This window comes from Equus asinus, chromosome 11, assembly GCF_041296235.1.
Source record: "Equus asinus isolate D_3611 breed Donkey chromosome 11, EquAss-T2T_v2, whole genome shotgun sequence".
Taxonomy (NCBI): domain Eukaryota; kingdom Metazoa; phylum Chordata; class Mammalia; order Perissodactyla; family Equidae; genus Equus; species Equus asinus.
In genome coordinates, this window is record NC_091800.1 from 33,332,499 (window position 1) to 33,466,988 (window position 134,490).

The 134,490-nt window shown below is 43.9% G+C and overlaps 1 long non-coding RNA gene across 1 annotated transcript; it reads left to right on the forward strand.

Annotated features, from left to right (window-relative positions):
• The first annotated feature begins 30,980 nt into the window (after positions 1 to 30,980).
• On the forward strand, positions 30,981 to 86,708 carry LOC123289764 (uncharacterized). The gene is made up of 4 exons (XR_006533906.2): positions 30,981 to 31,792; positions 55,007 to 55,197; positions 56,455 to 56,522; positions 85,527 to 86,708. It is a non-coding gene; the product is annotated as an uncharacterized lncRNA (long non-coding RNA).
• The last annotated feature ends 47,782 nt before the right edge of the window (positions 86,709 to 134,490 follow it).

The window sequence follows — 134,490 nt, forward strand, 5'->3', positions numbered from 1 at the left end:
TACTTCCCGCCCTCTCCCCACCCCAGCCTTTCTTGGTGCTGGGAATGAGGAGCAGAGGCCAGGAGAGAAAGCAGTGAAAAACAGGGCGCAGAGGCAGGCAGAGTTGACCAATTCCCCAGACACTGCGGGACGAGGAGCAAAAGCCGTTGTTAGATGTCACAACACTGATCTCATGCCTTCTAGCGAAAGAAAATCTGGTCAAGCAATATTAACAGAAGAAGGCTTTAAAAATGTGAGAATAGTAAACCGCCTCTCTGCTGACTGATTTGCAAAGGTCCGGGCTCAGAGCCTGAAGTGATAACAGGTTCAGGCCATCAGAAATTATTTTAACTGGTGTCCTGACATCTGGGGAATTCAGGGGCCAGCCAAATGAAGCGGGCTATTTATAAAATGTTTGTAGCTCTCTAGTCCGTCAGAACAACAAACACAAGAAGGCATCGAAATACCGATATTAGAATTCACCTGTCCCAAATTACAAAGTAGTCAGGAGCAGAGAATAAAATGCCAGGATTAAAACCTACATCTTTATTTCGTGATGGCAGATTTATATTTGTGGGAGGGGATGGTCTCTACGGAAGAGATCACATTATAAACTTGGGCCTGACAGCCTCTAAGAAATGATGCCTGGCCCCAGAGAAGGACAGAGTTGAAGTTTATAGGGAACTTAGAGAAATGATTTAGGAGACCCATGAGAATGTCAAGAAAGAGATTGGTGAAGCAGGTGAGGAACCGAGTGAGAAAGGGAGTGGGAATATGTGAGTGAGATGATGGGGGGAGCAAGGCAAGAGGATGAAGGAGACAAATCTGACTAATAGGTGCATAGCCATTGCAAATCCTTATTTATTTATTATTTTTTTTCAATTCTCTGTCTTTTTACTCCTACTATTAGTTTTTTTTTTTTAAAACCTCTTTTTTGGGGTAGATTGACATACAAAAAGCTGTAGATGGTTAATGTATACAACTTGATGTGTTTGGAGATATGTATATACCTGTGAAACCATCAACACAATCTATACCATAAATATCCTTTACCTCCAAAAGTTTCCTCTCTTCCTTTTTTGTTGTTGGTTTTTTTTTTTTTTAAAGATTGGCACTTGAGCTAACATCTATTGCCAATCTTCATCTTTTTTTCCTTCTTCTTCCTCTCCCCAAAGCCCCCCAGTACATAGTTGTATATTCTAGTTGTAGGTCCTTCTGGTTGTGCTATGTGGGATGCCGCCTCAGCATGGCCTGATGATCTGTGCTAGGTCAGTGCTCAGCATCTGAACCAGTGAAACCCTGGGCTGCTGAAGCAGAGCGCATGAACCTAACCACTTAGCCACGGGGCCGACCCTTTTGTTGTTTTGTTTTATTGTTTTCCTTTTGCGGTAAGAGTACTTAACATAAGTTATGCTCCCTTAGCCAATTTTTAAGTATACAGTACAGCCTTGTTAATCATAGGCCCTATGTCATCCAGTAGATCTCCAGGAAGCATTCATCTTGCATAACGGAAACTTTGAACCCCTTGATCAACACTTCTTCATTGCCTGCTCCCTCCATCCCCTGGAAACCACTGTTCTACTCTCTGCTTCTACGTGTTTGATGAGCAAATTCTTTTATTTTTAATTCAAGGTTTGAATTAATGTTTACTAACCATGATAACGTTATTCCTTTTAGCTTACATGGCCCAGCTAAATGGCTTAGCTTCTAAGAATTGATTAAGATCCTCTTTGTCCCTTTTCATCGTGCTGACTCTTGGCACTGCTGCATTCTCTGCTCATTTTCTGTTGCAGGCCTGTTTTCCCCACACCTGTGATAGAAAATGCTATGATTTACAGCAGTTAATAGAGTAATAATATACAATAGATTAAAAGATAACATACCATACCTTATGCATAGTTTTAACTCATTGTAATAAAACATAATCCAAGATACAAATAATACGTGATAGAATGCATGACAATATGCAACAGAGTATTAAGAAAAAGTACATTCTTGCTTACCTCAGCTGGTGAAAAGGAGGTTCTGGTAAATTGAAGATTGTGGTGAACCGAAAGTTGGAATCAGGCCTGAACACCTGCTTCAGCTGAGCCAACCGTCATCTGGATGTGTGACTTGAACAGGAGTGGTAGAGATTTCCGCTGGAAAGTTCAGACTCCATGGAATCTAGCCATGAGATGTCTGTTTGGGCCTCCAGTCTTCTTAGGAATCATTAGGAAAATCCAGATGTGTTGGAGAGGAGTCACAGCTTCCGTGTTTATTAGGTGACCCTGTAGCTCCCAGGGGTTGGAGTCAACATTCTACTGCTTCTCATGTCCCACTTTCTTTTACACACTTGCCACTTTCTAGTTCAAACCTGACGCTTCCTACTCCTCACATCACAATGGTGTAACCCCACTTACCTCTCTCCCAAGCTTTCCTCTGTTTTGTCATCTCCTTTACTTCTACATAAATTGTAAATCTCACCTTACAGTATTACTATGCATTAGTTTGCTTTGAAGGAAATTAGGAGAGGAAAAATAAGAGTGTTTTATGTTTACCCACTGATTTAATAATTCTGGTGTTCCTCCTTGCTTCCTAGAGACCCGAGTTTCCACCTGGTATCATTTCCCAAGCCTGAGGAACATCTTCTGGCATGTCTTTTAGTGCAAGTCTGCTGGCCACAAATTCTCTCAGCTTTCTTTTCTCTGAAGATATCTTTCCTCACTCTGCTTTTGAAGAATATTTTTGCTGGCTACAAAATTTTGGGTTGACAGTTTTCAGTATTTTAAGGATGCGATTGCATCGTCTTCTGCCTCCATTCTTCTTTTCCTTCCTCTCCTCCTCCTTTTCCTCCTTTTTCCTTTTTTTCTGATGATAACTCAGCCATCATTTATATTATTGATCCCTGGTCTGTGAAGTCTTTTTTTCTCTATTTTCAAAATCTTCTCTTTACCATTGGTTTTCAACTGTTTGACTGTGAAGTACCTAGGTGTGGTGTTCTTTGTATTTATCTTGCTTGTAGTTCACTGAACTTCTTGGATCTATAAGCTGAAAGTTTTCATCAAATGTTGGAAATTTTCAGCTATTATTTTTGAGGAGTTCAGCTTCTGGTTAAAAACCTATGTGTGGTTTTTCAGGCCTGGCCATAGGCAATTACAAAGGTGTTACCTGGCAGGCCTCACATGGAAAGCTGCCATCCCCACACCAGACTTGGTGCACAGCCAGTGCATTACAGTGTCTGGAAGGAGTTGCAATCAAGAACTCAGGCTCCACTGGCCAGTATGCTCTTGGCATATTTGCATTCCCAGCTCCAGCACCTGCATTCCTAGGTCTCTTTATGTGAGGCCTTGAGCAGAGGCCTTCTTCAGGTGCCTCTGCTGAGGCCTCCTTCTAGGGGAGAGGAGGGAGAAACCATGAGGACACTTTCCCCTACTCTGACTCAGTGCGCAGTACTTTTTCACTCCTAGCCCTCCATACCACCCTTTCCCTGACCCCAAGGTCCATAAAACTGCCAGAGTCTTTTGTTAGGGGCTCTCTCAACAGTGAGACAATCCCCATGTTTGCTCTGATTCACCTGCCTTGATTGGTGTGTCATTTCATGGGGAAAAATAAAACAAAGGAGGGTAAATGCTTTCTCCAGTTTCAGCCTCTTGCTTATACCATCTCAACAAAGGCTTAACTCTTTCATTTTTGTCTTGTTGCTTTAAAGCCACCACTCAGGTTTCTCTCTCTCTCAGCTTAGTAGAGCTTCTGACATTTCCTCAAATAATTTTCCTGTCCCATTATCACCTTCTCCTCCTTAGGGGACTCCTATTACACATACGTTAGACTGTTTAACATTGTCCTTAGATCTTTGAGGCCCTGTTCATTTTTATTCAATCTTTTTTGTCTTTCTTCTTCAGATGGGATAAACTCTATTGATTTATCTTCAAGTTCACTGAATTTTCCTTCTGCCGCTCTCCATTTGCTGAAAGCTCATGCAGTGAATTTTTCATTTCTGTTATTGTCCTTTTCAGTTATCATTTCCATTTTTTAATGGCTTCCATTTCCTCTCTGAGATTCTATATCTTTTCATTCATTAAAACCTTGTTTTCCTTCAATGATTTGGACATATCTTCCTTTCATTCTTTGAATATATTTATAAAAGCTTCAAATATATTTACAAAAGCTTCTTTGTCTCATAGATTACGCATATGGAACACCTCCAGGCTGCTTTCTACCACCTGCTTTTTTCCTTGACTATGCATTACTTTTTACTTTGTATGTGTGTATGTGGGTCTAATAATTTTGATGGTATACTGGATGTTGCGGGCAAATCAGTGTGGAGACTAGATTTTGTGACATTCTCCTGTTGGTTTTTGTTTTAGTAGGTAGTGGGAGACTGGCAGACCACCTTGAACATGTGTAGGCTTGGTTTATGCTTTCTTAGGGAGTATCTGTGAAAATCCCAACACGTTTTTAAAGCCCCTTTAACTTGTTGGACTTAATCTCCAACCTCTGTTTCCTCCAGCATGGTAATCTTATAAAGGTTTGCTTTTAGACTTTGCTTGGATAGGTCTATTGTAAGCCTTTCACTGGGGCATGATTTTTACTCCTGAGGAGTGGTATTTCTGGGGTCTCAGCTGGATGCTGGGGCTGTAAATAGGTGTTATTAAGGTCCCTCCACTGTCTTGACAACATCCCCCAACCCTGCTTGATCTCTGATTTTTCTGATCTTCTCTTAACCCCAGAATAGCCGAATTCTGGTATGCCTTATCTAAACTCTCCCCACACATGTATAGTTTAGTCCTTGGCTAAGCACTTGCCAAGATTCCCATATGGACTTCTGAGGACCCCTCTGTATAGTTCCTTCAATTTTTTTAACACTAGATTTCTTTCTTTCTTTCTTTCTTTCTTTCTTTTTTTGAGGAAGATTGGTGCTGAGCTAACATCTGTTGCCAATCTTCCTCTTTTTCTTTTCTCCCCAAAGCCCCAGCACATAGTTGCATATCCTAGTTGTAAGTCCTTCTAGTTCTTCTATGTGGGATGCCGCCACAGCATGGCTTGATGAGCATTCTGTAGGTCTACACCCAGGATCCAAACTGGCAAACCCCAGCCCGCTGAAGTGGAGTGAGTGAACTTAACCACGACACCACAGGGCTGGCCCCAGTTCCTTCAACTTTTGTGCCCTGCCTCACTGAATCCACTCACTTTAGTTGCCACAAACTCTGATCTCTGCCTACTCAGCTCACCAAAACTTCTCGGTTCCACTTGGACTCCAGCTTCCTGCCGTCTAGTTGGGGAATTGTTCTCTGGTGTAGAGATGGGCTCTCAACTTATGAATTTCCCTTCTCTCAAGAAAGCAGTTTTGTGATTTTATAGGGAACTTGTGAAAATAGTTGCATCATAGGTTTTGTCCAGTTTTAAGTTGTTTTGGTGGAAGGACTAGTGCAGTATAACAGGAATCAGAAATACTCACTATGGATTCTTGAACAAGGGAAATGAGAGGGTGTTGATGGACAATGACAATGGCTGCCTAACACAAGGTGGCTTGTAGTGGGGACAGCTTAGGGTCAAGATACGGGCTAGGAGGCATTTTCAGTCTTAAAAGCTGAGAGCTAAGATCAGGATAAGGTTTGCAGAAATGCAAACAACCAAAAGGGAAATAGCATGATGGAAAAAGAATTATTGTGAGTTATTGATAAATTGGATGTGAAGAATGAAGAAGAAGGTTACAAATGGTGCCAGAAATGTGTTAAAAAAGGGCACCTCTCTTTGGAGATATGTACTGATATATTTATGGATGAAATGATATAATGTCTGGGATTTGATTCAAAATAATCAAACATAAGGATGAGGGTGGGGGGCGGGTGAGGATTTAGGTGAGTCGAAACTGGCCATGAAATGATAATTGTCGAAGCCAGGTTGTGAGTACCATGAGGGTGTATTATATGAGCTTTTCTATTTTTGTATATATTTGACATCTTCAAATTAAAAAATTAAAAACGAACAAACAAAATGACTAGGGTTAGAAGGCTGGGAGATGGAGCGTTGGTGAAGTTGGGAAGAGTGCCCAGTTTTGAGGTAGGGGAAAAAGGGATAAGCCAGTGGCAGTTTGTTAATGTCTAAAAATGGGTTTTCATGCAAAAATGTTTTTAAAAGTGGCATGCTCAAGCTGGCTCCATTCTGCTTCTTTAAGTGTCATGAAGTGCAGGGTGTATTGGATTATCTGCTTGAAGATGTGAGTCATGCGGCACATGAGGAACTGAGGCTGTGGCATCTACGCCTTTTACTTATCCGACTCTGGATTCAGTGCCGGCTGCTTACATTAGCTGATAAAGCCCTGTGTGGTCCAGGTCCACACTACAATAGACAGCCGGGGTCAGACTCTGGCCCACATCTCTCTGAGTGGTTCCTGGAATAATTTCTGGAGGCATTTTGCTTCGCTACTCCTTTCTGCACTGCCTCCCTGGCCAGCTGTACATGCCTGGGGCCTCCCTGAATCTTGCCTGCTCTCATTGGCTCCTTCCACCTGACCATGGACTGCGTAACTGAGCCCAAGAGAGGGGCCTGTTGCCACAGCCTCAGGAGTTTCAGGAGAAGTAGAGAGACTTTTCCACAAGTTAAGACAAAGAAAGAAAGAAAGAAAGAAGAAAAACACTCATTTTTCTCTCCTACTTTCCATTTTCTTTTCTCTCCTACTTTCCATTTTTCTTTTCTCATTCATTCAACAAGACCTTTTAGGTGCCTGCTATGTGCCCAGTTTTGTATTAAGGGTTGACTAGGGGTTCAAAGGTGATGGAGACACAGGTCCTTCCTCAAGGATCTACAGCCTGGCCGGGAAGAAAGACATGCAAGCAGGTTATAGAGGAAGTCACAAGTGCTGGATGTATGTGCAGGGACCAGTGGGACACAAGCAATGAGTGGACAACCATTACTATTTTTTCTCTCCTTGGGTTTGGGTTTTAATACTGTCCTTGCTACCTATGCATAATCTAGAGTCTCTTTGAATCTCAATCTTCTCTCTCTCTCTCTTTTTGGTGAGGAAGATTCGCCTTGAGCTAACATCAGTGCCAATCTTCCTCTCTTTTGTATGTGGGATGCCACCACAGCATGGCTTGATGAGCGGTGTGTAGGTCTGTGTCCAGGATCTGAACCCGTGAACCCCAGGCTGCTGAAGTGGAGCATGTGAACTTAATCACTGCACCACTGGGCCTGCCTCAGTCTTCTCATTTTTAAATAAGGCTAAGCATACCTACTTACAGCTTTTTTTATGAGTGTCAAGTTTAAAAAAAAGTCTAAAAGGAGTTTTGCAAACTAGAGAGGTTGATAATGATTATTGCTATCTTCCCTTCTTGCCAGGCACACCAGTGATAGCTATGGGCTTGGCTTTTCTCAGGTGACAGTCAAGTGATCATTGTCACCTGCACACTCAGCCATATTAAGATAAGCTGCGGGTTGCAGCCATTTCCAGGGAAGATCCATAAGTAAGAGGAAGCTTCTTTCTCCATGTAGGTAATAAATCTTCTGCCTAATGACTTTTAAAAGTGTACAGCCAAATGCCCCTTTCCTGTTTAATACCAGCCTCCACCTTAACATTTGGTTTGCTGTACAGTTTACAAATTACTTCTAAAGTCGTAAATCACTGGTGTCTCATAATAGCCCTTTAACGTAGTAGAATAGATTTCATTTTGGCCCTTGTATACAGTTGTGGAAAATATGGCCCAGGGAAGTTAAACGATTTGCCCAAGATTCATAGCTGGTAGTGGCCAAGCCCAAGACTGAATTCTGATCTCTTTCCTGATCTTTGAAATCATCAGCTCCTTCCCGTAAGTATCTATCTCGTGCAAGGCTCCCCTTTGATGTCTTTCAAAGATTTCAAAATATTTTTTAAAATGTTTAAGAAATTATTTGTATTTTAACCTAACACGGCCATCTGAAACTCCCCAGCCCGCAGTGCAGTCACAATCAATCAAACAAACAAATAACCATCGCCATTGTTTTGTGGATTATTTCCCCATGAGGCAGCTGTTTACTTTTTACAAATGAAAGCTCATTGTTGTCAGGAACATTTAAGAGGCTTAACCTGTCTCCTCTGGCATATGGCGCTGGCTTTTCATGATAAAACCGGTTGTGTGCAGCGGCTGACGAAATGGCAAGCCTCTCTCTGGAACTTCATCAGGACATTGCCACTGCAGAACGTCACTGCTTTCCCATGCAGGGGCTCGTCTGGGCCTCTTCCACCGTGAAAGGAAAAAAAAAGAATGTTTCCTTTGGTAGAAAATACTCATATTTTAATGGGTGTGATGTCATGAATTATTAAACTAGCTTAACTTTAAAGCTGAGCCGAAAGAACACATAGTGAAGAATGACCTTGAGACTCTTGAAAAATGGGAATGTTGACTGTGCCCGCAGACTCAAAGATGGATTTCTACTTTAGTTTATATTTATGCAACTGTGAAACTTGGTCCCTTGTTCCCAGAGAAATCCTTTGTGCAGCCGTGTGGAGAAAGTTATTACATTTTAGTGCAGAAGAGCTGTAAAGTTTCTTTCCTTACGTCTCATGAAAATGAGAGAGCCGGCAATCTTTGTGCTGAGGGAATGGCCCTGAGGAAGGAGATGTGGAGTCTCTCAGAAGACAAAAGGAAACAGACAGGCATTGTTCTTAAAGAAAGAGCCTAACATTAGGTTCTTATAAAGGGTTTGTGCATAACCCAGTCCGTTACAGTGCTCTCTTGTTTCTGATTCAGGGTGAATCAAAGGAAAATAACGTCCAGAAGGGCGAAGATGATCTGCTGGCCCCACTGTGGCCTGACCACGTGACATGCCCTTCAGCAGCTCCAGTGTAACTAGCGCGGCTGCCCAGCGAGAGTGCTGGAGAGCACAGGAGGCAGGAGAGGATCTTTCAAAGCTTTGGGGTTGGCCACTCCAGGCTCATTCTCTGGCCACAGGTTGCTGAGCAAAACCACAGACACTAATAGTGGGATGAGGTGTCCTTATTCCCTCAGTGGGTGCTGTGAAGCTGTGTCTAGATCCACAAAGATGTGTGACTCACGTCTCTTCCTCTTTCTTCTTTGTAACATGGTTCAATGAACAGTCTCTGTAGTGGGGAAGGAGTACGAGTGGGGAGGGTGGAGGAACCAGTGTTTATGGAGAGCCCATTAAACGCTTGCCTCTGTCTTAGGTATGATTCATCACATAGGTGTGTGGTATTATCCCCATTTTACAGGGGAAGAAGCTGAGGCTCAATGTGTAAGATTTTCAACATCACACAGTTATTGACAGAGCTGGGCTTTATTTGATTCTATATCTGTGTGACATCAGAGGTTTATGTGAATTTACCATTCTAACTATGAGGTTCTGGTTTGACGGAGTTTTTATTTTCTTCTCATTTGTTTGTTTGAACTCGTTGGCCATTGTATGCTGATGTCTTCTGTTTGTCCCTCCAGATCCACTCTCCACCCTTCTGCACTCTTCTTTGCCACCTGGCTGACTGATCCATCTTGACTGCTTCAGTGGGTGACCTTGTCTTTGGTTTATAGTTGAGTTTGGCCAATGTGAGACATGAACAGGGCATTGGAGGGCAGGTGGGTGGGAAATGAGATTGGGGTGTTTATTTCCCCATTTTTTTTTTGTTGGGTTCTCTCTTGAGGGCCACAGCTCCTGCCAGGTGGCCCTGTCCCTGTAGCTCCCCTCTCTGGGTTTTAGTAACTGCTCCCTCCCCCTGCCCCTTCAGGCTTAGGGAGTGGCAACGTCAGGTAACAGCTCCCTGCTGTTGCCAGCCTCTGGGTACTGCACTGTCCTTGTGCTTTCCTGGCCCACACTTTCCTAAACTAGCCCCTGGATTAAGACAGTCGGGTTGCCCAATTTGAGTGTGCCATTTGCTTCCTTCTGGGACTGTGACTGACACCTGTATACATCACTTTAGTGATGTCACAGTTAGTGGTTTGGAGTTGCACCCATTAATGACCATTTTTACCAGGAGGGAGATGATTTTTATCTCTTCTTTTTTCTAAGGATTTCCTATTTATAACTTCCAGAAGGGTTCTTTTTTTCACCTTTCGTCTTCCTTTTGCCTTGCTACTTCTTCTCCAAATTTCCTCTTTTCCCTTCAAATTGAGTCTGCAAGACCAGTGAAAGCCAGTTTCCATTATTATTTCCCAAGATTGAGTTTCTTTGGTCTCCAGAGTCTCTACTCTTGTATTAGCATTTCTTTGCAACACAGTCTGTTGGATTGTCCTGAGAAAACAATGTCCATTTTCTAACTTTCTAGGGAAAATTATTATTTCTCCAAAAAGAAAGAGAAATAATGAAAGTACGTTCAGCAAGTAACAGTAAGGATAATAAAGAGGGGAAAAGGCAGGAGATTCAGAATCAAGGTCAGTTTCCTCCATTGTGGGGTTGCAGCAAGCATTTAACCGTGATAAAATCTTTTTCCTGTATAACATTTTGTATTAAAACTGCAGCCATATAAATGAGGGATTTTATGTCTGCACAGTCTTTATTGAGCATGAAGAATTAAAAAAACTCTTCTGGGTTTTTTTTTTCCTTAAAAAATTTTTGAGGTTTGAAAAGCCACTCCATGCCTGCCAGGCCCGCAAAAGAGAAGGCACAGAAGTGGGGAGCGGCCACAGCGGCTCACGGGTTCCTCGTCTGTGCTATTTAACCTCAGACCTCTGTTATTTTGGGCCTCCATGTCTCCTGAATAAACAGTAAATCTTTCCTGATGGCGTGGCAGCTTTACGATGTGGATTCATGTCTATTTTTCAGATGAGCACAAGAGAGCCTTTAACGAATTTTTCCTCCTTTTACTGGTAATTTAGCCAGAGTCTGAGTCTGTCAGCGGGGAGGCTGGTGGTTCAGCCCGTCTCTGGTCAAGGGCAGACCCTGAGCTGCCGTGGTCAGCGCTCGGGTGTTCCGTCTTCTGGTTCCAGAGTAAGGGAGGGTCGACTGTGGTGTTATTTCACTGGTTGACTTGAAATCGATTAATTCTTCTGTTGAAGGTTTGTTGACAAGTTTTCCTGAGGGCCTTGTCCTTTAATATTGAGAAATTTGTGATCTATTCCTGATCCTAAGATATCAAGATAAGATATTAAGACTGTGAGGGGTCCTCCTGCTACCACAGGATCATGCAGGGGGAAAGTTTGCTAGAGTAGTGTGAAGGCTGTTCTTTTTGGGCATGTTGGAAGTGGTCTCAGAAGGTTCAACGGCATGTTGACATTAGACTTACAAGAAGGAAAAACTCAACTCACAGAGCAACTACGTTTTTTTCTTGGTCATTGCTGATGTTCACGGGGTAAACTGTTGGATTTGGACTATTCTTGGTCGTGAGTATGGTACAGAGGAAATAAAAATACTAGGCTGATAGCTTAGGAGTATTTGAAATGTGCATTTGTATAGGAAATCATCTGCCCGGGGAAGTAGACTGTTGTTGGTGGGGATCTGACCTATCCAGGAGATGCCTCATGATCTATAAATATCTGCTCTTTGAGTTAGAATGAATTACCTGAAGACGGCAGGCCCCACATTTTACGTCTTAGATTGCAGAGCTGCATTTCCCATTGGCTTGTTAACAGCACCTTTTAAAATCTGAATTTCCCCAGCATGTTGACCTGACCTGGCTGTTCTTAGCCACCACGTTAACTATGCTTTAAAAATAGCCCCAAAGCCAGCATAGTGGAGAGAGAGCATTTACTTAAACAATTATTTTTTTTCCTACAATGTCATGGAGATCTGAGCCTTTTCTGTATCTTTCCACTACAATGGCGGCATATGGTCCATTGTTACAATCAGGTATTCTTGCGGGAAGTCAGAGGTGCGAGGGAGAATGGAGAGGATATTTGTGTTCAGTTTAAAGCCACTGTTCTGAGCCCTGAACTCAAGTTTTCTGTAGTTTCCTTTTTAAAATACTCAAACCTTTCGGGAAGCCATGGCTGATATGCTCTGATTTTTATTTTTGATAGTGTCGACTCATGTTTACTCTGCGCTCCTGAAAATTGGTTAGGAGGGCTTTCCACGGAGGAGAAAATGTGGACAAACACTATTAGTTTACTTAGTGCTGAAGGCACTGGCTGGTAAAGAAAGGAGACGACAGAGTTCTTTAAGCCAAAAAGTCAGGATCCTTTTGCTCTTGAAGTATATATTGTTGAAACCCTTAGGAAAGGCCTGTAAAAAAGAAGAAAGCAGATGAAATGAGAGCAAGAAGGCTGAAGGTAAGAGAGAAAACGAAACTGCTGGACTGAAGAGGCAGTCACCTCAATAGAAGAAAACATTGTATTAAAATCATGAATTTTATTACGTGGGACAGAATAAAGTATATGGCTTCACCGAGTAGACACACACACACTCACTTGCACAAACACACGCACAGAAGAAAGAGGAATGCTAGAGCAGAAGCATGGCGGTGTGCTTTATAATTCTGGATTTGTTTTTCGAGTTTTGAATTAATTAGATACCATGTTGAATTCCAAATGTGATAATTAGGCAAATTAATGCTGCAGTGAAGTTATTAATGAGGCAAAATATGCTAATATGCTTTTGATAAAGAGCTCTTCTTCTGCCTTACCAAGAAATTGGCAAACATCTTTTATTTGGGGCCAGACAGCTTATCTCCAGTGAGTTACTGAAAAGGTTCTCGGCCGTATGCTGTGAACAAATGTTGTAAATAGGGGTTAATGTCTAAATTTTTGATATGTGTAAGCCTTGACGCAGCACAGCAAGCGCCAGGATGCTCCTAACCGGCCTCTGAGCAGCCGCAGTGCCCAGAAAGGCCAGGGGCTCTTCAACGCCCTTCAGTGCCAGGATGAACATGGCCAAGCCCACCGCCTGCTGGTGTCTTTCCTTTGAACATCATCACCGACATTCAACGTGAGGTGAACAGCGGCTGCCAGCCTGCCAACCTGCCTGCCTGCTGGTTTCTTTCCGGCAGACTTGGTGTCTCCTCTGGTTGTCAGATGTTTACAACTCCTAGCCCAGAATCATTCAGGAACCCACTTAGTGGTTTGAAAGTGACACAGCGGAATTTCTCTTTCCGAGCTTCACTCTGCTACTCAGAGCTCACTGTGCCTCAGGAGCCCTCTGAGACCACGGAGAGACACCATCTACCCTGGGGGAGCCGGCCACTAAAAACAAAATTGATGGAAATATGAGAAGAACTGTCCCCATGAGCATATCATTATTTTAATCCTTTTAATCACACATTCCACGAGGGCACAGCCTGTGTAACTGTGATTCATTCAGATGTGATATTTGCTACGTGAGTTTCCCTCTGCATCTAGGCTAGGACAGTTTTGACTGTTGTCGATTTGAGGAGGGAAGACCCCGACACATGTTTGAATTGGGCAGCCCTGTGGTCAGTCCTTGGCTGGGGAGTGCTGTTACAGCATGTTCCATGGCAGGAAAGAGACCTTTTATTAGCTGTAAAGCGTGCACAGAAAGTGATAGGATCAGCTAGGAATGTGTTTGACTGCACGTCACAGAAAGCCTTCTAACAGTGGCTTTAGCAAATAAGGAGTTTATTTTTCTCCCACAAAAGCAGACCAGGGCAGCTATGTGTGGCTGAAATGGGTCTCAACTGCACTGTAAGGGTTCTTTCCATGGTTCCACTGTATCATCTTAGTGGGTGACTTTTGTCCCTATGGGCACAAGATGGCTGCTGCATCTGTGAAGACATCTGTGTTTCAGGCAGGAAGAAGAGGGAAGGGTCATCAGTCTGTTGCTTTTGAAAAGGTTTCTTGGAAGCCCCAACCAACGACCTCTATTTATATCTCATTGGTCAGAATTGTGTCATGTGGCCACCCCCAACCAGAAGGTCGGTAGATGAGGTTGGATTAGCTGGCCCGAGGTCTTTGTTACAGTTCTTTTCCTGGTCGTCATTGTCCTGGGGATGAGGTTGTATCCTCAGTTGATTGCCACTCCACGGGGCTTATCCGAAAATTTGGCTGCCTGGACAAATCTGGTATGAAACAGAATTTTAGCTAAAAAGGCGGTGTAGTGTTGTGAATAAACCCACAGACTTCAGGTTGAGCTGTGTGACTTTGGACATGTGACTTTCACCTCTCTGACCCTTAGTCCATATCTTTGTGAATTGGAGAGCGTTTCCAGGGTTATTGTTAGGAAGTAATTGGGATAACAAACATAAAGTATCTAGCATATTTAGCTCGTAATAAGTGGTAGCTGTTAAGGTGGTGAATTAAATCCAGGTTGTATGCATAATGAACTAAGGTGTAGCAGATGTGTAATAGGGGGAAATGGTTACACATAATCCTTTACCTTTTAAGAGAGTGGATTCTGGTAGGTGGAGGGTCCTTTTGGCTAAAAGGATTGATGATCAGGAGGATGTAAGCTGGAATTGATAAAGTCTGTGTACAAAAAAACGAAGAGGTTGAAAAACATGGGAAGGGACAGAGCAGGGACGAGGCAGGGAGCCAGGAAGGCTGAATGCTGGATGGAGGATGGTGGTGAGAGAAATGAGACCCAGCAGCTGTGAGATGGGGAGGGAGGCTCCCGAGAAGGGTGTCTAATGGAGACTTCTGGCATGAAGATGAGCCCTGTGTGATGCAAACCCTTCCTCTGACTCCCCTGCAAAACCTTCTGGAAAACATGTCTGATGAATGCTTTGGAGTGAGAGGGTCTTTGGTGAATGTGGAGGAAAACTAAGTCTTGTCTAAATGTTGGTGTGAAGTTACAGCTGACAGAGTTTCCAGAATGTTCCTTTCACACAGGTGCCACCACTAAAGCTGACACTAAACACATATGGAGAGGACTCATGTGAATTCAGTGTTAGGTTTTCTGAGAAGCAGAAAATGACAATTTAAAAGTTGTGGGTGAGATTCTCCTTCCATTCCACTCGTTAGTGTGAGTCCTGAAGTAAGCTGGGAAGATGTGGGTCCGTGTTTTCCTTACTAGGTCTTGGTTCCCCTGTGATCGAATCATAACAGGAGTGTGATTTTAGCATTTGAAAATAAAATACTTAATTTTAATTTTTTTTTGCACAACATACTTCTAAACAAAAGCCAATTACTATATTTGGTGCTTGATTGGAAAACACAAATCAGCAATCTGTTTCAAAGCTGGAGGAAAAGCTGGACGCTTTAAATATATTGAATAATGCCACAGTGCTGTATTTTTATGAGGAAATCAAGTGATTTTCAAGGGTACTGTGAATATACTTGGTTTCCACTTCATGGACCAACTTTAGAACTTCACCCTTCAGTAAAATGTGATCCACTGGATATTAACTAACAAGCAACAAACACACTAATATGTAGCAGGTACAAATCACAGACCCAAACTCACCTTTTTAAGAAACGTGGCTTACTTTGTTTCCTCTATCACTGCAGAATTTTGAATTTGAATTTCTACAGCACCAAAAGGTGAAAACTTAACCCCAGTCCGTTCCGAGTCTCCTCTCTCTTTCCTGGAACAGGGACTAGGTTTGGGCTGGTGGGTGGAGGGGCTTTGTGTCATGTCACGGGAATGGGAGGGGGCATCTGGTTCTCGGTTGTCATGTGCCCACATATTTGCTAGGATGTCCTCACTCTACCTTGGTGACCAGTCATTTGTCCAACTGGATCGTCCCTGGGGACTCTGTTCTGACCGTATCCTTTCCCAGGCTGCTTTTCCCTTGGCTGATTTCAGGTCCTCCCTGGCACACGGCTGTGCCTGTTGCTCCCCTGTCACTCTGGGGCCACAGGAAACTCACAAAGGTGACCACGACCTTCTACCTTTTCCTCCCACACGCCATGTCTCCTCTACTGCTCCTGTCCTCTGCAGGCTGTGGGGACTCAGTGGTCTTGCCAGATCTTTGGGCTCTCCCAGCACAAGGCAGGGCCCTGGGGCTCTCTTGGGATAGCAGGTGTGGGTTGAATTGGGAAGCGGCAGGGGGCATGGCCCTTCTCAGAGGCTCAGAATTTCTCTGACTCTTCGTTTCCCTTTCCCCAGCGGGGGCAAACATTATCCAGCTCTCAGGAACAGGAAAACTGGCCCTGACTGATCACATTTTATTCCAAATCTTTTGTTTATGCCCCAAGTCTTAGGCTTTTGAAACTCAAAACCATTTTCTCTCAAACTATTGTTTCATTTTCTTCTGTGTCAGGCCTTCCCCGAGGAAAGAAAAACAGAATTCTCATCTGCCTGAGTGGCAGAAAGTATGGCCACTGGAAATACTGGTGAGCATCAGTTAACCTTTCAAACGATTACCTGGGACTGACTAATATTCAGTATAAAGAACTAGAGGTTCCGGGCCAAGGTCCCCAGGGTATCTCTCTTTGCCCCCCTGCCCACCCCTGCCACCATCTTAGCTCATGCTCCCATGAACCTCTCAGAGAGCACTGGGCAGACACAGCACTTCTTGAGGGCAAGAGGCCCACATTTCTTCCTCTCACAAATTTGTAGAAGGCGTCCCTCAAAATATTCACAACAGCCCCGTGCCCACCTACAGGCAGGCAAATCACACTTCTTATTTAAGGGCTGCTGACAGTTCTTTTTGTGTATTCAAAACACCACGGGCTGAAGATTTAGCATCTTAGGTGGATGCAAGAATTTAGTTAAAAACTTTAGTGGGAACCAGGTCAACCTAACTGTAAGAGGTGCCGGGTTTTCTTCTCAGAGCCCGATGAACTCTGGGGAAGACTTTCAGGGCTGGGAAACGACTGAAATGTGTCACGGAAAGAGACACATTCATTAAGAGTTTGAAAGAGGTGAAGGGGTTTAGTGGACCACAGAGGGAGTATCTGAGACAGCATGTACCGGTGCTATAATTGAGAGAGAAATGAGGGAATTTGGCAGCCATAGAATGCTCCTCAGCCCCTCAAATTTGCTGTGTTAAAGCAAACTGAGCCTTCAGGAATTTTTTAAAAAATTTTTCCTGTGGAAGATTTGCTCTGAGCTAACACCTGTTGCCAATCTTCCTCTATTTTCTATGTAAGCCACCATCACAGCATGGCCACTGACAGACGAGTGGTGTAGGCATCCAGGAACCAAACTCAGTCTGCCAAAGGGGAGCTTGCCAAACTTAACCACTAGGTTACTGGGGCTGGACCACGAGGTTTTTAATTTTAATTTCTTTTGTTGTGGTAAAATATACATAACATACAATTTATCATTTTAAGTGTGTATTTCAGTGACGTTAAGTATATTCACATTGTGCAACCACCACCACTATCCATCTCTGGAACTTTTTCACCAAGCTGTATTGAAAGTGTGTACCCATTAAAAGCAGCTCTCCATTACCTCTTCCCCCCAGCCCCAATAGCCTCTATTCTAGATTCTGCTCCTATAGATTTGACCATTCTAGGTAACTCCTATAAGTGGAATCATACGATATTTGTCCTTTTGTGTCTGACTCATTTCACTTAGCATAATGTTCTCAAGGTTCATCCATGTGTAGCATGTATCAGACTGTCCTTCCTTTTTTAAGGCTGAATAATATTCCACTGTGTATATATACCACATTTTGTTTATCCATTCAACTGTTGATGGACATTTGGGTTGTTTCCACTTTTTGGCTACTGTGAATAATGCTGTTAAGAATATGGGTGTACAAATATCTGTTCATGTCCCTGCTTTCAATTCTTTTAGGTATATATCAGAAGCAGAATTGTTGGATCATATGGTAATTCTATGTTTGCATTTTTAAGGATCCACCATACTGTTTTCCATAGCAGCTGCACCATTTTACAGTTCCGCCAGCAATGCACCAGGGCTCCAATTTCCCTACGTCCTCACCAACACTTGTTATTTTCTATTTTTTTAAAAAAATAATAGCCTCTTAATGGATGTGAAGTGTCATCTCATTGTGGTTTGGATTTGCAGGTCCCTAATGATTAGTGACGTTGAACATCTTTTCACGTGTTTATTGGCCACCTGCATATCTTCTTTGGAGAAATGGCTATTCCCATCCTTTGTCCATTTTTAGAGTTGGGTTGTTTTTTGTTGTTGTCAAGTGGGCCTTGGGAACTTTTATTGCATTCCACCTCTCTTCTCCTTAATGAAATGTGGCCATATGTTGATATGTTTACCAGAGGAGAGGGGTAATTTAAGAGTGTTGGAGGACTCAAGGAAGAAAGAGCACCAAAGTTCTCATTGCACAGGATTATGTCCAACCTCTCAGCATATGAGACCCTTTCCAACTCAGCCCCACCTGCCCGTCCAGTCTGATTTTCTGCTCGGGACCAGCCCAATGCTCCAGCACATTTGTTTACCTGCCATTCCACAAATGCCTGAAGGTCTTTCACAGCTCCAAACCTTTGCAGAGGCTTTACCTTCCCTGTGAAGGCTCTTCTGATCTACCTCATTTGTTCTTATGGCACATCACTTGTTCATTCATTCATTCAAGAAATATTCATTGAGCACTTTCTTGTTGCCAAGTACAAAGCACTGTGCCAGATACTGGAGATTCAAGAGTGAATTAAGCAGTTGCTGCTTCTGAGGAACTCATTGCCTAGTCAGGGAAATGGGCAAGTTATCTGTCAATTGCAATTCGTTGTGAATAAGCGCCAAGATGGAACTAAAGAGGGTGAGGAAGATTGTCTTCCTGGGCTGAGAGCTGGAGTTAGTATTTACGTGCTGTTGTGAACATTCCCATCTTCTACACATTAAATGTGAGCTTGTATTTTATTATTTTTATTTTTATATCCCTTAACGGAATCATTTGTAAACAGCCATCAGCTTCCGTAATGCACATCCTCTCCTTGCAAAGAATAGTAGTCCATTTAGAAGGTGGGTTCTCCGCACACTGGGATGTTTGGGGGCGATCTGAAAGTTGCAATTTAGACGCGTGTATTCAGATGGGCATAAGGAGGGGCACCTGAAGGCTTGTAGGCCTGACCCCCTCCTGATGGGGTTTACTGGGTGCGTATAAGCATTGTGTGTGGATGGACATGAAGAGTTAGGGAAAATCCATTGTGGATCCTGGCATTACACACAGAGTGCGGCACAGAGCAGGAGCTCAGTAAATGCTTCTGGTATTACTAGACTCCAGGTGTCGTGGAGGAAAACTGACCTCATTTACCGACAGTGAATCCATAGTCCGCGGCAGGAGGGAGCAGAGTCGTTCTCAAGGTGAATCATCATATTGAATTTGACTCAGAAGAAGCATATGGGGAAATATTTTTCTCTTTCATTTTTGAGAAGCAGGTTGCTTATCTGGGCTTTCGTAGTCCTAGAGGAAGGTAAGATTGACGCTACTGGAAAAGTTAAAGGGAAACTAATGCAGAAGCAGGAAACCAACGGGGGACATGCCCAAGAGGCCAGATCGATTGTTAGAGGGAGAGATTTACACTTGCATGCAGGGTTTAACTGGAGAGCAGGAAAGGGACACTTTTGGGAATTACTGAGAAGGAAGAATCAACATAATATAGATTTTGAGGGGTAGAGAATAGAAAAAAATGAGAAGGATTTAAGATATTGGTTTTAGGCTTTAGAAGAGCGGATTTAGTTTGGAAGATAAGGGGTTTACTGTTAGATATGGTGACAATTAAGCATTGAATACACGAGGTCTGAATTGCAACCTTCAGATGGTCCTCCAACATCCCAGGGTGAGGAAACCACCTCCTAACTGGACTACGACGCTTTGTGAGAAGAGGATGCGCGTTACGGAAGCCGATGACTGTATCTAAATGACTGGGTTTAGTGCAAAACTCTCCTTTTAGCTCAAATCTGTTCCTTAGAGGATCATTTATTCACAAGTTTGAAACAGCTACCTCCCTCCCTCTGTCAGGGCTCTGCTGCCTTGCCATCATCAGCTCCACCAGCAGGATGAGAGGCCTAAAATCAAAGAGTGCAGGAAGCCATCAGCCCATTGAGCGAATGATAAATCATCCCTAAATGCATATTGAACAGGGATTTGTGATATCTCCTAAAACACAAACCAAGCTCCTGTTGGGTCTGTCCTTCCTGGTGCCAGAGGCAGGGGCACTCCGGGGGGGGTCGTGAGGAAGCTTGAAGGCCTAACTCCTCCAGACCGAGCTTAGCATGTGCTGAGTGTTTAGTGCAGATGGGCATGAGGAGTTATGGAAAACACATCTTGGATCCTGGAAGAGCACGTGTGTCACTCATGCTGTGTCCCTTAGGTGCCAGCCCACGGGGAATTAAGCATGTTGCTAGGAGCAAAGGGTGGAAGCACCGCCTTGCCAGCATGCCACCGTGTGATATTAAATTTCAGCACCTCCTTCTCCCACCTCTGCTGCTTATGGTCGTTCCAGTTCATTATTTGTGCAAAAGCCACTTGGCTGTGCCCCAGAAAGACCTAGGTAAAATCCTGGATGTGCTTCTTAATAGCTATGAGGCTTTGGGCAAGGGACTCACACCTCTGCTTTGGTTTTCTTATTTGTAAAAGTGAGAGCATAATATGCCCTCTCAGAGTGTTATGGGGAGGAATGAGTAGGGCAATTTTTATAAACTACCTGGTACAATGTGCCACCCTTGATGGCTGGCACGTAGTAGGCGATTTACAAAGAAAAGAGTAGCTGTAACATTCATTAATAATGACAGTGATGCCACACAGCTAGGTGCGCAAAAATGTAAAACGAATTTTTTTTGTTTTTTATACCTGGACTTAATTTCTTTCTTTCTTTTTTTAAGCCTTCATTCAAATTGCCAGGTAGTGGAAATTTAATCTCAATCAATTCAGGGTCTCAGACCACTTCTGTCCTTGGGGAGGAGAGTGGTCGCTGGTTGCTGTCATTTCTTGCCGCTCCCCCTTCCACATTCCCATCAGCCCTCTGGGCTTCTGTCAGCAAAAATGGTGGCTGTATTTTCTCCTCCCACCTGCAAGGCACCTCCAGATCTGTCTTTTACTCGGTTATTTCTGCTCTTTCCTTGGACACATGGAAGACCTGGCTGTACCCCATGTCATGCTGGGAGTGCTGAAGGGCTCTTTGAGGTCTGGCTGTCCGCAGTCCTCACCCAGCCATCCCACGCCACTGCCTCACCACCATGCTGGCCTCCCCTGGAAAGCTACTAAATTCAGAGAATCCTTGCTGGGTCTTTACTGTGCCCTTTCCACCAGCGCTCGCCTGGGGGTGTGGTGGGGATACGCAATAATGTCTAGCGACCTTCACTTCTCCTTTGCTTGCACCCATTTCTGGATGAGCCCCCTAGGACAATAGCTTTCTTCTAAGCTTTTGGAATGCCAAAGTGTTTGCTTTAAACTCAGCTGTGAGTTTCAAATTTGAAACTACCACATCAAGAATTGACTTTTTCTCTCTCTCAACATTTCTGCTGTGCCATCCTTTTCCTGAGGCACTAAGTGTTGGATGCTGAAGTGTCTGCCTGGGGAGAGAGGGTTGGGTAGCTGGAACAAGGATATTGCAGGGCCTGAGAACCTTGGTGTAAATCTCAAAATGTTTTTCTACTACATTGCTATTATATCCATCCTCCATATAGTTTCAGCCCCATGTGGCTGGGTTGCAGATTGATTTGCTTCTATGTCAGAGCATTTGAGGATGATTCTGTTTTGACCCGTTGTTGGCAAAGCTGAAAAAAAAAATTAAAAAAGCAATAGTGAAGCCAAGAAGAAAGTCAGATGCAACTCCTGGTCTATGAAGTGTCGGTTTAGTTTGGAGCTAAATGCAGCTCTGGCCTCATTCTGCTTTTCAGTCTCCCAAAGGTCACACCACTTTTCTTGATCTTTTTTCTGTTTTCTTGTTTCACAATCCATCGTTGGATGCTCTGCCACCTGGGCAACCGCATTTGGGCTGCTCTCAGCAATGTGTTGCCGGGGAATGTTTTAAGCTCCGTGCATAGAGCATTTTGTGCAATCTGGGATGTGTTCTTAGTCTTCTTATTGTCGGTATAAAGCCTTGTGCTGGTTCAGCAAAGCTGTTCGGACCCATTTGGGTTATCTTCTTGGGAATGGGATCTGAGAGGAAAGAGTTATCTATATTTCAAAGATGTCATCATCACCGTCATGTCCAGGTGACCATACTGATGCTGGTGGCATCTCACTGCATTCCCTGGCCTGTAAGTGTCTGAGCAATGTTCTTTTGAACTGTGCTACTTTGTCAGCTGGGCACTTGGGACAACAGCATTGACTTTTGCCTGCGTAACAACCATCAGAAAAGTACAGGGAACAACATTTGTACGTCTGCACAGGATTCACCGGCTATGCTAAAACAGGATTTGTAGACTTGAATTACGGAAGCAATACCAAAAAGTTCACCACTGCCACCACCACCGGTGATAACGATAGGTGCCATTTACGGACAACTCCTTTGTGTCTGGGACTGTGCTAGACTCTTTACATACAATACCCAATTTAACTTTCCCAGCAAACCTGGAAGGCAGGCACTGTTCTCCCACTTTATAAATAGGAGAATGAGCTTAGAGAGATTAAATGACTTGTCCTTGGTCACATGGAGAGCAAGTGGAGCCAAAATTTGAACCCAGGTCATTCTGATCTCAGAGCTGTTGCCCATTAGGTAGGGATGGCGCCATGTTGGCATGTTACAGAGCATCTTATTGGCACTGCTGAATCCCTAACATTGGTCCATGCCTAACACATAGTAGGTGCACAATCACACTTGAAACAAAATGATTAATTGCTCATGTTAGAAAGTAATGCTCTGTGTTCTGAAGCATTTCTTTTCATCAGGGTAGTGAAGCAAAGCTACATAATAGTTGTAGGTCCTCCCCGTTCTGTGTTCCAGAACCATCAGTTCTCCCTGGAGCCCACCCCTGTGTCTCCATGCCACCCCCACTTCCTGGTCGGCTCACCATCATCTCATATCAGGATACTGAGATAGTTTCCCAACATCTCTTCCTAATGCTCATCTTGTTTTCTTTTAATCTAGGCTCTACACAGCAGCCAACATAATCTTTCTAATCTAGAAATCTGCTCACAACCCTTCAGAGATTCCCCAAGTGCTTAGAACAAAGTTTGACTCCTTCAAATGGCCTTTGAGGCCCCTTAGGCTCTGGTGCTGACTGCTTTTAGGACTTCATTTCTTACCACTTCTCGGCTGCCGGCTCTGCACCTTGAGCATACCATCTTTTGCCTACCTCTGGGCCTTAGCACATGCTGTTCCCTCTCCCTAGAACACTGCTCTCCTTTGTCACTTACCTGGCCAGCTTCTGCTCCTCCTCCACATCTCAGTTTGTATGTGACTCCCTCTGGGCAGCCTTTCCTGACCCCCTAAGCCCGGTGAGAAGCCCCTTCTGTGTACTCCCACAGTGCCCTGCTCTTCCCGCATGAGAGCACTCACCACCCAGAATAATACTGCATTTATATCACCCTCCTTCTCCACCAGACAGGAGGTTCCATCATTAGCCAGTATCCAGCTCCATGCCCGGCATCTAGTCACACCTAGTAAACATTTGGTGAGTAAATGGAGAGTTATATTTAATCTGTTTCTTGTAGCCATTTTTGAATTGGAATAGCTTCCCGAAACCTCGGGCTTGGGAGTGTCATTATACTTGGGGGCGACCCTTTCAAGGCAACAAATCAGAAACAGCATCAAAAGTCCTTGATTCAGACTTTTGAGAACTGTGGCCTTTGTTAGCTTGTGGAAATCTAAACATCTTCAAATTTAAAAAGGCAGGAGAAGCAACATGTCATTTCAAAGCACGGATCCAAGGACTCTTACAAGTTTTCTCTTTTATTAAATTGGGTTATTGCTAACATTAGACATGGAGGAAAACCACATTTTAACCTGATTAATGAATAGTCCCATTATGCCAGTTCACAAAATATGAAAGAACGGAACTACATCTCATTGTCACTTTCTCTCTTGCCTCCCATCCCTCTCAGGACTTAAGCCCCTGACAACGTCTGCTCTGGCTTTTCCTTTTCAGAAGAATCGTCAGGGCCTGGAAAAGGCCCCGCTTTGCACACCCTCTCCTGCAGCGGAAGGACCAGATGGGACTATTGACTACCTCAGGGAGCTCCGAGTTCTAGCCTCTTGGCTCTTATCCTTACTCTCATACAATTCCTCACTGGATTGTCATACAAATTCATGCTCTCCACGCTTTTTTCTCCTGCACATCCCTGGCTCTTGCCCCAGTGATTATATTTAGCAGCTCTCGTTCCCAGGCTTCGATATCTGTGGGGCTCTCACAGCCAAGGAAAAAGTTCTGGGGCTGCTATTTGTTGTAAAGGCCGCGTTTATATCCATCCCCACAGCGCCCGCCAGCCTGCGGCTGACACCGCCCCGCCTTCCCCTCCCTCTCTGAGCGGCTCTTTGAGCCATGGGAACAGCGGTCCACGCCTAAACAGAGGGTGAGCAAACAGACGGGGCTGCATTTATGGGGGTTTCTTTAGCACCATCTGCCGCCTCCACAGAGGTCATTGGGATAAACCGATTTGCTAAACAAAATGGTTAACAACTCATGAATAAAACTTTAAAAAAATTCCGAAAGGGATGTGGGTTCAACTCTTCTGAGGCTGCAGCTTCTCTTTCCCCGTCACCTCCCCTCCTCCCACACACCAAATAGGCCCCATCGCAACCTGCACTTTCCTTGGGTTCCAGTAGGGGGCAGCTGCCATCAGGCCTGAGGAGAGAGCCTTTTTTTCTTTGAACATTTTTTTTGTGTGTGTGTCTGAAGCATAACGTGTCAACAGAAAAATGCACAGAGCATGCAGATACAGACGCAAACACCTGTCTAAATACCTCCCTTGGGTCAAGAAATAGAATATTGCCTGCATCTTATATATGAACCCCCAACCCTTGCCACCTCATCACAATTCCTTCCTTCCCCCAGAATTATCTAAAGAATACTAACTTTTGGTAATAATTTCTTTGCTTTCCATTAATGTTTATCACACCCCGATGCATCTCCAAACAATGCAGTGTAGTGTTGGATGTTTTTGATATTCTGATGATTTTTAACATTGTATAAATGGAATCATACTATGTGTATTGTTTTGTCTTTCATATTTTTTTTTCGCTTAAGATTCCATTTACTCATTTTCATTGCTGTATATTAACAATGGCAATGGTATTGATTGCCTTTACCACAGCTTATGGATGGACATTTGGGTTGTTTGGAGTTTGTGGTAATGATGAATGACACTACTTTCAACATTCTAGTTTGTGTATCCTGGCACATGTGGGCCTGCATTTCTATAGGGCACACACCTCAGAGTGGAACTGTAGTGTTCCAGAAAGTGGGTATCTTCAACCTTACTAGATAATGTTGTACAGGTGTCCCAAGTTGTTGTTGCAATTTACAGTCTCCTCAGCAGAGTGTAGGAGATCCCAATGTGCCACATATTTGCCAATACTTGGTCTTGTCAGACTTTTTAGTTTTTGAGGCTAATGTCTTCTCGTCAGGGTTGGGGCAAAGAGTGGCAGGGGCACTCTTCTTAATGGCTTCCATATGGTTCCTGAGGCAAGAAGGGCCTTCTAGTCCTTTCCCTCAGACACAGATGGCAGAAGTGGCATAGAGGGATGCTCATCTGTATTAAACACAGGCAGTAGGTGGCTCCTCAGAGAGAAGAGAGATTTTCTGTGCTGGCTGGTTTTCTCTCCTCTTTTGGAATGCACTATCCGTGCTAACAATGGTGATTAGACTCCCCGTGCCATCTGGACGGCTGGGGCTGCTGTGGGAAGGACATCTGCTGGCAGCTGCATAAGGAAGAAAGATGAACCAGGACCAGGCACGACCCAGGGGCTGCTCCCTTGTGTGGACCTGCTGCCTAAAGCCAGTCCTATACAAAACAAAATGCTTCCTCACTTATTTTATTTACTCAAGAGGAACCACCCAATGGTCACTGTGGGAGTTCCTAAAGGAAAGAGACGGTAATTATTCCCAGTTAACGGACCCAGCCCAATCAATCCTGCTTTTCATCAGGTTTGATGACCTCCATTTCAGAATTGGTGGCTTTCACTGCTCTTGTCTGAGCCTCGTGTACAAAATGGAGATAGTATAACCTATCTTGTGTGTTGTTGTGAGGGCAAAATGAGATAGGTATGTGAAAGCTCTTTGAAATTGATCAAGGCATTTATTTGCTTGGGTCTAGAGTCATAGATTCCCAGATGAGTGTCTTGCTATAGAGACTTTAAGGTGGAATCGTAATTTTAGGTATAAAGTTTCCTCTTGTAAGACTGGACCCTCTAAGGATGATAATAATGGGAGGAATCTCCATATGGAGCGAAAGGGAAGATTGGGCCTTGCTTCATCCTGTGTCCTCCCTTTTGGCTAGTTCTATCTAACTGTTGTGGGGGGAGGCTGGAAAGGGGGGCGAGGGGTGCATTTAACAAGTCTTCACTGGAGTTTGTGGATAATAAAGAAAAACAGGCAGAAATGGAGGAAATAAACCACACCGCCGCCAATTGGATGATCTGGTTCTGAGGAATGGTTTACTCATTCTCCCTTTCAGCTGTCTTGTCCCCATTTGTCTCTTGTCTGTCCTCAGAGTGGCTAGACCATCCTTAAGCCTTAGTCCCATCACAGAGTCAGCCCCACAATGAGCCTTCCAAGGCTGCTGGTTGGCTGGGGGCCGTTCTGGTTTACACCCATCGTTCCAGCATAGTTACTAATAGTGCCACTTTTTATTCTCAGTAGCATCTCAGTTGGGATGATAAATTTTGTGTTCATCCTAAGACCACCTGACAAGTTCTGATTTCTTCTAGGAGAGTCTGCTTCTATCTCCCTTTGGGGTAGATGCCACTCCTCAGCCACAGGAGTGGCCTTTGCTAACCGGACGCTGTCTTGTGCAGCTCTGTGGCCACCCTGCCTGGACGCAAATCCCAGCTCTGCTCGTTATTAGCTGCATAATTTGAGGGCAAGTTGCTTGGTTTGCCTTTGCCTCAGTTTTCTCAAGTGTAAAATGGGGATAATGATAACAGTGCCTGGCATGAAGTAAGTGGGCAACATATTTTAGCCAATACTATCATGACTTTAGGGCAGGGATCAAAAACTGGCAACCTTGCAGACAGAGCCCAGCCTGCTAACACTTCTGTTTGGCTAGCGCAGTGTTTTCAAAGTTTTGAAGCTGAAAGCCTTTAGAAAGAAATGCACCCTCGAGTTGGTCAAAGGCATCATCACCCAATTCATGCATTGATCACATACTACCCTCCTGACATCAGAGTTTGCAGCCCCTCTTCCGGCCTAGACATGACAAGCACACCAGGCTGCCATAGGTCTGGACTGGGAGACAAGGATACATGTTACTTTATGCGTATGTCCTCTTCCTCCCGCCTTTCTCTCTCCAAGTTTGACTCTAGCCCAGGCTTAAGTCTGCAGGAGAAAGAGATTCACCCTTGAAAAATCTGTCTGCTCTGTGCCAGAGATGTTTCTCCCCATCCCAAGTTCCTTAGGGAAGTGCCTGTCAAACCTTAATATGTATACCAATTGCTGGGATTCTTATTAAAGTGCAGATTCTGGTTCAGGAGATCTGGGTGGGGCCTAAGATTCTGCATTTCTAAGGAGCTCCCAGGCGATCTTGATGCTGTTGGCTCTAGGATTTAGGGAGCAGTGGAACCTTGGGAAAAGTGGTTCTACTTGAGGCTGAGACTGAGGCCTCTTCCCAAAGCAGACTGAAGACTTCCTGCAAGCAGCCAGTCATTGGTTCTCTCCTCCCAGTGCCCCGCAATATCCAGAAGTGAGTGGCCACCAGGAAAACACCCATGTCTCTATGCAGAGGTTGATGCTCAGTTGGGAGATACTGACTCTCAACCTCAGAGAATTTCTGACTGCCTTTCTTTTCGTTATGCAGAGGAGAGCTTTCACCTGATCATATTGTAGAAATCCTTCATCTTGTGAGTTGACTAGCAACTTGCTACTATTTACTCTCACGTAGAGTGGTTCTCAAAGTATGGTTCTGGGACCAGCAGCAACAGCATCACTCGGACTTTGTTAGAACTCCAAGAACTCAAACTTCATCCCAGACCTACTGACTGGGGAACTCTGGGAGTCATGTCCAGCAATCATGTTTAATAAGCCCTCCAGGCAATTGCCATGCACGCTGCAGTTTGAGAACCCACGTTCTAAGAGGGCAAATTCCTTAGGTAGTTTCCAGAGGAGACAGTACTGGGTCCTGGCAGCCTTTGGGGTCTACCCAAGGTCCTGGAGCTTGCTGCTCAGTGGACGATTTCAGTTGTGAGTCAGGCAGACGATTCCGGGAAGGGGGTTTGAAGGATGGTGACTTCAGGTGAGGAAAAGCAGGAGCAAATGATCCACCTCCTGGGGATAATTATTTGACTTTATGCAAATGTTCTAAGCAATAAAACCAGCCAGTGATGTACAGGAAATATATGCTCCTCATGCCGAGTGGTCTAAATAGAGTGTTATCAGTGATTGGGTTTCAGAGACCCTATTACCCAAAGCCTTAATGGCGTGAAATACACCACACCTGCTAAATGAAACACACACGGGGATGTTATGGGATTTTCAAGAGCATTTTATTTTGCATAATATTGTTTTTTTCCAGACCAGAAATGGTATATTAAAAAGTCAGCAGGTATATAGCTTGTTTTAAAATTATTGTTACTTTACTCCGGCTTTGCAGACTTTTATTTTCTTCCTCCTGCTACTATTGCACAGAAACACAGAATATTCTATCCAGAAGGGACCCTAGAGATCAGTGAGTCCACTCCCTGCAATTCACAGGTGAGGAACGGGTGTCCAGAGATGTGAGGGGACTTGCCCTAAGCATGGGCCTGGGACTGAGACCCAGGACTCCTGAATCTCAGACCCTGGGATTCCCACTGATTTCTTTCAGGAATCCCAGGCCAGATAAAGGGACCCGAGAAAGTGGCCTTGTGCATTCTCTTGCTTGTAGACAGCGTTGGAGGACTGGGGGATGCAGTGACATCATTTACATGCATGCACACAAACTGATACAGCAGCCAGAGCATCTGGCTACCTGCAAGCTCACTTCTGAGGCTGTTGTTCCATCAGAGCAGCTTCCATTCATCCAGAGGCTTAGGACTCAGTCTTCAGGAAGCCCAAACCACCCCTCCTGGAGTCCAAGGATGAATCGCGTGTTTGGGGTTACGGGGAACATGCCTTCTTCCAGGGCCGGCTTCAGGGGCTTACGAGCTTCACGGCTGCCAAGCACCCCCTTCTTACAAGGACCCTGCACCTGCTTTAATGCTCTGTTGTCACTGTCTTGAAAGCCTTAATACTTTTTGAAAAAGAGGACCTGCATTTTCATTTTGCAGTGGGCCCCACCAATGATGGAGCTGGTCTTTCTCCTCATCTTTCATACCCTCCCCCACACAACCTCTGAAACTCAGCTTCTCCAAGAAGCCTCCTCTGACTCCCTCAAGAGTGTGTTATATATATCACGTTCATAACGTTAATCCCTATTGTTAATTGCTTTCTTTCTGTAGGTCAACCCTGTGAGGTAGATAGTATTATAGTCATTATGCCCCCGTAACAGTGAGGACACTGAGGCATAGACAGAGGTGAACTGGCTCAAGGTTACACAGCCTGGAATCAGGGTTAGAACCCAGGTTTTTTAACTCCAGAGAACAGAGACTGAACTGCTATGCTGTGCAACCTCACTGTGTTGTCTGTTTAATGCTCAACACTCTGTGATGTTTCCTTGTTTCTCCTATTCGACTGTAGGGGAGAGACTGTCCTTTAATACAGAGACTGTGTCCTTTGTTCAGCTTCACCCAGCACCATGCCTAGTGCAGACAGGGTGCTCAATGAATATTGATGTAATAAAGGACATTTGGCTAAATTTAACGTGCCTTTGGCCATATCAGAACTTACTGTAAACCAAAGAGGCTTCCAGGTTTGTGTTAAATTTCTCCTGCAAGTGAAGCTGTGCAGGATGGCTGGCGGGGGGCTTATATTTGACTTCATGAATTATTTATGGAATTAACACCGGAATCATCGTTAATTTGTGGAAGGAGAGAAGTTGCTACATGGCTTGGTGCCCGTGTTTTTCTGGCAGGGATAAATTACCTGCACCACTGCTGCTGGGTGAAGGCTCAGGCTGCTGGTTTCCAGGGGAGACAGAGCACTTCAGCCTCCTCTCCCCTTCTCTTAACCCCAACTGAAAAATGCACAAGTTATGCCATAGACTAGGGCTGTGAGCCAACTCAGCTTCTGTCAACATTCAGTTAACACAAGTTCGTTAAGCACCTAATGTGTGTGTGGAGCATACGCTAAGTATGGGGATACAAAACCAAGAAGGCATGTGAACAATTACACTATTAGGTGATCAGTGGCAAGAAAGGCATGTTCTTGGTGCTGTGGGCATCGGTGTGGGGAAATTCTGGGGGAGTTCAGGCCTAAAGCAAATCTTTTATTTTGCTAGGAAAGATTTGCCCTGAGGTAACATCTGTTGCCAATCTCCCTCTGTGCACCCCCCCCCTCCCCAAAGCCCCAGTGCATGGTTGTATATCCTAGTTGGAAGTCCTTCTAGTTCTTCTATGTGAGCCACTGCCACAGCATGGCTGCTGACAGACGAGTGGTGTGGTTCCATGCCTGGGAACCAAACCCAGGCCACCAAAGTGGAGTGCACCAAACTTTAACCACTGGGCCATCAGGGCTGACTCCTAAACCAAATCGTATGGGGCAAAAAAGTGAATTAGCCTAGCTAGAGAAGCGGTAGAAGTATCAATGGGCAGGCTCTCCAATTGGGAGTAACCCCACAATAGCCTGGAGAAGGACCTCTAAATAGGAGAAATGGCTGGCGTGGGAAGAGGGGTCTTGAGAGGCGACCTGTAGGGGCTCAAGCAGAAGCTGGGAAGTGGATGTTGGTCATGTCTATGAGCTTGGGTTTTCTCCTGGAGGCTGACGGTGTTGGTGGTGGATGGAGCCAGCGCTGTCAACGGCCAGTTGTGGCTCCTGTGCCATCATTTGGGTGGCTTCTTAGGGAGTGAGGTCTCACCTTCCCCAGGTGGGCAGAGGCCTCTGGGTGAGGAGGGGAGCGGGCAGCATGCTTCCCCAAAGTGGGAGAGCAGAGGAACTGTAGTGGAGTGGTGCCACAGTCCTGCCTGGTCAGCAAGTTTGCTTTCGGAGACCAACATATAATAGCAATCTCTTTCCCATTTTCTTCAAAGCATCTGAGGAAATATAACTGTGGCTGGGTTCAGCAGCCCTCACTTTTGAGCAATAAACTACAAATGATCACGGTTTACTTTGATGCTTTTGGAATTCCCCTTCTAGGTGCTGTGGGTTCCTGCCATTTGCTAGCTGGAAAGTCGCCTGTGTGCACACATTCTGTTTCTGGAATGAGCCCTTGCCTCTCTGAGCTTGTCTTAACGTGTTATTTATTCTGCAATTCTTCTTGGTCTCGGGCAGTGCTCTCGGCTCCCAGGCTGCTGCAACCGTACTTAGGGGTCTAACCCTGCTGCCCCAGCCTTTATGGGAGAAAAGATTGTTCCCGACTCCATTTATTTCCAGGTAGAAAAGAATCAGAGAGCCCTGCAGGGTGAAGGCGAAGACGAGGCGCTCCAGATAAGTGTTTTTTTTTTTTCCTCTGTATTACTTATTTATTAAAGCCAGTGAGGCATAACTAAGAGAAGGGAAAGGAACCGAGGAAATAGAGAATACAATGGCCCTTCAGGTTTTAATGGGAGAGATGGCTGGCAGTGATTCCTAAATTATTAAATAAATTGATTCAATTCTTGAAGCTGGCCTCCAAGGTGTATTTGTCAGTTTCATTATCTTTGTCTTCAAGAGTGGGAAGAGTCACTCATGGAGAAAGTTTTATTATTTTATTTCCCCTCTGTTTTATTTTGAAGGCTGCAATTCATGGCCCCCTCTCTAATTAAACACTCACTTCTTTATGTAACAGGAGCAGTGCTCTTTTCATTTTTATTTCGGCTTCTGTTCTGATCCTATTTGTCTTACAGGCCCGCAGACGTGTAACAAGATCGGGTCAGCTTTAGGGCACACACACTTTGGAGAATCTTGATCCCATTTCAATTATAGGACCGTGTGGTCACAGGTGAGCTCTATGGTAATTTATCCTCACACAAGAGTCCTGTCGTTTAGCTATTTGCCTAACGGAATCCAGTGAGTGTTAGAATAATAAGTTGTGCCATCCCAAATGCCAAAAATAACACCTTAATGTACTTTCGGGAAATAATGGATTTTATTTTGGGGTTTTGGTGGTGACTGAGTAGCGTTTGCTCCTTTCTCTCCTAGTCCCCTCTCCCCCTAAACACTTCTGCTGCCTCCAGCCCAATGGTAAAAAATGCCAGAACATCTAAATTCTTTTTCTTAATTATTCTCCCGAGGAAAGCAGGCCAAGCACCAGGGTGCAAAAAATTTAAACCATAAATAACAAGCTGAAAGGAAATAAAAGAAATGACACCAGAATAAACTAAGCTATTAACTGAAAGCTTTACGTCACCATCCTCCTCAGGCCTGAAAAATCTAAGGTGGTTAAGTATTTATTTTCCAAAGAATGTCGTTACAATTTGCAGCAATTAAAAATGGATGAAGGAAACATTTCCCCATGATTTCCGGTGGTACTTCAGGCACTGAAGCATGAAACATTTTGGGGAACATAGTTCCCACTTCCTCCCTGATGACAAACGGTGCTAAAGGACAGATCTGGGTCCTTTGTGGGTGTCACTGCTGCCTGGGTCCTGGGTGGAGGACAGGGATGGGAGGAGGGAAGTGAGCAAAGTAATGGGTAGCTAGTGAACGCTTCCCGAGATAAATGAGCGCTCCTCCCTGGATCCGGCTGCGTAATTGTTTCTTTCCACTTGGTACACCTGGTGTAAAGAACTCCATTCACAATTATTGGCTTGCGTTTCGATTCCCTGGATGCTCCTCCACTGTTGGGGGCGGGGGGAAGGTGTGTGCCTGTTGGTAACACAGAACACTGGAGGTCAGGGGCACTGAAGCGGAAGGTGTGGTGAGCTAGGGTGCGGGAGGGAGGACTCTCCTTGCCCGCGATTCACCAAGACAACCAGGCGGACCCTTGCAGAATCACTCCCAGCCACGTCGAGGCCTGGGGAGTCCTTGCGGTCTCAACTCTGCTTTGCCGGGTGAGCCAGTCCTACTCTGGCAGCTAGGACTGACCAGAGCGCTGGCGGTTGTGTGTGCATGAGTATATGTGCGTGTGTGCTCATGCACATGTGTGAGCATGTGTGTGTGTGTGTGCATGCATCTGGCTGACAGGCGCACACCTGCCAGTAATCTTGCTCTTTGTCTCCTGCCAGCCCACCGATCTGGGGGCAGAACTGGGCTCAGTGTAGAGTACAGAGAAGGCTTGGCTTTTCCACATGGCTGAGAGGGGGTTAAGGGAGAAAAACAAGGTGCAGGAAAGTGTGTGTTAGAAGATCTCAATTTTGTAAAACAAACCATGACAAGCAGCCCAAACTCTGCACGTCTGTACAGGAAGGGCTGTGCTGGATTACATAAGTACGGAGGAAAATCTAGGACACATGCTGAGTTCTTTAAATGATTTACAGGAGTGGGGCTGAGAAGGGGGTGAGGATGCTGTTGTGAGGTGGGGTAAGGCATCCATGATAACAGCATTTATCATTTGGCCCCATTTATGAAAAACTAATATTTATATATGTATTAAAGTTTAACTGTTTTGCCTACTCTGCTCATCTTTCCTCCAAAAGTACTTCCTCTGAAAAATCTCCCAGTGACAGCTACCAAGTGCTCAGTTTTATGTAGGCTCTTTTGCTGCAGCGTTTAGGGTCACTGCTCTGCAGCTGCATTTTATGGCGTGAGCCGAGAAAGAGCAGAGCCACTTTGCCTCAGGGAGAAGCCGTTATTAACTGCTCTTCTTGTCCACCCTCCCCTCTGTCCTGATCAAGGGGACAGAGGTGGGAAAGATGGCTTTCTCGAAGAGCCTGACTCCTCTTAAATGGACGTGATGCCCTTTGGGTGGACAGATGTGGTCTGTAGGGAGGAGACCTCAGGAACCCACTCTGGGAGTGTCTGGCCTCTGGAGGCAGTGTGGACTTCTCCCATCACCCCTCAGGGAGGGGACAGACTTGGTGGAAAACAGAGCTGGGATCTGAAGATGGAAATGACAAGGCAGCAGTTTTCAGTGCAACATAAGAGAGAATTTTCTAACCACCTGAGCTGACAACTGGCTGGACCACTTTGCGGGAGGAGTGGGGGCCTCATTGCTGGCAGGGTTCAGAGCCTGGTGGCATCTTGGTCAAGATTCCTACACTGTGTGGCCCTGGATTATAAGCTCTCTAAGGCTGTACTATCCAATATGATAGCCTAGTCACATGTGGCCACTGAGTACTAGAAATGTGGCTAGTGCAACTGAGGAACTGAATTTTTAACTTTAATTAAGGGTACATATCTGAAGGAAACAAAATCAGTATCTTGAATAGCTATATTGGCACTCCCATGTTCACTGCAGCATTATTCACAATAGCCAAGATATGGAAACAACCTAAGTGTCTGTGACAGGTGAAAGGATAAAGAAGATGTAATACATATATATATATACATACACAGAATGGAATATTATTCAGCCATAAAAAAGAAGAAAATGTTGCCGTTTGCGACAACTGAACAAACCTGGAGGGCATTATGCTAAGTGAAATAAGCCAGATGGAGTGAGACAAATACTGTATGATCTCTCTTACATGTGGAATCAACAAAAAAAGGTTAAACTTATAGAAATAGGGTAGATGGTGATTGCCAGGGGCTGGGAGGTGTGGCAAGTCAAAAGATGATGGTCAAAGGGTACAAACTTTCAGTTATAAGATGAATAAGTTCTGGGGACCTAATGTATAGCATGATGACATAGTTAATTATACTGTATTGTATACTTGGAATTTGCTAAGAGAGTAGGTCTTAAAGATTCTCACCAAAAAAGAAAAGGTGACTATGTGATGTGATGAATGTGCTAATTAACTTGATTGTGGTAATAATTTCACAATGTATATGTATATCAAATCATCATGTCATACACTTTAAATATATACAATTTTATTTGCCAATTTTACCTCTATAAAGCTGGAGGGAAAAAATTTAAATTTAAAAACCAAAGCAGTATAAAATATCTTTTCTGTTAAACATATTTCATTGTTTTGGTAGGACTATATTTCACCTTAATCACTAAAAATTTAGCAGCCGAATTGAGGTGGTAAGTGTGAAATACTCGTCAGATTTTGAAGACTTAGCATGAAAAAAGAGTGTGAAATATTTCATTCATAATTTTTATATTAATTACACATTGAAATAATATTTTGCAAATATTGGGTTAAATAAAATACATTGTTAAAATTGACTTCATGTTTTTTAAAAAATGTGGCTACTAGAAAATGTAAAATTACATATGGGGCTTGCACTGTATTTCTATTGGATGGTTCTGCCCCAGGTCTCTGCCAACATTGCGAGTTTGTGATTCTATACAATTGTTCTTGTTCTTGATGTGGATTCTTACCCCTCTTTAGATAGAAAGATACTCTGTAAATACCTGTGGCTACCCGAGGGCCACCCAAGACGATTGTTATTGGTGATGATGGTGGGAATCATGTGACAAGTGTCCAGACTTCAGAGAAACAACGGGAGCAATGACTTGGGGCGCTCTGAGAACTTCTGGTGCAGTATATTACACAAGAGCTTAGCTTGCATGTATAAAAGCTGGAGTTTAAAATAATAGGATGAGGTTTCTTTTAAAAATCAGAATGTATAACCTGACTTTTATTCACTGCCTTTCTCAAGCAGTTAAAGTTGAATAAAAATCTTTCATCGTTCTGTATCATTAAAACACATCCCAGGAAAGGACTAGAAACACAGTGGTAGACTCTAAATTAAGCAATAAGATATGCACTTTTAGTTTTCCTAATTACCTACCATTGAAAGTAGGCTGGAACTAAAATAAACATGCTGCCTTGAAATGAGAATTAATATGTGCTAGTGCTGTGGGGAAAGCCCTATTAAACAATTGAATTTTGGAATATTTTGCTTTGTTGAAAAACCCAAAGGCATTCTTCCCTTTGGAATTGGATCTTCATTTAGAGTTTTTTTTTTTAAATTACTTGTTCCATGTATTTTACAAAGTGCCTTTATCGAGCTATTATGACATTTTGTTCATTATGTATTGAACCCTGTCACATCTTATGAAGGAAATAACCGCCTTCTCTGTCACTCCTGGAGAAGCCAAGTGTGAATAGTGCCATGAGTCCATGGGAAGGGCTGCATTAATTATGGAACATATTGTCAGGAGTTCTGGAAAAGACACTTCTTTGTCATTCCACTAGGGACAGGTGAGGGGAGTTGGGAGAGGAGAAAGGGAGGAAGAGAGGGCAGGAGGGAGTGGAGGTCGGGGAGGGCTGCACTGTGGGATTTGAATCGAACCTTTTAGGCTAGCTCTGCTGGATCTGTTAATCCTGGATCATGTGTTTTTCAAATCAGGGGTGAATTATAATCTTATCGTCCAAGAAATATATTCTCCATTTAGAGTAGGCCAAAGTCAAGGCTGATCTCATTATAAATGGAAGCTGCTAGAATCAGGTCAGGATCTCTTCTAGGGCTTAGCATGAATGGATTGGAACAGAAAGGAACCTCAGAGTCTTGAGTAAGTCCTCATTTCTTGCTTGGGAGAAGAGGTGAAGGAGAAATGCGATGGGAGCACAATCCCCAATCCTATTATCCAGGCGGGAGCTGGAAGGTGTTGATGTTAGGGATGAAGAGAGACAGTTTAACTATCACCGTTTTACAATGAAGGTTTAAAAAGACAATTTAAGTATCACCTTTTAAAATGAAAATGCTAAACAGTTTAGCCTAGGCTGTTATCAGGACCACAAGTGACATCTCTTTTTAAAGACATGAAAGAAAAACACCAGTGCAGAATACTCAGCCACAAAAACATCACATACCTCAAATCGTGAGCTCGTTGTTCTAGATGGTCTAACTCCTACAGAGGGAGTTTAAGATCCTTTTCCCTGAGTAGCCCTTGGGGCTCTATGATGTGATAGATGTGAAGGATCAAACAGTTCTCTGAAGTTTCTGGAATCCTTCCTCCTGCTCCAAGCTAAGATTTCTCCTAGAGAACTATTGTGCAATCTAACCTCAGAAGATGTGGGAGAGGAATTTCCTGTTTAAGTTCTATGACGATCCAGGGGAAGTAACTACTATGTGCCAAGGGCTTTACATCTTATGCCTTTGAATGCTCACAGTGACATGTAAGGTAGGTGTTGTTATGTCCATTCTGGAAATGCGGACCCTGAGGCTCTGAGGGATGAAATAATGTGTCAAAGTTAAGCAGCCATCGAGGAGAAGTGTTAGAATTTGTTGCTAGGTCTGTCTGACTCCAAAACCTTGTTCTTTCCCACTATAGTACATTACTCTTATTTTTTTCAATATCTAATCAGTATCTTTCCGGCTACAATTTAAGCTCATTATCTCAGTGCTTGGTGGAAATGGAGCAGTTATTCTCAATTTTCCATTCAAAGCCTTCCACGTTTGAAGATGGCAACATCATCCTTCTCTTACCTTTTTCTTATCTGATGCACAAAGAGCTAAGGAAAAGTGGCGTTCATATCCCTGAAATAGCTTTGTTTCTTTTAATTGGCACTTGATGTGTATCTATGCAGATAAGTCTTGCTTATAGGGACCTGGCTGAATGTTCCACTTCATTTCTTATTCATCCAAAGGATCTAACAGGGTTAGATCAGGTTAGCATTTAACCATATTTCTTCTAGCCTTTTGAAAATGAACTCAAACACTACAGGTACATTTAAAGCCCCCTTAACCAACACCTCCTACCTAATTCCTTTCTCTACACCCTTTCCCCAAGACAATGATTGTTCACTCGATATTTACCCTTTCAGATCGTTTAATGCACATTTTACACACATAAGTATTATACTATAACACATCATCCTACATCTTGATTTTTTCTCCCCTCAACTTTGTTTTTGAGCTCTATCCCTGTTGATAGATCAAGTTCATTCATTGTAACTGTTGCATAGAATCCCATTTTATAAATACTACATTTTATTTATCTGTTCCCTTATTGGTAGGGATATTGGTTGTTTCCAGTTTTGTGCTATGAAAAATGATATTGCAATCAGCTCCTTATCCTTATCTCTCAGGGAAGCAGTATCCAGCTTTTCTTGATGGTGAAAGAGCCATGTTGGAGAGTAGAGGATTTATTAAGAAAACAAATAATGAAACATGAGCAAAAACAGATCTCCAGGCCTATTCTCTGGAGATTCTTACTCAGAGGGTCTGGCAATTTTGGGGGGAATATTTTTTTGGTAACAAGTTCCCCAAGTGATTCCTTTCATCAGGGAAGTTGTGAAATGGGTACGGAGTACATATGCCCAGGTACTCTCTCTGGAGAGAGGTGGGGGGATCACCAGAGGATTTTATGTCAAGAAGTGCCATGATTAGATTTGTGCTCAGAAATATTACTTTGGTGACATTATGAACAATATTGAGCCCCAACTTTGTTTGTAAGGCAGTCCTCTTTCAGAGATGCAAAGTGGAATAAGATGCCAGCCCTAGAGTCAAGTGGCTTGCAATCTACCAGAGCATTTCACAGAAAGGTAGGCAAATGGGGCTCAAAGCCTGGAGGCTTGCTATCCACAGGCAAATTGTTTCCCAGCCCAGGGTTTCTGGAAGGGCTCGCCTCTTCGAGGACTGGCTGGTCAGTATCAGCATCCATGTTCTCTTGTTGTCTGCCCACCTTGAAGGTGACTCTTCATGTTTTCCATATCTTTGTTCTCTTAAGTTCTTTTTCTGAGAAGAAAGTTGGGAGAAAAATATAAATGGGATTTGAAGTCTATATTTCATATTTCCCCATTTTCCATGAATGCAAAATATCAAGATCTGTGATAGTTTTAGAAAGTTTCCAACTCACCCAGAAGCAACAGAAATATTTCAATTCTTAATAATTCAACAATTTATTTTGATATCAATGCCCTTTTCTGAAGCCTAAAGAAATGATATTTCTAACCCTCTACGTGAGAGCAGACATTAGGTATAACAGAAGAGGGGTCTTGGAGGCCATCCTGTCCCAATGCCTTCATTTTATCAAAGAGAAAACTAACATCCCAAGAGCAGAACAGGTTTGTCCAAGGCCACTCCAAGAGTTAGTGGTAGAGCCAGGACTGGACTGATGGTCTCCTGATTTCTTTGCCGTTGTTCTTTCTATCTACGCTACATTTGTAAACCATCAGATGATCTGTTCTTTCCACAAATAAGTCCCACCCCTTCCCATTTCTAGGAGACAGTGGCTGGGAAATCACCCCATCACCTTCTGGATGGTCATATGGTAACTCTGATGTCATTCTCCGCTCAGAAAAGGCCCAGGCAGAGTTGACCAAGCCGCTCAAGGAAGCTCAAAGTCTGCCCTCCCCACACAGCTCTCCTGGCAGCCCGTGCCTGTCCCAGGACCAAGCACCCATTTCTCATTCTGTTCCTGCCCCCTGTGGCTAATGGAAGCTCAAAGTTCTTTTTGAAGTCAATGGAGGAGCTCCACTCAGATAAGCTTTGAGGGAATTGAAGCAAGGGACTACAGAGAAACGGATCCCGACCTGCCAAGGAGAGGGGCTATTTTTAAGTCAAGAAAGGAGGCATTGCTGTTTAGTGAAAGAATCCTTTTGAGCCTTTATTACTGCCTCTTAGAAGGATATTCTTTTATTGAGTGGATTGCTACAAATTCAGTGTTCAAGTCTAGAACTTTTATTTTCAGAGAGAAAAAACCTCTTTTGGTGTTTCTCTTTCTCTACTGTTAGTCATACACCACCAGCCTCTCAGAAAAAGTAATACTCTGTGCAGTGACAAAGATATTGTATTTGATTTGGCATCAGAAGAACAGGGTTCAAGTTTTGGCTTTGCTGCTTCTTAGCTGTGTGATCACTGGCAAGTCACTTCACCTCCTCATGTCCAGCTCAGTTTCCTAAGTCTAAAATGGCCGTGGTTGGGACCTACTTCTCAGGGCTGTTCATTCATCCATTCATTTTCACTCCTTTGTTTATTCACCTGCTATCTGATAGGCATTGGGTGGAAGGCAAAGTGAGGCATGGACCCTGCTCTTGTGGAGTTTACAGTACAGTGAGGGAGACAGTCAAGTCATCACACTATCGAACGCGTAACTCCAAACTGATGCACTCCCTGAGGGCCAAGAGCATGGTTCTGTGAGAGAGTGTAACAAGGGAAATGATCTAGATGAAGGGTGGAGAGAGGATGCATTGGGAAAACGGTTTAGCGAAGGGTTCCCTGAGGAAAAGAAATTTGATGCTGGATCAGAAAGATACCACAGTTAAGTCTGGGATTAGTGTGTTCCCAACAGAAGAAACAGCATGTGCAAAGACCCTGGGGTGGGACGGCACAGGGTCCATTTCAGTCAAGGGACTGAAAAAACTGTCTACACAGCTGGAGCTGAGGGAATGCGGGAAGGGTGATATGACAGGAGACCGGGAAATCAGGCTGGAGCCAGACCAGGCAGGGATTTGCAGCCTATAGAAGGATTTTGCCGTTTATCCTAACAGCAATGGGAGGCGACAAAAGATTTTAAAACTCTGTGCACGAGTGTGTGTATATGTATATGTTTTGCATGCATGTGTGTATGCAGGTATGCATGTGTGTATGCAGGTATGCACGTGTGTGTGTGTGTATATCAGGCCCACGAATGAGGATGAATTAGAGGGGAGCCGGGGTGGATATGGAGAGACCAGTCAGAGGCATTGCGATAGTCAAGACACAACACAATAGAATGTTGGCCCAGGCTGGCGGTAGAGGGGACAGTGAGGCCTGGAAGCATTTGAGATCTCTCACGTATTTAGGAGCTGAAATGGACTGAACTGGGAGGTTGATCGGATGGAGGGGGTGATGGAGAGGACCGCTTCCTTGGTTTCTGATTAGCGGGATGGCAGGGATGATGGTGGCATTTTCTGAGATGGAGAATCATGGAGGAGAGCCTAGTTTTTTAGCGGAGAAGATCATAATTCAGTCTTAGGCATGTTGAATTTAAGAACTTTTGAGACATCCAAGAGACAGGGTTGAATAAGTAGGTAGAAATGAGTCTGAAGCTTGGCAGTGAGGTCTGACTTGGAGATAGGAATTTGAGAGTCAGAAGACGGTTATCGAATTTACGAGTGTGGATGAGATTGCTTGGGAAGAAAGTGTGGATTGAGAGGAAGTGACCAGAGAGTTAGGAAGAAAGTCAGGACAGAATTATTTCATGAAAGCAGGGATATGAGAGTGTTTTAAGGGGGAGAGTATGGTTAACAGGGTGAAATGCTGCTGGCAAGTGAGGCAGGATGAAGACTAAATGTGTCCGTAATGGGGATGAAAGGTAACATTAGTGGGAACCACAAACACCTTTATGGGTAACTCACCATCTCCACTTTCCAAATTAGGAAACTGAGACACGGAGAGCTTATGTAACTTGCCCAAAGTCACAGAGTAGGTAATTTGAACTGAGGGGATGTGACTCAGGCCCCATATCCTAAACCACTACCAAATGCTGCTCCTTCCTAGTTATACAGAGGCCATTATTAACTTTGTTGAGAGCCGTTTAGGTCACATGAACTGGGAAGAAGCTAAGCAGGAGCAGCTACTGTCTGAGGTGTCTATAATCCCCCTAGGCTTTCGATCTGCTTTCTGCTGCAGTCTCCTTTGTCTTGAGCTTGAGGCCCTTCTGGGTCTGCGAGCTCATCTAGAATGGCTTCAACATTTTCCACCATGTGGGAAAATATGTGGTTGTTTCCTGAGCCTTATTAAGGCACAGGGGAACTTTGTAAGGCAGATTTAGGCATCCCATAGATATGGTGGCCATATGTTCCAATTTGCTTGTGACCATCTCAGTTTATGCTTGTCCTGGCATTATTATGAATTGCTCTTCCTTTCATTCTCAATTTACCAGTTTGGATGGTAAAGTATACGGTCTCCTGTGATGGTCAGTTTTGTGTGTCAACTTGGCTAGGCTAGAGTCCCTAGTTATTCAGTCAAACACTAATCTAGGTATTGTGCAGGTATTTTGTAGAGATGACTAAAGTCTATGCTCAGTAAATCTTCTTAAAGTAAAGAAGATTATCCTAGATAATCTGGGTGGGCCGGATTCAATCAGTTGAAAGACCTTAAGAGCAGAACTCGGGTTTCTCTGAAGAAGAAATTCTGCCTGTGGACAGCAGCATCAGCTTCTGCTGGAAGGTTCCAGCCTATCCTTCCTGACGGCTTGCCTTCTGGATTTCAGACTTGCATAGACAGCGCCTACATCACAAAAGCCAATTTCTTGTATTAAATCTCTTAATATATATCTCCCACTGGTTCTATTTCTCTAGTGGAATCCTGACTGCTACATCTCCCTACCCTTAGAGCTATCTCTGCCCGTACCACAGTAGCCCAGGGAATTGGGGTGAGGTGGGTTACTGTCTTCCACGGTCCTAGACTGGAGGCAGGGGGGTGTTTGGGAGGTGTAGGGCATTTTCACTGTTACAACGACTGGGCATTCTGTTGAGACGTAGTGCCAGGGTGATAGGATTCTAAACACCTTGTTATGAATAGCAGCCCTACACGACAGACAGCTGTCTTCCCTAAAATGCCAATAACACTCCATTTGCAAACACTGGGGCTTTTGCAAATTGGGAATGATAAAAAGAGAGAGTGGTAAGGCAGTTAAGGACCTTGGCAGAGGGTTGCTGACATGACGGGCTGTAATCCTAGGTAGATTATGAAGGAAGTGAAGAAAGGAAAGCATTCCCAGGGTCCAATGAACTGGAGGTCTCAATGAGGTTGAAAAATGATCCTAGAGGGAGTCAATGAACATAGGAGTTCGATGGAGAAGAGTTTGTCGCCTTGGAGTAGGATGCTGGAATTAACGGTTTTGAAAGTGAAGCAGTTTCCATTGATGACAAAATCCATGTGTGACCATGGAGGTGGGTGGTAGAGGTGAGTATAGGAGGCCACAGGGATTTGTGACAGGTGATCCACACAGATATTTTGATGGAGAAGAAGGCAAGTCCAAAATTGTGATAAGCAGATGAAACGATGGAGTGGGAAATTCTCTGTGAGCTCTCAATGGATTATTGTGATTACAGAGCAGAGCAGGTCGTGTCTCTTGGCACTACATGTTATCCAGGGCTTCTGTTTGCCTGGGGAAAACGAGGCAGATTCTTCTGTCCTTCATTCTCAGTGGACAGGAAGTGTGCTGCTCAAGTGTGGCCTTCACCTTCTCTAGGGCCCCTCTGTCCACATCGCAAAGCACAACAAGTGTCACATAACCTGACTGTCACTCATAGGGTCATGTGACATGATACAGGGAGGACTCAGCTTGTCCAAAGCAAAAAAGGGAACTGAATCAGAGAGCAGAAGTGGCACATCTTCAATTCTGTGTGCATCCACCGGTGAGCTTAGATTAAAACCACTCCACATTTGTTTACGAGGCCGAAGAGAGGGAGAGATCTGAGGCAGAAATGCTGGGTGCTCACCCACAGCTGGAGTAACTGCTATGATTTCTATCTTTACAACTATGTGGATTTGGTGCCTGCCCCAGAGCTTGCCCCTCTCTGAAAGAAGAAGGGTACAAAAGCCCATGGGTCACAGGGTGATAGACGCTGTGTAAAGTCATGGAGACACTATGGGTGGATGTGGACACTGCCAACCATGGCAGTAAAACATACTGGTCCTCTACTGAGTAAAGAGGTTGTTTCTACACTGTTGTGTCAGAAGGTTCCTTTAACTTGGAAGGACAAAGCAGTGTATTGTTTATGCTCCTTTCTGCATTTCTTCTCCAAGTAAGCGCTGATGGCTCTTATTATGAGCTTTGTGTGCCTAACTAGAGCGCTGTTGCTGACCCAGACTGCTGGCCTTCTATAGGGCTCCTTGGAGTGACAATTAGGTAGTGTAATTTATGAGCTCATTGTAGAGAGTCTAAGCACAATTGTAACGAAATTTTCTTCATGGCAACTTAAAGCAATAGGGATTATAACTTCACTTTTCAGCTGGGGAGATAGGTGCAGAGAAGGCCAGTGACTAAAGTGAGATCGCACAGTGAGTCAGTGTCAGGGACTGGCTCTGAAGTTGTAGTTGTCTAATGATGATGGCATTTGAATGCTTACTATAAGCCAGGGGCTTTGCCTGGTTTATTTTAACTATTCCTTTCAACTATCATCATCATCACCATTACCACTGCCATCATCATCATCACCACCACATCATCATCATCATCACCATCATCATCACCACCCATCATCGTCATCACCATCACCACCACAGTTTTCACCAACATCACCATCATCATCATCATCATCATAATCACCATTTCAGTTCACAAATTATAGGTCAAGAAACCAATGTCCAAAAAAGTTAAATCATTTTTTTCCAGAGTTAGATAACTAGAAAATTGTGAGATTTGAACCCAATCCATCTGGTTCCCTAACAGGCACACTGAACTCTTGTCTTGCACTTCCCTACTTTGGCCTGCTTCCTTGTACTAATTCACTGCCAATCCATAGGATGTTACTTCTGCCATGTGCTATGTTGGATGATGAGCATCTGTAAGATACCAGAGAAAGTGATAGAAATTGATGGGCCATGCTTTAGGAAGGTGAAGTTGCTTTCCGGGTTGCTGCAGAGCAGCCACATGCTGTTACTGCATGTGAGCATCTCTTATGTGAATGCCGAGTTGTGTGATGTGGTGTTCTGACATGGCCCATGAGGTTATGGTGGCCTCCTTCTGCATAGGCATGGCCTTGTCTTCAGGGTGAAAGTATTCCTGATGTCTCTCATTCTGGAAAGAGATGGATTCTTAGTCAGGAACGAGACCATGAGGATGAGGGAATTCAATCCTCTCTTTTTGCCTAGACTCGGAAGAATGGCGATGTCAGGATTATGGTCTGCATGGTGGATGTTGAGGACGGTGACTCTCATGCTAAGATGAGGGAGAGACAGGAAGGAGGCGAGTGTTATGGTGCTCTGCTAACGGCAAAGGAGTAAGTAGTATTCTGCAAGAGAGACGACCTAGATTTTCAGTATGCTTGGTGTTTTTCCATTTTGTTACCCCTAGTCATTAATAAAGACTTTTGATTGATCCAGCCTGGAGCCAAATGTGCTGCTGTGTATAAAGAAAAGTGGTAACTTGTGAAAACTTGGGTTAGTTATAAAGTAGGAGCTGTAGTGCCTCCTTGAAACAAGCATGAAATTTGGCCAGAAAGTCCAGGGGGGAGGTGGGATTTCCTAAATAGAGTCCCCATGTCCCAACAAGCTCTCAGTTCAGAAGGGTCACCTTTGGAGTCACACCTGGTGGTTTGGAGTTTTATCTTTCTGATGGTGGTGTCAATTCCTTCATTCTCTAGGCTAAATCCTGCTCCTCTTGCTGCTGGCAGGTTGTTCTTTGGGAGAAGCGAGCTAGCTGCCCTGGAGCTGCAAGGGCAGACTTTCCTACTCTGAATTCTACCGTCATTAACAGAATCCCATAGATGCTCACCGAACACACAGCTTTCCATCACTGTTGCCACCAGAGAGACTTACTGCACAGAGAGATTTTAAAAATGCAATTACTTTCCCATGTAATTTCATAACAACACTAAAACATTGAAGTAGAAAAAAATTTACCCATAATCTTGCTACCCCAGCAAATCGAATTATTTTCATGTTAAAATAATCACAAGGAAGGACAGTTTAGAGGTCTTTTTTCATGTCTGTGTGTGTGCATGTTGTTTTTTTTGGTTTTTGTTTTCTCTTCTATGGGGGCAATATGATCTAGATTTTCTGGAATGACCTCGCTTTCATTTACTTCTGATTTTTTTTTTTTTTTTTTTTTGCTGAGGAAGATCTGTCCTGAGCTAACATCTGCTGTTGATCTTTCTCTTTTTGTATGCGAGCAGCCACCACAGCATGGCCGTTGACAGACAGGTGGTGTAGGTCCACGCCTGGGAACTGAACCCAGGCTGCTGAAGCAGAGCGCGCTGAACTTAGCCACTAGGCCACTGGGCCTGGCCATTCTGATTTTTTTTTTTTAAAGGACAAATCATTAAATGTATAGCCAAATGAGATTTTATTGTATACCTTTGTAAGATGGTAGGAATAAATTCATACGTTAGGAAGAAATTCTTTGTCACACTGTTCTAAATTTTATTATTTTTCTGTATTTTTACATAGGCTCCATATTTATAATGCAGTGATTCTCAACTGGGAGTGATTTTGCCTCACAGGGGACATTTGGCCATGTCTGGAGACGTTTTCGGTTGTCACAACCCAAAATGGAGCTCCTGGCATCTAGTGGGTAGAGATCAGGGATGCTGCTAAACATCCTACAGTGCACAGGACAGCCCACACCGCAAAGAATTACCTGGCACAAATTGCCAACAGTGCTGAGGTTGAGAAACCCCATTACTATGTACAGTGGTGACTTCAGAGTTCTTTGAGCTGATGCCTAGTTTACTTAAGCATCCCCTGCTCCCTTTACTGAACATTGGTTGTCTGCCAGTTTTCCAGCGTTGTGGGAAGCATCTTCCTACATTGAGCTTTGCCTTGCTTTGGGCTTGCAGTGGGTTATTCGAAGGCGGGTTGCCAGCCACCACCTGGCTTCTCTGGCTTCGGGAATCATCATTGCACCAGGTGGGAGGGCTTTTCTGCAAATAGTACGGGTTGTTTGTAGTTCCAGTTACTGAAATCTAGACGCGTGAACTCCCAGGCAGCAGGAATACAGTGGAGCAAGCACGAAACTGGGAGGAAGGGCAAAAGCTGGGAGGCAAAATCTTGGGACCAGTGGGACTGAGGGATTTAGGAAGTGAAATGGATTCACAGTGATTCTAAAAGTATTCGCTTGGGTTAGGCAGCACACGCATGCAGCTAAGATTGCAGCTCCTCCCACTTCCTACCCACCTTCTCTGCTTCATATTTTTCTTTAGCATTCATTGCTGTCCTGAATGTTCTTTATTTCACTTATTTATCCTGTTTATTTCTGTCTCCCTCTCCACGGGGGCAGGCATTTGTGTCTGTTTTATATCCTGCTGTTTTCCGGCACCCAGAGCAGCTCCTGGCTCGTTGTAGGCACTCAGCACCTCTTTGCTGAAGGAACGAGTGGACAATTCCCAAACACACGAGGTAGTTTGCTTTTGGAAGAGCTTCACCACACCCGTTCCTCCCTCACTGGGCTTCTCTTTTCACTCTTTCTTCATTTCACTTTGGGTTTCCAGCTGATGTCCGGGAGGATGTGTTGTTGGAGGAGGAGAACAATTCAGGGATAGAGAGAGAGAGGGTGAGGGACAGAGCCCCGGCGTCTCTGTGGGGGACAAAGAGAGAGGCTGCCAGAGGGAGGTGTGGGCAAGAACTGCTGCAGGTCTGCGGGCTGGGCACCCTCATTCGTGGACTGTGATGTTTTGGGAGCTGTGTCCTCCATCACAGGGGCTGTGCTGGGCTTCCTTGTCAGGTTGTCCTAGACTTTGTGGGGCTTTCCTTATAGCCCCATCCAAAGATGGAAGCCCCCTTAGCCAGCTGCCTCGGTGCCAGCCTTGGGACTCCTCCCTGAGACTCATTATGGGCTGCATTCCAGGGTGCCTCAAAGCAGACATCAGTGCTGGAGTGAGACTCCTTATCAATCACAATCAATGTTCACAATCACATTCGATCTAGTGTTTCTGAAATTATGTACATTCTTGACTCCATAGGAAAAAAGACTACAGACAACCTCCAAGCATGCATAGCCACATCTTTGTTAAAATACCACCAGCACCAGCTAAACAGGGGTTGTGGGAGTGGGGGTGAGGAGAGGCCATCTGGAACCATCCAGGTGAATGGTGACAGCCCTGCCTCGGGGCCTCTGCAGCCTTGCACTTGGCAGCTTTGGGGGCCAGTATTATGTTTCACGTCACTCAAAGGCAGGTGAGCCGAAGCCACGTCTCGCTGGCTGCCTCTGCAGCTGCAACTCCGATCAGGTGGTCATGCCCGCCTCGGCTTGGCAGCCTGGGTTCTTGAAAAGCGAGTGACAGGGGCAATAATCTGCACTTGGCAAAGCAAACCCAAACACACTCTGAAAGGCACAGCTGGGCCAGGTTCAGCAACTTTACTCATTAGGCAGTTAATCTCAAGGCTGTCAGCTGAGGCCACAAGGGCAGGCCCAGGCAGGAAAGCTGCACTTTCAACAATTCAATCCAGTCCCACAAATATTACTGAGCCTGTGCTATGCACAAGGCACTGTGGGTGGCTACAGAGGAAGCAAAGATGAGAAAGGGACAGTTCCTGCCTCAGGGAGCTTACATTCCAGCTTCTCTAAGAGTCACAAGGGAGTGGAAGCAAAGGACAGCTGGAGTTCAGAGTTGGAAGAGAAAATATCCAGTTGAAAAATCAGGACAAATGCCATGGAAGTGTCCTGAAGTCTGGAAAACATTTCTTCTTCCTTGCCTCTCTCTTCCCTTTCCTCCTTCTTTCCCTGTGGTAGATAGAATAATAATTACACGCCCCCACCCCCCCAAATGTCCATGTCTTAGGCCCTAGAATCTGTGAATATATTACCTTATATGGCAAAAGAAACTTTGCAGATGTGGTTAAGTTACAGATCACGAGATGGGCAGATTATCCCACATTATCCAGGTGAGCCCTGAATGTAATCATGAGGGTCCTTTGAAGATACTACGTGTTGGCTTTGAAGGTGGAGGATGAGGCCATAAGCCAAGAAATAGAGGCAGTCTCTAGAAGCTGGAAAAGACAGGGAAATGGATTCTTCCCCTTAGAGCTTCCAGAAGGAAGGCAATTGTGCTGACCCATCTTGGACTTCTGATCTCCAGAACTGTAGGGTAATAAATCCCTATTGTTTAAGCCACTAGTGTGTGGTAATTTGCTACAGCAGCAACGGGAAAGAGATGCTCCCTCCCTCCGTCTCCGTCTCCATCTCCATCTCCTTCATTTTCTCATTCTCTTCCTCCTCCCTCTTTCCTGTAATTTCCTCTTCTTATCTCTTCTCCCTTCTTCTCCTCTCCTCTCCTTTCCTTTCTTTCTTCCTCCAATTACAAAAGAAATACATACTCATTTTTTGAACTTCAAACAATATAGAAGGAAAGATCTCCCCATGATCCAGCCTCCCATCTTGGTGAGAGGCACGGTGGTTCAGAATGAACTGCCTGGATTCACATGCTGACTCTGTCACTTGCTTCCTGCACGATGTTGGGCAAATTATTGACCTTTCTTTGCCTTGGTTCGCTCATCTTTAAAATGGAGGAAATGTTACTCACTTCAAAGGATTGTCAATTCATTAGTGCCTAGAAGAGTAGGCACTCATGGCACATAAGCTTTGATTACCTTTTTACATCTTGGTCTATTCTATATGAACACATTTGAATCTATTTATACAAACAGTATAGAGGGACTTGGTTTTACTAAGATGATATGATATAATATTATTGTGCAATGTGAACAGGATTATTTTAGGTAGGGTTATGTATAAGCAGAGGCACCCTGATGGGAAAGTGTGGAGAGTGTTCAGGAGAGAGTAAACAGAACAAACAGTTGGATGAGGCAGAGAGACAGAGAGAGAAACTGGAATAATTGGTTAGGGCCAGATTGTAAAGGGCCTTGATTGACAAGGATTGGAAAGGATGCACTAAAGACTTCTGACCAAGGGTTAAAGAGTAAGAAGAAATGAGAACTGCTCCTCAGGGAGGCTACTGGGGGAGCAGAACAAGGTTAAGATGTGGAGTGAAAGATAGGCAGAAACACAATGGCAGCTTGAGCTAAGAGGATGGCAGTGGGAAAGGAGAGTAAGGACGGCCTTAGAGACAAACATCAGAGTATAATTTCCTGAACTAGACTATTGGTGGGAAGGGATGAGGGAAGAAGAAGTCAACACGGCTTTGAGCACTGGGTATCTGGGAGAATGGTGTTGTTAGAATCTCGGGTGTCATGTTTGACTTCTCCTTTCTGTCACTGCCAATATACAATCAATCAATACTATACTGTCAATAAGTTCTGCTAACTTATATCTTCAGAATTTCTCATAGTCATCCCTTTGTACTTATTCCTTAGGACTCAGTTTAGGCATCCTATCTTTCAAAGGCTTCTAGACTCCCTTCGTCCCGGTCTGTGTTGGATTTCTCTCTTAAGTGCTTCTCTTTAATGCCTAATCTTTTGTGTCTATCTCTCTGCATTTCCACATTGTTTTACAATTACCTGATTATATGTCTGTCTCTTCCACTAGAATATGAAGGCCTTGAGGGAAAGGACTGGATCTTATTCATCTTTGTATTTTTAGTGATTAGGGCATTGTCTGGCATCTGGTCCACATAAATTTGTGTTGAAGGAAAGCATGGATACCATTCTGAATATGCTTGGCTAGAACATCTAGGTGGAAAGACCCACAAGGCAGCTAGAAATATGGATCTGGGCCTCTGGTCAGAGGTCAGACGTGCAGAGACAGATTGTGAGTCTTCTGCAAAGAGGTGAAGCAATGAGCCTGGCTAGAGAAGAGGACAGAGGGTGGGACCTTGGCGAGCTCTCAGATGTAGGGAGTAAGGGAGATAAACCAGCGAACAGTAACCAGGAAGGAGTAGTCAGAGGGCTGGTGGGACTCTCAGGATGGTGAAACAGAGGGAAAACCAAGAGAGTTTGAAGAAGACTAGGGTGGTCAATAGGGTCAAATGCTGCATGGAGGTCAGGGGCATGAGGGGCAAGGAGAGGTCTTTCCTGTGGTGTCTGGAAGAACATTCTGGAGCTTGTGAGATGAGGAAGGTGGCCAGGCAATAAGGGATGAAAGAGGACTGAGTGGTGAAGAAGAGGAAATGTCGGCGCCTCTTTCAATATGCTTGGAAGTGAAGGAAAAGAAGGAATATAGTAGGACCTGAGAGAAGCAGGGTGACCTAGGCTGATTGTAGGCTAAGTCGAGGAGCTGGTAGAGGGTGAGTGATGGGGGAAGGGGATAACATTTGGAAGAAAGGGCATTTCCTCACTGGGAGAGGTGTGGAGAAAGAGAAGGAAGGAAAAGAGGGATTTTTCTGCAGAAAGGGATCAAATGGACATTTGATAAAGTAGGAAGCAAGACCATGTTCAGGGAGACGGGGTGTTGAGAGTGGGTTTGGGGGCAACAAAGAGGCAAGACATTTGGATCAGTCACTTCAGGGATTTGAGAAGGAATAACAAATACAGGCCCCCCCCCCCTTGACTTTTGATGGGCTGTAGTAAGAACTTGCTTTTCTAGTCATGTTCAGCAGCAGAGAAAGGACACAGAAGGACAAGACAGGGGGAGGTGTGCAGGGCAGGAAGCGAACACAGTGTAAAAATGGATGAGTGTGGATTCTGGGCTCCGCTGAGGTCAGAATGAGGAAGAGAGATGGAAAAACCAGAGTGGATTGACGACTGCTGCTCATGAGAGGTCAGAGCAGATCTCCGCGACTTTGAGCAAATCTCCTTTTCTGCACACCCCCTCCAGTTTGACAGAGCCACCTCCAGCAACACCACTGCCATCTCTCTCCTCCTGATTGGTTTGGAAGGAAAAACAGAAAATGTCTATGGGCCCCTTTTTTCCAAAAGAGCCTCACAAGCCCTGTTCCCTGATGGCATCTGAGATCTCTAAACGCTGATACCAGGCCATCTTCCTCTGTGTGTCCTCAACGACGTTTGAGTGTGGAGGATTCTGAGTATAAGGGTTTCTCTCTGTGGCTTATGCTTCAGTGTCTGTGGTTCCTCTCTTCTCCTTTTCTCTCCCCTACCATTTGCCAACTCTAAGCAAGGTACTGGGGAACTCAGGGAGCTGCCCCGCATACCTGGGGTTGCCAGTTTGGGACCATGGTCTGAAAGAAGATGGCCTTTGTCTATTGCTAACAGCCATTGGGGGAAGTGGTTTCCTCTTTGGGGATGTGATAATGGGGCACTTGGGGGCTATGAGCAGCCTACAAATGTCTGCCCCCAAGATGCAAATCTGGTTGGCTGACTGACCAGTATGGTCAACAAAACCTATAAATTTACATTTTCTCCATGGAGGATGCTGGGTCATTGACTTCAGGTCATGAAAGCTGTGCATGGTTATATCATCCAGAATTGCAAATGCCCCTGAGTGCCAAGAGGCAGTCGGGCAGCAGCTCCACGGCATCTTACCACACCAGTGCTCTTGGGGCCTGTACCTCCTTCCCGCTCTGGTTTTTGTTTTTATATTTTTTCCTCTCATGTGTTTTAATTCCTTCTGGGCAGGGCCTAAGCTATAAGCACCAAAGCCAGGGTCATATTTATGGGAGATTGGCTTAGTAATCCCCTTCTGGGAGGATGTGGGATGAGGAGAGTCTGCTCGGCGGCTGACAGTCTTGGTTCCCAGGACTCAGGGCCCTACCATCTATATGGGCCTTCCTTTCTCCTCTCTACAGGCTGGTCCTGCCCCAACGCTGCTGTCCACGTGACTGATTCCTCACCTGGACTGCAGGTGCTTGGGGAATTGGAAACACAGCTCCAGTTTAAAAATGTGCTTCATTGCCAGAGTACAGATGATTCAGATAAAGCCTTTATCTTTAATTTCGTCTATTCTCTCCTTATTGATTCCTTACATTTCACTGAAGGGCTCATTTGATTTGGAAGTGGATTATGCAATTACCTTACATTTTATCTGAGCAACACAATACAGGCGAAAGTGAGTTTTATTTATAAAGTCTGAATTAACCAGATGATGCCATCCATGTGCACCTAACCTTGGAGAAGACAGGGCCCAGGGAGGCACGCAAGGAGACCCGCGGTCCTAGAGCACTGTGCATGGAGGACCCTGCCCCGGCAAAAGCTTGGGAAATGGAGCATGTATTGCAGAACAAGAGCTTGTCTGTCCTCCAGCCTCGACCTGATCGCTTTGTCACTTTGGATTATTTCCCCTATACCTGCACAGGGCAGCAGCGTCTTCAACTGCAAGGATTCCAAGGATGCTCTGTTGTGGCATGAAACACAAATACCATTTCCTCTCAGCTCTGGCGTTCACAGGGCCTGCCCGAATACATTTGTGTTGCCTCCAAACCTGACACTTTAAGACAAACGAAAAGGCCCCTGAATGACAAACGCAGCGCACATAGTGGGAGGGCCATTTGCGGGGAAATGGTTGCAAGGAGAATCGGTACTTTATGAATATTCACTGAAGTGTAAACCTGCACATTGCTTATATGCTTTTCTGCATTCTAATTTGCCCATGAATGCAAATGAGTCCTGTTTAAAATAGAGATGGGGAGAGCGGGCTCCTTGCAGAACACCTAATTGAAAGATGTTTGTACATCATGTCTGATATTTAGTAAACAGAGAGACAAATCCAATCGTTTTCCAAATGAGACCTCAGAAACAATGAAAAAAATAATGATCACAAAAAGCTGGAGAGCAGGAATGTGCAGAACTAACTGCTTTCCTAAAAAGGGGGACATAATTACTCTGTCACAGGGTGCAATTAGTGTCCTAATTATACGAAGGTGTATTTTGCTTATCTCTTTAGTAAACCTTCTGTCAAGATGTAGCTGTCTCGAGGAGCCGTACAACAGAGGGCCTGGTCCTGCTCTCGGAGTAGGCGATGGATGGCCTGTGAGGAGAGGGGCCCAGATAGACGGTGCTTTGGGAAGTACCTTCATCTTTCTTTTAGACTGACAGATGGTTTCAGTCCGGGTTGGACTGCCTGCTGCTGCTTTCAATGCAAGAGTGTTACCTTTTTGGATTCATGAAAGCCACTCAATCAAAGATAAAAAGGCAGGCCAGTGTGGGGAATCAATAAAATCTCTACTTTCAGCTGGAGTGTCTAATAGTAATTCTTCTCGTGTCACTGCCTGGTTAAACAGTCATACTCCTGCTAAAAGCCCTATAAGACATAATAGATTCATGTGGCTTTGCTCTATTGTGCTGCATTTGGCCTGAAAAAGGGGAAAGGGGCTCCTGTTTTTCTAAAACAAACCAGACACTGAAGCATTGTGTATCAAAATGTATTCAGCCCTTGCGGCTTGTCTCATTCGAGCAGAGGGGGCTTTCTTTGCATACCTCTTGTGGAGCTATTTCCAGACATCTGATATATTCATTGCAAACACTCCTTCGGAGACATTTTAGTACCAATTCTGAGTCATTCTGCTTACATTTAAATGTGTTTTTTGGTGGTTGTTGTTCTGGGAAAAAATCACAAAAACAAGTGCTTTTTATGTCAAACCAAGCCAGTTGTACGCCTTGAGATCTGTTCCTGAGAAGTCAACAGCAAATGTCCCGCATCGCAGAGCTGACCTAGGGAGCACCAAATGGCTTAGTCATGGCGGAGAGGCTCAGCAGGGCCTTTGGCCATGTCTTCTCATGAGGCGAGTTTATGCCGGGTTAGGGGGCAGGGTTTTCCTTAAGGTCCTTGCGTGGCAGCAGGGTCAAGATCTATGTGCAATGCTATGTGTCACTCTCTGCTTGACACATTCATGGGTCCTTGAATCGCCCCCAAACCATAGCCTACGTGGTAGTAAATCATAGAGATCTTAGGGCCTTTTCTTTCCAATCTTTTCTCCTCTGGTCTTACAGAAAAAAAATGAAGTATTTGTGCCTGAGTTGAGCAGCATTAAACGAAATTGGCTGGGTCCCACCCCACACATTGATGTCCAGGGATTCTGAGTGAACGAGAATCACAGAGCGTGTTATTTCGCCATCTGGGGTGAAAAAGAAGTGATGGAACAAGTGGCACTTTGTTGGCCATTCCAAGCAGGCCCTTTGATCAGGAGTGGCCTTTGTGAAGGCTTCTGCTGACCCCTCCTCTCCCACGTCCCTCCCAACCAAGGCCACTTCCCACCCTTTGCTTCCTTTGGAAGGTTTGACTGCTGCTGTCGGGCCGAGCCTGAGCCTTTTCTGGTATATTGTGGAGGACTGCAGAAGAGAGAAAAATATTGAGTGTCTTCCCCTTTGTCCCCTCTCACACCCCTCCTCAAGAAAACCTCAGCAGATGTAGACAAGACTTTAATAGCGACATAAAGAGAAATGCATGACAATCCCATTAGGGAAGCCATAATGGCCTGTTGGAGGATCTCAGAGAGGACAATATATCAACGTCTAGTTTGTGACGGCATCCCTAACGATGGCAGTTTACCCCTACCCGTGATCGTCCATTCATCGTCCGTTTGACCTGGTTCCCAATAATATTTGCCCTCCCTTGCATCAGTCTCCCTTTGAGGCCCTCTACAATTGCTGACACAACTCTTCAAGTGCGGGGAAATCAGAGTCGGTAAGTGACAATCATAGACAAGCATTTAGTGGACCACCCCGTGGCTTGCCCTGATATGGCACATTAAGGCTCTTTCTTTGCTTTCCTCCGCAGTCCCTGGTCACACTTCATCCCCAGCCCAACATCTGCGGGAGGTCAAGGCACTGGGAGTCCTGAGATTTCAAACCATCTGCCAAGGAAAAAGGAAGTCTGTGCTTGAGGAGGGAGGAGGAAGAACCTAAATGATATTCTGAAGACCTTAAAGTTATGTATCGTGGACGAGGGCAGGAAAATCGTTATTAATGGTATCAGCCTATTGTCTTCCTTCTGTGCCTCAGAGGGCGGTGGACATAATTAAAGTCGAAGCCGAGTTCATTTTTCCCCTTGGAGGCTTAAATAGCCTGGAGACATTTCCCATTCCTCCCTTCCCACTAGTGCCAGTTTTCCCCAGCTGCTGAAAAATTCAACATTCCTATAAACTACAGTACTTTGTAAAGGTCATGCGCCAGTTAATCTGAACCCGGGGTCTGGAGCGCTGCTCACTGTAGCTACAGCAGTGGCCGTCCAGCCCCGTGACGTGGGGCCTGCCTGCGGAGAACTAGAGGGACACGAGGCAGGCACGCAGAGCTCTTTAAATATTGCCGAGCGTTTCCTGGATCAGCATGATATTTAAAGATTTTTGTTCCACCTGCCTGCGAAATATAGAGTCCAGCCGAGAGGCAAGAAAATGAATATGGATTTCTTGCCCTTTCAGTGTATTCACTCCAGAAAATAGCCGTTTCTTCTTTTTTTTTTTTTCCCCCTTTTTTGCCGAGCTGGAGACTGCAGGCTTCAGACAGCCACGATTACAATCATGCATCATGAATGAAATGTGCCATTTGGAGAAAATAAGCCACTCATTCCATTTCAAAACCCCCCACAAATCAATAGGGCTGGCAGAGTTTTTGGGCTGAGCTGGATGTTGTGCTTGAACTGAAATACTTTCTCAACACACTTCTGATACTCAGATCAGTGGCCAGGGGCAGATTCTGTGCCAGGGGCTCCAACAAGAGGATGATCAGCCTCTAAAAGTTGGATCTGGTTCTGCATGTGATGGAGAAGAGAGACTTAGTGCTGATGGGCAGAAGATTGGGCAGGGTCAGAAGATGAGCTTCCCAGCTTGAGTTCTGCCTGAACTAGCTTTTTATTAATCCCCTCAATCAAAAAACAACTCTGGAGAACTTCTTGTGTGCCAGGCACTGGGCTAAACTCTGGGAATGCAACAGCAACCAAGGTAGACACAGCCCCTGCCTTCACATGGCTTCTAGAGATTAGTATGGGAGGCAGAACAATTGCTGGGCCATTGCAATACAGTGTGATAAGCCTTAGGACACTGGGGAGATTTTTCATCTCTCTGGTTGCCCTTTTTTTATAGGCAAAATGAGGAAGTTTAAAAAGATACACCCTCAAGACATTCTCCCCTTCCAGGATCCTAATCAATCAGTAGGGCAATTAGACAACCAAATATTTGACCTCACCTTGTTTCCAGGTCCAGACATGGCTCTTGCTCCTTTTTTCTCAAGGTCACCACAACCCAGTTTGCAGATACAAGACATGCAGATGAAATGTTGACTTACAGTTGAGGCGTCAGGTAAGTGTTATGGACTTTGGTAAGTTTTTGGCAGTTCAGAGAGTTCCTTGGGAGTTCAAAGGAAGGAGAGATGGCTAAGTGCATTATCTGTGCCAGATACACTTTTCTCTGCACCTTCTTAACCACTCCCCTGGCTCTCATTACTTACATATGGAGAAGACTCCTAAGTTTGTGTCTCCAGCCCAGATATTTCCCATGAGCTTTTCCCAATACCTGGCTCTTCCTTTGGCTAACTCCTACTCATTTTCCATCTCACACTTAGGCACCATTTGTTCCAAGAGGATTATTCATCCCCTTGAGCCTAGTTAGGCCTTCTATCACATGTTCCTGTGGCACCCTGGTCTTCATCAGAGCACTTACCATGATTTTTTGTAACTGCTATTCAATGCTCTCCTCCACAAGTCTGCAACATCTTCAGGGGCAGGGACTATGTCTATCTGACTTGTTGTTTCCCCAAGGCCACTATAGTGCTTTGTATTTTTTGGTATTTGGTAAGTAATTTGTTATATAAATGAATGGCTTTCTAATTCTTCTAGAGAATAAACATACTTTATTTAAGGCATGCATCCAGACCTTTTCACCCTGTTTGGGTGGTCCATCCCAGAATAAGATGAAACTAAAGTGGCTTTGTGCCAATATATTCCTAACAGAGTGTGGTGACTCAGGCAGAGTTTCCTAAAAATCAGAGTTTGAGACAAGGTTCGAGTGGTAATGTGTTATTTGAGAGGTGCACTCCCAGGGCAGTGAAAATGAAGCAAAAGAGAAATGAGGCAGGGCGGTATGGGAAGCAGCTCAAGGTGATGTGTTACTATGCTGGCCCCTGCTTCATGATGGCATATGTGTGCACCCACACACACAACAACTACAACAAACAACATAATCATAGCCAGTTGCTCAGCAGGCACACCTGCTCAGCCATGCAGGATATTTTTGGACAGACCAGACAGAAAAACCATGCCTCAGAACAGTCCTTGGGAGGAAGAAGAGAAGGGGATTTATCCTCCCGCTCCTACTCCCATTGGTTAAGGTCAGTCCCTGTGGGAAGAGAACTTCCCTGTATTTACGGTTTGTTTTATCTGATGTTCTTGAAAGCCACTGAGGAAGTCAGAGCTCATGCCTTATGACGTGACATTTCATCCAAGTCACATATATGCAGAACAGAGTAAATATAGTGGGCCTGAGACTGCTATTCTTAAAAGGACCTGCTTGCATGTTTGGTCCTTAGCTGGCATCTGGGAACTTAGATTTCAGGAGGATTCGCATCACCGTGCCTGAACTTTTTTGTGCAAGTGATGTAGTTTATGCCGAACATCTGTCTTCCTTCTGGGAGTCTGGAGTTTTGGTATGTGCTGGCAGAGGATACCTACGTGGCAAGTCCATGATAAAAACCCTGGTGCACTGAGTCTCTAATGAGCTTCCCTGGTAGACTCATTTCACATATATCGTCAAAACCCATTGCTAGAGGAACTGAGTGAGTCCTATGGGACTCCACTGGGAGACGACTCTTGGAAGCTGGAGCCTGGTCTCCCCCAGACTTCTCCCTTTGCTGACTGTGCTTTGTATCCTTCTGCTGTAGTATATCATAGCAGTGAGTATGACTCTATGCTGGAGTTCTGTGAGTCCTCCTAGCGAATCATTGAACCTGAGGGTGGACTTGGAGACCCCTGACACAGCATACACGGCTTTGAACCAAGCAGACTTTGGGGCATTGGTTGGCAGGGCAGAGGCTGAGGTGAAGCAAGAGGATGAGGGTCTGGGAGACAGGGGAGGCTGAGGAGGTACAAAGGTGTGTCTGATACATGTAGCAAAAGAGCCCAGATGGACCTTGGTGGCTATCAGCTAGGCAAACTACTCCGTGGATTAATGTTTCTTTGTCTCAGTTTCAAGATGGGTAAAATGGTGACAATTATATTTACCCTGCAGTGTTGTAAGGATTGGTATAATATATGACTTTCTTCAATCCTGTTGACTTTCAGGAAAAGGAATCTTGACCCCTTAACTTTAGGCTGTAGTATTTGGTTGGATTACGTGGAACGTGTGTGTTGGGGAGATGGAGAGAGTGAAGATGCAGAAGTGAGTGAAGACTGCCACTGTGTGTGGGGAGAAAGTCACTATTTCTACTTCACCAATACTGGAATGGAATGTGCTGACAAGATGGTACCTGGTTCTAGATGTTGTGGTGTTGGGCTTTGTTGAGGTATAAGTATTTCTACGAGAGTTCTCTTAGAGTCCAGCAGATTATTAGACTACCAAGATACTACTTTAGATGGTGGCCATGTTGGACTTGACCAGGGACCAGCCTAGGGTGACCACACAGGATCTTTTTCAGCTCCCATGTCCTCTATCGGTGAGTATTAGAATTATTTGGCTGCCAGCAACAGACTTTAACTAACTTAAGCAAAAATGCATTATTGGAGGGCTTCAGAGTGGCTTGCAAAGAGTAATAGGTGAACAAGTAGGTCTTAGGTAGGGTAGACACCAGGACAGTTCTGGGTACCTCAGCAGTTGGACAAATACTATAGAGTGCGGTTGTTGGATGGCAGCTATTCTTCTTGGCTCCCCTGTGTGTCAAAGATTCAGATTCCCCGCAGAAGGGCTGTAATTGGCTTCCTTGCAACACTTGGCCACCCTGGTAGGCAGGGGGAGGATTTCTGTGGTTGTCAGCTCAATAGAAACACATCAGGGGAGAAAGAGTGCCCCGAATGAAGGAGGATGTCATTTACCAGAAGCAGGTAAGACATTGACACAGATCTTTGTGACTTGGCCTCTGCCCCATGGAACTCAAGTCACCAGGTCACAATTCTGCCTCTGGGACATGTGAAGCCTGGTGCTACCAGGGTACCCTGGGGCTTTGTCAGGTTTGGTCATTCTTGAGGGTTTGCCATGTCTCCTTGGTTTCTCCATGCTTTACAAACATAGCCAAAAAACATTTTAGGAAGGTTCCTTCCCTATGGATGTTACTGCTCTCTTGTTGCCATCTAAGGTTATGCCTTCATAGAGCCTCAGTGGTTTTGTCGACCTGAGCGCTCTCACCATTCACACCTCTCCAAGCCTTTGAAGACACTCTACTGTCTGCTTTGAGTGTGTTTTCCTGCTACAAGTGCCTACTCACCTTCAAGCTCCAATGTCATCCTTTTTCTGGTCCCCACTCTCCCTGAAGTCATGCAGTTAGTGGCAGAGGCTCACGCAGAATCCGGGTCCCCTGGCTTTCAGTAGAGTCACTACAATAAAATGGCCACTAATTAAGGCTTTGGAGTCCACAACCCTGGGAGTGAGTCCCAGTTCTGCATTAGATAACCTTGGGGTCATTACTTACCATCTTGGAGACTTCGTTTTCTCTTCTTTAAAGGGAATATTAACAGTACTCTCTTCATAGATTCTTGTGAAAATTAAATTAAGATAATAAGGTAAAGTGGTTTGCACAATGCCTGGCACACAGTAAGTGCTCAATAAATGTTAGCTACTATGGTATCATGTTCCTGGCCCAGGAAGATTATGTAAATGAGTTAAAGGGTAGAGAGCTTTAAAATCCTCAGGAGCAAGCCGAGTAACCTTCATGTGCAAAGATTTGGAAAGCCCCAGGAAAGAGTCAGTACTGAAAAGTCGGCTACTGTAAAAGTTGTAAACAAATCTTAAAATACTAATTAGGCAAGAGCATAACTCACTCTCTTAAATAATGAAATATATGGGGTTGTTGTTCATGGTTCAAATAATAAATTCTAAATTAGTCACTCAGTGCATTATTAATAACGAAACACAGTCGCAAAGCAGCTAAGGTATTTTTGATCCTCATGAATTTAGTAATAAGAGAAAATATTAAAATCAGACTCTTTGGAGATTAACATGGATCACTCAGATGGTCTGTTTTTGTGGAAAGATGATTGGATTCGGAATTAGAACACCTGAGTTTGGGTCCTGGCTCTGTTGATTGTTAGCTATGTGATCTGTGGGAAGACACAGCCTTCCTGGGTGTTTCCTTCCCTATCAAGTGAGAAAATATTCTCTCACAGGACTGTGACTTTAGGTGACAAATAATCTATATGAAAGGATCTTAAATATGCTTTCTAGACAATGAAGTGCAGCTTTATTCAAGAGTACGCTTGTAAAAACAACACATTCGTTTATCATTCCTTTATTCTTTCACTCATCGGTCAGCACCTACTGTAAGCCTAGCATGGTACAAGTTTCAGTTGGGGATAAAAAGGCAGCAGAAGAATGATGTCCACTCTCAGAAAACCAATAGGCCAGTTGAAAAGACAATATACACAGCAATAAGCAAATGCATCCTTCTAAACTCTTCCTGCGTTTAAATCCAGGGAAATACAAAGTGAGAGAAAGATCAGGATTTACTCAAGAAAAGCCGTCTTGAGGGAGGTCTTAGATTGTGTCCTGTGGTACAAGTCAGGGGTGGGGAGGACAAGTTACATGACTGGAACAGAAAGAGTAAGACAGATGAGGAAACAATAAAGCATGTTTGGCATTTGTCAGTCAACAGTCAGTTAGTGGACACATTTGTATTGGGTACGGGATGAGTCCTAGGTGCTGTGGGAGAATTGGCAGAAGGAAGAGGCTTGACTTCCATCCCCTAGGAATTTTCAGTCTACAAAGCACTAGGAGGGGTGAGAAAAAATACTGGTAAAGCAGCTGAAGAAGCGACAGAGCACGAGTAAGCGCAAGATGTTGTTGAGCTGAACCCTAGGGTTTAGCCATCTCAAAAGTCTGGCTGCTATGTTTCTGATGAGGAAGACTGTGCCTTTAAATCCACAGCTCAAGAAAACATTTCAGTTTGCCAAGCTTCTGCTAAGCCATCCTGAAAAAAATATTCAACAGCTTTCACCAGCCAGAGGCTCCAATATCCAATCTCTGTCTCAAATGATAAATGACATTTGTCAGTTGACAAAGCAAACGGCCTCGACCATTTGAGGACACGGTCCTGCTGTGCATAGCACTCCTGTAGAACCCGCCAAGAGCACCTTGAGGTGAGAAAAAGCCTCTTTGTGCTCGAGCCCTCCAGAGAGAGGTGGAAAACAAGCAGCCTTTGTGTCGCTGTGAGGGCAGTTCCTCATTAGGAGCTGAAACCCTGGTAGAAAGTGTCTGTCTGGGCAGGAGGGGATTTCTCAGGTCTGGGGGCTGGATTAACCAGGGATGGGCTGGAACCTTGCTGATGGCCGTGCACTTTGCCTACATTTCGGCTCAGGTCTCTGCTCTTTTTACTAATATCCCTTAAATCCTGTCGTCAGAGCAGAAGGCAACGTGATGAGCAGGAGACAAAATCAAGGGGTAGCTCACACTGACACTAACAGCACAGTTGATGGTGGTGTGCATGTTGGGGAGGGTAAGTAACTTTGGCACTGTGGATGGAAGGGCATTTTTTCTTTGTGTAGTTCTTTCTCTAGAATTGTGGGGTGTTTAACATTCCTGACCTCACCCACTGAATGACAGTATTGCCCCCAGTCATGGTAACTCTTAAAACCCTCCGTGTATTTCCAACCTCCACTTCCAGGGTTTGTGGAGAACCCAAAAAAGCACTGGGTGATGGACCTTGTCCTCCACAGTGGTCCCAGCCTGCTCCGATGTTCTCCAGGAGTCCGGGGCAGGGCAGAGTCTCTGTCTTCCTCACAAGTGCCCTCTGGGGATGGGAGTGGTGGACTAAGACCGGATTTGGTGTGCCCCTCACTATCCTTTCTGAGCTAGGTGTTTACTCCGTGCTGAGCCATCTGGAAGAATCCATCAGCTTTCCAGAATGAGGCAAGGGCATGGCAGTGGACTCAGGGGAGCTGTGAAAGGCAGGCAAAGATAGTCAGCCAGTTAGATAGAGGGACAACATGGTCATCTCCTAACTGCAGACGGGTCCTCAGGAGAAGGGCTTTCCAGGTTGAACCAGTCCAAGTCGAGGGCTCTAAGTTCAAGTGGTCTAACCATCCATTCCAGGATTTTCTAATATGTGGTCCTTGACCATTTGCATTTGACTGACCTGGGGTGCTTGTGGAAAATGCAGATTCATGGCTCCCAAGACCCACTATGTCAAGTTTCTGCATTTGGGATTGGGAATCCGAATTTTCAAAAAATTCCCTCTGTGATTCTTTTTCAAGCCAAAGTTTGAGAGAACTAAGGATCTACCACCAATGCTTGAGTTCCCTCTGTAAGAACCCTGATTAACAATTGCCCAGTCTCTGAACACCTCTAGTGGAGAGGGTCTCGCTCCCTCTGGAGGCAGCCCATCGCCTCACTGGCTAACTCTAGTGCTCAGCAAGCTTCCCCAATGGGTAAAGCACGGTTTCATTGATGGGGGAGAACCCTAAACTCAAACATGCGCGTGTGTATGTGTCTAAATTCATTTCAAAAGGCTTGAAAGGATAGACACTCAACTTAAATGTGGCTCCTTATGGGAGGGAGAGTAAAATATGGGTATGTGGGGAAGTTTAAAGGGGGGAACTTTATATTCTATATGTCTCTGTGTTGCTTGAGTTTTTCTTTGACAATTTACATATATTTGTTGTGTAATTTTAAAAGTAAAAGACAAAAGCGCATCAACACTGACATTCTTTGTACTGAGCAAAATCTTCCTCACTCTATATTTTCCCCCTTAGTTCTAGAGGGAATCACACTGGGTTGCACAGAATTTCCAGTTTCTTCCCTACCTGTCAAAAGTTTCTGAATGCTGTTAGCTTGTCCCTTCTAGGCACTGGCTCTCTAAGCCAAATGGCCCTGGTTCCTTGACCCTTGCGCTGAGATCTGGCACATTAATCTTCCCGGAAATTGCCCCTCCTTACCCGCCTGGCAATGCTGTTCAGCTTGACAGTATTCTGTGAGAATTATGTTCCGTGCTATATGAGAGTGATATTCTGGGTGTGCTGTAACCTGAACAGAGGGAGTAGGATGGTTGTCTCTATCTTACTAGGTTCTATCTTTCCATTAATGCTGCTTAAGCCTTTTTGGCAGCCATGTCACACTGATGACTCCTATTGACCAAAGAGTCAAATAAAACCCCTAAATCTCGGTCATACCAGCTGCTGCCATGGCTCCCCCCCACCTCCCTGTACTGCTTTCAGCTAGCTTTCTGGACCCAAGTGGAAAACTTAAACTAATTCCTATTAAACTTCATCTTGTTAGGCTTGGCTCATTGATCCAGGAGGCTGCAGCCTCTTTTCTTTTTGGATCTTGATTTTGTTTTCAGCAGAAATCTCGTTCTGCAAAGTTTGATTTTATTTGACTGCAGGGGGGAAAAAAACCCCCACAAAAACCTCTTTATTTTGAACAGGAGACTCTCACAGAAAATAAACCTGAGGTTGGCATTTTCAAATACCCTGAACAAACGCAGAACTTGCTGCCAGCTTGATTGGACAAGGCTCCGCTTCAGGGTCTGCTACCTGCCTGCTCCTAAGGCAAGTCCCACGACATATGCTACCAGGCTGGAAGGGAGCTCTGCAGACAGAAGGCCCCTTCCCAGACAGATGGGTGTCTCTCCTCTTCCGAAAGATCCCCTGGGAAGGCTCCACTGGGAGCATCTTCCAGAAATGGGATGACTGTGTATTGCGAATGGCTTTATTGCTCAGAGCATCTGGATGTGTTGTGATAAACAGCATGATAGATGGTTTAACGCCTCTAAGAATGGGTTGCCCAGAGAGAAGGAACAAAACAGAGAATATCACCTCCCGATTGCTTGGAACAAAGCAGGATGGCTCACGAAAGATTCCACCTGAGTGGTTCTTCCTGCTCATCCTTGAGGCAATTTCAGCGCCATGGACCTGAGGGGGGACTTGGAGAAGGGGAGATTTGCTGGAGGTGGTGAGCTGGATGGACAGAGTGTTCATTTCTATGTGCAGCAAATATTCTTTGAGGGTTAATGAAGATCACTGTGCTGGGCATTGGGGGTAAATGACAGGGAAACCAGACGTGAACCCTGCACTCACAAAGCTTTCAGCTTAGTCAAAGAGGCATATGTTACTAAAGTGGTCACTCAAATATAAGTATTATTACAAGAGTGGAAAATGCAACAAAGAGAACATGTTGTGATGGGGAGTCTAATTCTAGACTGGAAGGTCAGGGAAGGCTTCTCTGAAGAGGTGACATTTCAGCTGAAATCTGCAAGTTGTGTGGGAGGTAACTTGGCAATGAGGTAGAAGATATGACAGCCATATGCTAAAATGAGATTGCTCTGCCTGCTGGGTGGAGAATGGCTGGAGAGGAGCAAAAGGGGATGGGGAGAGCAAAAGGAAGCAGCTGTCCCGGTGGTCTAGGTGAGAGACGCCAAGAGCTTGCACTAGCACGGTGGCGGTGGTGATGGAAGATATGGGCTGACGGGAAAGGTAAAATATTTTTAAAGTAAATCAAGACTTGGTAAGAGATCAAAAGGAGCGTAATGGAGAAGAAAATCTCAAGGCTGACACCTAGGTTTCTGTCAAACCCACCTGAATGGATGGGGAAGTTTATGAGTCCCACTTTTGGCACACTGAGTTTGATGAGCTTTTGGGAGAAGGAAACAGGCAGTTGGACATGAACTTGTGCTGAAAGGAGAGGGCTGGACTCCGATTCTCAGAGCCATAGTGAATAGGTGGCGAATGAAGTGCTGGCCTGCATGAAATTGCTTAGGGAGAGAGTAGAGAGTAAGAAACCAAGAGGACATGGGACCGACCCATCCCTAGTGAACTCCACTGTGTAATGGTCAGATAGAGCAGGAAGCCAATAAAGGAAACTTGAGAAGGAAGCGGTCAGAGGATGGAAACCAGGAGAACGTGAGGTCACGATGTCCAGGAGACAGTCGTTGGTTGGAGGGGCAGGGTTACCAGCACTGCATGCTGCTGAGATGTCAAATAATTTGAGGAATGGAAATTGTCTATGGGATCGAGCAACATGGAGACTGTATTCATCTCCTAGGGCTGCAGATTATCGCAATACAGATGACCACAAACCGCATGGCTTACGACAACAGAAATGTATAATTTCACAGTTCTGGAGGCTAGAGGTCTGAAATGGTGTCCGCCAGGCCCTGCTCTCTCTGAAGGCTCTGGGAGAGAATCCTTCCTTGTCTCTTCATTGTTGCCGATAGTTGGCAGCTATCCTTGGTGCTCCTTGGCTTGTAGATGTATCACTCCAATCTCTGCCTCCGTCTTACATGGCCTTCTCCTTGTACGTCTGTGCCCAAATTTGCTTCTTCTTGTTAGGGCACGGGTTATATTAGACAGGGCCCATGCTAATCCAGTGTGGCCTCATCTTAACTTGATTACATCTGCAAAGATACTATTTCCAAATGTCGCATTCACAGGCACTGGGGCTTAGGACTTGAAACCATCTTTTTGGGGGACACAATTCAACAGTAACAGAGGTTGTCGGTAACTTTGACAGTGGCTTTTGCGGCAAGATAAGGGAAGATGACTGGAATGTGTTGAGAAGGGATTGAGAGGTGGGAAATTAGAGCTAGCACAAGACAAGACAACTCCTTCAAGAAATTTGGCTGACTGGGGCACTGGGGCACTGGACCGGGATCCAAAAACCTTCATCTGTGCGCCAGCTCCACCACGACTGGTGTGACCTTCCCTGAGCCCTGCTTTCTCATTTGGGGAATGATTATGCCCATGCAACCCACCTTTGGAATAACTTGGAGCTCTTGTGAGTTTCAAGGAGGTAAGGCACAGGAAGACTTCGTAGACTCCAAAAGCAATGAGAGATGCAGGAGATTATGATTATGTGGGTTTAGGGAAGACCCCTACCCACGTTTGGGTACATGTGTCTATGGGCCAGCTTGAGGCAGGGACTCCAGGCAGAACAGGACTTTGGAGCTTCCTTCCATGAGCCCGCTGATCCACCCAGGCAGCACAAAGACCGACCTGTTGAGCAGGCTAGCTTCCTCAGTGTGCTCTGAGCACTTTGCCTGGAGGAACTCTGTGGGCATGACTTAGTGGCATGATGTTTCTTTGTCCTTGCCTATAGGAGAGCTCACATCATCCAGGGCCTTACACACTCCATCTTGGAAACTCTGATGCTGGCAGAGAAGAAGGAACCCAGAGTCTTGGTTCTTGGGTGCCAGTCAGGGGCCTGAGAAATTTACCTGCTGAGGTCTCTGATCCTGTGTCTGTCAACGGGCCAGGCCTCTGGCAGCTAAACCCCAGGACCTTCTGTGGGTTGACAAGGAGGGGGACACTTTGCCACAGAGACTGGGGAAACTAGCTTGGGGACAAAAGCTGGTTGTAGAGGTGGCAGCTGATCAAGCCATGGGCAGGCGGGATCCACTGCCCGAGTTGTAACTAGAGACTCCCCCGCAGTGTGGGGCTTGGCGATGGGGCCACAGGCAGCAGGCAGCACCAGGCAGCCAGGCAAGCAGACAGCTGTGGCGGGCTCTGTGAGGAAGGGCAGGCCGTCCTCCCAAGAGGAGGAGCAGGTTGGCTGCAGGGCGTGAGTTGCTAGCAATGATTAATTTATTCCTTACTGGATTTGTCAGGTGTCAGGGCCTAGGCACTGGCTGGGTGGCTGGGGAGGTGCCGAGGATGAGAGGCTGCAGCAGGGGGGCTGGGTGACAGGGCCTCTGGGTGAGGCCCCTGGCCTGGATGAGATAAGGGGGCACCAAGCAGGATGTCTTAACAGGAAGAAAACTCCCATCATAGCAGCCCTTAAGTGCACACGAATCACCAGGGATCTCTTTAAAATGCAGATTCACATACGGCAGACCCAGGGTAGGGCAGGAGAGTCTGCATTTCTAAAAAGTTCCCAGGTGATGCCGATGCTGCTGTTCCACGCCACACTTTGGCAGCAAGATGAGGGAAAAGGGGATTAATTGTCAGCATTCAGGGGAAGCTCACGACATTCAATAGCAGGAACTGGAAACCTGCAAGCTGTCAGCAGTGACAGCTTCTCTCTCTGGAGCCACATGGTCTCTTGTCTGCACATCTGCTCTCTTCTCCTCTCTAGCCTGGCTTCCTCTGCAAGCCTTTGTAACTTGGCTCGCCCTTGGCTGTCTTTACCACTGCCAGGACCCTGACCCCAACCTTATGGCTCCAGCTCCTAACTCTGTCAGGCTATAGTTTTTCTGGTCTCTTCTGACTTTTTTCTCTCTCAAGATTCTGATTGGCTCGGCTGGTCAGGTGTCCATACTTGGTCCAAGAAGCTGTGCTAAGGGGCCAACAAGTAGGGCTGCTCAGGTGCTTTCAATGGCGTCATGGAACGCCCCCCCCCCCCCCATGGGTAGCCTCAGTCAGATGGATGGAGAGAAATGCAGCCTTGAGGAACTGTTTTAAACACGTGTGATCAGAAACTCTAGAAAAAAAGAATTTCAGCATATATTTTGGCTACTTTCCAAAATGTGAGTTTATTTGGAATTATTTCTAGAACTAGGTGGGTGGGCACCAAAATCTTTTTCTTGTTTAAAGCCCTGGAAGGAGCGAGGGTTTGACAGGAGCCCCAAACATGCCTCCAAGAGAAGAGGCCAGGGGGAGTGTCGCGATGAAGGCCCTGTGGCTTGAGACAAATGAGAAGAGAGGGAGAGAGCTGAGACGCGGGCTGTTCGCTTGGTGGTTCCTCAGTCGCCAGGGCAGCCTGACTGTGAAGGAGCTGCTGCAGCTCGCGGGAGCCCAGGAACAGTGACCCCGCCCTCGGATCCCAGGTGCACGAGGCTGGCTGAGATTTCAACGACAGTAGTCAGGTCTGCACATGGGGAAAGGTCACGGCTCATAATAGCTTGGATTGTTCAACCTAGACATGTGCGGATTAGGAAACAAGACGCAGAGAGACTCCGACCCGCTCAAGGTGAAAGTTCCACTTGGTGGCTGAGCCAGCCAAGGATGCCTGCGTCCTGACATCCAGCCCTGAGCTCTTCTGAAGATGAGGGGACTCTTAAGAATACACAATACTTCCAGGCTTTTTGTTCCGACAGAAGTAAGTTTGCAAAGCAGTTGCGGAGGACTCTCTGAAGAAGGGCAAACAGTCCCCGAGGGGGTGGAGCTGCTGGCTCCAGGAGCTCTGTTGCCAGCAAGTATTAATTCACTCCGGCTGGCGCTGTCTTGGGGGCCTCCCGCGCACAATAGCATTAAGAGTGTTGGCAGCTGCGGAGGGAGAAGGCCCGCTCCACCTGGGAATGAGGAAGATGTGACTCCTCGCAAGGTTGCTCTCCTCCCAGCTCCCGCTCTTGGGAGAGATGATCAGTGCTTACGGGCCTGGGAGCAGGCTGCTGAGGACACAGTGTTCCCGGGGATGGTGGCAGATCTTGGAGAAGGGACAGAAGCTGGGCCAAGAGACTGGAACTTATGCAAATCAGGCCTGAGGATGGTTCAAGGAGGGGGCAGCCCCTGCCTTATGCCTCCCCGTCAGCATACCCAGAACCAGACTCCTCAGGAGGAACATCTTTTGTCTTCAATGCTAAGCTTGTTCACGAGGATGTGTGTGAGTGTGTGTGTGTTTAAGGCAGTGAGCCCTCCTTTTCTCTTGAAGCTTTTCATGTCAAAAGGCCTGTGGGGCAGAGAGGTTTAGCACAAAGAAAACTTGGTGTTTCAGGAAGCGGGAGAACTGGGTTAATGGTCCTATTAGGCTGGGAGCAGCTGAGCATTTCTTCTGGGGTCTGGAGGTCTCCAGAACCTTTTTTTTTAAAGGGCCAGGCCACTCAGGGCTGCTGTGTACTGTTGTGCAGGCTGTGCACTGCACAGTTCCGGGGGCTGCCATTCTCGTTGTGAATGTGAAATTTCCCGCAAAGGACTTACTCTGTATAGGTTATTCAATTAAGGATGGCCTAGGGCATAAGTGAGAAATTTAGAGATGCGTCTTCCATGCCTCTCTCAGTGCCCTCTTTCTCTTGTTTAGCATCTCATGTTCCTGCAGCTGCCCAGTCAGAACTGTATTTCCCAATTTACAACTTTCCCTTCTTTCTTCCCTGACAAATCACCTCACTCCCTTGGTTCCCTGAGTCTAACTGACTGTCTTAGAGGAAATCAATCTGATAAACAATGTGCTAAGGAAAGCATAGAATAATGGAATCAGAGAGCTGGGGGGTCCCTGGGAGGTCATCTAGGTCAGAGATTGCAAACTCTGTGCCAAAGGATTTGAGTTTATTTCTTAAATTCAAAGGGAAGGCCTTTAATTTTTCCATTTCTCCCCAGCCCCGTGTCTCTCTAGTATTTCACAACTGCCTGCTTAAATCAGTTATGTTATCCATTTGCCTTGAGGCAGGGACATCTGAGTTTAGGAGACCCACTCAGTCTCCTCACTTTAGAGATTAGAAAACTGAGGCTCAAAGAGGTGGCCTGATTTGCTGTACTTTCTTACTATGTTCACTCTCTCGGGAATGTTGGCTTTTTCAAGGATGGGAGCTGAAGAGGGGCCTCTGAGGGACCAATCTCAGATGGAGAGGAATTGCCCAGAGTCACACAATTTGTTTGCTGGCTGGACACCCTAAGCCATTTGTCCTCATTTTCTCCAACTGTAACCTGAGGGTTTTGGACTACTTGACCTCATGCATTCCTTCCAGCTCCTTCATCCTCTGATTTCCTCCCCAGAGAAGTTGGGAAGATTCCACTAGCAGAGATTAATGGCTAGAATCTCTCAGGGTCTCTCAGGCATTCACACCCCAGCAAAGTGTATACACCATGAATAACTTGATCAAAGCACGTTAGAATCACTTGTCTGATAGCATCTGGGAAACTGATTGGATTATGCATGCATGATCCCTCTAATTTAGTTAAGATGGCCTAAGAAATTGGATTGACCCTTTAGTAGTCATTAAATTGAATCAATGCTGGCTTCTCATTTTGGCTGTTATCAGCATGAGATCACATGATTTGTAGAGAGGTGTCTGTTGCCCTAACCTCTGCATTATAGGCGTGTAATAAAGAATCTGGCTGACCTCTATCCCTGGTTTCTGGGAGGTATTCTCTAAACCGTTGGAATTTCCCGAGTGATAGGAGTGTCTTTGTTACTCATGGTGGGCCCCTTGGACCATGCCTGATAGTTTTTGGTAATGAAATGACTCAGGATGTGGGCTGACCATGCTAGAAAGACCAACCATGTGATTAGAAGATTGGGGCTTTGAGTCAGTGATATCAGCTCAACCTCTGGGAAGAGGAGAGGGGCTGGAGATCAAGTTCAATCACAAGTTCAATCAATGGCCAGTGATTCAATTAATCAATGCCTACATAATGAAGCCCCAATAAAAGCTCTGGATACCCAAGCTTGGGTGAACTTCCCTGGTCGGCAATATTCTCGTGTATTGCCACACATCAATGTACTGGGAGGGTGACAATCCCTGAGGATGATGGAAGCTTTGTGTTTAGGATTCTCCCAGACCTCACACTATGGGTCCCTCCCTTTGATTGGTTCTGATTTTGTCTTTTTGCTATAATGAAACTGTAATCATAAATGTATCACATTCCTGAGTTTTGTGAGTCATTCTAACAAATTATTGAACCTGAGGGAGTAGTGGGAATCCCCAAATTTGTAACCAGCTGGGCAGGAGTGAGGGTAGCCTGAGGACCCCTGAACTTATGGCTGGTGTCTGATGTAAGGACAAAGGACTGTGCCTTTAACCTGTGAAATTTGGCCCAACTCCATGTAGTAAGAAAGAGAAAAGGTATGAAGCAAGAGGTCATATGGAGTAGGGCTGGTAGGCGGAGAGAAGAAATTCCAAGAAGGTTCCAGGCCCATCCTTTGACATAGCCAGGACATGCTTTCCCATATGTCTTTGGACAACTCTCTCTGCTCTCTCCATCCCCCTCCTGAGTCCCAATTCTCAATTCTGGAAGAAGCCACTGGATTCTTCAGAAAGGCCTACTCATGGTCTGACTAGTATTTTTCAGGTGAGCAAAATATTGCTTAGGAATGTGCACTCTGGAGCAGACTGTGTGGGTTCAAATCCTGGCATCATCATTAACCAGCTGTGTGACTCTGGGCAAGAAAAATTGTGGAAGCTCTCTGACTTTTTTTTTTCATCTGTAGGATGTGGATAATAACACGTACCTCGTTAATTAAATGAGCAATTACACACAAAAAACTTAAAAAGTTGCAGAGAATGTGGGAAGGCCTCCATCAATTATCATTTTTCTCCATGGAGCTCCATTGAGAGACATAATGCACTGTAAAGTGCTTGGCTTTGGAGAAAGACAGAGCTGGGTTCCAAGTCCTGCCTCTGCCGTTGCCCTGCTGCATAACTTTGGGCAAGATGCTTAGCTTCTCAATGCCCAATTTTCTCATCAACAAAATGGAGCCACTGATATTTACAGCATTATCCCAAGGCATAGAAATGATGCATCCGAAGACCCTGACCCATGGTGAGTACTCAGGGAATGGTAGCTGTGATCACTAGCTTTGCTGGCAGGTGTTCATAACTGATAAGCTGCCTGCCACCTGTGTGTGGGGTTGGAGGAAGGAGGAAGTCTAGCAAGGGCGTAACATAGGTTCGGTGTTGCATTGGTGCGTGTGTTCTTGGAGTCTTTGAACCTGAGAGAAGTCAGGCTGTAGGGACACACAGAGTCAGCTAAAAGTGAAGACTGGGGCCTCAAGGTTAGGTCAGGTTGCTAAGGGGTTAAAAGAGGGACAAGAGAGAGCTGGTGTCTCTCTAGGAGATGCTCCCACAGAGCAACTTGGGGGACAAGCACCAGCACTCAGGGTTGGTCACCTGAGATGAAAGGTGAAAAGAAGGTGACATCCACTGCTCTTCCCCGCAACGGGCTTTTGTTATTTATCTGTCACATTGTTTGTTTGTTGAATAGGTACTTGACGAAAGCATACTCAGCAGAGCACATCAGCAGGGATGGTGTTTTACCAGCAAATAAATTAGAATCATGGAGTTAGCTAAGACATAACTAAGTACATAGCATAAATATGTCATTTGGCCGTTATGAATTCATTCATGTACAGGGATCCTTAATGCATCTCTATCAAACCTTTAAATGAGAAGTTCTTTTTATATCAGGCCTGGATTTTAATTACAGACAGCAATAACATTAGTGCATCCTCAAGGAGCGGTAGCTGTCCAGCTGGTGCCCAGTGCACGGCTCTCTGTGAAAGCCCCTGCAGGCCCTCAGGGCACACCCAGCTCTGCCTGGCCCACCGTGGTGTGTCTGACCTCTTCTGTTCCTTCCTCCCCCGGCCCTGCTTCATCCTCCTCCTGTTGGCGTGGAGGGCTGGAAGGAGCAGGCAGGCAGGCTGTGCGAGGCAGGGGAGGAGAGCTGGATAAGGCTTGGGGCTCAGCCAAGGCACACGAGGGGAATGAGGGGCTGGGATCACCGGACCCCCTCCGGAGGGCAAGGCAAACACTTCCCAAGTGCTCTTGACGGACACTTCAATCCCCACGCCCTGCTGAGAAAGCTTTCTTTCTGAGGCTTGCAGTTGAAAGGACAGTCGCCCCTTCCCACTGCCCTTTGCCTATTTTTTTCCCCCTTCTGGGGAAGAAAGGAGGAAAAAGAGTCTAAGAAAGCAAAGAGAGAGACTGTCACAGTGCCCATTCGTCAGCTATCAATCATTTGTGGGCGTTGGGGAAGGTGAGTCACGGAGAAGCCAGAAGGGGTGAGGAAGGTTCCAGGCTGCTTGTTGAAGAGCTGAAAAGCTTCCATTTCTATTCAAATATTATTAATGCAATGGGAAGGAGCCGTTTCACAAGCTTTCTTATAAATAATTTGCACCCCGTGTGGAGCTTCGTGTGCTGTGTTCCTCTTTGCTTTCTTTCTACCCCCGACTTGTACCACACACGTCTCTAATTGTATATCTCGTCACTGGCAACCTCAGGAGCCTAGGATTATTATTTTTTTCTTGGCCAATTTAAAATGATTGTGTGGGAGGTTCATAAGATATGCTGGGAACTTCAGAAATCCCTCCAGTAAATGCTGATCTCTGATGTAGGTGTTCAAAGAACATGGCTTAAAGCTTCCAGGGTGGAAGATTCAACTCTGCTATTTTGATTGGATGTTTATAGGATTTATTTCCACCCCTTTTTTTCACTTCCAGATAATGTAAGAGAATTTGAAGGCTCCCAGGAAAAGAAACCAACTCCAGTCAATTTCCATTTCTCAACTCCTTTCTTTTGTGTGTGGGAAACAGAAAGAAAGGAAAATGTCTTTCAGTAATTACCAGGGTTTGTCTAGAAACCAGAGCTTGCTGAGGGAAGGCAGAGGATTTGGGGCCAAGGAGCCTTGATCTTAGTGTCATCAAACCTCTTCATTATTATGTCCTTCCCCATTAGGGTGTGAGTTCTTTTCTCAGTGGAATGATTGTACTCATTTTACTTTTGACATTGGGCATGGTCAATGTATTCTTTTTCATATCTTATGTTTACAGGAGCATATACTATTTACATGATATTTAAGAGACTTTTTGGATCATTGAGTAGGAACGTTTTAGAGTGGCATTTGACCTTGGAAATCATCTTGTTCATCTTCTCAGTTTTCACAAGAGGAAACTGAAGCTGGAGAGAAGTGTCTTATCTAAGAATATACACTGAGTTAGTGGTGGAAAAGGATTAAGTTCCGCAAAGAACAGACAAATGTCCACTAGAGCACTGTAAACTCTGGGCACGTGGGAAGTGCTTACCGATGACCTCGCCATCCTCCGTTATTTTAATTCATCAGTAAAGGCACTGTTATGTCATGGGCCCTGGGGATATAGAGAAATGTCACTGGTGGGTGTCAGGATGTGTGTGCTCAGAGGAAAAATGACAGGTGCAAAAGTGTCATTTCTAGAAGAGAAAAAGAAAAACGAAAAAGATGGCGATTTTTATCCTTCCTATTTTTGGGTGGAGAAACCAAGGTTGGATTCCCTTTTTCAGACATTCTATGGAATGCAATGTGGACTATGGGCTTCCTGTTAGGTCCTAGAGACTCCGGTTAGCCTCATGTGCCAATGAAGAGAAAAGTTTTAGCAATGCACTGTGGTCTCCCTTTCAGCCCCATACATCCAGGAGCAGCTAGAATCTAGGGCTCATCTGAGTGTCACAGTCAGCTGGGGGTGGGGAACAGGCAGTCTGGCATGAGGGAGAAGGTCTTATTGAGGAGAGAAGGAAGTGGCAGAGAAGGGAGGAGTGCACTGCACGGGGTACCTGAGTGGTCATAGAGTCCTGTAGTAGGTGCAGGCCAAGGGGTGAGTGGGGCCTGAAATCCAGTTTATGCTGTTGGCCAAGCTGTGTACCCTGGCATGGAGTGAGATTGCCCAGGCAGGGCTTGGGGAGGGATGCTCTTTCTAATTTGCATATAAGTCCCATATAGGCTAGAGGTGGCCCTGCTACTGCATCTTTCTGGCCAAGTGGTGAAGGATGGGGGATGGGGGGCAGTGTTGGGAGTCTGGTCCAGGAAGAGATTTCTCAGTGAGCTTCAGGGTGAGCAGTTCATGTGCTCCCAACACTTCAGCCTTGGGCCCTGTTGCATCTCCCTTAGGACTCTGTCAAACCTCTGTGGTGTCACACTCTGGGCCTCAAAAGGGAGGGCTGAGGCATTCAGGACATTTTTACAGGGACTGCTGCATTGTGTGTGTGTGTGTGTGTTTTGAGTGACAGCTGTTGGCTTGAGAGAGAAAGTCGGTTTTCAATTCAAATTCCTGCCTGGGGTTATGGAGAGTTTTCTTTTGGATGGTGGGGGTGGCTGTGCCACCAACGACGTTTACAAATTGCCACAAATCCAATTCTAGTGTAAAACATTGAGCTCTGGAGGGGTCTCTTTTGCCGCTAGGTTGATCCAGTGACCTCAGAGAGCATTGTGACATGGAGAGCGAGCTGTGAAGCGAGACTAGGACAAAAGTTGCTGATGCAGGTCCTGCTGCTGAGGATGGTGTGTGTGCACATCTCGGTGGAGGGACGCGAGGGGAGTAGAGCCGAGTTGAAATCCTTTACAACTTGCAGGCACGAAACGTCTTAAATCATCACTGAAGAGTCATTAGAAATCTGGCAGAAGAGCAGGGTGCAGATTGCCAAGAGAGGACACAAAACCCCATTTTCTCTCCACAATACCTGTAATGAACTGGAAGGGCCGGGGTGGAGCTGAAAAACAGATTTCCTGCCATAACTAAAGTCTCTTTTCAGCCTGGTTTGCCACAGTTTTACAATGTGTTAGAATTTACATTCACGTGTTTGTTAACCATTCTTCAGCGCAGTGGAACGTTTTCATCTATCTGACCTCAACCTTTGCCGTATGGTCCCGCAAACTGTTGAGCTGAAGTCAGCCAGTGGGAGAGAGGTGGGGGGTCGACGGTAGTGGGTAGCACATTCAGATCAGGCCTCAATGGGGCCTGGTGATGGGAGTCCTGTCCTCAATTCTAGGGAGGCCTTTCCCACAAATTCATTTAAAAGGGAAAAATGCCCTTGGGTGAACCTGTGTCCTTTGTGCTTGCTAAGTCCTGTGTCCTGATTGGTGCTATTTGCAAATTTTCACTGGAAAACCTAAAGGAGTTTGTGAGTCACTTGCAACAGATGTGAGGCCGTTTTCCAGGACCAGAGTTCTTGGTGTGTGGGTTCCCCGAGGATGGGGACCACCACTAACTTGGAGTTTAGGACAGTGCCTTCTACTCTCTGGAACTTGGTACATATGAACTTTCCAGAACAATAAGAGTAAGCATTCCAGGAGAGGAGCCAGCTCTGCCTGCTTTGAGGAGGGGGGAAGGACTCGGGGGGTCAGGCTCTCAAAAGTTAACCTAGGTTTATCGTCCTTGATCCAGGAAAAATTCAGATATGTAAATTAAAGATGTCCTTGAGTGTGAACTCCTGTGAAGGAAAGAGAGAGATAATAATTATTTGACCATTTGAGGCCAGGGATGGAGTGGTTTTAGATGGGCTCTAAGTCTTATTGACTCATTATTACATGGCCACTGGGACAACTGGAGATCAACTTTGGCCAATGCCAGGGTGGTTGTCCTATGAAAGACACACCCAACACAGCCTTAATGTCACAGGCCATTATATACATTCCTCTCCTCCCCTGTCTCCTACCCAGATAGGAGCATGTTCAAACTGTCACAGGCAGATTTTATCTTGTTTCCAAAGATCTCCCATGAGAGACGGTACACAGATCCCTCACCAACTTTTTCACCAGAATTGCCTCTCTCTGCCGGTACTTATTATCCTGACGTTGCTTAGCTGTAGGGCAATGCCACCCCCCAGTTTACTAGTAGGTGGGGGTTTAGAGTAACTGGCCTTTGGAGGCTGCTCCCAGTCTTATGATCAGGGTCTCTGTGGCCATTCATTTGTTAGTAAGCACAGATTGAGTGCTAACTATGTAATAGGTGCTGATGAGCAGCAATGATTAAATAGACAAAAATCCCTGACTTTGCATTCAGATGATATACCCTGGCTTCCTATGGTTTGATCAGAGTATGAACCATCCTTCTTCCTCTAGCACGGCATATTTTGTGGAATACTGTGTCAACGTGTGCATCTTCCCCTGTGTTCTCAAGGAAACTCTCCATTAGGGTCCAATCAGCAAATAGACACTGTATGCCTATGGGTACAAGGTCCAGCGGTTTCTGAATCATCTAGTTCTGTGTTATACTATTCTGGGCCCACAAAGATCAGATGAAGCACCACATATCTCTTCCTTTCTGAGGACTGACATGTTTAGAAAGATACTTCCTACATGACTGCAGAGCTTAGGGGCCACGATGAGCTCATTCCTCTGTTCCATCCATTAGTTAAAAACCTGTTCTTGTTCCATCTTTTCTCAACATGTTCCCTCACTCTGGCTTGACTGACGGGAACACAGCCCTCATGGCTTCTGATGTGGAATCTCACTTAGGTGGAACTTTCATTAGCTCCCGGCAGGAGCATCGCCTGCAGCTCTTTTTCTTCTTTGTTTCTCTAGTGCTTGGCTCTGCGAACCTCCGTTTCTCCTAATTAATCAATTTTCCTGTTCAGAAATAGACATAATCAGATATATTGCCCGGTAGCCTCTCCGACAAAGCACAGGCACCATCTGCTTAGACAAGCATTAGATTCGACACCCCGAGGGTTGCTTTTCAAGAAAAATTAAATGACTAAGTAAGAGGGTGTTAGAACAAAGTTGTATTACTGCTTGGCATTTAATTGAGAAACTTGCTAATGTGTCCTTTGAACTCGTGGTTTCCCCTTTCCCTGAGGAATTGCTGATACTTTGCTTTAATGGCAGCATAAAAATCTCAGTTTGACTCCGGGCGGCATTATTTGGGCTTTAAGAATACAAATTATTGTTTTTACTGCATTCATTGGTTTAGTGATTCTGACAGCCACCCATCCAACTAACTGACTGTTCAAAGAAAGTTTGTAATTTGAGGGTTTCTTAGCCCTTGGGATCGCAAAGCACTGTCCTGGTGGTTGGCCTTGACAGCTCCCAACATTTCATGAGGCTCATCTGTACTGGAAGTCAGTCCTTCCAGAAAAAAAAAAAAAAGGAGGGTGAACACTGCTCTCTCTGAATAAGGAGTCACAGTGGTGGGAGCAGGTGGGCTCTGAAGCAAGGTGGACTTGGGGTTGACGCTGGTCCTCCCCTTACTCAGCTCTGTGGCAAGCCTCAGCAACTCCCCAGTCTCTGGTTTTGCATTTACAAATCTTAGCAGTAGATAAAAACCTCAGTTCATAACTCAGTTGTATAAGAAGACAAATTTCAAAATTTTCTAATAACAACTTTATTATAAGACCTCATTCTGTTGCAATGGCACTAACTTAATCACAGCCAAATTGGGGACCCTCCTCACTTTTTCTTCTTTCTTGCAGGGTCAGAGGTTTGGGGAGAGCCCATCTTGCCGTTGCTATCATCCATCCACAAAAATCCAACACAGTGTCCTTTGCCCCATCTGGACCTTGGACATCCATCAAGCTCAGGTTGCCCCTGAGGTGCCTCTTGCTCCTCTCCGTGTAGACCTGTCATCAGGTCCTGTGGTTCTCTTTCCCTTTCATGTCGTGCATGAGACCCTTGCAATAATTGTGCTCCTTCCAGGGAACACTGGGGCATTAAATCTCTGTTGTGCTGCTAAGGAACCCTTGTCTCCATGCATTGTACATTTCTCTCTGGAGGCCTTACCATCCCTCGGGGGCTCTGCTGGTCAGTAGATGCAGGACCCCCTCTCTGGGGCCAGGCAAAATCCACCGTGTCATCTCTCTTTGTCTTCCCTCCCCTTAGCCAGAAAGAAGCTTTTCTAGTCCCCGGGGAAAGCTCTGCTCTTAGACTTCACCCCACTTCAACATTTAACCTATGCCCAAGGTCCTTTTGAGTCTTGTAAGAACATCACATTTTTAGAATGGAATGCCAGAATATTCTTTCTTTTCTTTTTTCTAGCCTGTGTTATCTGCCCCCTAATGCGATGAGTAGTGACTGGTCTAGCTGCTTGAATTGGGAGTGGTAAAAAGGTGGAGAAAGCAAAGTATTCAGGGAAAAACAGAAAACCAATTAATAATTGCAAATATCCTGCCACATGGGGATAACGACATCCTGTAGCATTGTTAGAGAATCCAGATGTGAATGTGGAATGCTCAGTACTGAGATTCTCGGAGAATAGGTAAATCCCACAACCTAGGCTATCTCTACTTTCCGTCACAGTTTTAATTGATGTGACGGAGGAAGGCTGAGTGGAGTGTCCCTTTTGCCAAACCTGTTTCTCCTTTCTCTTTTCTTATCTCAGTGTTCTTTCTTTATTCATTTGTTCATGTCACAAATTAGGGAATTATCTTGAACACTTCTCTTTCACCCTTCTCTTCCTAATCGATTTCCCCAATTCAATCAGTTGCCAAGTCTTGATTATTCTGTCTTCAGTTCTCTCTCTCAATCTCTCTATCTCTCTCTCCAGGCTTCTCCCATCTCTTTCTCGAACATTATCCTCTTCTTCCCACAAGTAGCCAGAGGGTGCGTAGAAAACCATGAAACCTCTCTCTGACTTGGCTTCCCATGACCTGATAGGAATGAAGTGTAAACTCAGTGATGTGGTCTTTGAGGTCCTGCGTGATCTGGCCCTGGTTCCCCCTTGAGCCTCATTTTATTCCACTCTATCCCGTATAGATGGACGATTTCCGGAGCCCTCAATGCTTCTTTGCAGTTCTCTCCATGGTTGGCTCCCCCTTCTATTTTCCACAGCTGATGATCCCAACTTTTACATGGCCTCATCAGGTTCCCATTCTGTCCTCAGACTTGCTCACTTTCTGCAGATGACCTCCCCCCCATCTTTGGGAACACAGAGGGCATAATTTCTGACCTCCCGAAATTTGCTGTATGTCCTCCTCTGAAGTACATTTCTCTTCACTGGTCTTTCTCTCCTCTCCCGTGTCAAAGCAGACATGTCCCATATCCTTTTCCTGCTTGTCCTTTCTGGGCTCCTGGTCCTCCCCCTAACCTAGCGTTGCCTGATAAAATACAAGACAGTTAAACTGGAATTTCAGATAATCGGTGAGCAAATTTTTTAGTACAAATATCTCATAGGGCATACTTATGCTAAATAATTATTCACTGGTTATCTGAAATTCAAGTTAACTGAGTATCCTGTAGTTTTATCTGCTAAATCTGGCAGCCCTACCCCTATCTCCTTAAAACTATTTCCTCTTCTCTTTATTCCCCTTCCACTGGGCGCTGCCACTGGGCTTTAAAATCTTCTCAAGTTATTTCCACTGACAAACTCTTGGATGCAGCAAATCGCTTCCTTGATTCTATTCTCCTTTAAGCTAGTACCCCCCTCTATGGTCTACCATCTATTTCAACTTCCTTACTTGCCTTTCATTCTTTAGGTCTTTGCAATATGATTTCCAGTCTCACCACTCAACATTCTTCTTAAATATCACAAATGCTTTCCAAATTCCCTCTCCTGTAATCTTCATATCCAATTAGGCTTTTCATCTGGGTGTCCCACAGACATTTCCCCTTATGTACTCTGTGCTTCCAAATGTTCAACAGTTAACTTTTAATTGCCCTCTTGTAATTTATCCCTCTTTCTGTTCTAATTGTTGTAATTTAAAAACATCTACATAGATTTAGTTGCCTAGGCTGAAATCCATGGAGTCACATTCCTCCTTATTTATCGTTCCCAATATAATTTGTTACCAGGTTATATGGCTTCTGTCTTTGGAATAAACCTTTCTCAGTTTTCTCTTCTTTACATCACTACCTCCCTGCCCCTACTTTAGATTAGGCTTCTATCATTTCTCACTTGAATTAGTAGTGTTTTTCAGTCAAAGTGGACGCAGCATTTTGCGTGTTTTATATATATATGCCAAATTAGCCTCAAGGATTGTGCCAAATTTAATTTCTGTTCGTAAGGGATAATATTGTTAATTTTGAGAAATCCTTGCTCTAACTGATTGTTGTCTTGAAAAACAACTTTGGCAACCCAATAGGTTAAAATGTCATTTCAATGTTTTACTTGCATTAGTAAGAAGGTCGAACATTTTTTTAGCCTCCAGATCTTTTGAAATCTCAAAGCTGGATCTAAATCTCCTGCTTAAAATTCTTCATTGTTTCCCATTGCCAATGGGATGAAATCTAAAATCCTTGGCATGACAGTTAATGCTTTTCACTATCCGGTCCCCACATATTTTCCCAAATTTTATTTCCCATTATCTTCCCCACACACATACTGAATGAAAAGGACTATAGGAGGAGGGTTAGGATGGTAATTTCCTTGAGGTCAGGAACCGTGCCTTTTCTTCCTCCCACCACTGAAAGCCTAGCTCTAGCACATAGTAGGTGCTTAACTAGTGGAATGGTGATGGGTGAGAATCAGATGAGTGGAATGAAGGTTTTGGTGGAAAGAAGCGCAAGGAGGCACTGGAGCCAAGAAATAGCAATTGGCTGGTAGATGGTGGGTTGGATATTTCCTAGGGTTTATGGCCCCCAAAGGCCTGTTCTCCCTAATGCTATCCATCCTTGGAAGCTGTGATATAAAAGTAGGTAATCTAGGATAATTTTAAAAAAGGCGCACATAGCTGTATATGTTGATAATATCCTCGCCAATATACCAGGAAAAGTGAGGATATAATTTTCCTGAGGCTACAGCCACAATCCCTTCACCAGCGGTCTTAGGACCCATTTTTTAGCTGGCCAGAAGCCCCACCCCTACTTTCTGGGCTTCCAAACCTAGTAGTTCGCTGGCAGGGATTTGCTGACTGTTTTCTCCCATCACCCAAGAAGTCAGAACCCAGGCACCATAGTTCTGCACAGCCCCAGTCGCCTGGTCTTTCCTTGAGCCGCTCCTCTTCATGCTTCATGCTGGTCCCTGGACAGCTCCCTTCCCGTCTCAGCACAACTGATAGAGGGCAGCTCCCAGATCGTTCCTGCTGCGCCCTCTAGTGGCCATTAGGAGTTGCACAACTGTCGAGGAACAGCTTTCCAGATAGGGCAACAGCCACCTGTGCAACCCTACAATATCTCAAAGCATTAACTCTGTCCCATCTACTCCATCCTGGTGCAGGGCTCTTATTCCCTGTATGGCTCAGACAGGGTCTGAATCCACCGTGGAGGAGATTTGGCAATAACCCCAAATCTCCCCCTTTTGTCTTAGGGCACAGAGTCCCTTACATATCCCATAGTTACATAGAGATGTGTGAATTCAACTCTAATACAATGACCCTGAGTTCTATGGGTGATTTACAACCTATGTGATAAGGCCACCAATTGGTATTACGGTGTTACATATTTGCATTAATTGCCCTATAAGGGAACACACAGCAGTTCAGATTGGTGGGATTGTAGCTGACAGTCCTGATTTATGAAAGTAAAGAGCAGTGTGGAGATGTCATGTAGCCAATAACCTCTGTGTTCTGACGCTGCTCCCATTTTTAGGCTGACTGATTCTCACGGTTCATGCTCATTTTACTCAAGGGGGAAAAAAAAGCAACGCTGAGATACCGAGAGAATCTTTCCCTAAACTCCCAGCCTCGCTGAGGCACAGCCCGTGCTCCGACTGTCAGTCTGATGCCCAAGTTTCACTTTCCTCCTGCTGCCTCTCTCCCCAGAGCCGGATGGAGTCTCCTTGAGGCAGCCGAAGGAGTGACAGATAGACATGTTGTATAGTGGGGCCATTTGAGGCAGCCACGTGAGGTGTGAAAATGTGATTTATAGGTATTTTTTTCCCCAGGGGAAAATGGATTTCATTATTTTCCACCTCAGGTAAGGGGTAAACCTCTGGGCTTGACCTTGGAAGGTTGTGCGGCTGTAATAGTGCTGGCTGAAATGCTGATATAGAGTAAAACCTCATTAAATCAATATTGGTTATTCAAAATCATGCTTGATTGGAAGCAACTGCTTCTCCTCAGCTTCCTGATGCCCCACTGTTCCTTGAGCAAAAATATTAGCTATTCTAAAGTGGGTTAAGCTGGCGAAGTTTTCCTGGTCCTTGGAGTTTCAAATTAATAAGGTTTTATGATTTTTCAAACAGAAGACAGTTCTGAAGCACCAAGTCCAATGTTGATTATAATCTACCACTGTCACATGTAAGATTATTAACAAAAAAATCCTGTCTGTTTCAGTAAAAAAGTCAGACATTTTCTTTTCCCATTTACGCAGGTGTACAGTGTCTGCTTATTGGAGTAAATAAGCTTACAGGTCCCTAGGCTAATTGAAGTTATGTAAATAAACAGCCATGGCTAATTATCCATGGCAGTGGGCAACTGGAGCTCAGATGGATGTACTCTGTCATCAACCTAAAGGCTTCTTTTAGCCAGAGTGAGGCCAGGCTGAGGGAACTGGGAGAAAATGTGAGATCACAGCTGACTATGGATCCTCCCCTCCATTCCCCACCAAACCAAACCAATGGCAGCAGACGTTAGCATCCACCATTTGGGTTCAATAAAAGATATCAAAGTGCCTCAGAGGAGAATAGGCAGGTAGGCAGAAGTCTGGTTAATCCACACATTAATAGGCAGCAATTGGATGTCTTCATGATCACCCCAGAAAGTCCCAGGTTTATAATGCAGCGTGCAGATCACCAAAATGGCAGGCCCTCCTGGGCCTTCAGAGGCGGTACTGCATATTCGTATGTTTGCTGTCTGTTGACTAAAGAGTTTTAGGGTTCAAATGAGACAGGCCATTGGATTAAATGTTGGATTCCAATCACTCCTTCCTTCTTTCCTTTGCTCCTTTGTCCCCTTGTTGAAGCCAGGATAGTGCGTGTTGTTTATGCCTTTATTGTACCCCTCTCTTCCCCAACCCCCCAAATTCCCAGATCTTCACTGTTGGGAATGGAAATGGATCCAGGTGGTGTGAGGGTGGGGCTTCTGAGAAGCTGGATATTAGGTCTGAGAAATGGGCTCTGGCTGCCATGGGGTCCTGGTGTGGGACACCTTACCCCCAGCTAGCACATAGGACAGGCGAGGAGGGGATGTCCAGGGGTGGGGATCACATCCTCAAGTTGTTCCTCTCACCTCAGGGTGTGTTCTGGTGTCATGAAAACCAGGAGGTAGAGACAAAACCAGCACTTCCCTGAAATGCAAACGCTTGGTGGTCATCTATGGCCACCAGCCATGGCAAGGTTTCTGGCTTGCAGCCTCCTGGGGCTCCTGTTCTTTCATCCCGCCTGGGATCCTGAACAGCCAGGCTCCTCTTGTTTACTTTGGGAAGGCTGCTGACCTGCCCTTGTGAACGTGGCTTTAGAGTCTATTTTGGGAAAACCTGATCCATGGAAAGTGGAATTTATGAAACAAGACATGAGGGCATGGCCACTCCCTTAACAAAGGGATTCCTTCCAGATTCTTGTAAACCATGAACTTCCCCAAGAGGATTTTCAGTGTTCCTCAATTTGCTCACTACATTTTTTAGGTGCCTCTTTACAGAGTGAGCAGGGAAGCCCTCAAGGTGGCACAATAGGACACTCGGACAGGGTGAGTTTGGGGACACTAACATGGGCAGGAAGCCTGTAATCCAGGGCAGCTGGGTCAGAAAAGTAGCTGAGGACACTCAGCAAATTAAAGATCTTTCTCTTTTATCCACCCCTTGCCCTCATTAATTTTCCCCATTGCATTGTTTTCCCAGGACTGCAATGAAATGAACCTTGCTCGTGATTTGTCTAGTCATAATTAGAGTCTTCCTTTCTCTTGTTAGACAGTAATACCAATAATGACTGCAAACATTTTTGTCTCCTTTTAGACAGGCACGGAGCCAAAATCATTATATCTGCGAGTCAATGTCGGATTTATAATGCAGAGATGCAGGCTTCACACGCCATATGTGTGCCAAATTTTCATTAAGACTTTGGAAGGTTTAAACCATGTATTAAGAAGAGATCCTGTTTTTTCCTGATGAATTTTCCTTCTTATTTGTTTGTACTCAAAGCCAGAGCTTTCTGTTTACCGTGACTCATTTTCAGGGGAGGCGAGTGAGAGGAAACACAGAGATTGAGGGAGGACGAGTGATCATGTGAGAAGTGAAGAGGAGAGGGGGTTACGGAGGAGTCTGAGGGGGATCGATCATAAGAGGAGGGGAGGGAGAGATTAAGGGAGAAAGGAGTAGAAACTGAGGACCAAGGACGAGAGGTGTGTGTGTGTGCATGTGTGTAGGGGAAATAGATTGCTTAGAAAGAAGCCGACAAAACAGAAGGAAAGTTAACTTGATTGACTTGCTTTGGCTTGTTCTTTCCACCTGGGCTCACACCCAGACATGCCAGAGAGGATAGTTTAAAAATAGATGGAATTTATCATGTGTGGTTGAGCAGATTGTTCCCTAGGGGGTGTTTTCCTGGGCCCAAATGGTAGGATCCCAACCATTTTGCACAGCAGAAGAGGTAATTTACTTCACACAAGTGAGCACTTGGCTCCCGGGGAGAGTATTTCTTCCTTTCTGCTCACCAACAGAATGGGGTCCAATATTCCCAGCCTTGTTGGTGGGAATCACATCCCCATAAACCAAGGAAACAAGATAAGGAATGGATTTTGATCTTATTTGGATGAGAGAAAGGCAGCGAATCTTTCCAGGATTCCTGATTTGGGCTCCCTGTCTCACCCCCTCGTGGGAACTCAAGAATGTTTTAGGAAATTGTGTTTAAAAGCTAGAGACAGGACACATATTTCTTTTTGTTTTCCCCAGTGTTGGCGATGATGATTATTTAAGTGTTTAATCTCCCAGTGTTCACCCAAAAGTGCATATTTCTCAATTCACTCCCCAGGCGCTGGGAAAATAGGTTTGGAGTTTGATGAGCTGCCTGCTGCTGGCTCCTCTGTTTTCTGGCATCAAGGTTCCTCAATAGTGGACTCAACAGTTGCATTTTTCACCTACAAAAGAATTGCTATCAGAAAACCAGACAGCGGATAATTGTATTTTGTGAATTGACAGTGAAGCCACTCGGTTTCAGCCCAGGTCCAAAGGCTGAGGATGTTCACCCAGGAGAAATGGTTTGTGCGAGAGAATTCATTTCTGAGTACTCATTTTTACTGGAGGAAACAGGGTTGCTTGGATTTTTTTTTTTTTTTTATTCTTCTTCAACATGTAGGCAGAAGGTTCAGAATCCCTAACAGCTCTGGCGACCCCTGCTGTGTCAGTGTGAATGCAAGATGCCCAGTAAGACTGGAGGCTCCAGCTTCAACCAGAGCCTCATCCATCTCTTCAAACCTACCAGGGAAGGAAATAAAAATATGTGCCCATAAATTTCCTCCTTGACGGGCAGCAAATGCGCTGGCCTCCTGCCACCTGACAGTGAAACGTGAAGCTGGGGAGTGTCTCCCTGCAAGCGCACCTAGGGCTGCTCCCGCCCCCTTCTGGAGCAGGATCAAAATGCTTCCCAAGAAGTGCGCCAGCTGCCCTTGTGGGCCAGGCCCAGCCATCCAAAGCTGCCGAAGAGCAACTTGGCTTCCTTTCCCTTCTCCCACTTGGACCACCAGGATGCCTCTGCAGTTTTTTGGACTCCTGTTTTGACCAGTTATCCCAATTAACTTGAGCAAGATAGAAGGAGAGACCTATACCCCCCTCTTTGTCCGAGAAAAAATGCACCAAGGGAGAGAGAATGAAGACAAGCCTATGAATCTGTTCCCTGCACACATCGAACTCATTCCTATCTCTGCGCATGCTGTTCAACCCACTGGGAACACGCTTTCTTCTCCCATCAGCACCCATTTACCTAAATTTTATTCATTCTTCAAGACTCATTAAATCCCGTCTGCTTCATGAAGATTTTTTATCTGTGAGTTCACTCCCTCCACTGTCTCTTACTGTACCTACAATCTGTCCCAGAGTTTAATGTGACTATAGACATGATTGTGTTTCTTCTCTCCTCCCTGCTTCCCTCCTGTGCCCTGCACAGTGCTGGTCCATTATAAGCTTCAAGAAATGTTTGTTGATTGACACATTAAAGAGATGAACTGAACCTCGCTCTCTTTTCTGCAGTAGGGGACAGGGACTGAGGAAGTCAGAGTATGTGTTTCATTTGTAAGATTATCCCAATGCATTTCTGAGCCTGAATATCCCTACAGAGTAATCTTAAGGACAAGAGAATCATCCCCTGCCACCACACCTCCTTTATTCTCTCCACTATTATTTTATGTAGACCAGGTCAAGAGGAAGGGGCTATGACATGGGAAGGGCAGAGCCCCAGGTGGATGAATGGTGACCAAATGTGAAGCTTCGCAGAGCACGTCAGGTCCCCCTGCTGTGCTTCCTGATGTATGAACCTTTCTCGGCATCAGGCTTTTCAGAGATCAGTCTTTAGCCTGCTCAGAGACTCCTAAACAAATAGTGTGATTACAATGAGAAGCTGAATTGAACCCCAGGAGGGCACAGGACAGGGAGTAACTAACTCTACTGTTAAGTTTGGTGATGGTGGGCTGGTTGTGGTGCGTTTTATAGGACAGGAGACCTTTGAACTTGGTCTCAAGTCTCTGGTCAGAGTCATGGTTAGCCTGTCCACAGTAGGAAAGGGCCCCCAGAAGTCCCTCAGAGGGATGCCCTGGTTCTAGTGTCCTAGATTGTGGCCCACATGGATGCCCTCATTGACCCCCGTTGGCACTGGCAGTGCAAGTGCTCTGTTCTGAGCTGTCACAGACCCAGCAGCTCAGGGCAAGGCAATGGAGTGTTCTGGTGGTTCTGCCACCCCACTCCCCAGACTCACAGAGCTGCCTGAGAAGAGTCTTCCAGCTGCTGGGCAGCTGGGAGCCCAAGGGCAAGGATGGCAAGCCAATTCCGAGGCTGCTGGCAGTGACCGGCTGAGCCTCACGGTGCTCTCTGATGGAGGGGAAAGAAATCAGCTCTTGAGACGGAATCCAAATTGCAGGCAGGAGGGAAAGGAGGCTCAATCCCAGAGCGTCCCACTGTCAGGGACGTCTGGCAGAGCAAAGATCCAAGTGGGCCACCCTCTCTGGGAGTCATCAACTCGCTGCACATCAAGCCCCCGAGTGGGGACAACCTGGGGACCAGTGGCAGTGGCAGATGGTAAGCACTGTGTGCATCGCCGTTAATTTAAAAAAAAACCCAAAAAACTAGAACGGGGCTCTCTGTTCGGACGCTTGCCAGTGCTGGTGGTTTTCAATGCCACTTTCAGGATTTGCCGGGAACCTGTTGAATTTGGTAGCACTGAGTAGTGGTTTGGCCCCAGAAAGCTTTGTTTAAAATGAGACGATCTGAAGCGAAACCAAAGGAGAGGTGATTCGATGTGGTGTGGCCACAGGCTGCTTCAAATCATGGGACGCTTTAGTGAAAGGCATGAGAAGACAAAGGCTCCGGGAGGCCTGAGCTTGGGAGGGACAACGTGTGAGCTGCTAGCACAGGTGGAGACCCCCAGAGGGGGCAGCACAGTGTGATGTGCGAGGAGAATCATTGTGGGCTTTTCTCTGTGGTTTGCTTCTGACCGGGTTGGAGGCTGATGATTATTTATCCATCCATTCATCCATCTGAAAATATTCAGTGAACATTTCTGATGTGGGAGGCCTCTGCTGGCGTGGGATAGACAAAGCCTCTGTAGTCTGCGTGCTCCTGGGGCTCAAAGTCCAGTCGTAACAAGTGATCACTGAGCAGCGGATTGGTGACTAGAATGGATCTCGTCTGGTCCAAGACAACGACCGAAAAAGTTAATCTAACAATTTGGTCATTCATTCAATCCTTCTTTCATTTGTTTCATTTAACCTATATTCATTAATTTCTAGGGCCTGGAGCTGTGCTAACTTTTGCTTGAGGAGCTCAGCACTTCGTGGAGGTGGCGATGATAATGAAAAGGCCCACTGAATGCCGGGAGGGCACAGAGCAGCCAGCTCCTCCCGTAGGGTTGGTGGTGGGAGGCTGGGTGGTGGAAGATCCAGAGGACAGGAGACGTTTGATGTGGGTCTTGAGAGAGGAGGAGTGTGAGGAAAGAAGAGGCTGGAGAAGGCCGGGTAGAGGGAGGGTGACATAGGCAGAGGCACCTGCAAGGACAAGGGCACAGATGTGAGGAAGTGGGGCGTTGGATGGCCAGAGTGGATGTGGGGAAGTGGAGGGATGGAAGCCAGCTTTTCCTTTTTTTTTTTTTGCTTGGGGCTCTGTCTGTAAACGTTAATTGGTATGCTGCTGAGACGAAATCTTAGAAGATCCCAAATTCTACAATCCGACTTTCAACGAGCTGTAAAAACGTGGGCACGACACACCCAAACCTTCAAAATTCAAATTTACCTTCACACTTCAAACTGGAAGCCTAAATTGATGTTTGTTTTTCTAAATCTTCTGCTTGTTACTGAGAAAAGTCTCCAATTTTTCTGGAGAGGTGATCATGGTAAGAACGCCAGGGATATGCTTTAAAACATCTGCCTCCCTCTTCAACTAGTTCTGACAGTGAAAGCAGTGTGCCATAGGCCAGGATGCAGGAACAAAGGCAGGGTTTGTATCGGCTGGGTCACTAGGCTACTTGTTCCCACCCTGGGAGGAGGAATTTTCGTGAGACCTATCGCTACTCTGGATTTTGACAAAGTAACATTTGAGGGACAATCTGTGTGTTTTAACAAATTATGCTATTATGGACAAAGCTGGAATTACTTCTAATCATTTCACAAGGGACATTTAAAAATTTGCAGACAATTTTGCTATTTTGTCGGTATGGGAAGGACCCATTTAAACTTTCCAGCTATATTAATTTTTAATTTAAATTTAATGAAATTAATTCAAATTAAGAAGGTGACCATTATCAATTTCCTTTCCTATTAGTTCCTTAATGCTTTGGCAAATTGCATTCTAAACTTCTCCTTCAGTGAGCTGGATACATATTCATGGGTTTCCTAAGAAAAGATGAATTTGATCATGATATGCTAATCCATAGCCGTGGCAGCAATCAAGGCGCAGCTAGGGAGAGAAGTGCATTCTGGTATTAATTATGAATCAGGCATTAAGGACTGGTAAATAATTAAAGCTTCATGTGTCACAACACAAGTTAAGGATCAGCGTGTTTTTCCATTAGCAAGTGCATTTTTTGGGCTATTTCTAGTCCTATTTGGATATTGCCTGAACATAAACCGGGAGGCAGATAGCTAACTCTCATTTATAGTAAACTCATAGTACAGAATTTTGAATTTATTGAACTGCTGGTTTAGGAATACATTCAATTTCAGAAGCTGAGGCCCTGTGTTTCTAGGAACTTCTGGGTCATCAGCCCCACCCCCAAAGTTTTATCACCCTTTGGGGGTCTGTGCAGAGGAGTCATGCACTGGGCGGGAGGTTTTGCTGCTCAGAAAGTAGTCCACAGATCGGCAGCATCTGTATCACCTAGGAGCTGGTTAAATATGCAGAGTCTCAGGCCCACCCCAAATCTACGGAATCAGATCTGCATTTTAATAAGATCCCCAGAGGACTCATTTATACAAGAAAGTGCTGCTAAGGTGCTGTTCAGCTTGAGGAATTTGGGATTCTCCAATTTCCTTGGCCTCCTCCTGCACAATGGAAAGGAGACCTGGTTCTGCTTTGTCCTTCCCAGTGTTCTGAATTGCCAGCCTCCCCTTCTACCCATCATACTCTGAGGGGTTCGATACAGCTGAGGTTCATCAGAATGCCTTTTGGGTGCCAGAAGCAGTGGTCTTGGGTCTGAATGCTGGATTTGCTCCTTGTTAGCTGTGTGATCTTAAGCAAGTTCTTAACTTCTCGAAGGCTCAGCTCCAATGGGGGTAGTACTGCCTGCCCCGCAGGGCTGTTATGTAGAGTGAATGAAACCATGTCTGTGGGAAATAGCATCTGCTAGCATGGCACTCTACAAATGGTAGTCGTGATGAGCATGATGATAATGGCACTGAGGAAAAAGTAACTTTTAGAGGAATGAATTGATGGCCAGGAGGGAGGTGATTAACTCAGTGGATGATGGAAGGATGCTTAGAGATTCTTTAAAAGTAATCATGCATTATGATGGTCTCTGTCTGGTAGGCTAGAATGGAAGTTTTCTTGGCCTGGGTTTTGGGAGAACGGGAATAGTATTCTCAGAGAGTGAAACTTGCCCTGAACAAGAGAGGACACAATGTTTACGGTGAAATCCCAGTGCCATCTCCATGTGGACCTCTTCCCATCCTGACTTTCTCTGTATCAAAATGCCGTCACCTACTGAGTGAACGTTTCTCACTTTGGGAGGATATCGCTTTTTGTTCTGGAGGTGAAAGTAAGTACCCTTCTTGTCTTCTCTGAAGCTTAAATTAATGAAGAAGGAAAAGCAAATGTTTGAAATTCTGAAGTCTAAAACCACAAGTTAAAAATTTCTCCTTTATAAAGATCCTTAAAGTCCTCGTTCTCAGAAGCCCCTATTATGCACCCCAAACACTGTGACTGCCCGTTAAGGAATTCAGCTTCTCTCTTATTTCCACCCTATGGAATCTCTTTCTCTCAGTTCCCTTAGTCACCCTTGCTCCCAAGAAGTGTGAAAATGATCTTTATTACAATAATAAATCTTGGCCTCTTCAAAGATAGAATGAGCTGTTAGTCGGATGGGGTTAAGGAGACCAGATGCTGGAATGTTTTCATTATCCTTTCAAAATGCTGGGGGACCCGCTGAACTCAAATGAGATGGTTTGGCATTTCCCGTTAGCAGCTGCAGGTCGCACGGTCGCAGGCTCTGGCCCTGCGGGAACATATGAATAGCGAATACGAAGGGCTCCTTCCTCATTCCCTGGAAGGCACGGTGTGGAATTACCCATTACGGCCGTGAATTGCCACTTTATTTTCAAAGCAATGAGAGACAAGAAAAGCCAAACATGAAAAAACCCTCATCTTAAACTTTTTCAATTTTTAAGCCCATAAATATAGGAGTCAGGACAAGAGGCCTTTCTTTTAAAAAATATTTTATGTCAGGTTAGGCCATATATAATAGTTAGCAAGCTTATTTTCTCTTGTCTGGGAGGTAAAGGATTTTTACCAGCTCCACTCATGGAACAATTTACAGTCAAATGCTGAAATATATTCGAATTAGAACCTCAGCTTCCTATTTAAATTTTGGGTGCTAAGTTTGATCCGGTGTCTACTGGGTTTGAAACTCTGAACTTTGTTCCAAAATTAGTTGCTTGTGGAATCTATGGGGCTGGAGGGAGGGTGGAGGGGCTGCTGGGTCTGACATCAGAAGTTTCCTCAACTGGGGGGACTTTCTCCCTCCAGTTTCCCCGAGCACTGTGTACCTTACTTTAGGCCTATGGTGGGGATGATTCACACGTTGTATTGTCCTCATTTGGGGACCTGAGAGGCAGCATGGCACAGTGGTTAAGGACTTGGACTCAGCAGCTGACTGCCTGGGCTTTTATCCTGTGTCTACCACCTGCTAGCTATAGGAGCTTAGGCAAGATACTCTATGCCTCAGTTCCCCTGTCTGCAAAATGCAGATAAGAGTAATGCAGTACCTCGTAGGGTCGTAGTGAGAACTACAGGAATTAATGCATGCAATGCACTTAAAACAGTGCCCGGCATACAGTAATCGGTGTGTATCTGCTTGCTATTTCCCATCCCAGATGCCTGACCCTGAGAAAGAATCCATATGTCTATTTTCATAGTGCCAGGCATAGCACCATTCAGCAGTACCCATTCTTCCATTCCACCAGCATTGATCATGTGCCCACGATGGGCCAGGCCCTGACTCAGAGGCCTCATCACTGCCCTTCTGGTATGTGTGGTCTCGCTGGAGAGATCGGCAAGTATTGCAATTCTTCTGGTTGGGGAGGTTGCGATGCTATGGAGCATGAATCAGAGGTGCTTATCTCTATCCTGTGGGGAACAGGCCAGGTTTTCTGGAGGGAAGTGATGCCTTAGCAGAGGCTGCAGGAGGAGCAGGAGAAGAGCAGAGCGTGTTCTGGGTGGAGGGAAGCACCTGTGAGAAGACGTCCCATGAATAACTGTTGAATGCAGAGAAATTTTGGCCAGCTTTGAGAAGGTGAGGGAACCTCCACGTCCTCTTAAATTGTTTTCATTGAAAGAGGAAGGCCCAGGCACTCCTGATGGTCATGCTTGAACTCCCTAACTAAGGAGGAACCACGGAGGAGGGCACCTGAGAAGAGGCCCCTCCCGCCTGGAAGGCCTCCCAGCTCTAAGGGCTCTGCCCTGAAGCCACGACTTGGACACGTGCATGTACTTTATGGACAATTTTGCTCCCTTTGTTGCTTTCTTATACACATATTTTAATGCCCTCTCTCTCTAAATCCTGCGATGTCTCTAACAACTTACCCTGATAATACTGGTGGGCATTTTGATTACAGATGAACAAAGAGAGGAAATATAAGTCAAGCTTCCTTCCTCGCCCTGCCCAACCTGGTATTTGAAAACTCTGCCATCTCTGAAGGGAGTTTTGGTCCCATCTGGATTGCTTGTGGCTGCCACACCTCCACTCCCGAAAAGCCTCACCCTTATACCCACTTCTGTCTTCCTTACTATGTCTCCAGAAGATAAAGTCAGCTTTTTCTTTCCTTTTGTGAGGAAGATCATCAGTGAGCTAACGTCTGTTGCCAATCCTCCTCTTTTTGCTTGAGGAAGATTGGCACAGAGCTAACATCTGTGCCAATCTTCCTCTATTTTATGGGTGACACTGCCACAGTGTGGCTTGACGAGTGGTGCTAGGTCCGTGCCCAGGATCTGAACCTGTGAATTCCGATCCCCCAAAGCGGAGCGCGTGAACTCAACTACTACGGCACTGGGCCAGCCCCATAAAGTCAGCTTTTGACCTAGAAGATAGTGGGGTTAAATTAAAAAATTGGTTGGCTGGTCTTTTAAAAGCTACAGAGAGCAAGAGGTAAAACATTTCCAAACTCTTATTAGATCCCCTCATGGGGAAGTTTTGGCTCTGGACTGAAGTGAGCCGGTCACCACTCCCTTTCCCTTGAGAGCAGTGGAAGTGGTCCTTGACAATATTCAGCACCTTTCTCTGAAGATAAATCCTTGATGGAGTTGCAAGCCTGGCTGCGTTTCCTGCCCCTTGATATCAGAGTCCCCTTGACTCTCAGTAACCTTTTCAACATTTCACTCAATGTGATCAATAGCTTTCCATTACTGCTTCTGGGCCCAGAGGAAGCAGAATAGATGAGAGAAGGCGAGTGGGGTGATAGATACTTCAGAATCACCCAAAGGTAAATGGTTATTTCATATATAGAATCCAGGAGAGAGACTCACTCTCAAGGTACACATCTCCCCAAGACGGGTGAGTGACGCCACTGCTCTCCGGAGGGGGCTGAGGTGGCTGTCAGCATTTTGACAATTAGCCTATTTTTGCCTTCCTTTCCACGAAGAAGAAAATGTCCTTAGAACAGATCTCTCCCAAGAGAACTTTCTAGAACAACTGAACATGTGCAGTGACTTTCCCAAAAAAGCCTTCGTTTTTCTTTTTATGGTGAGTTTATTATTCTGCAAAATGTGGGAGATAGGACTGGAACGTATAGTGATTTCTCGTGAGGAGACGAGCAGCAAGATAGATAAGTGGCAGGTTTCACCTGCCAGCCTCTCTGCCATGCCTGCTCGTGTGTGCCACGTTTGGAAAGTGCCCTCAGAGTGGTTTAGGAAATGAGCAGAAAGGGCCCACAATTATGGCAATGCAGCAGAGCAGTCTGCCAACAGCCTTGGGCCTGTGAAAATCCCACTGGCCAGGAAAGAAATGGGACAGTGGAATAGCATGGCTGTCGGTGAAAATGGAAATGATCGTTTCTTATTTCTCTAGTTAGGGCCCCACTTGGGCTGGGCCCTAGGGCAGGGTTTGTGACAGAATTTATGGACCCACATTTACCTTCCTTCTAGTCTACGTTGTATCTCCTTCATAAAGCTATGCTCACCTTTTATTGTTTATTTAGTGATTTACATGCTGCACTGTGTAAGGTTACATAGACTTTACTTTGTAATAGTGTCTTTTAAAAATAGCATCCATTTAAAAATGATCAAAGTAATATACGGACCTGATGAAAAAAGCCAAAGACTGCAAAAGGGCTTATAGTAGAGGTGGCGGAAGCTGTCCCCTCTCAACCGTCTCTCAGCCCAACTCACAGAGGCAAGCACTTTGAATTTTTTAAGCTGTTTCTTTCCATTTTTATTGTTCTTTATTGGTTTATCAACTTTAGATATTATTTATTCTCTTTCCACGACGATCATTTACCTCTCATACTCTACTCCCCACTCCTCCTTCCATCCTTCAAACAGGGTTATTTTTTAGTTTTAGTTCTAGTGATTATATTATTATCAGGATTTGAATATCCTACTATTCAGAGCCAATCAGAGTGGCATGATTACGTTTTCTTTCTTTAACAGCTGTTGGTTTTTCCTCATATTTCCTTGGCTTTCTTTTTTCTGTGTATTGTTTGCTCTTACATTCTTTATTTTTCCCAATCTTTAAGGATGTAGCAAACTGTAATAATGCCAGAGTTACTTCCCCGCTCCTCAGTTTTCCACGTGATTCTCCCTGGGGGATGCCGTATCTTTACATCTCTGTATACCTCCTACTCATCATGTTGTCTGGCACATACTGGGCATTCATTAAATATTTGATGAATGAACGAGTGACTGTATTTCCATGGAGTGTTGAACAAATGAAGTTAGGTTTTACATGCTTCAGTGAAATTACTTTTAGATGTTAAGTGTGATAATACAATTTTAAAAATCTGCTAATTTCCTTTTTCAATGTCTTTACACTTTACATTTCCATTTCAAGTTCACCTTGAAAATATTCGCATATTCCCAAGCATAACCTGAATTGAAACCAGAAGGTGGGTAGTGCAAATATTGCCAATCACATAAAAAGATTAGATTACGGAAGTCTAGATAAGAAAACAGCTGCCATTTATTCAATAATTTAATGCACTGTTTACTCACCTGCGCAAACTACTGTTTACTTTATTATTATAACCTTACATCTCTTCTCGTGTGATTATTGACTATAAACCACATGCAGTTTCTGCTTTCATGCCTTCGTACTCTCTGTTCCCTTCGCCTGGAATTTTCTTCCCATCACCTCTCACTCCTCCTTTCCCTCCAACACACACGCCTAGATCTCACCTACTCTTCCCTCACAGCTCAGCTCAGTCATCAAGACCAGGACATTTGTTACGATTTCACACTCTTACAACATCATGTAGCACCTATCTCCATTGTAATTGATATTTGATCTGAGAGATTCTTTGATTAATGATTGTCTCCCCAACTAAACAGTAAGCTTCCAAGTGTGGGATCCTGTTGTGCCTTCTGTTTTATCCCTAGCTTTCTGCATGAAGCTTGGCACTATAGCAGGTGCTCAATTGTACCATTACAACCTTCCCCCATGATTTAATTTTTCTTCAAGTAGGGTTCCATGGAAACTTCCTTTCTAAAGCAATTGTCCAAAGTTGACCTTTGGGCTAGATGAAGAGGAGAAGAAGAGGACTGTGAGAGGAGAGTAAGATTAGGAAACCTGGATTAGTGAGTTTTCAAGAGATCCAGGTAATTTCATACTATTTATTTATATATTTTTTAGAGCAGTGTTCTCCAAAGTGGAGGTATTCCATTGGGTGTGGAAAGAAAACATGAGAATTTCTATTCATAATTATTTTATTTTAAATATGGTATATGATAGCACTCCATTCATCTGTCATCATGAGTATTCAAGTTTTTCCACATGTGAACTTTCTAGATAGCTAATACTTATCCTATTTAGCAACAAATATTTCTATACGCACTATTTTTAACAAAATATTTCCAGCATGCACACAGACATTTCTGCTTCTTTGAAAGAGTCCACTGGGCTTAAGCCTTTTCCTGGTGACTCAGTCACTGTCAGAAACATTGGAGAGTAAAATGTGCTTATGATTGATTTTCACAGGGTTGTACCATATGTTAGTAGAAAAACTGGTTAGACGTGGAGACCTTGATTTTTTTTAATGTAAGAAATCAAATATTGAGTAAATGCTAAAAGAACATTTATAAAATATGTGTTGAGTAAAAAGAATAACAATACAAGAAATACAGGTATACTCACAGCCCTGTTTTAAAAGTAGAATTTTTTAATTACCTCTAAAACCCGGAGGCACAGCTTTCTAGATCTTTCTCTTTCCCTCTACCCTTAGACACAACCACTATCTGAATTTTGTGTTTGTGATTATCTTGCTTTTTTACAGCTTCAAAATGTCTATTAGCAGTCTGAATAATGTATTATTTAATTGTGCATGTGTCTGATGTTTCCAAATGGTGTCATACTGTATATATTCTGCAACTTGCTTTTTTTGTTCAGTGTTATGTCGTGAGCTCATTGCTTGTTGGTGAGTGTAGCTGTAATTAGTTCATTTTCACTGATGCGTAATGTCCCAAATGAGACGAAACCACATTTATTTATCCATCCTGGCGAGTTGTTTCTAGGTTTTACTATTACAAACAGTACTCTTTTAACATGCTTTGCACATAACCCCTGTGCACATGTGCAAGAGTTTCTCTAGAGTATGAATCTAGGATTGGAATCATTGAGTCATAGGTTATGTGCATCTTAAGCTAGATAAAGCCAAAGTGTTCTCCAGAGAAACTGTACAAATTTACACTCCCAGCAGCAGAGTGTATGAGTTTTCGTTGTTCTACATTCTCTCTAGCACTGGGTATCATCACACCTTTAATTTTTGCCACGCTAGTAAGTGTGAAGTGGTATTTCATTGTAGTTTTAATTTGCATTTCTCCAATTACTAACGAGGTTGGACTTTTTTTTCCCCACTTATTTGTAGGCCATTCAAATTTTATTTTCTGTGAAGTGCCTGTTCAAATAATCTGCCCGTTTTTAATTGAGTTTTGTTTGCCTTTTATTGTGTGATGATCTGTAGTTCTTTGTAGTGTATTTCATCAAATCTAAAAGACCACTGATTGCAGGAGGTGTCAAAACCCATAGAAGGTACAGAATCAAGAGTGAACGCTAATGTAAAGTGCGGACTTTGGTGATTATGATGTGTCAACGTAGGTTCATCATTTGTAATGGATGTAGTAATCTGGTGGGGGATGTTGATAATGGGTGGAGGAACCTATGTATGTGTTGGGGGCGGGGAATATATAGAACTCTCTGTACCTTTTTCTGTGAACCTAAAACGGCTCTAAAAAAATAGTCAAAAAAAAAAAAAAAGAGTATCCTAAGTCTGGTAGGTCAAAAGCCTCACAGCTTCTTCAAGGTCAACTAGTATAAACATTTATTTCTTCACATAAGTTTTAGATGAAGTTTGTTGAGTGTCTCAGAAAATCCAAATGAAATTTTCATTGAGATTGTATTGAATTTATAGGTTAATTTGGAGGGAAATTGACATCTTTATTATACTATCTCATCCAAAAACATGGAACATCTTTCCATTTACTCAGACCATCTTTTATTTCTTTTATTAGAGCTCAAATATTTCACCATAGAGCTCTTGTATATTTATGATTAAATTAATTTATGGAAGTTTATAGTTTTTGTTGCTTTTGTGGATGGATTTTTTTTGGGCTATTTCTTTTCATAGATTGAACTTGTATCTTGCAATCTAAGTGTAGTCTCTGATTAGTCCCCCTGCCCCAACCTTTTATTGTCTGTTGATCCTGTTAGATTTTCTAGGTAGATTATCATTTCTAGGTAGATTATCTGCAAATAACAGCGATGTTATCTTTTCCTATCCAATTCTTAACTATACTCTTCTTTTACCCTAATAGTATATGGCAAAACTCTAGGTATGTTAAAAGTAGTAGAGATTCTAAGAATCTTTGTATTGTTTTCAACTCTAAAGGGAATGCATCTAAACTTTCTTCATTAAGCATAATGTTAACTCCAGGTTTTGGTATATAAATTTTATCCAATAAAGTAAGTTTCTTTCTATTTGTTTTATACTCTTTTCTAAAGTTATGAATGGATGTCGTATTTTATCAAAGTCTTTTCCTGCATTGAGATGGTGTTTATTAATGTGTTGAATTACACTGATATTATTTTTTATTCTGATGAACCATTCTTGTATTCCTGGGATAAATCTTTCTTGAAATTGATATATTATTATTGGTAATTGATGTATTATTATTAGTAATACACTGTAGGACTAGGTTAGCTTACTTTTTTACATTTACGTTCTTAAGTAAAATGCTGTATGATTCTTTCTTGTATTATTCTCACCTGCTCTGAGAATCAAGGTTTCACTCGTCGCCTAAAATGAGCTGAGTAGCTTCTATTCTTCTTCTTTTCTTTGGAACAACTTGCGTAAATTAGAAATTAGTGCTTCTTTGAAAGTTTAGTAAAAGCCATCTATAAAATCTTTTTTTTTCCCTTGAGAGGGTAGATCTTTGAATATTTCAATGTATTTAATACTTATTGTCTGTTCACGTTATCTATTTCCTTTCATACCACATATTGCATTTCATATTCTTTAGGAATTTATCCATTTCATCAAGATGTCAAATATGTCAACAGTTAGCTATTTGTGATGTTCTCTTATTATTTAAAATGTCTCTCTAGTTATTTCCCCTTTTATCTCTGTATCTTTTTTGTTTGACTTTTTTCTCTCTTTCTCTCTCTCTCTTTTTTTTTTGATGAGGAAGATTGAGCTAACGTCTGTTGCCAAGCCTCCTCTTTTTGCTTGAAGAAGATTGTCACTGAGCTAACATCTGTGCCAATCTTCCTTTATTTTGTATGTGGGATGCTGCCACAGCATGGCTTGATGAGTGCTGTGTAGGTCCACACCTGGGATCTGAACCTGTGAATCCTGGGCTGCCAAAGCAGAGTGTGTGAACTTAACCACTATGCTACCGGGCTGGCCCAAGTTTGACTTTTTAAAATCTTTCTCTAGAGTAGTTTTATCAGAGGTTCACCTGTTTTACTAATCTTTTAAGTGAACCAGCTTTAATCATCTCTCTTAGTTTTCAAACAGTTTCATTGATTTTTGCATTTATTATTTCCCTTCTTCATGAAACCCTTCTTTGGGTTTGTTATGTTGCTTTTATCCCATTTCCCTCATTTGAATGCTTGTTTATTTTTAACCTTTCTTATTTTCTTTTTTCCCTAGCTTTATTGAGATATAATTGACATATAACATTGTGTAGGTTTAAGGTGTACAATGTGTTAATTTAATACGCTTATCTACTTCAAGATGATTACCAGCACAGCATCAGCTAACACTTCCATCATGTCATGCATTTTAAAGCTGTAAATAACTACCTCTTATGTTCCGCCTTTTGGATATGTAGTGTTTTCACTATCATTTTTTTAATTTCCGTTATTTCTGCTTTTTTTTGTAACTCAAGAATTATTAATACAGGCATACCATGTTGTATTGCACTTCATTTTATTGCACTTCACAGATATTGTGTTTTTCACAGGACCATCCGCCAGCAAAAAGATTACAACTCTCTGAAGGCTCCAGATGGTGGTTAGCATTTTTTAGCAAAATTTTAAAATTTAAGTATGTACATGGCTTTCTTAGACAGAATGCTACTGCACACTTAATAGACTACAGTATAGTGTAAACATAACTTTTATATGCACTGGGAAACCAAAAAATTCATGTGACTCACTTGATTGTGATATTAGCTTTATTGCAGTGGTCTGGAATCAAAGCCACGATATCTCTGAGGTATGCCTATAATGTTAATTAGTTTCCAAACACATGGGATTTTTTAAAAAGTCACCCTTTACAATTAATTTTTAATTTTAGACATTACCCAGTTTTAAGATATTGATCATTTAGAGGTTTTGAGTTTTCTTTTATGACCTAATACTGCATTTACAAGCATGGTCTATGCTTGTAAAAAGGCAAATTCTCTAGATGAAACTTATTCATTACATAATTCGTGTCTTCAATGCCTCTTGACTGCTTGATTTACGGTTTTCTGAGAAGGGCAAGTCAAATCTCCAACTACAATTGTTGATTTACTTATTTCTATTTGCAGTTCTATCGATTGTCACCAAATGTATCCTGAGACGGTATTGTTAGCTGCAAATATGTTTATTATTGATATAGTTTTTTGTTGTTTCATTTATTTTACCACTTTTTTCCATTTAGGATATATAGATACTTGCTTTATAATCTACTTTGTTGGATATTAAGATTACCACTTAGCTTTGTTTTAGGTCACATGTGCCTTATTTATTCTTTATTTTCTGCCTTTCTGTTAGTCTTTTAGATGTTGCTTTTGGCTATATCTTTTAGCATTTTGTTTTATTTTCTTTTTAAATCCAATCTAAAGGTCTTTATTATGTAACTGATGAGTTTAACATATTGATATTTATTTTAATTATTATTATACTAGAACTCATTTTTACCAGGTTATTTTATGTTTTCCATAGCACGTGCTTTCTTTTTGCTTAATTTTTCTCTTTTCACTGTGTGTTTTGAGTTTTCTTCTATTGGTTTAATATTACATATTCTACTTTTTCATACATAGCTTCCTCTAACTTAAAAACTGATACTCAGGGGCTGGCCCCATGGCTGAGTGGTTAAATTCATGTGCTGTGCTTTGACGGCCCAGGTTTTCCCTGGTTTGAATTCTGGGCGCGGACATGGCACTGCTCGTCAAGCCATGCTGAGGTGGCGTCCCGCATGCCACAACTGGAAGGACCTACAACTAAAAATACACAACTATGTACCAGGGGGCCTTAGGAGAAAAAGGAAAAATAAAATCTTTAAAAAAAAAACAAACGAAAAACTGATATTCATACTTATCTATCCCTTATTACTTGAGCTAATTAACATCTATATCTTCTCCTTAACACAGCAAGTGCTAAGCAGGCTATCATATCTGCTTTGTGTCCAACCTTACCCTCCCATCTTGTTGAGGTTTTCTAGAATTTTAGTTCTAGATACTATAGATACACATTCCTGTTTCTTTCATTTGGTCGTGGCCCTTGCTTTTGCCTGTTTTTTTTTTTTAAGACAACACTATATTTCACCAAAATATTTAATGACTCTTAGTTTTCATATCTGATGCAACATCTCCTAGAGTCTTTTCTTCAGTTAAAGTATTTTCCTCCAAATATGGGTCTTTGTGTGGCAAAATGTCTAAGGTTGTGTATGTATGAGAATTTTATTACCTCTTCATAGCTAAATAATGAGTTAGCTGTATATTTTAAATTATAGCTTCAAAGTTTTTTACTTAAATACTGTAAACTTTTATTCTGTCATCTTCTTGCATCCTGTATTATGATTGGGAAGACTGATGTCAATCTGATTCTTGTTTCTTTTTTTATTCCAGCTTTATTGAGATATAGTTGACATAGAACGTTGTGTAAGTTTAAGGTATACAATGTGTCGATTTGATGCTCATATATATTCCAAAATGATTACCACCAAAGCATTAGTTAACACCTCCATCACATCACATAATTATCATTTCTTTTTTGTGCTGAGAACATTTAAGATATATTCTCTTAGCAACTTTCAAGTACATAATACAATATTATTAACTATAATCACCATGCTAAGATCTTCATAACTTATTGAACTTGTAACTAGAAGTTTGTACCATTTATCAACATCTCTCCATTTACCGCACTACTGAGTCCCTGGTAACTTCCGTTTTACAATCCGGTTCTATGAGTTTGGCTTTTCCAGATTCCACATATAAGTGATATCATGCAGTATTTGTCTTTCTTTGTCTGACTTATTTAACTTAGCATGATGCCTTCAAGGTCCATCCATGTAGGAGCAGGTAGGAATCCATGGCAGGATTTCCTTCTTTCTCATCGCTGCATTATATTCCACTGTATATATATATATGCCACATCTTCTTTATTGATTCATCTGTTGACAGACACTTAGGTGATTTCCGTATCTTGGCTATCATAAATAATGCTGCAATAAATATGGGAGTGAAGATATCTCTTAGAGATCCTGTTTTCATTTTCTTTGGATATATACCTGGGATATATACCTGGAAGTGGGATCACTGGATCACATGGTAATTCTATTTTTAATTTTTTGAGGAACTGCCATACTGTTTTCCATAATGGCTATACAAATTTACATTCCCACCAACAGTGCACAAGGACTCCCATTTCTCCACGCCCTTGCCAACACTTGTTATCTCTTGTCTTTTTGATGAGAGCCATTCTAACATGTTTGAGGTGATATTGCATTGTGGTTCTTATTTATTTGGAGGTGATCTTTTCTTTATCTCTGGAAGTGTGTAGAATTTTCTTTTTATCTTTAGTATTCTTTTTTTTTTTAAGGAAGATTAGCCCTGAGCTAACATCTGCCACCAATCTTCCCCTTTTTTTTTTGCTCAGGAAGACTGGCCCTGAGCTAACATCCATGCCCATCTTCCTCTACTTTATATGTGGGATGCCTACCACAGCATGGCTTGTCAGGTGGTGCCATGTCTGCACCTGGGATTTGAACTGGTGAACCCCGGGCTGCAGAAGTGGAACGTGCAAACTTAACCACTGTGCCACCAGGCCAGCCCCTCTTTAATATTCCTAAATTTCTCTAAAACATGGATTTTTTCTTATTTCTCCTACTTGTCACCCTATGAGTTCTTTCAATCTAAGTTATTTTTTGGAAATTTGTTTCTATTATTCTTAAAATATTTTCTCTTTCTCATTTGGATTCTTCATTCTTGTAATTCCTGTTGCCTGAATGTTAGTACTTCTACTTCTATTCTGCATATCTCTTAGTTTTCCTTTTATGTGTTTTTATCTCTGCATTCTTGACAGTTGCCTCCTTGAGAATTCCTCAATATGAACTTCCAGTTCACATGTTTACAATACTTTCTTTAGTTCCATCAATTCTATTTTTTATTTCCTTATCTTGTTTTGTATTTCAATTTATATATATATATATATATTTTGTTTTTTTTGGTGAGGAAGATTGGCGCTGAGCTAACATCTATGCCACTCTTCCTCTATTTTGTATATGGGATGCTGCCACAGCATAGCTTGATGAGTAGTGTACAGGTCCATGCTCGGGATCTGAACCCCCTAACCCTGGGCCACTGAAGTGGAGCACACAAACTTAACCACTATGCCACCAGGCTGGCCCCTCGATTCTTATATTTTTATGTATAATATTTCTTCTTTTAAAAAAATGGATTCTTATTCTTGTTCCAAGTGGCTAACATCTTCCTTTATCTCCTTAATATATTCATTGGGCTTCTTTCAAATTAGATTTAATAATTCTGCTTCAGATGATACATATAGGCCAGTTTGTTGAATTTCTTTTGAGATAGAGGTACTCTTTGAGTCCAGGAGTGTGAAAAAGGGGCTGAGGTCAGGATCCGATCTTTCAGTTCTGTTGAATTTGAAAAGAGAAGAGAGGGCCAGCCTGTGAGGAGAGTCCAAGCTCCATAAGTCACTTATGACCTCTCTGGTTTGCTGTCATTGCATCAGGCAACGACTCTGGTCACTGTTTCACTTTAAATCTGTGGGAAAAGCTGTACTGGGAAGAGGCAGCCCTCACAGGTTGTTACCCTCCAGCTCTGGGGCTCTGGAAGGCAAGTTGCAGAGGGATTAAGGCTTAAATGTGGATGTCCGTTAGCCCCTGGTTTCCTCTACTACTTGCCCTGGCAGGGCTTGTACACTTCCCTGATTTTCCCTCTTGACAACTGAACTTGCAGTGTGTTCTCTTTCCACTGATTTCCACAGTGAAGAGAAGCAAAGAGTATCTCAAGGAGGTTGTAGGGAGGATGCAAGCAGGAATTTAAAAATCTTTCCACCAATCTATACAGTACTTCTCTCTCTCTCTCCCTCTCTCTCCCTCTGTCTCTCTCTGTCTCTCTGTCTCTGTCTCTCTGTCTCTCCCTCCCTCCCTCCCTTTCTCCGCCGCCCCCCTCCCTCTCTCTCCCTCTCTCTCTCTCTCTCTCACTGCTCCCAGCCCCAGGCTACAGCCACTTACCTTCCTGCCTACCATCTGACACCTACTCAAGTCATACTTCATCTTTCCAGAGTTTTCTCTTATCTTTTGGTAATTTCTGAAATCCATTTCCCCTCTGGCTTCTATAGTTTCTCCGTGATTGTTTTTGATGGTGGGAGCCAGCAGCACATTCTAGTTTGTTATCCTGGCTGCCCATTCGTACTTATTAAATGGCTATTATTTGGATTTATTTTCACCATCTTTTTTATGCTTTCAGTGATGATCATTTTTCTCTAAACTCTTCCTTCCTTCTTTTCTTCCTTCCTTCTTTCTCTCTCTCTCTTTGGATTGAGTAATTAAAATTTTTTTTCTTTTTCCCCTTTTATGATCTGGAAATTAGACTCTCTACCTATATTCCTTTATTGATGTAGTAATTAGAGTTGGTTTTGACTGAATGACAAAAACTTAAATGACTAGATATGGCTTACACAAAGTTCAGGTAGAATTTTAATAGAGTGGATGACTAAATAGTGTTAAGATATCCAGGGGCTGGCCCCGTGGCAGAGTGGTTAAGTTCGAGTGCTCTGCTTCAGTGGCCCAGGGTTTCGCCGGCTGGGATCCTGGGCGCGGACATGGCACCGCTCATTAGGCCACGGAGGCGGCATCCCACATGCCACAACTAGAAGGACCCACAACTAAAATATGCAACTATGTACTGGGGGGGTTTGGGGAGAAAAAGAAGAAAAAAAAAAAAAGATTGGCAACTGTTGTTAGCTCAGGTGCCAATCTTTAAAAAAAAAAAGATATCCATTCTCCCCAAATTGACCTATTGACTCCAAATCCCAGCAGATATTTTTGAAGAAGTTGCCAAGATGAATCAATAATTTTTATGGAAATGCAAAAGAGCTACAAGGGCCAAAACAATCTTGAAAAAGAAAAACAAAGTTGGAGGATTTATGCCTATGGTTTCAAGACTTATTATAAAATTACAATAATCAAGACAGGTTAATATTAATATACAGATAGCATTATGTTGGTGTAAGAATAGACAAATAGATCAATGAAGTAGAACAAAGGCCAGAAATAGACCCACACAGATACAACAAATTGACTTTTGATAAAGGCATTGATGCATTTCAATGGAAAGGAAAGTGTTTTTAACAAATGGTTTGGAATGACTGGATATTTGTATAAAAAAAATAAACCTTAACCCCATCCTCACATCTTCCACAAAAATTAATTCACAATGGATCATGCACTTAAAAGAACCATAAAGCTCCTAGAAGAAAACAGGAGAATATCTTTGTGACCCTGAGTAGGCTAAGATTTCTTGACAGGACACAAAAATACACTGATTTTGACTTCATCAAAATTAAAAATTTCTATTCATCAGACTGCCTACATATGACAAAATACTCATACTTAGAACATACAAAGAATTACTACCAATCAACCATAAAAAGAGAAACGATCCAATAGAAGTGGACAAAATACTGGAATAGACATTGCACAAAAGAAGATCTATCAATAGTTAATATGCTCGTGAAAATGTTCTCTACTTCATTAGTCATCAGGGAAATGAAAATTGAAACCACCTACTAGAATGGCTAAAATAATTTTAAAAAGCTGACAATATCAAGTGTTGGAGCATCTGGAATTCTCATACATTGCTGGTAGCAGCATAATGGTGTGATCGTTTTGGGAAACTGTCTGTTACATATACACAAACTTAGACTTATCATACGAAACAAGGAATTCCATTCCCATGTATTTACCCAAGAGAAAAGGTGTGTTCCCAAAAATCTTATGCAAGAATGTTCATGGAAGCCTTACACATAACAATCCCTAAACCGGAAATAACCGAAATATCCACCAACAGGAGAATAGATAAACAAGTTGTTTTTATATTCATATATGTGATACTACTCAGCAATGAGTCAGCCCCGGGGGTCTAGTGGCTAAGATTCGGTACTCTCAGTGCCTGACCCTCCGTTCATTTCCCAGTCAGGCAACCATGCCGCCTATCTGTTGGCTGTCAAACTGTGGTGGCTTCCTATTGCTGTGATGCTGAGAGCTGTGCCACCGGTATTTCAAATAGCAGCAGGGTCACCCATGGTGGACAGGTCTCACTGGAGCTTCCACACTAGGAAGAAGGACCTGGCCACCCACTTCTGAAAAAACTGGCTGTGAAAACCCTATGAATAGCAGTGGAGCATTGTCTGATACAGTGACAGAAGATGAGAGGATGGCCCAAAAAGACCGGGCAGGGTTTCACTCTGCTGTGCACAAGGTCACTAGAAGTCGGAATCCACTCACTGCACTAAAGGACACCCTACTGATACACAACATGGATGAATTTCAAAAACATTATGTTGAACAACAGAATCTAAACACAAAAAAGTAATTTATATGAAGTTCAGGCAATACTAATCTAGGATTATAGAAGTCAGAAGAGTGGTTGCCTCTGGGGGAGGGGAATTGACTGAGAAGAAGCATGAGAGAACTTTCTGAGGTGAGGGAAATAGTCTCTGTCTTGTTTGGGTGGTGGTTACAGGGTGGTATACAATTTTCAAAGTTTGTGGCATTGAACATTGAACATGTGTGTGTTTTATTGTATATAATTATACCTTAACCACACACCACCTCCCCAACAATACTTTGGGAAAAAAACTGTCCACAGAAGTGATCAAAGACTGAGGTGCTATAAGATACCAGGCATCCAGGCTCGCTTTTTGCCCCACCATGCAGCAAGGTAGTTTATGTTTTTATGTAATTTATACTATGTGTGTTTAGAGTTAACCACTTACTTACTATTTTCTTTTTTCATCATTTTTTTCCTCTACCTAAGATACTGCATTCAAGATAATTTTTTTTCTGATTGAAATACAGCCTTTAGGATTTATTTTAGTGAAGGTCTGTTGTGGCATATTCTTTTTTCCTTTTTTCTTGTCTGAAAATTTTACCTTTGCCTTAAAAGATATTTTTGCTGGATATACAATTCTAGGTTTCTTGTTATTTCCTTTCAGTGCATTGCGCGATATCATCCCAATTTCTTCTGACTCCTGTTGAGAGGTCAGCGTGTCTATCTAATAGTTGTTCCTTGTAGGCAATGTATCTATTCTCTCATCTCTGGTTTTTGGCGTTCTGCAATTTCACTATGATGTGTCTAGGTGTGGATTTTTTTTTTTAATTTACCCTGCTGTTTGGGATTCCTTAGATATCCTGAACCTCAGGCTGCTTTCTTTCATCAACTCTGGAAAATTCTTAGCTATTTTGTCTTATTTTCTCCTCATTCACTCTCTTTTTTCTTCTGAAACTCTGATTGGACATATCACAGACCACTTCACTCTATTTTCTCTGGCTTTTAATGTCTCATGCATTTTCCAGCTTTTTGTCTCTCTGGGTTGAAATTAAGATAATTTCTAAAGATTTCTTCATTATTAATTATATTATTAGCTATTATATATATAATTATTCCCAAATAAGTTTGGTCACTTAGTTTCCTATCCCTTACATGTATTTTCAATCCTTCTATTTCTTGGACATATTATATATTTTTACTTTGTAGTTGGTGTCTGATTATTCCAGTATTTCAAGTTTTTCCAAGGCTGATTCTGTCAGTATTGTTTCTGTAGGCTCTTGCTCAGAATGCCTTGTTCCTTTGTGCATTTTCTGATTTTTTTTTTCCATAATGCCCTGTTTCTTAGAACTTCATCAGTTGGAATTCTTGAAGGCCTGAGTTGAAGGTGGGTTATTCCAGAGAATCCTTGGTCTGTTTCTACCAGGCACCTGGGATACTGCCGACCTAGGACCACTTTACACTAAGTCTTGGCTTAAGGTTCAGTGAACTTGGACCGGAAAGCTGTGTGAGGGTCAATCACTGGTTACAAATTCTCAGAGGACTTTTCTTCTCTACCTGTGTCAAGGTTTAAAACTGACAAATTCCTCTGCTGTGTCCTGAGGGGAGAGGTGAGTTTACTTCTAGGTTATCCTTAGGTAGAGAGCGTAGCCCTTTGGGGTCCCAGCTTTATAAGTGGGGTCTCCCATCAGACTCTCTACATTTGGAGAAACCTTAGTCCTTCTCTCCTCTGCCCTTCCATTCACAAGGCTGTGAAAACTGAAGCTTAAATTCACCAGATTAAGCAAATGCCCTTAGGTGGAAGCTGCCTCCATGCTCTATTTAATTTCCTGGGTTCCATCTTTCATTTAGTTTTTGGCTTCTGAAAATTTATTACTTTCTTGCCAGTTTATCATCACATTTACGTAGAGTTAAGAAAATATATATGTAGCATCTTTGGTTGTTTTCACCAGAAAGGATTGATCGAGATAGCAAGTCTCTCTGGCACCAGAAACAGGAGTCCTGTATTTATGTTTTATCTCATTCTTATAAAATGTCTATTTTATGTATATGTTTTAAAATGCACATGATATAGTAATATAGTTGTATATGCATTTAATTTAATTTATAAATGAACAAATAAATGTAAACTACCAGAAGTGTGTGCTCAGAAATGTTTATGACTGGGGTGTACATTAAAAAAGTTTGGGGAACCCACCTTAGAGTTACAACATGGCACATCCCCTCCCTCTCAACACCTGGGGAGGCGACAACAGCAGAAGGGGGGCTTTCAAGGCCTCTAATATCTTGGGAATCTCCAGCCTTCTCTCTTGCTTTCCCATCATGCAGCAGAGTCTGGGAAAATTATGTAAATGAGACTGGTTATTTTTAATTTCCTGAAAGAGTCTTGAAAACTTCCTGGGGAGGTATGTTTACCTCTTCATTGAAGTGATGGTTGGTTGGTGAACTACATCATCCGGTGTATCCCATAGCACCGGGAGCCTGTGATGCCGACTATGGATGGCCTGGCTGATTGGTAGTGGTCCTCTCTACACAAAGGCAGCAGCTTGGGGAGTTGCACCCCCCCCACCCCTCCTCCATTGCACTGCCCCTGGTGGGTTTTACTTGAGACAAACCTCTTTCACTCTGAAGAAGGTTTTTATATTGGAGATGAGAGTTTTGACTTTTTCCTTTCATTTGACTGATAGGACCTTGGCAAAGGAAGTCCATTTTACTAGTTGCTGGCTAATGTCCTGGCTGGGAAGAGCCATAACCTCATTAATGAATTATCTCCTACTTACATGACAAACTAGACTCATTTGTTTCCTTAAAAAGATGGTGTCATTGATTAAAGATGGCCATTAGCGACCATGAATAAATGTATCTGTTCACCCTTCAAAGATGTTTGACGTTTACATTTTATGCTAGGAAGCCAAACAGACAGTTCTTTGGCTATTCTTTTTCTAATCCATATGTCTCCAAGTTATCTTAAAGGTGGTCTCAGAGTTCTAAATAATAATAATCAAAAAAGAAATTATATAAACACACCCGAGTTTAATAAACAGACCTAGAGATATCTATTTGTGACCTTTAAATTGGCAGCAATGCTAACTTTTGGCTAAACTGCATGCAGAATCTACTGTCAGTGATCATGTTATTGGGGACGCAGTTCACAAGCATGGTGATATGCCAGATAATAAGTCTGACTATAATAAAGCACTTAGCAAAAGCTTTGAGGACAAGGTGGAGTATATCACACCAATTTCAGAACCTCAAACCAAAGTCAAATGCTAATTTTTACAAAAAGGCATAGAAGTTTCATTTTTTAAAAGTTGACTGAACCAGGTCGGATTGAAACCCGTACCTATGTATTATTAAAATAATTGAATTGGGGTTTCAAAATATCAGACCGAACTCGAATCTGCACTCCCTATGTTCTTGATTGTAGATAACAGGTTCCTCCTTTATAATCTAAGTTGGACTATTTGAGAAGGAATGGCAGTTACACTATCAGACAACAAAATGATGGGACTCACAGGATTAGCCTTCAGAGGGAAGGTACAGATGTGCTGAGAGTGACAAGGTACTTCCTGACCCCCCTGAGGTGTCAGCTCTCCGTTAGTACAGCATATATGTGACCATCGGATCTTTCTACAAGATCCTTTGTCTTTGTCTGAATCGAGGGTTGGGCATTGCAGCCTGGTTGGGACTGACCAAATCAGCTGGACTGACTGTCTGTCACAGGCCACTTAGTTGGGGGCATACAGCCACATCCTGCTAGTTGTGCTTTTCATGAATGGATGAGGAAACATATTTGCAAATGATACAGCTCCAGAACCCCGACCAGCTGTGCTGTCTTTTCTGGGTGAGCCTGATTGCTTTTGGCTCTACATAGGGCAGTGTTTTCCATCAAATCAGTCTTTCCTCTGCGGGGGTATTTATTATGTGCCATTTTGAAAATAAAAGGGACGCGGAGCAATCATCCAGCAAAACCATAAAACATTTTATTATCCGAGATGGTGAGGGGACAGGTTTGACATACAACACTGGGAGCTGCGATGACCGAACAATGTGGTACTAAAGCGTGATTTAATGAGCCTTGGAGGATTTAGTTCAGTCAGAAAAGTTCCACTCTGTCTTGGGCACAGGAGAAGTGAGCTGGCGCGGGCACCTGAGTGAGCTGCATCTCACCAGATAGGCTTCAGCCAGCAGAGCCCATTTGTCCTGCTGTCCCAGACAACCATTGTCAGGGACACTTTAGCATTGGAAACTTCTGACTGATTTAGTGGACCCAGAACTTGGCACAGCTTGCTCATGGCTTCCATTTTACAAGGCCAGCAGTTAATCCAACAAAAGCTTGAATTCATTTCCCTCTATATCCATTGATTGCCAGCTGAGAGCTGGATGCTGTCAACCTGCTTTTAAAAAAAATTCCGTTTCACTGGAATTGAGGTCCTTTGCCCTCTCATAAATGGTAGGGTGCCATCTTGGGCAACATTTTCATTTCCCACTTTTCCAGAGGAAAAACTCCTTAGCAGATGGTGGCTGGTCATCGAGTCAATCATTGTCTTTGGATTTAATCATACACATCTTCCTGATCCAGCTGAACTAAACCTACCTGTGACACCTCATTATTGTGTTGGCAAAGGCTCAGCCTTTGAGTTATCAGCATAAGACATTCATGGACAAGCTCAAGCATCGTTTTGTTATCTTCTTCATTGAAGTGGATGTGTTCAGTGGATATTTATTGAGTGACTATGGTATGCTTGGTCCCATGGGGATTGAATGGGGGTGTGGAAGAGTTAAAGGCTTCATCCTGAAGGGGCTGATGATCTAGAAGGTGAGAAGGGGCGCACACATAAAGAGAGAAACAATATTGTGTTATTACGTAAGTTAAGGGCTTTGGTTGAGATGGCCTTGGCCTAGTCTAATATGGTGGTTTTCCTCCGGTACTGTGCCACAGGACGACCTGAGAAGCTTTAAAAAAAAGATAAATGTTCAGGTCCTGTCTTAGTCAGTTTGGGCTGCTATCACAAGAATATCATGAACTGGGTGGCTTAAACAACAATCATTTATTCCTCATAGTTCTAGAGGCTGGGAAGTTCACAACCAAGGTGCCGGGAGATTTGGTGTCTGGTGAGAGCCCACTTCCTGGTTTGCAGAGGGCTGTCTTCTGGCTGTAGCCTCATATGGCAGAGAGGAGAGAGAGAGAGAAAGCTCTCTTGTCTCTTTTTATAAGGGTTTCACCCTCATGATCTAATCACCTCCCAATGGCCCCACCTCCTAATACCATCACATTGGGGGTTAGGATTTTAACATATGAATTTTAGGGGGACACAAACATTCAGTCCGTTAACAGGTCCTCATACCAGTGACCCTAATTCTTTGAATCTGTGGGGGGCCTGGTCGCTGGTACTGGGAAAGCTCCCCAGGTGATTCCAATGTGCTGCTAGGGCTGAGAACTGCTGGTCTAGGAGACAGACAACTAGGTGTTTTTTTTTTTTTTTTTAACATTTAGCACCTACTCTGGATTTTGTCTCTCTCCAGATAAATAGGAGCTTTCTCTTCTCTACATCAATATTTCTTGTACACCTCTCAATGATAGTCTCACCACCTCCCTGTGATAATCTCTCTACAAACCTGTTCATCCCACCTGGTTGCCCCTCTGGAGGTAGAGACAGAGTTCCGGTCATCCTTTTATTCCCGGAGCTTGGCACAGAGAAGATGCCCCACAGCTGTTTGTTGAATGAAGGAGTGAAGAAATGAGCTGGTTGACTTTGAGAAAGATGCATAAACTCTTGCTTAGGAGTCTTTGTCTCCAGGTTCATCAAGATGACCAGAGGGCCGGCTCTCTGGCCGAGTGGTTAAGCTTGCGCGCTCCGCTGCTGCGGCCCGGGGTTCGGATCCTGGACGCGGACATGGCACTGCTCATCATGCCACGTTGAGGCAGCATCCCACATCCCACAACTAGAAGGACCTGCAACTAGGACATACCACTATGTATGGGGGGTTTGGGGAGATAAAGCAGGAAAAAGAAAAAAAGAAAAGATTGGCAACAGTTGTTAGCTCAGGTGCCAATCTTTAAAAAAAAAAGATGATGGGAAGGAGGAATTATGCTATTATTCTGTGGGGCTATGTTAGATGTAGAGGCCTTCCTCTGATGACTTTGAGGCCCTTTTAGAATAAAGGTGCAATGCAAATTCTAGGCATTCTCATGGACAATTGACCCTGGAGTAATACCTTGGTTCTCCCATTTTGTATCAAGACACAGGTGAATTTTGATGAGATTAGAGCACAGCTGATGCTGGTACAGTGAATCTACTAATGTCATGTAAATGAGATGGCTGACTTTTAAAATAGTTCGGAACAAAGCTGGGACCCAGAATCTGAGAAGGAAATATAAATCCAAGAGGCAAGCCTCAAGACCTCTGCAACCACCCAGTGGTGGGGGCTGGGGTCAGGGGTCTCTCCACAGCTCTTCCATCCCACTGGCATGGTTGACCTCTAAGTTACTCCTCTTTCACTAAAACTCTCTTTTCAAACCCTATTTGCAAATACATCTATGTATTTGGGGAGGGGGTCAGGTAGGAGGAGGATAGTATTTCCAAGAGAATGTTTAGGACACTAGCATTTCTCAGAGACCAGTGGTTAGAACTCATTTACAGTGACAGATTAACTATTGATGTCTTTTTCTTTTCTATCATTTAGTTTAACTGTTTTTACAAGTACCTCCCTCATTTTTTTCTTCCCGAAAGCTTCAGTGTGATAAAAATTAGCGCTCAAAGCTCTAAGCCACATATTCTAGATTACTGGAAGGCTTCTGCTTCTCAGAAACATTTCAGCCATGTAGGTGCTGTAAATTTTGTGCGACATGTTAATGAAATCCAGGCTCATGTGATTCAGGGTTTAGAGGCGGGAGAGGAGCCTGGGGCACTGTCTTCATCTGACCTCTGCCCTCTGAAGCTGAGGCCGAGGGCTGACCTCCCTTCCGTTGCTGAGGAGGGCCAGGCCTTCCGCCTTATATTTAATTGCCAGATTTTCTCCTCTGAGATCACAATGGCTTTTAAAAAAATTTTCAGGTGGGAAAACTCGGGCCCAAGGACGTCAAAGGTCATGCTTTCCGTGGTTTTGTCTCTCTGGAGTGGCTCTTTTCCCAGAGTGCCTCTCTATTTATTTCAGAAAAACTTGAGTTCAGACTGTCATTAGGAAAATTGGTATAATTTAAAGGTGAATTAAATATTCCCCTTTTCTAAACTGCTCTGGGGAGAGAACAAAGGAAGTGTCACATGATGGCGGTTAACACAAAGGTGCTTTTTTTTCTGGTGTAAATAGTAGCTGGGAATAAGGAAGGCAGTTTTGTCAAGACAGCGGGGCATAACCAGCCACAGTAATTTCAAGGACTTTGAGTGAGCTGTGTGGTTAAGCTTGAGTTGTCGGTCCCCAAAGTATCAGGCCGAGTCATTTCCTAACATCAGTGTACTTCAACTTCTACCTCTCGAGCAGGGCAATTCTGCCCGTCAAGCCCTGAATTTAAATGAATGTGAAGCTCTGTTGGAGAAACTTTACTCCTCTTTGCAGCCACAGCTGGGCGGCCACCAGAGTGTTTTCAGGCTAGACATGTTTTTCCCCAACATCTGTCAGCTTAGCTAAATCAGAGCTCCAAATGAACATTGTAATACCCAAGATCATTATCTGGATTTGTGACACTCCCTCCCTCTTCTCCCTGGAGGATTTAGGATTCAAAATGAAAAACAACATTTGTAAGGGATCGGGAGAGGACAGATTTTCATCTTTATTATTATTACTACTAATAATACGTGTTCATTAACATGGTTTTAATAGTATGAAATGAGAGAAATGAAACATGTCCTCTCCAAGTCAGCATGTTCCCCAGTGCCTTCCGTGTAAGGTACTGTATCTTCCACACATTCAATCCAAGATGAGCCTATTCATTAAGCTTCGTCTACAGGTGCGGTCTGCACAGATGTGATTTACCTCTCTGAGCTAACTGAAAACTACTTGCAGACGGGCTCTGCGCTTAGCACTTTTTTTCACAACATGGAAAAGACATAGTCTGTGCTCCAGGTAGAAGGAGAGAGTTAATCCACTAATCAAGTCAACAAATATTTTTTGAAGGCCCACTTGATGCCCAGCAAGGCGCTAGTGTTGTAGGAGATGCAGGATGAGGAGAGCTGACACCTTTAATGAGGAAACATGGCTCACATCACAAGCAGCACGGCGCTGTGGACGGAGCACCGCGTTGGGAATCAGGCAGAGCTGGTTCAGAAGTCCGGTTCCTTGGCTTAAAAGTGGTATGACCTTGCAAATCTTATTTCACATTGCAGGCACCTATTTTCTTTTTATTAAAACAGGATATTGATACTTTTAAGGGTGTTGTAAGTATTAGCAATAACATTTGTAGAGCACCTGCTCCATCAGAGACACTCCAAAAATATTATTATAAGATGGAATATTATACATATATTATAATTTAGCCCTTAATAAATGTTTTGCAAATGCTCGGAGACTGGAGAGAATAGTGCCAGCCAGAAGAGATGGCTAAATGTTGAGCACAACTAAGGTAGTACCACTTAGAAATGACAGAATCAAATTGCTAGAAGGGATCTTAGAGGTTAACTGGTTCATTTGACTCATTCTACCAATGCAGAAACAGAGTCTCAGATAAGTTGATTTGCCCAGACTCTTCAATAAGTTGGGAGCAGGGACCAGACTGACTGTACATGTGGTCCTGCTTTGGGAGCCCATGTTCTGGGATGTGGTGGTTCCCAAGTCTGGCAGAGTGTCAGGATATCTTGTGAGCTTTTAAAAAAATAAGCTTTCAGGAGAGTCTGATTAAGGCGGGGTTGGAGTGAGGCCCAGGAATATGTTTTTTCAGTGCATTCCCGGCCTGCAGATCAGCCCATTGGTGTAGCTTAAGGAGCAATCAGCTGGGAGCTTCAGTTCTGGTTCTTCCTCCATCCTGCTGTGTGACTTGAGTCAGCCAACCTTTCCCTTCTCAGTCGTCTCATCTAACTCTTGAAGGGGTTGCACTGGTTGAGATCCTGGTCACCTCTGTCTCTCCTAATCACTCCCTTACACCACTTGGCTCAAGCTGACACTGAAGTTTGGATAGGATCAGGCTTGGAGGGAGGGCAGGGCTAACAGAAGTGGTAGAGAGAAGGTAGCTCTGTGAGATGAGCCTGGCTGGGGAGGAGGTTTCCTGTAGAGAAGGATAGGGAGTCTTAGTCACGTGGCTAGAGGAGGGCTTCAGCACGGAGAGCTCTGTGGGGCGGGTATGGGCTTTAGACATCATTGTACAGAGGAGCACTTCCCAAACTGTGTTCTGTGGAACATGAGGCCTTTGAGAGTCTCTGAAAGCCACCTCTGTGTCAACAAGTTTGGGCGATGCTACATCCTGTATCACGGTCTAGAAGATTTATAATGCATATTAAGAGCTCGAAAGAATCTGACTAACTTTACTTAGTCTGGAATGTTTCAAACTTCTTCCATCACAGAGCAGCTTAAAAAAAACATTAACTAATGTTCCATGGAACACATTTTGGGGAGCACTGTTATAGAAAACAGGGAGTCATTATAAGTTCTGTGCTTAGTTTTAGAGAACTGTTAGAGGAACTCGGGGAAGTGATCATTAGAAAGAACACTTAAGAAGAGCAGGAAATGAACTGGAATTTCTCAGCTTAGAGAGGAGAAGCCTCACACAATACATTTTTAGTTAGATGAATTGCTGTAATGAGCGATGTGATTGATTGTTCCTCATATTCACTGAGCATCAAGCCATAAGGAGTGGGCTTAACAGTCAGGCCTAGAGATTTAGAGGAAGAAAATGGAAATCTTTCTGATAAGGGATATAAACTAGAATTGTTTATCTAGGGAAATAATGTAATTTCCAGAGTCTCATCCATTTCATGTAATAAAATCAGCAGATAGCCTAGATAATAACTCAAGTCCCTGTATTTTTTCTTCTCTGTCTTTTGATATTCAAAGATCCACACAGCTACCCGGGAGCCACAGAGCACCCTGGCAGTCTAAACAAAGATCCAGCAGCTTACAGAACCGTATATTTGGAAAGAACTCAGCATCTGGGCCAACTTCCCACCAAGGCAGGAGTGTTTTTGCAACATATCTGCCCTGTGGCCTTCAGGAATATGCTGGGAACAACTCCAGTGCCTGGGAAATCATTACTTTTCTAGGCAGCTCATTTTATTTATGGATGGCTTTGTTAGGAAGCTCTGCCTTACCATGAACCAAGATATGTTTCACTGCCTCTTACACACTCTAGACCTAGTTATTTGTGTTGGGGCTCCACAGAATATGCTCGTTACATTTTTTCTGCGGGATGATCCTTCAGATGTTCAAAGACAAATATCATGTCTGCACTAATCTTTTTCCAAAACAGGTAGTCCAAGTCCTTCAGCCATTTCTCCTTAACATATGGTTTCTGGAATCTTCACTGCTCATCCAGAGAATATGGGTCAATCATCACAAACTACAGCTGGGTTACGACCTCTTTGGATCTGGGCAGAGTCTTACTGCAAAGAGGCCACGTGTGCAGGGCAAGTCCCTTAGAGTTCACTCTCTGAGCATTCAGACCAGTCCAGCATGTCTGGAAGGCAGAGCCAGCAGATCCTTTTGGTCTATTTACATGTGGGATTAACAGGCCACAGGAAGAAACCCACCCTAATGTAAAAAAATGTTGATAAACACCAGTTTGGCAGGTTGATGGACACTCAGGAAAGGGCATTGTGGGAGGGTGTTAGGAATTAGAAAAGGTTGGACCCGTCGTTTCTCTAAGTCACTGAGTGCAATAGCCAAAGCTGCTTTGTCAACCATATCAACAAGGTGAAATGTGGTGATGCAGGAGATGTCACAGCAGCCTCCTGCATCGCGTCTTCCCAGCAGTTACACCATCATTATTGGGAACAGGTGAGGAGGTTTCAAGGGGTAGTGTATTTGGGACTGTATATGAGGCATCCCTGAGGGGGAGGGCAGGAGTGACTCAGTGACATACTATTCATGACTCTTCCTGAGACCACATCCACCCCTAGACCTCACCAGCCTGGAAATATGAGCCAGATTTTATTCATTTGTTCAATTCTTTCCCACTTCCAATAAAGAATTGCATTAGTCAGTTTTTGTTGTTTAGCAATCTTGTCACGCAGTTAACAGAAGTACTTTTTTTCACACAAACCACTATCAAGTTCTCTTGCATATTGCAGTAAATTCCTTGAGTCTAAGTGCAGGATTTTACATTTGTCTCTATTACGTTTAATTTTATTTATATGAATTTGTTGATGTTTTGAAAATTGTTTTTTCTAAAGTGCTAGGTATTCCTCCTATCTTGGAGTCCCCTTCACTTTTGATAAACAAACCTTTCATTTCTTCCGTTTCTTTCTTGCCCATCAGACAAGAAGGGAGACAGAGTTTTGTGGAACGTTACTAGAGCCTTCGCTTGAGTAAGATACTAGCCTTCTAATCTACTCTTTGAATTAAAATGTCCAGCCGGACATTCATTCACAGAATAGGACTATTTTCCAGAGTGTGTTTCTCAACCTTGTTCACAGGGAAATCAAGAACGACTATTGAAATGACTTACTAAACTCAAGATACGTATGTAATAGTTTGATATTTTTTTCTTTATATTTGCTATTCATGGGAATTTGGGCTTGATGGGAAAATGAACAGATGTTCTACCAGACAGGACCTTCCTGTCGCTGGGTGATGCAGGTCTTGCCCTCCCAGTCACAGGCACACCCAACAGTTCATTGGGTAACAAGCAACAACTGCCTCTCACAGCGTCAAGTTCAAACTCAGTTTAAAAGGCTTTAGGTAACCAGCTTACCTTCTCAGCCTTGCGTTTCTTTGTGTTCCCTTCATACTCCTATTCTCTTAATAGGCCACACTCTCTAAACTTCTGGCTACTGATACCTTGCTTCCACTTCCTGGACACTCTTCTCTTTCATTTTGTTTGAGTAGTCCTACTCATCCTTTAGGTTAGATCTAACTTCTGTAGGAAGCCAACCTAGATTCCCCCATGATGGATTAGGTCTCTTTCCCACATTTTCCTTCCCATTCTGGATTTAACCCAGTTGTAGGACCTGCCACTCAGGCGTCCTTGCCTGTGGACTTCTTCTCCCACTTGGCTGTTAACTCCTGGAGAGCAGGGACTGTGTCTGGTGCATAGTAGGCTCCCAGTAAGTCAATTAATAACTCCAGGCTGTGAGCTCATAGGGCACCGAGACACATTAGAGTATTCTGAAAGATCTCAAGGTCCTTTGTCAATATTTGGAGTATGGCCTTGAGCAAGTCATTGTCTTTTTGGGGCTTCAGTGTCTTTATCTGTGAAATGAAGATGATGTCTAAGGCTCTAGGCTAATGCAAAGACAATTCAAGTGAAAACAAGTAGCCCTGATCTGGATCTGCTGAGATAATTGGGAAAGGGTTCAACCCACTCACTTCTCTGAGTCTCCGTTTCTTTATTAGATAAAGAGGCTGAACTCTGCACAGTAGATGAGCATGGAATCAGAGACAGATAGACGGCTGTTGAGCAAGTCACTTTGTGCCTCAGTTTCCTTATTTACAAATTCCTCATTACTTGGCAGAATCCTAGTGAGGACTAAATGAGCCAGCCCCAGTAAGTAGAGGAAAGAATAAAAATAGATTGAGCACAACTCTGTGTTAAGTGTATTCGTAATGTCACAGCACTTTAACCTCCCAATGACTTGTATGGTAGGTCTTAGACATATCCATTTTATCAAAGGAGGAAATGGTTCAAGGTCATACTGTTTGTAAGTGGCAGAACTGGCTTCCCAAGGTGACTTCAAGGCCCATGGCTGTCCCATTTCTCTCTATGGCTCCTCCTTTGTTCAACCCCCAGCATGGGGCTGGGCACAAAAGCTCTCTCCATCTTTCCAGGTCTAAGTCCGGCTGTGGGACCTGCTCCAGCCTCAGGAAGGGGCTGGTGCTAACAGGAGGCTCTCTGGCCTGCAGATGGAGCGAGGTCTGGCCGGAGCCTGCTGGCACAGTTGGCATGGCTGGCGTGAAGCCCTGCTCACAATCTCTCTCCAGAGCCATGGAGCAGGCACAGAGGCGTCCAGGCAGCGTGCACAGTTTATAAAAAGCCACCAGGAGCACCGTCCTGGGACTGCAGTCATTTATCCACACTTTTTCCTTGTAAAATGTTACTGACTGTTTTACACCAAGGGCAGTTTATCCTGAATGGGCTGTACAGGCATTCAATTCACCTCTACTTTTTGCCAACTCTGCTGTTTTCCCCCCTTGCTCCTGAAGTTATATATGATTCTGAGAGAGGAAGCCATTTTCTATCTGAGGGGAAAAAAAGAGCTGACGACTTTAAACAGAAACCTTCCATCATAGGAAAGAACATTTGGTTGGAGAGATAATGCTGTTGTTTTTAAAAATGGAATCCTGCTTCAGTGGTGTTACATTCTTCTAAAATTGACCCCATTTCCGGTCAGGTGCTAAGAACTTTACAGAGACGATCTGTATTCGCGCACCTTGTGAGGGGAAAATGGAGGATAGATATGATCAGCTCTATTTTTCAAATGGGAAAATGAAGCTCAAAGAGGTGAAATCACTTGTTTAAGACCACAATGGAAGGCTGCCTGCTGGGGCAAATTGGGGTTAATAGTGAAGAAACAGAAAGAAAGCACCTTTGACCCGGAAGCTCCCCCTCTTCCACCCCATCGCCACCCCCTCAACCAGCTCATGTACTTTTCTCCCAGTTTGTGGGACTAGTATGTTGTGATCGATTTGCAGATGAGGAGACTGAGTCTCTGTGACATTAGCGATTGGCTGAAAGTCACACACTTCGTTATTGCAAAGCAGGTCTCCAGCCTAAACCTTCTGAGTCCAGACCCTCCAGTGGCCTTCATTAGTACCCGCCACTCGCCTGCCCCAGCTTTCACAGAGAATCTAAATATAATGGATGGCTGCTGCGGAATGCCAGGGTATTTTAATTTATAGAAAAGAATGATGGGGTTCAGGTGAATGCCCTCTTCTGTATATTCTCTTTGGAATGAAGCTCAGCTTTATTGTCCTTTCACTTCCCGTTAGTTCTAGCTAAAGTGATTCCATAATGACATATAAACCCAAACATGAGTAATTGATGGCAGCCTCAGGAGCTTGAGCAGGATAAAACCAGACCAACTAGAATCTCCAGGGTGAAGAATTAACATTTATTGGTTTAGTGAAATGAATTTATGTTCCAATAAAGCCAGTTACGGACTAGACAGTGATTTAATGAGGTGCCTTCCATAAAAAGAGCAAATATGAACTTCCGGGCCTGGGATAGATTGTAACTGACATGCCACCTACTAAACCCGTTTTTCAGCTACGTTCAGAAAAAGCTATGAAATTTCCTTAATCCATGAAATTTGTGTTTAACCCATTCTGTCTACAGAGTTGAAAGTTGAAGAGAAATTGAATCAGCATCTCTAAAGTGTGAAGGCTTCGTTTGTTCATTCCTCCCACGAGATCAGGACTCTGAGCTCTCCTGGAAGCTTGAAGAATGACGATTAGGACAAATGCCACCATAAAAGAAAAGAAAAGAAATACTAAATCTAGATATGCATGACACCCTGTAAGTCTAGGAGCTTCTTTCTCTGGGTCTGTAGGAGGATGGGGAGGAGGAGGGGCCGAGAGAATAACGATCTGCAGCGCCTTCTCTGGGGTGGGGCGGTGGGCAGAGATGGCGATCCTTGACTACTATCCCTCAGCCCTTGGGCGGTCCATTTCTGCCATTATCTTGACCCCTACCTCCTACTTCTCTCTTTGCTTCTTCTTCAAGGGAACTGAGGAATTGGTTTTCTTTAATAATAAAATTCTCAGGGCAAAACCTCAGAGTTATCTTGACTCTTTTTCTTTTGTATCCCATATCTAACCCATTGGGAAATTCCATAGGCTCTACTTTCAAAACATCTCCAGAATCTGACCACTTCTCACTGTCTCCACTGCTACCTCCCTAGTTCAGCCTCTACCCTCTCCTTGCCCGGGTGACTTCAATGACATCTGAATTGGTCTTCCTGGTTCTATTCCTGATTTCCCTCCCAACCCCACACATACATTTACAATCTGGTCTTAATGCAGCAGCCAGAGGGGGACGCTTTTAGAATAAAAGTCGGATCCTGCCTCCTCTCTGCTCCAGTCTGCCAGTGGCTTTCTATCTCTCACAGAGTAAAGCAAAAGTCATGATAATAAATGGCCTACAAGGCCCTACACAGCCAGGCTCTCTCCCATGCACCCCCTTTCTTTGCCCTCCACCCCGATCACCACATCCCTGGCTCTTTCTGCTGCAGCCTCGCTGGCCTCCTTGCTGTTTCTTGAAGGCAGTAGGCATGCTTCTGCTTACGTTGCTCTTTTCCCAGATATCTCTGTGGCTCACTCCCTTACCAACTTCACTGTTCTTGCTTGCTCTCACCTTGTCTGTTGAAGTCCACTCTGACTACCCTATTTAACACTGTAACCCCTCCAAGGCCCTCTGATCCTCCAGATCCATCTCTGGTTTTTTTTTTTTTTGCTGAGGAAGATTGGCCCCTGATCTTCTTACATTTCTTGAGGAAGATTGTCGCTGAGCTAACATCTGTGTCAGTCTTCCTCTATTTTGTATGTGGGATGCTGGGACAGCATACCCTCATGATGTGTGGTCTGTGCCTGGGATCTGAACCTGCAAACCCCAGGCCGGCGAAGTGGAGCATGCAAACTTACCCGGTATGCCGCTGGGCTGGCTCCTCCATCTCTGCTTTTTCAGAGCACCTATTACTTTTTGACATGCTAGTTAATTCACTTATTTCTTATGTTTTTAGTTTATTTTCTGACTCCCTCATTTGAATATTAAGCTCTGCCAAGGCTGGAATCTGCCTCTTTTGTTTACCGATGCAGCCCAAAAGGTTGTGCCTCTAGGATGCTGTCCTCTAGGACAGTGCCTGGGGCATTGGAAGTCCTTCGTAGATGTATGTTGAATGAATGATTGAATGAATGAATGAGAAGTCTGCTGAAAGCCATCCTAAAATAGATTCAGTACGGATGTGAGCAGCAGGACAAATTCAATTTTATTTTCACAGTCTGATAATTTTGCAGCCTGATTTTTGTTATATGTTTTATTTTTAAGTCTGGAAAATAATATATATTGAATTGGATTGAGGCCATATTTTCTATGTCTATAAAGTTTTAAGATCTTGTGCAAAAGAATTTCAATTAGATAAAAAGAATTTTTATTTGAAAAATTACTCTTAAATCCTATGTTGTTGGATCATATTCAAAATTTTGAGATTTGAAACTAAGTGGAATAGCATTAGCAAGAATGCTCCCTCTTATGTCACCATTGACACTGACAAAATATTTGAGTGCCCACTGGGTGCAGAGCACTGGAAAAAAACCCCCATTAAATATGTGGCACACACAACTGTGCTGCTGTGAGGGCAGATGTTCTAGTTGTGGGAGTTTTGTGTTTCCAGTACTTCTAAACAGGGATATCAGATTTCGAGCATTTAAATGAACTTAGTGAGGAGTGGCTGGTAAGTGTAAAATGTGGTCAACAGTGAAGAAAGCCAAAAAGCAGATTGGTTCAAGCGGAAATATCCTGAAGCACTTGGGATGATTTTTTAAATTATACTTTATCAGGCAAAATGTAGAGCAGAGTTGTCATCTAATTCACATTTGTACAGCATTGTGCAGCTTACAACGCACTTGCTTATAATAGATCATCTCAAGTGTATAGTCTCTGGGAAAAAATTTCCCAAAGCCATTGTCTCTCCCTGGGCAGTCAGTCTGTAGAGTTCCGTCTTGCAGCCCCGGAGGCCAATGGCTCAATGTTGCGTGGGGGAGGAGGAGCCCCCAGGTGGATCCCCCAAATGGGAGGCGGGCAGCCGGGACTTTGCCGCCATGCTGCCTGGCTTCAAATCCAGCTTTGCCTCTTACTTGATGTGACTCTTGGTGCCTTGGTTTCATCATCTGTAAAATGGGTTTAGTAATAGTAGCTCCTTATAGGGCTCCTATGAGAATTAAATGAATGTATAAAAGGACAGTGCTTACAGCAATTCCTGGCACCTGAGAGGACTCCCATGCATGTCAGCTGTTAGTCCTAAGGAACAGTCGAAGGATCTGCTTGTCCCTCATCTCTCCTTCAGTGTTTTGGTCAGAATGTTGGAGAATTTCTCCTTGGAGTCACTCCTTTGGATAGATAATCTTAACATTGTCAAGCAATAGAACCATATGAAAATCAGGTGAAACATGTGGACCCTTTTCCAGAACAGCAGACATATACACATGTATATACAACGTTAACTATAATTTCAGCAAGTTTATAAACTCCTGAATTCCAGATCAAGAATCTCCAGGTTAGGGCATTGTGTTTCCAGAGGCTCAGCTTAAATTGTCCCTGGGTGAATCATCACATGAAGCCACCGACGCCTGTGACCACGCTGGTACGAGTTATTTGACCTGTTGGTCTAGAACATGGAGCAGTGGAAGGGCAGACTCAAGGGGATTCTGGTGTGGCCCCTGAGAGATTTGCGAGGAGCAACTTGAAGTAGATAGAGACACAGACAGAGGAACAGGTGTCTCCAACAACCAGCTTTCCCAGCATAATTATTCTCCCGGGGCGCCTCTCCTCACCGCCTTCCAGCTGCCCAGCTCTCCTCTGAAGCCAGGGTAAGCCTGACACTCTCTCCTCTTCTGCCTCCTGGAAAGCTCAGTCATTTCTCCCTTGGGGGCAGGAAGCTATTGAGAAGCCCTGAGAGGGAGAGAGACATCCCAGTGAAAATGAGGAAGGTATGAGCAGATCAGAGCCAGGACTGGAGCGTGATCTGACAAAGGGAGTTATACCATGGAAGCAGAGCTGTGTAATTGGATGTCAATATATGTGTTTCAAAACACCGTCTCCAGGTATCCCAACTTCCCAGGGAGATGAAAAAGAATCTTTCAATATGAAAGCTTGTTACATCTCAAAGAAAGCCCGCTGGTGCTTCCCAAGGACAGAGCGGGAAAGTAGAGTCACAAGAGCTGCATGACACGGGGTGTCTTTGACACCTTCTTCCATCACAGCTGGAGGGGTCTTCAGATTTGTGTTCTGTGTCCCTTTCTCTTCTGCTGCTTCCAAGAGTAGGGCAGGATAGTCTGATAGTCAGCTTTTGGTTTGTGGGGGTAGCAGCCCAGTAGTTCGGGCCCAGATCCGCTCTGTAGAGGAAAATGCTGATTCTCCATATTTCCTCTGCTCTAGAAGAGGATAATAAAAGCATTTTTTTTTTCTCCTCTTGGGGACTTGGTAAAGATTAATTAGATGCTGCCTATGAAGTGTTTTACGCTTTGGCAGAAGAAGGTGCTGAGCACTATTTCTAAAGTGAAGTTCTTTAACCCATTCCATGAAATAGGGATCTCCACTCATTAATTGGAGTCTGGGTGGATGCCACCCATTCTTCAAAGTAAGATGGCTAGTAGGGTGGTGGTGGTAGTGGGGATTTGACAATGGAAACAGTGATTAATGTAATCTACCCACTTCCATTATGAACTGTGGGTGTTGGTTGAACACACCTGAAGGAGAGAGAACAGTGTGACCCACGTCACAGCAAGCGGGGCTCCCTCTGAGCCTTCTCGTCTTAGCGGTTGGTGAGAAAGGGAGGGGGCATCGTGACTGATGCCAGAATCCCCAAGATGGGAGTTTCCCCATGGCTTCCTGCAAGGCAGACAGCCAGACGGCAACACCTTGGCTCAAAAAGTCAACTTTTCTTCTTGGCCAGGCCAATTGTCCAAGTCCAGAAGTAGGCCTGTGGGTGGAGCAACTGTACCCCATGTTATTCCCTGTGTGAGAAGGGTCTTCTCATGAGTTCCTTCTCAGATGGTCTTCCTCACTTTCAGAGTGAAGTGTAGTCAGATACCTGTTCTGAACAGAAGATTCTGTTCAGAGGATTCTGAACAAAGTCTTGAATCAAGAAAACTTCTTTCATTCATTCATTTAATAAATATTTATTTGGCATCTACAATAGTCATAATTCTACGTACTGGGGAAACAGCTGTGATCAAGATAGTCAAGGTTCCTGTTCCCAAGGGACTTACATTCTAGCAGAAGAGACAGCCAATGAACCAATGAAACAAATTCCCCTATTTGTTTACATCAGGATGTAAGCTCTACAAGGGCAGGGTTTTTTCTTTTTGTTTTTTTAATCTATTTTCTTCATTGCTGTATTCCCAGCACCTGGAGTAAGCCCTGATAGCTAGATATTAGGTGCTCAATAAGTATTTGCTGAATAAATGAATGAAAAAGGTAATTTCAGATAGTGGTAAGCACAATGAAGGAAATGAATTGGAGTGTAGGTAGGAGATGAAGATGGAGAAGCAAGCAAGAGTTGGAAGATGTAAAGTCTTGCAGGCTTTGGGAAGAGTTTGGATAAGAGCAATGGATTTTAAGCACAGAAAGTATGTAACTTAATTTATATTTATAAAAGACCACTCGAGTGCTGGGGGAGAACGGGCAGGAGCAGGAGAAAGTGGAGGCAGGGAAACCAGGTAGGCAGGTGTGTTGGTGGTCCAGACCAGAGGCGGCGATGGCTTGCCCCAGGCAGTAACCATGGATGTGCTGGGCACTGGCCAGGTTCCCGATGCATTTTGGAGGTCGAATGAGTGGGATTTGTTGAAGGACTGAATGTGGAGACTAGGCAAAGAGAACAGTCAAAGATGACTCTGGGGGTTTGGCCTGTGCAAATATATAGATGATGGTGCCATTTACTAAGAGCTGAATACTGAGGCTTCTGGAATAGTGGCCCCAGAGGTAGATGAGATTGGGCAGGGTGTGGTGGGAAACTCCTAAAGTTGGTTCTTCCGGGGTGAATATTGGGCACCTGGCACATTTTGGTTAGACTTGTGGAGGAGCAGGATGGGAAAGGGTAGGTTTGCACATGACAAGGCCAGGTAAGAGGCAAGCTTTGGAATCATACTATTTTTTTTCCACTTCATTGAGGTATAATTGACAAATAAAATTGCAAGATATTTAAAGTGTACACTGTGATAATTTAATATATGTATATATTGTAAAATGATTCCTCCTACCTACTTAATTGACACATCATCACTTTATTGACTGATTGATTTTTGTGGGAACAATTAAGTTCTACTCTCTTAGAAAATTTCAATTATACGATACAGTGTTATCAACTAGTTGCCATGTTTTACATTAGCTCTTCTGACCTTATTCATCTTGTAGCTGAAAGTTCGTACCCCTTTACCAACCTTTCCCTATTTCCCCCAGCTCTCAGCCCTGGAAACCACTTTTCTACTCCGTTTTTCTATAGTTTGACTTTTTATTTAGATTCCACATGTAAGTGACATCATGCAGTCTTTCTTCCAGTCTTGTCGTTCTCTGTCTGGCTTATCTCACTTACCATAATGACCTCAAGGTCCATCCATGTTGTCACAAATGGCAGGATTTCCTTCTTTCTCAAGAACTATGTTGCATTGTTTATATATATACCACATCTTCTTAATTCATTCATCTGTTGATGAACACTTAGGTTGTCTCCATATCTTGTCTACTGTGAATAATGCTGCAATGAACATGGGAGTGCAGGTACCTCTTTGAGATCCTGTTTTCATTTCCTTTGGGTAAATACCCAGAAGTGGGATTGCCGGATCATACAGTAGCTCTATTTTTAGTTTTTGAGGAAACTCCATACTGTTTTCCATAAGGGCTACAAGAATTTACATTCTTACCAACAGTGCAAAACTGTTCTCTTTTTTCCACATCATTGCCAACACTTTTTATCTCCTGTCTTTTTGATGACAGCCATTCTAACAGGTGAGAGGTGACAGCTCATTGTGGTTTTGATTTGCATTTCCCTGATGATTAGTGATGTTGAGCACCTTTTCATGTATCTGGTAGCCATTTGTATGTCTTCTTGGGAAAAATGTCTATTTAGTTCTTTTGCCCAGTTTTTAATGGGGTTGCATTTTTTTTTTTTTTTTTTTGCTATTGAGTTGTATGAGTTCTTGATGTATTTTGGATATTAACCCCTTATCAAATATATGATTTGCAAGTATTTTCCCCCATTCTGTAGGTTGCCTTTTCATTTTGTTGATCATTTCCTTTGCTGTGCAGATGCTTTTTAGTTTGGTGTAGTCCCACTTATTGATTTCTGCTTCTGTTGCCTTTGCTTTTGGTGTCAAATTCAAAAAATCACTGCCAAGACCTATGTCAAGGAGCTTACCCTGTATGTTTTCTTCTTGGAGTTTTCTGGCTCCAGCTTTTAATTCAAGTCTTTGTCCACTTGGAGTTGATTTTTGTGTATGATGTAAGCTCGAGGTCCAGTTTCATTCTTTTGTATATGGCTGTCCAGTTTTCCCAACACCGTTTATTGAAGAGACTATCCTTCCCCTATTGTATATTCTTGGCCCCTTTGTCATAAATTAATTGGCCATATATACATAGGTTTGTTTCTGGGCTCTTTACCTGTTCCATTGGTATATGTGTCTGTTTTTATGCCAACATCATACTGTTTTGATTACAATAGCTTTGTAATATAGTTTGAAATCAGGAAGTGTGATGCTTCCAGCTTTGTTTTCTTTCCCAAGATTGCTTTGGCTATTTGGGGTCTTTTGTGGTTCTATACAAATTTTAAGATTATTTTTTCTACTTCTGTGAGAAATGCCATTGGAATTGCCTGAATATGTAGATTGCTTTGGGTAATATGGACATTTTAACAAGATTAATTCTTCCAGTCCATGAGCGTGGATATCTTTCTGTTTATTTGTGTCTTCAATTTCTTTCATCAATGTCTTACACTTTCAGTGTTCAGATCTTTCATCTTCTTGGCTAAATTTATTCCTAAGTATTTTATTCTTTTTGATGTAATTGTAAATGAGATTGTTTTCTTAATTTCTCTTTCTGATAGTTTATTATTACTGTATAGAAATGCAACTGATTTTTGTATATTAATTTTGTATCCGGAAACTTCACTGAATTTTTTAATTAGTTCTAATAGCTTTTTGGTGGCATCTTTAGGGTTTTCTATATATAATACCATGTCATCAGCAAAGACAGTTTTACTTCTTCCTTTCTGATTTGGATGACTTTTATTTCTTTTTCTTGCCTAATTGCTCTGGCTGGGACTCCTAGTACTTTGTTGAATAAAAGTGGTGAGAGTGGGCATCCTTGTCTTGTTTCTGATCTTAGAGGAAAAGCTTTCAGCTTTTCACCATTGAGTATGATGTTAGTTGTAGGCTTGTCATATATAGCCTTTATTATGTTGAGGTACATCTCCTCTATACCCAGTTTGTTGAGAGTTTTTATCATTGAATTTTAAAAAATACTTCTTCTGCATCTATGAGATTATCATGAGATTATTATTCTTCTTTTTACTAATGTGCTGTATCACATTCATTGATTTGCAGGTGTTGAGCCATCCATGCATCCCTGGAATAAATCTCACTCGATCATGATATATGATCCTTTTAATGTACTGTTGAATTTGACTTCCTAATATTTTGTTGAGGATTTTTGCATCCATATTCATCAGGGATATTGGCCTATAATTTTCTTTTCTTGTAGTATCCTTGTCTGGTTTTGTTATCAGGGTAATGCTGACCTCTTAAAATGAGTTTGGAAATGTTCTCTCCTTTTATATTTGTTGGAAGAGTTTGAGAAGGATTGGTATTAATTCTCTTTAAATGTTTGGTAGAATTCACCAGTGAAGCCATTTGGTCCTGGACTTTTCTTTATTGGGAGGTTTTTGATTACTGATTCAATCTCCTTACAAAGAATTGATTAGTTGTAATGTCTCCTCTTTCATTTATAATTTTATTCATTTGAATCTTCTTTCTTTTTTCTTGGTAAGTCTAGCTAAAGGTTTGTCCATTTTGTTTATCTTTTCAAAAAACGAGCTCTTAGTTTCACTGATCTTTCCTTAGAATTTTTAATATTTATACCCTAAAGGGTCTTAGAAATATCCAAACCAAAGGTTTACCTTCCTCTCTCTGCTTTTAAAAGACAAGGACTCTTTTCTTCAAGTGAAAACTTACATAAAGCCTAATATGTAAGATAATTTAATTGTTCTCCTGACTCCAAGTCCAGGTCTTCTGTATTTGGCTGCCTTTTTTCATGCCTAGCCAGATGTATTCACAAAGGCAGCAAATATGTCTCATTCCAACCCACTGGTGGATTGATATCAGAAATTGCTAAGGTAGAGATTCATTCCTTTGACTTAATATTTCATTACCCATAAAACACAAAGCCCGTGGTGGCAAAGCACAATAGGACATTATTAAACCCCACCGGTCCTTAAGAGTTTAGTGGAACCAAGTTTACATTCTTTCTTTGGAGTCAGTTTTGCTAGATAGAGGAAAAGTGGCTGCATCATGAAGATTATGAGTATGAGAAATGGGGCAAGGTCTAGGGAGAAGCTCCAGCAAGGAAGAGAGGCCTTGTAGGGTAGTCTTGCTGAAGCCTGTTGCATTTGATCATTTTTGCCTTCTAGATTTGCCCGCCTCACACCATCCCCAGGAAACTTTGAGTGCCTTAACTTCCTGTTGGTTTTGATAAATTTTGCTGACACACTGTATCTTCCTTCCCTGGTTTCTGGGCAATATTTTATGTTTTAGTTAGTGGCAGATAATTCAGAAAGGCCTCAGCCTCCTTCCAGGTGAGACACGCATAACGGCCAGCTAGACCCCTCCACCCTGCTGCCCTCTCACCCTCCAGTTATGGAGATAATCCAGGGGACTACTGGCAAGAACAGGGAATGGTTCTTTTACTTGGTTAACTGTAAACCCTCAGGGACTCTCTCAGCCCTGCCAGGTGGCTTTGCACATCATGGGTAGGAGAGAGATCTTCTTCAGGAAACAATTGCCAACGAGGTAGTCATCTCACACTACTGTTACACATTCCACGAGAGCTGATGAAAGCTGTAGGCATTTCCCCCAGTGTATGCACATCCACCAAAATTGTATGTTATTTTAAGGGGCTGATGGAACCCTTGAAGTCCCATCTCTAGAACCTCTAGGGGTGCATGGAGACCAGGTTAAGAATTCCTGAAGGAAGCTGGACCCTAGAGGCCATCACTGCCTTGGAGGCAGTCACTGGTGATTGCTACCAACCTAGCCTATTAAAAACCTGCAAACCAAACTGACATAGACCACAGAAGACAATGATTGAAAATGAGAAAGTCACTCACTTCTTCCCTGAGCTTCAGGTTTCTCAACCACAAAATGGGGATAAGAATAAGACCCCCTACTTAGCGCAAAGGGTTATTGTGGGCATCAAATTGTTTTTAAACTGTTACATATTATATCAAGGATCAAAAATCCAAATGCTGGGGCTGGCCCGTGGCCAAGTGGTTGAGTTCGCGTGCTCTGCTTCTGCAGCCCAGGGTTTCACCAGTTTGGATCCTGGGCATGGACATGGCACCCCTCATCAGGCCCTGCTGAGGCAGCATCCCACATAACACAATCAGAAGGACCTACAGCTAGAATATACAACTATGTACTGGGGGGCTTTGGGGAGAAGAATTAAAAAACAAAACAAAACTAAAACAAAGAAAAAAAAGAAGATTGGCAACAGTTGTTAGCTCAGCTGCCAATCTTTAAGAAAAAATAAAAATCCAAATGCCTCTAGGGGTGAGGGTGAGGGCCAGTCAAGTAACATAAACCTGTTGATTAGGGCCAGATGTAAGTAATAGAGAATGGTGGGGTCTGTGGCTCACTGAGACATGCATGTTGTAAAATTCAAATTTTATGAAACAATGTGGAGCCCTAAGAAACATCTGTGAGCCGAATTTGGTTTTGGGTCACAAGTTTTAGATCCCTGAAAAATGTAAAACAGGGCACTCTACTAGCTGTTGTGTGGGCAGTCCAGATGGCACGACGAAGGCCATAAACATAAAAAATGTGCCTAGCGTAGAAGGCTGATAACTTAGAATGATTTGGAGTGGGCTTCTCCTTCAAATATCTCCCTCTCAGGCCTTCCAGGAACTGAAATCCTAACCATTAGGGTATGGGGAGTTGAGGTGGGGAGCAGTGATGATTACGGGATTAATGGTTCTCATTAAGATGTAAATATGTTATCTATAATGGAAAACCTATTGATTCTCTTTTGGCCCTTACGTTAAGCATTTTAAGACAGTAATCAAAAACCTCTGTAAGCTGTAATTATACCCTTTAGCTTTAATACTGCCATTTAACTACCTACTATGTATAAAGTACCTTATTAGGGGCTGAGATTACATCGATGAGTATGACTTAGCCCTGCTGTCAAGGCTGCAAGGGCCAAGGTGGTGCCTTTTGTCCACTCCTGGATATGTGATGCCCCACAGTGCCCAGGACATAGTGGGAACTTAGTAAATGGATGGCAGCTAGGCAACCCAATGACCCTCTGACGTGTATGACAAATGCTGAAAGTGAGGTGTAGTGGGGACTGGGAGTGAGTTTATCAGATTAGCTTGAGAAGGGAGAAGAGGTTGGGGAGATGGACATAGGTCGGGGGAGGGGGAGGGGTTGGGGATTGTTGAGGAAGGAAGGGATTCTGCGGGGACCCCAGCAGGTCTGGGAAGCTTGGGGGGTGGAGTCCCAGGAGAGGAGGATGTCAGTGAGCAGGGGAGCTGAGGAAGAGCTGGAAATGGGGAGACCAGCTGGAGCAGAGTGGGTGGCTGGATGGCTCTGAGGACTGGTGGAGCTGGTGGGGCTGGCTGAGAGGCTGTGCCAGGTGGGCAGTCTAGCTGGGCTGTTAGCAGGCTTCTGACCTGGGAGGGCTTCCCATGGGGTCCTACCAGGCGAGTGGAGAGTCACAGAGGCCAGTGTCCCAGGCAGCAATGGACTCTGTGAGACCTATAGCTGGCTTCATGGGAACATTCCTTGGGTATGAGTTACAGCCCTTTTCCCAAGCCCAGTGTTCTCATTCTTTCCCAGCACCTAGTGAAAAGGCTGTCTTAATCCTCTCCCAGACTTAAGCGATAATTTTAATAACTGCAGGGTTTTATGTTGGTAATTTGTCGCTGATAACAGAGCTGTTAAGTGCGGCTCTTATCAACAGCAGTTAGGGCAGGGAGGCTTGATGCGAAAACAATGCTCCCAGGTGTAACTTGGATTCCCTCCCAGGTTTGGCAACTTGACTTGATTTCAAGGTCAGAGCATCCTGTCAGAGCCAGGAGGTGAGGATCTGGGCTTTACTCACGTATCTGTGAGTATTGGTTTTTTGTGGTTCCGCTAATCTCGCTTGCAACATTTCAGCCGTGTTTCCTGCCCTTCCAACACTCAGTACAGGGAGCCAGAGTATGTGCAGGTACTGCATGTGCCTGACATTTCATTTCTGGAACTACTGAATGATTTGCCTCTTCTTTAGTCTCCACAAGCCTGATTTGCTCATTTAAAAAATAGGCACGGTCAGGGGTCGGGGGTAGGGGGGGCGGGCAGCCAGCCCAGTGGTGTAGTGGTTGAGTGGTTAAGTGCACAGCAGCCCAGAGTTCACAGGTTCGGATCCCAGGTGGGGAACACCACTCATCAAGCCATGCCGTGGTGGCATCTCACATACAAAAAAGAGGAAGATTGGAACCAGATGTTAGTTCAGGGACAATCAATCTTCTTCAAGCAAAAAGAAGAAGATTGGCAACAGATCCTATCTCAGGGCCAATCTTCCTCACCAGAAAAAAAAAATTGGGACAATCATATCTAACTCATAAGTTGCTGTGAGGAAGTGTGGTGTGGTTGAAAGAGCATGGATTTTGGAGTCAGATGGACAAAGGTTTTAATTTCTTCTCTCCCACTTACCACATTACTGTGTGGTCTTGGGTTATTAATAACTTTTTAAGTCTGAGTTTCCTCAACTGGTAAAATGCACGTAATCACACTGCCTTCCATTTGGCACAGAGAAGGTGAGCTGAGAGGATAGTCCCTTCCCTCCCTTCCTCATCTAGATGGCTCATCCTTAAAGTCTTAGCTCCCTCGTGGACGGGTAGTGGAGGCTCATGATGGAGTCTTATTCTCTCACCTTCCCTGGGCTCCACCTGTCTCAGCCACTCTTACCCTTTGCTGCCAAATGACCACTCCTCTCCTCGTCATCCCACTCCCCCAAGAGGTTGGCCTCAATTACCTCTTGGGAGGAAAGCAATCTGATTAAATTGATCCCTATCAATGTGCCAAAGAACAACCTACCTTTAAGCTTTACAGAGAGCTTTTTCCATTTTCAAATGGAATTCCGAATTAATGGCAGAATTACCCTGGTAGAAGTTCGGGCTGGAGGACAAAGGAAGGTACAGAATTTCAGGCATTATGGAGGAGGCAATGGTGTTAAGGTTGGGAAGGTAGCATGACGTTGAGGTCGATCAATTACTCAGCCCCGTTGCCTGCAGTGCCTTCCCCTGAAGCTATCGCTGGGCAGGGTGTGAACAAAGGCCACAGCTATTTGAGAGCTAAATCCAGAGTGAGATGCTATCTACATGCACCCAAATGCTATTCCCTCAAAGATCTGGAGGATTAAGATCTGGCCTGCTGTTCAAATTATTGTCTAGAATTTGCATGGCCCCGTTTTACTTTCAAAGTTCTTTTTATTCATTAATTAGTTATTCATTTATTTAATGCAGTTTTTAATTGTGTGC